The 132,659-nt window shown below is 36.2% G+C and overlaps 6 protein-coding genes, 1 long non-coding RNA gene and 3 pseudogenes across 7 annotated transcripts in view; 5 read left to right on the plus strand and 5 right to left on the minus strand.

Annotated features, from left to right (window-relative positions):
• Nucleotides 1-2,902, plus strand: part of LOC146905864 (uncharacterized) — a 5,268-nt gene extending 2,366 nt beyond the window's left edge. The window contains exons 6-10 of the mRNA XM_085724694.1: nucleotides 79-140; nucleotides 1,596-1,732; nucleotides 1,820-1,908; nucleotides 2,402-2,540; nucleotides 2,638-2,902. Of these exons, the coding sequence (XP_085580820.1) occupies nucleotides 79-140; nucleotides 1,596-1,732; nucleotides 1,820-1,908; nucleotides 2,402-2,534 (421 nt within the window). The 3' untranslated portion in view covers nucleotides 2,535-2,540; nucleotides 2,638-2,902. The remainder of the gene's footprint in view (nucleotides 1-78; nucleotides 141-1,595; nucleotides 1,733-1,819; nucleotides 1,909-2,401; nucleotides 2,541-2,637) is intronic.
• A 14,629-nt stretch (nucleotides 2,903-17,531) lies between these two features.
• On the plus strand, nucleotides 17,532-19,445 carry LOC146905865 (uncharacterized). Its single transcript, XM_085728661.1, has 2 exons — nucleotides 17,532-18,761; nucleotides 18,948-19,445. The coding sequence occupies exons 1-2, from the start codon at nucleotides 17,532-17,534 to the stop codon at nucleotides 19,443-19,445; spliced, it is 1,728 nt and encodes a 575-aa protein (XP_085584787.1).
• Nucleotides 19,446-20,426: 981 nt separating this feature from the next.
• On the plus strand, nucleotides 20,427-21,080 carry LOC146905866 (secreted RxLR effector protein 161 pseudogene; annotated as a pseudogene).
• A 28,848-nt stretch (nucleotides 21,081-49,928) lies between these two features.
• On the plus strand, nucleotides 49,929-51,127 carry LOC146905867 (uncharacterized). The gene is made up of 2 exons (XM_085728663.1): nucleotides 49,929-50,256; nucleotides 50,742-51,127. The coding sequence occupies exons 1-2, from the start codon at nucleotides 49,929-49,931 to the stop codon at nucleotides 51,125-51,127; spliced, it is 714 nt and encodes a 237-aa protein (XP_085584789.1).
• A 424-nt stretch (nucleotides 51,128-51,551) lies between these two features.
• Nucleotides 51,552-52,627, minus strand: LOC146905868 (uncharacterized). The gene is made up of 2 exons (XR_015019962.1): nucleotides 52,478-52,627; nucleotides 51,552-52,003 (listed from the first exon to the last, which is right to left on the minus strand). It is a non-coding gene; the product is annotated as an uncharacterized LOC146905868 (long non-coding RNA).
• Nucleotides 52,628-54,105: 1,478 nt separating this feature from the next.
• On the minus strand, nucleotides 54,106-58,538 carry LOC146905869 (S-adenosyl-L-methionine-dependent uroporphyrinogen III methyltransferase, chloroplastic-like). The gene is made up of 5 exons (XM_085727004.1): nucleotides 58,211-58,538; nucleotides 57,430-57,507; nucleotides 57,267-57,336; nucleotides 55,835-56,112; nucleotides 54,106-54,705 (listed from the first exon to the last, which is right to left on the minus strand). The coding sequence occupies exons 1-5, from the start codon at nucleotides 58,388-58,390 to the stop codon at nucleotides 54,556-54,558; spliced, it is 756 nt and encodes a 251-aa protein (XP_085583130.1). The 5' UTR covers nucleotides 58,391-58,538; the 3' UTR covers nucleotides 54,106-54,555.
• Nucleotides 58,539-59,604: 1,066 nt separating this feature from the next.
• LOC146905870 (F-box/kelch-repeat protein At3g23880-like) lies at nucleotides 59,605-85,861 on the minus strand. Its single transcript, XM_085728664.1, has 3 exons — nucleotides 85,034-85,861; nucleotides 83,522-83,598; nucleotides 59,605-59,779 (listed from the first exon to the last, which is right to left on the minus strand). Exons 1-3 carry the CDS (start codon nucleotides 85,859-85,861, stop codon nucleotides 59,605-59,607), a joined length of 1,080 nt encoding a protein of 359 aa, XP_085584790.1.
• Nucleotides 85,862-96,327: 10,466 nt separating this feature from the next.
• LOC146905871 (uncharacterized) lies at nucleotides 96,328-97,269 on the plus strand. Its single transcript, XM_085728665.1, has one exon. It carries the CDS (start codon nucleotides 96,328-96,330, stop codon nucleotides 97,267-97,269), a length of 942 nt encoding a protein of 313 aa, XP_085584791.1.
• Nucleotides 97,270-107,357: 10,088 nt separating this feature from the next.
• Nucleotides 107,358-108,107, minus strand: LOC146905872 (secreted RxLR effector protein 161-like; annotated as a pseudogene).
• Nucleotides 108,108-120,406: 12,299 nt separating this feature from the next.
• On the minus strand, nucleotides 120,407-122,019 carry LOC146905873 (uncharacterized; annotated as a pseudogene).
• Nucleotides 122,020-132,659: the final 10,640 nt, after the last annotated feature.

Genomic DNA, 132,659 nt, shown 5'->3' on the forward strand with positions numbered 1-132,659 from the left:
TATTTAAAGTGTGCCTTTATAGCATCAGCTTTCACAACCTTACAACAGTTACTGATCCCTCATTTAATATTAATATAGGAAATTTCAAGAGAGCCTCATTTCTGGGGACATTGATGCTGTAGAATATGAAGCTTGTAGAGGTTCTCCATTCTTCCCTCTGTTACAGATGAAAATTTTCTTCTGAAGCTTAATGTTTGTAAAATTATGAGGTCGTAAGAAGTAAGGAACCAAGGGATAAGTTTTTACTTTTTTTCATTCCTGCTGACAAAGTGCATTTACTTTATTTCGACAAGATTGAGCAGTATATATTTTCTGGTTCTGATTACAGTGACCTTAACTTCTAGTTTCTTTTACTAAAATATCTTATCCAAGTTTTATGTTGATCTTTTGATACATGTTTGAATTAGTACAACAATATTATTACAGCGTCCTGATAGAATATGTGTATTTGTACCAAAATATACATTTAAAATGCTATAACATGGTTCCTGGAAGTGGCAACTTTTCTTTTTGTCCTTTGAAGTGTCTACATGCAATAATTAGTCTAAGATATTACCAACTTCACAAATCCTTTATTTCGTGTGACAAATCCATCCTTTTTCCAAGTCGGCATCATGTGGAACTGATATAGGCAACTTCAATGGCACTCAATGTTACACATGTGGTTATTGTGCCTCATACTATTTCATTATACATTATTAAATGTAGTTGATGGAAAGACCAAACTGTGAAGATGATGGATGGATTTGTTAAGGAGAGAACACACTTGGGGGCTAATATGTGCACATGGACAGTTGGACACTTTAAGAAAGCATTCCAAGTTGCCACTTTCAAATGTTATCATAGTAAACATCAGAAAATTTTACCGTAATACTGCTAGAAAAATTTAATACTAGGTTAGACTTGAGGAAAATTTCCTGTAATCTCTGCTATATTTGTAAAGGATTGGTCTTCTGTCTATTATACAGGAAAAGGCCTCAGAACCGTACAATTTTCCCCTAAATTCTTGATTTTTTGTCATGGGATCTCTTGTTTTGACATCTGAACCAATTGATAGGTATTGAACCAGTGTTACAGAAAAAATTAGATCTCCATTATCCCGAATTTGTGATGAGCAATAATAGTTGGGAAGAAAGAACGAATACGAGTTCCTTGATGCATGTCGAGAGCGCAAGATCTCCCTCTAAAAACTGATCTTGAGCTACACATGATACCCTGTATCTTCTGTCCATATCTCTTTATAATATATCGATTTAAAATTCTGTTATTTTTCTAACCAACAGTCACTAACTCTAGTATCTACTTCATATCTCTGATTCAGGTTCTGTATATTTTCTGTTAATAATTCATATTTGATTTGTACTGTTTTCCTAAGGTTGTAGTTTGCTTGATTACTGGTTTCCTGATATTAGATATTGTAACTTGTAAGTCATGATTATTTATTCATTTACGTTGAGGATTTCTTCAAGCAGTTCAGTCCTTTCTCTGCATAATTTTATTTGAGCTCTGCATGAGCTGCTTATACTCATCTTGCTTTAGTCCTCTATATTTGAATTTTGACTAGCTTACTAAGATTGACTTTGACTTTGTTTAAGATCCGGCGCAAGTAACTATGAAAGAAAATGATGCTGATGTTGCTCTAGGTGCTCTTGAAAGTAGGCTTTCAGAGATAATATCTCAAACTACTAAAGAGGATGATGAATTCCAAGCCCAACAGAAAATTTATGAGAACGTAAGTTCAAAATCAAATGCTATAAAGTTATCATTTTATTTTCTTTCTATAATAACTCTTTCTCATGGTAATGTGAACCTGCTGCAGGTCCAGCGTGAGCTGATTGATTGTGAAAGAAAGGTGTCTTTAATGAATAAGATAGTCACAGAAACAAAAGAATTGCAAGATCTCACCATATATCCTTCTAACTATCAAGCTGGTGACGTTGTTTTTACACTCTCTCATCTCACATGTTACACAACCTGAAATCTGGAAATAATTTCACTAACATAAAAGTAGAATCCTGATCACATCAATACGCAAATGTAGTATAGACATGTCAACCATGTTCAACAGCACATAAAATCGATTTATTAGATAAGCTGCGTTTTTGGCATGTTTCATGTTCAATTGTACGACTAGAAATTAATGAGAAATTTGACCAATGCAAGAATGTAACCTGCCAAAATCCAAATGGTCACTATGTAGACTTTTGACATTCTATTTGTTTCATATAAATAATGAAAATAAAAGTAAAAACTAGAATGAATTAAATTTTGAAGTTTAGTTGCTACACGGAAGTATGCTTCTTCTCTATAACCCGGCTTAAAGATCCTAGTATGATTATAGTAGATAAAATGTTTATTTGACTAGCATCAATAGAGCAGCTATTTTCTTAACTGGAAACAAGTTGTCTTCGAAATTAGAAGCAACATACAGTTCACTTGGTGAGGAACTTCAGAACAAATCCATGTGCCCTAGATGTCATGTGGACAATCTGGAGGCTTTAACTGCCGTTCTGCAGGCAAATGAGGGAAACTGATGTCTTGTAAGTACTCTACTTGAACAAACGCTTAAAAATGTTGATATGACTGTGTGATATAGTGATACTTAACTTTGTTCATCTTGTTTGGTTTAAATCGAAGGAACCTTCCATCCAGGCTAAAGACAAATACAGACATGTTTCGTGTTCCAACAGAAAGCAGAAGAAATTGGGAACGCCAAATACTGATTGCTCTTTCTTGTATTTGTTTCTCAGTAGATTGCTTTAACTTTTGACCAATATAATATGTGTAAATTTGCGTTTTCCATACAGTAATATTTTCTGAGTTGGATATATATGACTTTCCTAACTAAACTGCATATTGATTCTCAACAATGATAATACATTTTCGAAATTTGGGAATTGAATTATGCACCATTTTTCTGACCATCCTGCTCTAGTTAACATGCGGTATCATCCTTTTAGTTTAGTGCATAGTAATGATTCCTGGGTTGGATATGCTGTATCAATGGAACAAGTCCGATGCGTGATGAATTATGTCACGACCCAAAAATAATCATCGTGACCGGCGCACGAACTAGATCATTCTAGCCCGGCAAGCCTATTAACCAAACTTGACAACTATAATACATAAAAATTTCAATTCAAAATTTCAATTCAAAATAAATATTCACTGAAATTTCGACAGAGTTTCCTCTAAATTTTAACATTTCCAGGATGTAAATCCTGTTTTGAAAACCTGTTCTATCAGCCAGAATCTCCAAATAACATCTTTATTTTCATACTGCTTATACAACTCAAAATAAAACATTCTAGACATCCAAACACAAGTTTTAAAGACTTCATTTTTCGTGTTATACTTGCAAACTGTACAGCAAAACTAATCAACCACATTCATCATGTTCAGAGCCCATTTGCCATATAAATGTCATACACTAAAAGCTTCCAAAAGCTGAAATATGTGCTCAATAACCGACGAGAATAAAAATAAATCCTAAACAATATTCAATATTTCAATTTGATGCGATTTTTAAACAATCACTTAGCTGCAACATACAGACAGTTAAATATACAATGTTCTCATGATGAGATCCAAACCCATCTGATTTCAAATAAAAAATAAAGTATAAACGCAAAAGAGAAGATGCAATGTCATACTCATAATTTTAATCATAAACATAATACTAATCATAAACATATATCCGATCTATCGTATTCTGATATAACTTATACTTTGACATACTTATCTGAGTATGTCTCTGATCCTTTTCCGATAATAACTAATTTCGGCTAACTAAGCCTAGTTCCATAACTAACATTCCTCATTTCCAACTATTGATAAAATACCCATGAAACATTGCTTCGTAGCTAATTTATTTTAAACATAACTTTTATATTAATATGTGTATGCTATGTTAGTATTCATGTTGGAGGATCCTTAGAATTTTCCTTGGTTCCATAATTTTATTTTTGTTCTCTTTCAAATATTATTCCAATAATTTTAGACTTAAAATTTCATATCATTAATTATACATTTCATTCGTTATTATGAGCCGTACCTCATAGGCTACATTATCTCTTCGTTGTAGCAAACGGAATATATACCACATTATCTCTTCGTTGTGGCGAACGGAATATACCACATTATCTCTTCGTTGTGGCGAACGGAAATATACCACATTATCTCTTCGTTGTGGCGAACGGAATATACCACATTATCTCTTCGTTGTGGCGAACGGAAATATACCACATTATCTCTTCGTTGTGGCAAACGGAATATATACCACATTATCTCTTCGTTGTGGCGAACGGAATATACCACATTATCTCTTCGTTGTGGCGAACGGAAATATACCACATTATCTCTTCGTTGTGGCGAACGGAATATACCACATTATCTCTTCGTTGTGGTGAACGGTATACTATGAACAATTTGGTTCATAGGCTGCATTATCTCTTCGTTGCAGCAAACGGAGATTTCATAAAATATCTATGAGCTTGTTACTCATAGGCTGCATTATCTCTTCGTTGCAGCAAACGGAGATTTCTCAATATTCTCATTTCTTTCTTTCTTTCTTTTTCTATGAGCATGTTACTCATTTCAATTTTTCTCATCATTTCCATTTTTCTGTGACTTTCTATAATTCACTGTGAGCATATTACTCATAGATTACATTTCAAATTTTCTTTCAAATCATTTCTATAATTTTATACATCAATTGTCTTGTTAGAATTTCCCTCCAACATTTATACTAGCATAAACATACTTATTAACATAAAAGAGATTTTAGGATACACTAATAAGGATACCTAATTCAGAAATAGTCATTCCACTATCTCATATTTATTATGTTTCAAATGTACCATTCATATGGCATAATAGTCATGCTATAATTATGCCAACTTATTCTAATAATTCATAGACATTCCATCAATCACCAACTTAATCCAAATCCAAACAAGTTCTTAAATTATTTATACACATATCGTATAACTTTATATGTTCTTTTTATTACTAATCATCCATATACTTCTTTAAATCCACAAACTATCAATGTCAAATACACAAGTAAAAATATCATTACTATTAAACTCTAACAAATCATCTAATCTACACACTAATACTCATATAGAACATTTCACAAACATTAACCATTCATAAAATAACTCAAGCTTTTGTTCTATCATTCCAAACATAATAACATAATAACGTATCAAAAACCATACATATACCACTTGATATTATCCTTTAGTTTATAGCAGCCCAAAAAAAATAACTCTAAATAATCACTTATGTGCCAAAACAGCTTATGGCTTAAATCCACTACTTTGCTTCTGCCCTAAAAAATCAATCTTTTCTTGTTCTTAATAGTCCATCATGCTTATTCAATCAAACACATAAGCTAATGCCTTAGCCTATTCCATAAAACAACTTAAATTTAATAATCCACACATACCTAATTTTAGCTCAAATTCCTATCACCCAAGCCTCTAGTATTTTGTTCTTGCTTTAATTCCTTATATCCAATCAGCCACGTGATCATACAAAGAACATATGCATGATGAATTTGTAAAACTTCTTCCAAGTTATAGAGGGAGTACAACATCGGCCAAAGGGAAAAGGATGGAGAGAAGGGTTTAAAGTTGGTAATACCTTTCAAATTACATAGGGATTATGGTAGAAAGCTTGCATGTTAATTTCTTGGAGAAGAAAAGAAGAAAAAAAAGAGAAGATTATGAGTAAAGAGGGAGGAGGCCGTGAGTGAGCTAGAAGGTGGGAGTAGAAAAAAAATATGATATTTTTAGGGAAAGAAGAATGTAGAAAGTGTGAGAAATTTTTGACCTTCAACCAATTTTAAAAAAATCTTGAGTGACAAAATTACCAAAATACCCTTCAAGTGAAAAAGACATAATTATCCTCCGTTAATTCGTAACCATTTAATTTCTCATGTCCGTTGGAATATTAATACGATAAACTTACCAAATATCGTCGATTTCTCAATAAGTAATTAATCCTTTGAAAATTATTTCCGTTCTGACATGTAACTGATACGACAATTTATTTAAAATTACGCGGGATATTACAATCTACCCCCCTTAAAGAAATTTCGCCCTCGAAATTTAAGGTTTTACTTGCTAATAAGCACAAATAATTTCTTCAACTTTCAACTTTAGATTCCAACATATGTCTGTTACGAACTGATTCTTTCTGACTTACTAATTTATCGATTTCCCTTGTTACATTTTTTTTTTCCACTCAGATACTTGTCACTATACTGGACTTCCCCCTTATGCCTGTGAAAAATCTTACTGCACAAGTACCAGCCACCATTCGCGTTGAATACTTCCTTAAGAAAATTCATTATAAACTTCACATCCTGTCTTTCCTTCTTCGTACGCATCATTCCTCCAAGGTCTTATTCAGCTCTCATACATTTGTTCTAACTGTCAAATACTAGTCTGAGTTGATCAGGCTCAGCCAGACATGACATTTGGAATAAATATCTGGAACCCAATAGTCACACTACATCTTATTGAATTTCATTGACCCAAGGCATGATCTGAATCAACCTGCTCTGATACCATCTTTGTCACGACCCAAAAATAATCATCGTGACCGGCGCACGAACTAGATCATTCTAGCCCGGCAAGCCTATTAACCAAACTTGACAACTATAATACATAAAAATTTCAATTCAAAATTTCAATTCAAAATAAATATTCACTGAAATTTCGACAGAGTTTCCTCTAAATTTTAACATTTCCAGGATGTAAATCCTGTTTTGAAAACCTGTTCTATCAGCCAGAATCTCCAAATAACATCTTTATTTTCATACTGCTTATACAACTCAAAATAAAACATTCTAGACATCCAAACACAAGTTTTAAAGACTTCATTTTTCGTGTTATACTTGCAAACTGTACAGCAAAACTAATCAACCACATTCATCATGTTCAGAGCCCATTTGCCATATAAATGTCATACACTAAAAGCTTCCAAAAGCTGAAATATGTGCTCAATAACCGACGAGAATAAAAATAAATCCTAAACAATATTCAATATTTCAATTTGATGCGATTTTTAAACAATCACTTAGCTGCAACATACAGACAGTTAAATATACAATGTTCTCATGATGAGATCCAAACCCATCTGATTTCAAATAAAAAATAAAGTATAAACGCAAAAGAGAAGATGCAATGTCATACTCATAATTTTAATCATAAACATAATACTAATCATAAACATATATCCGATCTATCGTATTCTGATATAACTTATACTTTGACATACTTATCTGAGTATGTCTCTGATCCTTTTCCGATAATAACTAATTTCGGCTAACTAAGCCTAGTTCCATAACTAACATTCCTCATTTCCAACTATTGATAAAATACCCATGAAACATTGCTTCGTAGCTAATTTATTTTAAACATAACTTTTATATTAATATGTGTATGCTATGTTAGTATTCATGTTGGAGGATCCTTAGAATTTTCCTTGGTTCCATAATTTTATTTTTGTTCTCTTTCAAATATTATTCCAATAATTTTAGACTTAAAATTTCATATCATTAATTATACATTTCATTCGTTATTATGAGCCGTACCTCATAGGCTACATTATCTCTTCGTTGTAGCAAACGGAATATATACCACATTATCTCTTCGTTGTGGCGAACGGAATATACCACATTATCTCTTCGTTGTGGCGAACGGAAATATACCACATTATCTCTTCGTTGTGGCGAACGGAATATACCACATTATCTCTTCGTTGTGGCGAACGGAAATATACCACATTATCTCTTCGTTGTGGCAAACGGAATATATACCACATTATCTCTTCGTTGTGGCGAACGGAATATACCACATTATCTCTTCGTTGTGGCGAACGGAAATATACCACATTATCTCTTCGTTGTGGCGAACGGAATATACCACATTATCTCTTCGTTGTGGTGAACGGTATACTATGAACAATTTGGTTCATAGGCTGCATTATCTCTTCGTTGCAGCAAACGGAGATTTCATAAAATATCTATGAGCTTGTTACTCATAGGCTGCATTATCTCTTCGTTGCAGCAAACGGAGATTTCTCAATATTCTCATTTCTTTCTTTCTTTCTTTTTCTATGAGCATGTTACTCATTTCAATTTTTCTCATCATTTCCATTTTTCTGTGACTTTCTATAATTCACTGTGAGCATATTACTCATAGATTACATTTCAAATTTTCTTTCAAATCATTTCTATAATTTTATACATCAATTGTCTTGTTAGAATTTCCCTCCAACATTTATACTAGCATAAACATACTTATTAACATAAAAGAGATTTTAGGATACACTAATAAGGATACCTAATTCAGAAATAGTCATTCCACTATCTCATATTTATTATGTTTCAAATGTACCATTCATATGGCATAATAGTCATGCTATAATTATGCCAACTTATTCTAATAATTCATAGACATTCCATCAATCACCAACTTAATCCAAATCCAAACAAGTTCTTAAATTATTTATACACATATCGTATAACTTTATATGTTCTTTTTATTACTAATCATCCATATACTTCTTTAAATCCACAAACTATCAATGTCAAATACACAAGTAAAAATATCATTACTATTAAACTCTAACAAATCATCTAATCTACACACTAATACTCATATAGAACATTTCACAAACATTAACCATTCATAAAATAACTCAAGCTTTTGTTCTATCATTCCAAACATAATAACATAATAACGTATCAAAAACCATACATATACCACTTGATATTATCCTTTAGTTTATAGCAGCCCAAAAAAAATAACTCTAAATAATCACTTATGTGCCAAAACAGCTTATGGCTTAAATCCACTACTTTGCTTCTGCCCTAAAAAATCAATCTTTTCTTGTTCTTAATAGTCCATCATGCTTATTCAATCAAACACATAAGCTAATGCCTTAGCCTATTCCATAAAACAACTTAAATTTAATAATCCACACATACCTAATTTTAGCTCAAATTCCTATCACCCAAGCCTCTAGTATTTTGTTCTTGCTTTAATTCCTTATATCCAATCAGCCACGTGATCATACAAAGAACATATGCATGATGAATTTGTAAAACTTCTTCCAAGTTATAGAGGGAGTACAACATCGGCCAAAGGGAAAAGGATGGAGAGAAGGGTTTAAAGTTGGTAATACCTTTCAAATTACATAGGGATTATGGTAGAAAGCTTGCATGTTAATTTCTTGGAGAAGAAAAGAAGAAAAAAAAGAGAAGATTATGAGTAAAGAGGGAGGAGGCCGTGAGTGAGCTAGAAGGTGGGAGTAGAAAAAAAATATGATATTTTTAGGGAAAGAAGAATGTAGAAAGTGTGAGAAATTTTTGACCTTCAACCAATTTTAAAAAAATCTTGAGTGACAAAATTACCAAAATACCCTTCAAGTGAAAAAGACATAATTATCCTCCGTTAATTCGTAACCATTTAATTTCTCATGTCCGTTGGAATATTAATACGATAAACTTACCAAATATCGTCGATTTCTCAATAAGTAATTAATCCTTTGAAAATTATTTCCGTTCTGACATGTAACTGATACGACAATTTATTTAAAATTACGCGGGATATTACAAATTAATTTCAATGTGTGACAATATGATAATGCAGAAACAGGGCAATGGCTAAAAAACTTGTTTTCCTTTCAAAATTGTGAAATTGATCTACTCTCTGAACCATAATTCTATCAAAATATTCCTGACCAACGACAAAGTACGTCAAGTCTCCACATTTATCTATATCTTACACCTTTTGGTTTGGACTTTTTCTTCCATTTTTAGCTTCCATTTAAACGATTTTATAATCTATATTATATATAAAGGAGATATATACGGTGAAAAGGAAAGCAATATGCCATGGCATTTTGCGCATTGTTCATCCTCTACCCTAGGATAGCTACCGTCCCAAATTGAATCACCAAAGCACCATCAATGGCCTTGATTTCACTCACTATACACTAGTTGAATCTCCCCTGGTCATATCCTTCCAAAGATTGTAGTAAAACACCAACAAACAATCAACCCATACCACCCATAATCACTAACTTAGTAAACGCGAAATCGATGGAAGCTGGTGGCGGTTTGGTGAAAATGACAACAGACTACAACAACCCAAAACGTCGAATCGTGAACAGAGAACAGAACCACGGCAATTCAAAACGACGAAGAAATCACGAGCAACATCGTTTGTGGTATCAATTGAAAATGGACTCGGATTTGTTTCATAATGAACAAAAAAAGTTAGAATTTCATCAGACAATTATCAAGATCTACCATCAAACAAGATTGAGGATGGATCACTGAATAAAATCTTACTTTTCATCATCGTTAATGTTCATCAAATCACCAGAGCTTGTTCCTCCACAATAAAAAATATGACAAACTTTGTTACTTAGAACCTATATTCAAAAGGAAATTATATTAGAAATTCAGCTTATACTTAATAAACTAATTTCCTAAAAGATTGATTCCTAATAAAAATAGATTCAACGCTTTTAATTATTCTTTTAAACAACGGAATAAAGTTTATGTTTAAACTTTTGAATTTTTCAGAAATTTAAGAATCTCATTTAGCATGATAATTCATGTATATGATGAATGACTATTCATTTATCTCTAAAATTCCAAATGTGTCTTGACACAATATCAAGAAGTAATAATGACTAACTCATACACGTGGAAACACTCAATTCAATAAAGTATCATAAGGCAGAGTTTATAACTAATTCTCTCTATTGTTGGGATTAGGTGTATTTGCTTATGACTAATGTAATTCCATTCTCTCAGCTAAATATGCAAGACATCGGAAGTTAAAGGACAAGATGGATCTCTTATTATCCGAGAGACGTCAAGATATACAGAGGGTGAAATGTAAAGGTATGATTGAAATATGAGAAGTATATAAACCATTATGGAAGGACATCAGATTATTGTATAATTAATGAAACATACTCCCAATAATATTATCTCTATGTTCTTGTTTTCCTTTTTAAATGCCATAGATAAATTCATGTACAAACAACCTTCTTTCCATATTTGAAACTATAAAATTTGTTGAAATACATCAATACTCAAATACTTATTTTTGATACTTCATATCACACTTGTCATCCTTTTAACAAGTTGACTCGGTCCCATTTTCTTCAAATCTTGTCTCCGGTGTCTTATTTTATCCTTTACTTTGAGTGCTAACTTTATTTTACCTATAAACAAAAGAAAAAAAATGTAGATATCACGAGTCTTATATCTCAAACCCTAATTACCAAATACATACAAGGAATGAGGAAAAACTAATTGTTTTCTAAATCAAGTAAATAATTGTCTATAAAATTATACTAAAAACTAGGTAAATGGTCATCAAATGGTCCAATTTTGAGACTTGCTACTAGTGTGTGTAAGGTAACAATTGGATTCATGTTCTTGACTTGGGATGTTTCTACATTGAAATAATCCATGCACAAGCTTATAGTTTCATCTGGTTTCTGCCTAAGTCCAACCAAGCAGTCAAGCTCTTTAGATTTATCTGACATATTTAAAATGGGAGACAATTGTATTTGCTAATAGTTTTCAAGACTTCACAGATCTCCTTATAAGTTGTGAGAACTGAAAGATTGCAACTCATTTCAAGGTGAAACTTCATATGATCATTGAAGTTTCACTCCAACATTAAATAAGTGACACACCCGCAAATGAAAGAGTATATAATTGTAATAAGAAAAAAGTATCGATCCATGGTGTATGATTTGGCCAAAGTGATTATCAAGTTTACCTTTTTCTCCTAAGTGTTTAGCCAAAGTTATTTTGATTTTGAGAGATTGGTGTATGATTTGGTTTTGAAGTTATGCAAATCATGAAAATGTCTTAGAATAATTGGATTTCATCACCACAATGAACAATTCAAAATCCTAATCATTTCTCATGTTATGAGATATCATTGTCTAAGGATGAGGTAGATTCTTAGGATGACATTCGACATAGATTTTTCCGTTGCACCACCCCTTCTGTCAAGGTGGGCACCACGGGTGTACCTGTTGTTGGGCATCGTTATTGGAACATTTTGGTGTTCTTAATGTTCCTTTTTGGACATCCGACGAGATAATCGAAAATTGTTTTTTATCTATTCAGTTTTGCTCGTTCCCACCTCAAACTTCCTAAAATAACCCCAACGTGAGTTAATTCACGTTCGGCAGCACCAACATGACTTAAGTCACATTGAACCAACTCAACTTAACTCATCTTGGCTTAACTTGAGTTAACTCACGTAGACCCCCAACGTAAGTTAACTCAAGTTGAGCCAACATGAGTTAACTTGACTTGGTTTTAGGTAAGTGTTTACCGGTGTTTTTGGTAAACTACGAGGGCTGGTTTTGGTTATTACAAGCAAGATCAAACCAGAAATCCTAGGACATGTTGTGCATTTGTTTTTCAAGTGTTCATCGAGTTCATAGGTTGCTTTACGAACAGGACGAGACCGTATGACGTCTTTCGACAGAAAAAGGGTTTCTAAAAGCAAAGTAAAGACATTAAGTTTATAATTGCAGAAACTTAAAGGAAAGATAAAGTACAATGCATTAAAAATAAAGGTGGTTCGACAAATCCTTTACATACATTCTTTATGACTCTTTTCTCTCATGCCGGAACTTCGAGTGTTTTAGAATTCTGTATAGGGGATTTGCAACCCGTTTTCCCTATGGAAAACTACTATTTATACATAGAAAAATAATTGAAAAAGTGTAATCCCATGATCAGCACTTCTTCCATGTAGACAACCGCTTTTCTCCCACGTTCTCCATTGAGGAAACCGCTTCTGTTTGAAATTCGAATCCCCCCACTTCAACTGAAGTTGCTTGACTTTGACGGTTTTGCATCCATGACTCGTTTCTTGTTGAACCTTAAGGCTTTTAGACCCTTTCGCTCCAAGTCAATATTTCGTCGAAACTCCTTAAGTTGAAAAAAGACTTCAATTCCTGCAAAGATAAAAGTCAGCTAATGCTAACCACATTAAATGAGGCTGGTGAAATTACCAGCTAACAAATTGTCCCCCAAAAATGTTGTTTTCGACTGAATATATTCGAAGGAGAGAATTGGCATTTTTTAAAAACTCATTATTTCAAAGCATGATGTCATGCTAATCATGACTTTCAAGAATAGTCTTTTTAGATTTATTTCACTACACGATCTCAAGACTTTGTGGGCCAGCACTTCTGCAATTGCAAAGTTAATGGAACCTTTCTATTTTTCCCCAAAACGCCATGTGTCCATCGATGTCTTTCCATCTCCATGTTCGCACATTTTTCTAACTCCTTCATCATTATATCGCTTCCTTCTTGTCGATCGGTTTTCTCAAGACCTTTAACCCCTCCACTAACTCCATAAACAGCTAGCCCACTTGGCAGTTATCTAATACAGAGAGAGAAGTGAAATATTTTCATTCACAATCAACTTTCCATCTAGTTGCATGTTCGTTCTGTGATTCCACTTTTATTCTTGATAAAGACCTTAAATTTTCCTTCGGTGAACGAAGAACAACACATCTTCCACAATAATGGAAAGCCCTCCAGAGGATCTCTTGCTCGTAATTATCAAGGAAATAGCAGCGTTCAGATGAGGACCTTCTCCGGTTCAAGATAACTTTTAAATACCATCAGAGGCTTGCCCAAGAGAGCGAGGTACTTGGAGCTCTACCAAAAAATTGTTTGTGGTATCTTACTGACCATTGGCCTAGCGAGGGAAAACTCAAATTCATGCAACAAATCTCTCGCAGCGGCCATGCCATGTACAGTGTGGCTACGACGGCTCAAATGCTTCTAGGAGATCATCCAGACCTGAAGAAGATAAGGCTTATTCTCAGAGAGGCAGCTGCCCATGGGCCGAAGGGGCCAAATATTTTGAACTTATGCTGAAGATATTGGCAAGCGGTGGTTTCTCGATGAAGGAGATCTTTCCCGTCTTTAAGGATCTTTTCGATCGCAAACAACTGGATGACTATGGAAGGGCCCTTATGAATGTCGACGACATCCCTATTTTCTGGGGGTTCTATTGGACAAGGCCCTTACCTCCAGGTTTGGAATATAGGGTCACGTGTACTTCCAACCGGACTTGTAAGGGTCACGATAGGAGGCCTAACATCTTCTGGCCGCTACCAGGAGCCGATGATGAATATTCGACGATGGACTTTTGCCTTTTCCATCGTCTTGATGTTGAAATCGCCTGGTTCCTTGTCCATTTCCGCTTCATGGAAGACGCAAGGTTTTAGGTTTCTATCTAGGGCCAGAAAACAGTTTTTGTAGCTAGGATGTCGAATTAATATGAAATGGTTGTGCCCATATTTCGACATTTGTATCTTGGCCCATTAGTTGGCTTTTAAGTTAATGAAAAATGCCATTTTGATTTTCATGCTTTCCTGCAATATTTTTTACAACATCTAAGACTTCATATTTGTCTTTTGGCATTAGTTTTAATTTAACTATGATGCCACGTTTCACGTCTCTCGTCAAAACTTCTCTTGTGCTATTTTGATAATGTCTTGATTTAGACAATTTCTTTTATTGGCATCACTTTAGTTTTCGCAATGCCAAATTTCATTTCTCGACAAAAGATTATTCTCTCATCGTTTTACTTGTTTTTCGCAAATATTCGTCGTTTATGTTAAAACATTTAATTGTCAAAAAATGGTTCCTTTGACAAATTGGTAATGGCAAAAATTTGATTTTTTTTCATGATCTAAACAATTGAGATACAAACAATTAAGATATGAAAATGGCACACTCGAACTTGAAAGATTTGGATCTTCTTCCCCCACAAGTTTTGACATTACCTATTCTGTCGATGAGCATCCAATAAAAACCATCTTATCCTTGATCTTGTAATCTCTGTTTAGAAATCATATACCCTGAAACCACTTGTATTGAAATAACTAAAGTGTAATCGAGTTTTTGGTTTTTTAACCATTATTTCTTTTGGTTTTTTTTATCAATTGTCTTGACAACATCTTTTCAATGGTTCATATAACCATCTTTTGTTGTAACTTAGCTACTAAAGCCTTCCTTCGGCCAAGCAAGCTGTAATCCTGTTCCAAGTATCTTACTCAAACATGATCATCATTTAGACCATTCTTCCCAGATGGGGGAATTATATCTTTCGCCATTTTTTATGTGTTAAGGACCTCCTTTTCCAACATGAAGCCATGGGTTGGATCGAGCCTCACAGAACTCGTATCTATTTGGTGATTATCATCATCTTTAACAAAAGAACATGGTGCTATTTTTGCTAAACTTTTCTCAAAGATCTTCCTTGTGATATTATTGACTTCAGCAAGAAAGTAACTTAGATCTGCTTCGACATTTTCAACTGATCCATGATCCTTCCAGATTATAACTTTCTGGTGCATAGATGAAGGAACATCACCTATCCCATGTGTAAATCCCATTTCGATTATTTAATTATTTTAAATGAGTTTTAGAATATATTTATATGATTAGTGTGATTTATAAGATATGTGATTTATATGATTTTAGAGAAATTTATGAGACATTGTGACTTATTTTATTGTTTAATAAAATAAGATTCAAAAATAAAATAAATATTAAGTTGTGGTTATTTTGTGTAGAAATATATTTGTTATTTGATGTAGAGATATATATGTTATTTGGTGTAGAAATATATTTGTTATTTTGTGTAGAAATATATATTTTATTTAGTGTAGAAATATATTTGTTATTTTGTGTGGAAATATATATGTTATCTGGTGTAGAAATATATTTGTTATTCAGTGAAGAGGTATATTTGTTATTTGGTGTATTAATATTATTAAGTGGGAGAGAGATATATTTATTTTAGAAATAAATAAGATTATGAGGAAAAGAGTAATTTTGAGGTGTAAGAGAAATTAGATGAGGGGTTATAAATAAGAGAAGTTAGGTTTAGAAAGACATAGGACGTACGATCAGTTTTTGGAGAAAACAAGGTTTAGAGAGAAGAGAAGAGAAGAGAAGAGAAGACAAAGAGAAGAGAGAAGGGCTGCCAATCGATAATTCTAAGGTAAGGGTGAGACTAACTTTCAGTAATATTAAGTCTATAATTCTGATAATTAGATTTAACATGTTGTAGATTGAGTTTATGAGAATTTGAGAATTAGGGTTTTGAGAGAGATTTGATGATTAGATGATGAAAACTTGTTGAATTGATGTAGAAATTGTGTACAGACCTTAGATAATCCATAAGATGATTATTGGAAGTAGTTTTGATGTTAGAACCATGAGATTAGGTGAAACTTGGAGAAAATCTGCATTCTGCCCGAATTTTGATATTAAAACTGGTATTGATCGGTGCCGAATTGATCTTAGGTGTAAATATGAAAGTTGTAGGTATGGATGTTAGCTTTCTAATGCCATTAGTCTGATGTCAAAATGTGTTGGATATTGGCTTCACTTTTGCCTAAAACAAATATTCACTTCAGATGTGGAACACAATGTTCCAACATCAAGAGCTGTTCTGTACGTTCTGGGCCTGACCTATGTTTACGCACGCGCATGCTTGATTGAAGGAATCCACACCAGCATGTGTTGGTATGAACCGTGTGCAATTATGAAGAGATCAGAACATATGTGATTTCTTAAGGAATTGATGAAATGACTAAGGAAAGTATTTTTATGTGACTTTTAATAAGCCTATTTTATAGAAGTTTCTATATCCGTCCATTGCTTAATGAAGAAGTCACTGATCCGATCTAAAGCATGATTGAAGGAATGACACGCCTTGCTTCAGTATATAAAAGTTTGCAAGACCTGAAGATATTCACTCAAGACATTGGTTTACAAATAGAGTTTTGTTTAGGTTTTGAGTCATACATATTGTGAGCCTTTCGTGTATCATCTTGATACATGTTTAGGACTGTGCTTTGAGTTGTAATACTGTGCACTACTCCGAAGCTTTTAAGCAAGGAGCTAGGTAGATTGTGGACTGCATCTAAGCTTTTAAGCAAGGTTGCAAGTTGTTGTTTTTCGAGGGTAACCTCATTTGAATTGAGTCTTTAATTTGGGAATCACAGGGGATTGTGATCTGTTGTAAGGGAGTGAGATGGGATCTCAAATCTAGGAGTTCCTAGGTTGAAGTCTAGTTGGGGTAGGTCCTAGGTCTTAAGTGCAAACGTGGTTTGCTGAGAGCTTTTGAATACAGACTGCACTAGTGGATTTCCTTCCTGGCTTGGTAGCCCCCAGATGTAGGTGACGTTGCACCGAACTGGGTTAACAATTTCTCTGTGCCTCTTTTCTTTCCTGTTTGTTATTTGCATTATTGTGTTTGTGTCTGTTAGCTTAATGTTCTAAACATCATATACAACATCTGCTTTTCCGTGTCCTGTGTTGGAACATCGTTTGGAACATCGTAAGTCTAACGTGCCAGAATAACAATTGGTATCAGAGCAGGCACCCTGCCTGTTATTGGGTGAGATCCAGAGGAGATCTATTCTGGCAATATGGAGAAAGAAAGAGGATTCGTTAACAGACCACCTCTGTTAGATGGAACCAATTATGACTACTGGAAATCACGTATGTGTGCATACCTTAAGTCCATAGACAGCAAAACCTGGAAAGCAGTGTTAAGAGGTTGGGAACATCCAGTTGCCCTTGATAAAGATGGAAACAAAACAACTATCCTGAAACCAGAAGAGGAGTGGACTGCTCCAGAAGATGAACTGTCACTTGCAAATTCAAAGGCGTTGAATGCTCTCTTCAATGGGGTAGACAAAAATATGTTCAGACTCATCAAAAAGTGTGATGTTGCCAAAGATTCTTGGGACATCCTCAAGACAGCACATGAAGGAACCTCAAAAGTAAAGAGCTCAAGAATTCAGCTCTTAACAACCAAATTTGAGAATCTGAAAATGCAGGAGGATGATACCATCCAAGACTACTACATGAATGTCTTAGACATTGCAAATTCATTTAATTCTCTTGGTGAAAAGTTGTCAGATGAAAAATTGGTGAGAAAGATTCTCAGATCCCTTCCAAAGAAATTCGATATGAAGGTGATAGCTATTGAAGAATCTCAGGATGTCTCCAGTATGCAAATGGAAGAACTCATAGGCTCTTTACAGAACTATGAGCTTGTTGTTGACAACAAAGGTGAGAAGAAAGGTAAAGGTATTGCTCTTACAGCAAATGCAGCTGATGATGATGAGTGGTATGAAGATACAGAAGATGACAAAATCGCAGATGATATGGCTATGCTGGGTAGACAGTTCAACAGAATTTTAAAACAAGTCAATAGCAGAATCAGAGGCAGTGGGCAAAACATCCGATTCAACATTGACAAGCAACAAAGCAATCCAAGGTATGACAGAAATAATGACAAAAATGTTCAATACAAAGGAGTGCAATGCTTTGAATGTGGAGGTTATGGTCACATTAGAACTGAATGTGCAACCTTGCTCAAGAAACAAAAGAAAGGGGTGTTGGTTTCTTGCTCTGATGATGAAGATGGATATGGTGAAGGAGATGTTGCCAAAATTATCACTGCTTTGACTGGAAGGGTGATACCCCTGTGTAATTCTTCTGATAAAGACCTTTCTGGTAAGGAAATTGTGGTACCCGACTATGATGATACAGACATGTCTAAGCTCCTAGCAGGGCATGATGAGATTATCAACCAGCTCCAGTATAAAAGAACTAATCATTCGAGCAAAATTGCTGATCTTAATCATAAGGTAATATCTGTCAAATCTCATCCTAACAATGCCTCATAACAAGTTATAATGATGAGTGATGGAACTGATGTTTTTACTAGGTTGTTAGATGGTTAAACAATAGAAGAACCTAATAACATAGAACATACTCATGAACCCTTGACAAATGAACATAAGATTAGTAACTATGTCCAGTCTCTATATCAGCATGAGATAGATAAAAGTGTGAACCCAGCTGAAAAGTTAAATTTTGTAACTTCTTCCAGCACAGTGGATAACCCTGGCAAAATGTTAGAACATCCGTCAGAACCTCTCCTAACTAAGCCTGAAAAAGAGTTTTCCACCAGGAAATGTCCTCCTAGCAACTTACAAGGACATAAAAATCTGTTGTGTTTCAATCTGTGCAAGACACCTGAACTGTATCAATCCAGATCTGTAGAGAGTGAAACATATAAAGAAAGGAAATCTAAATGTGTGGGTCTGATGATTCATACATCCCCAGCAACATCTGATGAGAAGGGTTGGTTCTTTGATAGTGGCTGTTCTAGACATATGACTGGTGAATACAATTACTTTGAAAACTTGAGACAGGTTGATGTTGGCCCTGTTACCTTTGCTGATAACTTTAAAGCCAGAGTTATAGGAATAGGAAGTCTTAAGATGAGCAAGTTACCTAAGTTGACTAATGTGTTTCTGGTCGAATGACTCCACTCAAACCTAATTAGCATAAGCCAGTTGTGTGATCAGGATCTAAAAGTTACCTTCAGGAAGACTGGATGCAGAGTTGTGAACAAAGAAGGAGAAACCATAATGAAAGGGGTCAGATCTAGAGACAACTATTACAAATGGGACTCAGAGTATGAGGAACAAATTGAGATGTTGTGAGTAATAATTGAACATCATAAGGTATCTGCCACTACTCAAGTTGAAGATACTGAAGGTGGAGGAAGTATGGGCGGAGATTTGGTGTCTATGCCAGATACTAAAAATACTATTGAAACCAAATCTATTTCCAATATCAGTTCTGATAATGTGACAGGGAACAAGGCCAAACTAGCAATACAAGGTCCTGCTCGAGAAGAAAAGTTCAAAATTGTTGAAATCCTTGACTCTATAGTTGAGTTTAAATTCATCTGTTTTCTGGTATGTGAAACTTTTATTCTAAAGGATAATGATGGGTATCGTCAAAAAGATGTCTGTGTAGAAGAACACAGAGTTTATGATGACTCATGTCTTTCTGTCCTTGTGTGCAAGAAAGCTTGTCCGTACCTTGAGCAAGCTTCCAGACCTTGGCTCAAAAGATTCTCAGAGTCCTGTAACATACAAGAGTACAAGAAAAGTGATGCAGACAAAACCTGGTCTAAAACAAAAGAACATGAAAGATTCCTGGTTATCCTTACCTACCTTGATAATATTGTGCTTGGAGGAATGTCGAATCAAATGTTTCCACATTTGATTTATCAAATACAATCTGGGACTAAGAAGAGGCTGACAGGAAAAGTGATCTATTTTCTGGGTTTGCAAATGACGAACACCATCTGTATCCGTCAAAGCAAGTATTCCAGGAATTTTGTGACAAAGGTTGGACTTGACAAAACCATTCATAAAAGAGCACCAGCAGCCACTCATGTAAAGCTATCCAAAGATGAAAATGGTGTAGCTGTTGATCAAAGCCTGTACAGAAGCATGATTGGAAGTCTTCTATATCTTACAGCAAGCAGACCTGACATAACTTTTGCTGTAGGGGTTTGTGCTAGATATCAAGCAGATCCTAAAATAAGTCATCTTGTTCAAGTTAAAAGGATTCTGAAATACATAAATGGCACCACAGACTATGGGATTCTCTATTCTCACGGTGGAAACTGCAGGTTGATTGGCTATTGTGATGCAGATTGGGCAGGTAGTGCAGATGACAGAAAAAGTACTTCAGGGGGCTGTTTCTTTCTTGGAAACAATTTGGTGTCTTGGTTCAGCAAGAAACAAAATTCTGTGTCTCTATAAACAGCAGAAGCAGAATATATTGCTGCAGGTAGTAGCTGCTCTCAGTTGGTCTGGATGAAGCAAATGCTGGAAGAGTATGATGTTCAACAAAATGTTCTAACATTATACTGTGACAATCTAAGTGCTATCAACATTTCCAAGAATCCTATACAACATAGCAGAACAAAACACATTGACATACGGCATCACTTCATTAGAGATCTTGTTGAAGACAAAATTGTAACTTTGGAGCATGTAACAACTGAAGAACAACTGGCTGACATCTTCACAAAAGCCTTAGATATCAAGCAATTTGAGAAACTACGGAGCAAGCTGGGTGTTTGCATCCATGAGGAATAGCAACCACTGTTCAAAGTGTCAGGTACTTTTAGCTGTCATTTATGCTTTTATCACATCTCAATTTGGCATATTTTATGGCTAAAAAGGGGGAGTAGATATGTCCTTGCTGTATGTTACCTGACTATGTGCTTGAGGATGTTGAGACATCCGGTTCTGGCCTTCTAGTTATTTTGATTTTCTGCTTTTATGTTTGTATAAAAAAAAATAAAAAATTTGTGCATATATTCAGGGGGAGTAAAAGATAGCTGTTTGTGCTCCTTGAGGGAGAGTAAACTTCTGTGTCCCTGAATGTTCCTGTGGATGTTGGAACATCCTGATGATTTGAGCTACTGAGTACTATATTCCTATTTCTCTAAGTAGCGTGTTGTGACAGTTGACTGTCTGTTTAGGATGTACATGAATTTATTTTTCCTTATACGTCCTCTGCTGCAAGACTCTGATTTTCTCTCTGATACCTTATAGTTCTCTTGTCTGCTTAATTCCATATGTTAATTGTTGTGTGAAAATAATGGAAGCAGTATCTGAGACCTGTAATATAATTCTTCTAGTCCTGAAGATCATGTGTGAAGACTGAAGAACTATATTTTTGGTATCCTTTGGAAGTCTGAGAATGTGAACCTTTCTTCAAGGAAGATTTTAATTGTGAAGATTGAAGGAAAGGTTGCGTGTGCTATCTCTCTGTTTTTAACAGGTGTGGGCTGAATTTGTTTTAGCCAAAAATTTGCCAAAGGGGGAGATTGTTGGATATTGGCTTCACTTTTGCCTAAAACAAATATTCACTTTAGATGTGGAACACAATGTTCCAACATCAAGAGCTGTTCTGTACGTTCTGGGCCTGACCTATGTTTACGCACGCGCACGCTTGATTAAAGGAATCCACACCAGCATGTGTTGGTATGAACCGTTTGCAATTATGAAGAGATCAAAACATATGTGATTTCTTAAGGAATTGATGAAATGACTTAGGAAAGTATTTTTATGTGACTTTTAATAAGCCTATTTTATAGGAGTTTCTATATCCGTCCATTGCTTAATGAAGAAGTCACTGATCCGATCTGAAGCATGATTGAAGGAATGACACGCCTTGCTTCAGTATATAAAAGGCTGCAAGACCTGAAGATATTCACTCAAGACGTTGGTTTACAAATAGAGTTTTGTTTAGGTTTTGAGTCATACATATTGTGAGCCTTTCGTGTATCATCTTGATACATGTTTAGGACTGTGTTTTGAGTTGTAATACTGTGCACTACTCCGAAGCTTTTAAGCAAGGAGCTAGGTAGATTGTGGACTGCATCTAAGCTTTTAAGCAAGGTTGCAAGTTGTTGTTTCCTCATTTGAATTGAGTCTGTAATTTGGGAATCACAGGGGATTGTGATCTGTTGTAAGGGAGTGAGATGGGATCTCAAATCTAGGAGTTCCTAGGTTGAAGTCTAGTTGGGGTAGGTCCTAGGTCTTAAGTGCAAACGTGGTTTGCTGAGAGCTTTTGAATACAGACTGCACTAGTGGATTTCCTTCCTGGCTTGGTAGCCCCCAGATGTAGGTGACGTTGCACCGAACTGGGTTAACAATTTCTCTGTGCCTCTTTTCTTTCCTGTTTGTTATTTGCATTATTGTGTTTGTGTCTGTTAGCTTAATGTTCTAAACATCATATACAACATCTGCTTTTCCGTGTCCTGTGTTGGAACATCGTAAGTCTAACGTGCCAGAATAACAAAATGATTTATAGAACTTGAGTTATGGTCAAATTACTGCACGTAGGTCACAGTGAATTTTTATGGACTTCTGCACAACTTTTTTGAATTTAAAATGAAAAATGGTATTGATCGGTACAGAATTGGCCTTTGGTGTAAACATGAAAGTTTTAGATAATTTTGTTAGCTTTCCAGTGACTTTGGTTTGACATGAATATGATTTTTAGTTTTTGTGTTATGATGAAAATACTCCAAGGAGGTCTTAGCGAAATTGTTCGGTGACAGCATTCTCTGTTTCATGTTTTTGCGTTTTGTTCATATGTTTCTGTTTTGAATTGATCTTTGTTGTAAACATGAAAGTTGTTGATAATTGTGATATCTTTCCAGTAGCCTTGGTTTGACATGAAAATATGTTGTGCATGATTATTTATGTTCTTACCAAGATGCATGATGAATTGTTGATACTTGAATACGATGATATATGATGAATTAATTGTGTGCTGTCATGTTGCTGTTAATATTATCAATGTGATATTGTTATATGAGTATTAATGTGAATTATATATGATGTTTTAAGATGCTAAGATGTTAAGATGTTAAGACGTTAAGATGATATGAAGTTGTTAAGTCGTCGAGTCGTTATGAAGTCGTCAAGTTGTTAAGATGTTATGTTGTCAAGATGTTAAGATGTTAAGGTGTCATAGATGTTCATGAAGTTTCTAAGACGTAAGATGTTGAGTCCATGCATACTCATTTAAAGATGAGGGCTCATGCCCGGGAGCTTTTGCTCAACCACGACGATGGAGCTTTTGTTCAACCACGACGATGGAGCTTTTGCTCAACCACGACGATGAGGGCTTATGCCCTAGGAGTATATTTATGCTCAACCACGACGATTAGGGCTTATGCCCAAGAATGGTACCACATGCATTTGCATTTGTCAAGATGATTTGAGAAGTTGAAGTTGCATAGTCGAGTCGAAGTTGTTACGATGTTAAGATGTCAAGTTGTCAAGTTATTAAGATGTTAAGATGTCAAGTTGATGAGCTATTAATGAAGTGCTTGATGAATGATTATGATGTTTATGATGATTGATTATGAAGTTGCTTATGAAGATTGATTATGAAGTTGTTTATGATAAGATGTTATGTGATTTATGATATGATGCTATGTGATTTATGATAAGATTCTACATGTTTACTAATGATGATATGTGATGATGTTTGTGATATTTATGATGGTATATATGATGTTATGATTAAGGAGATATATGATGTTATGATTAAGATGATATATGATGTTTATGATTATTTATTATGATAATATAAGATGAAGTTTATGACTAATGTAGGAAGATTAATGATACTAGTTGATGAAGTTTAAGTTGTTAAATGTGATTGATGAATTATATGCTTAATATTGTTGTTTGGTGAAATCTCACCCCTTTGCTTGAAAATGTTGCTCTTCGTATGGGTAACTTGCAGGTAACCAAGATTAGTTGCAGTCGTGAGTGGACTCCTCACAAGTGTGTCTTAGGTGCTCTGATACGTAACGGGATGGGATTATGTCTTTACTTTCTGTTCCTTACGTATTACTTTATGAATCTTTCAAGAATTGATGTTGAACTAAGTTTTATGAGATTTTATACTGAGGCCCTTGTGCCAAAGATTATTTAAGTTGTTGAAATTATTCCGCTGCGAAGTTTTAAATATTATGTTGTTGAACGTTTTGAAGGATAAATTATTATTTATTCCATTTATGATTTTTTAAGAAATGTGACATTCCGTTTTATGATGAAAAACTCTGATTTTATTTATGAAATTTTTACGTTGGGAAAACGGGGTGTTACACCATGTATCCATTCTCTCCTTAAGAGAAAATTGAAGTTGGCTTTTGATGGGACTACCATGAACAAAGTTGGTCTAGTGACAGATCCCACAGTGAGATTCACTTGGAGAGCACCAAGAGAAAACCCAACTTTTCCTTCATAGTTCGACATAACTATGTTGTGGGTTTTCAAATCTGTACCACATTTCCCAATCTTTTTAAGTAAAGATTGAGGCATTAAATTCACATCAGCATCACCATCTACCAACACCTTGTTGACTCCAATGTCATCAACATTGGCTTAAATGAATAATGGTTTAAGATGGCCTTTCATGGAGCCATTAGGTTTCTCATATATGGATTTTTGTTGATCGCCACATCCATAATCTGTTACGTAGCAAAACATGGATTTATATTTCTCCATGTCCTCTAGATTGTAATCTTCTTCTGATTCTTCGAATTCAAATACCACATCATACTTTGCGGGTAAAATGGAAACTACATTGCATACGACGTCAAAATCTGGTTCTAAATCCATGAAGTCTGAATCCATTTCATCATCTCCAACAGTGTTTTCCTCAACGGGTGGGAGAGACAACCTTTCTTTCACTGGTCTCTTGACTGTCTCGACTGATGTAGAATTTCTACATGTCATATAACTATGTACACGTGAGTATATATAGGATCGTTTTCCGCAGGGAGTTGCGTTTATCATAAGCATTTTCACAATAGTTCACATTAAGGTATCCTTTATAAAATGTTTGTTTGTAAAACTATATTCCTAAACGACATAAAAGTAAAAACGAGAGAAGATCGAACTATTTCGCTTGCGGTATAAGATAACAAGCAAGCATAACAGCAGCAATCTCTCGATCGATTAACAGACTCTAGCTTTATAACCAATATTATCACAATCATTTCTACAACATCCTTCGTGTCCAAAGCAACATCATTATTTCTAAATTATCGTTTAAACATTCGTGTCCAAATCCCTTAAACGATAACAAAGTCGATCGGATAACTTAATCGACCGTGTCCAGCCTGATTAAGTATCCGAAAGCATTAAGTTCTTGATTAAAAGCAATTATCAAATGTTTACAAAGTTGTCAAGAGTGATATAACTTAATATAGATTGTTATTCTAGTTCTAGATTCAAGAGTTCGTGTCCAAATCATCTTGAATCTCATTGAAAGCATTAAACATAAGAATAACAACAATATTGAATCATTAAGCTAGAACCTTATACATTAAAAGATCAAAAGATTACATAATAGCTTGTTTGTTTACCTCAATACTACAAGAGTAGATAATAGCTACACATAGACATGTAAACTATGCAAAGGATGAAAGAAAGATGAAGATTCCATGTCAAGATTCTTCGTGTCCAAAGTGATCTTGAGTTGAATCTACTCCTAAACCACTTGCTTTGTGTTTCTCTCTTTGAAATAGCTCTAACCTCTCTCCTAGAATGTATGAAAATATCTAATGGAATAGTGAATGACCTAAAAGAGAGGTAGAAATGCTATTTAAATGGGCTGTGTTTTTGTACCTGCGCTAATAGCGCAATTCATGCTAATAGCGAGGTAAGTCGGCCTAAATTCTGGCCAATTGGAGTGTGCCACGTTGGTCCTTTCCCTGTTTCTTCACCCTGGTTACGCTAATAGCGTAGTCTTCTGGAGCATTTACGCTAATAGCGTATGTCACCCTAATAGCGTATTTCTTCAAAACCAGCTTCTGCTTCGCTCCAGGTACGCTAATGGCGTACCTTTCTGGACCAATTTCGCTATTAGCGTGGAACACGCTAATAGCGAATTCTTCAATTGTGCTCCAGGATCTCGTCCCAGGTACGCTATTGGCGTATCTTTCTGGACTTTGGCAACTCTTGATCACGCTAATAGCGTATGACACGCTAATAGCGTATGGTTTTGAACTTTGACGTTTCTTGCTCCTTGCTTGTATTTTCCTGCACAAAAAGGGTAGAATAAGGCTCAAAAGCATAAATGACATATTTGCATAATATTTGGAGTTTTCCATGGAGAATCTTGCAAAACAAGTCACTAAAATGCCTAAACTACCATATGAAATATATCACTTTTGAACACTTATCAAACTCTCCCCAACTTGGATTTTTGTTTGTCCTCAAACAAATCAATCGAAAAGGAAACTTACAAGGCTTTGGACAAGGTTTTCAACACGGTGTCAAACAATTCAAAACAAAAATTTTCAAATGGTGATTCAAATATGATCGCGCGGGCAAGCATGAAGTCCTCCGCGACTCTAGATGCAAACTAAGAATGTGAACTAGTCCTAAACACAAAATATACATCATAAACTTCAAAACATAAACACAACTAATTATGAACCACACCTAACACACTTCTTTAAAAGTAAATGAAATACTATGATAACAATAAGCGAGGGTAATGAACACACATCCAACAATCATGCTAACATCCTGATTAAGTTAGGTGTCCATCCAAATATCGTCTCAAAAAGCACAAAAGCATGGATCAAAAGGTCTTTCGAGGGTTATAACTTGGCCAGGCTACAAAAGAAATGTCATATGTGGGGCAATTGATCAGAAAGCCTATAAAAGAGGAACATTCTTTGTATCACAACTTGAAATCCAAAATCTTCCCTACCAATAATTACAACCTTTGGTGATAAACAATCAAACCAATAACCTTGACAACTTATTCTATTTTTGATTTTTTTTTCGTTTTCTTCTTTTTCTTTTCTTTTTCAAATGTACAACTTTTTCTTTTCTACATTGTTGTCAGGTTATTTTAACAATTTCACCAGATACTTGACATACAATGCCTCCTTTTCTCCCCAACTTGAATACAACAAAACCCTAATTGAATGTTCCCCTATCCTAAGGCAAGGGACAAAGTACAAAAAGGTTAAGGGTTCAACAAAGTAAAAATATCAAAGTCCTATAAGAGTCAAGCATGAACTGGATTTTTGAAAAATTTCAGGCAAATTCAATGAGCATTGTGCTTATGAATATTGACAGTTCATGTTTGAGGACTTGATTCATTTGGCTCAGATTGGGGTATCAGATACTTGTCATACCCTAATTTTGGACCTAAAAATACTTGTTCAAAATGTTTTTTCCATCTTTGATATATGTCTATTACTCTTGAAAGGTTGCCAATTTGACATTGTTTACCCTGATATTTTACTATGCTTTAGCTGCATGTTTTACTGTCTTTGCTTTGAAATATTTTCAATTGTGACTTTGTCTATGTTCTCTTGCATTTAAAACCATCCAAAGGGTTTTTCTTGCATTCCAAGTTATTTGAAGATTGTCTCTGATCAATTGCATGTTTCTCTGCATTTTATTTCAATGTTATTTGCAAAAGTTCATAAAAAGGGCATTTTAGTCATTTCCTGTGTTCAAACTCATTTTAATCCCTGAAAATTGTCTCTGAGTCTTTTCAATTTGTTTGTATAAATCTTTGTTTCAATTCCATGTTAAAATCCATTTCAAAAAATTGCACCTGAGTCATTTTGAGTCAGTTTAGTCCCTAGGGGCATTTTGGTCATTTCACACAAAATTTTGACAGGGTGAGGTTACTTTAAAGTACCTCATTTGATAATTGGTTCATTTTAGTCCGTTTTGTTATTTTTATTTGTTTCACTTTACGTTTAGTCAAAATTACCAATTTTACCCAATTTTATTATTATTTTAATTTTAGTCCTCAAGTCTTTTTTGCATCTTAGTCCTCAAGTCTCTTTGCATCTTAGTCCTTTTAATTTTGTTATTTGCAGATTAGTCCTTTTAGTTTTCATAATTTGCAGATTGGTCCAAAGTCAAGTCCAGTGTCCAATTCAACGTGGCACATTCTGATTGGTCTTTAAGGCCACATGGCAGCCTATAAAAGGCCACCTAATCAATGCAACAGTGACAACACCATTCATTACACGCCAACTCACACAAACACCTTTCCATTCTCTCTCCAAAATCAAACAGATCAAAATCCAGAAAAACTCAAGAACACGACGAAGGTTTAAAGCAAGCTTCAAACCCTAACCGTTTTCTTCATCCACAATTCCAACAAAAAATCACCAAATCCACATCTAAACTCATCAATTCACACAGAATTCAACACCACAAGATCGTTAGAAGCAACAATTACATCAAGAACAAAAAGGAACAATCACAAACCCTAATTTTCCAGAATCAAATTCGAAGCCAAAATCACACAAATTCTTGACGGCTCTCAGTGATTCTTCACAGAATCTTCATCCTTGAACCGTCTTTTCTGCAATTCGAACTCCAGTTCATCACGTAAGTGAAAAATTCGAGCGATCACAGAAAGAAGAGAGAAGAAGAGAGATCGAGTTGAAACGGTACCAATTCGAACAAATTCACAGAGGCGAAGCAACAAGAGAAGAAGAAAAGGATTTTCACCAATTTATTTTCGGTAAAAAGAGATCCAAAGAAACTCAGTGATTCAAGAGAAGATTTCGAATTTTCCAGCGTGGTTCTTGTTCCTATTCTCCGATTAAAACCGAGGTAACTCTCTTTTCTTCTTCCTCATTACTTTTCAAAAGTTTTTGTCGAATCAAAAAGTTTAGATCTAGGCTTTATCTGAAAGTTCTTGAGAAAAAGAGTTGCATATTCGTAAAGAGGAGGAAACGACGAACACAACGATGTGAAAAGATTTAGAAAAACATTCAGGTACGGCGGCGCCACCGGCGAGCCACCGTACCTGCACCGTTGTACTCGTCGGAGAATACGATCGGAGAAGAAGAGAGAAGTTGCAGAGCTTCTCTCTCTAGAACGCTTTAGTGAGAGAAAGGGGAGAGGGAAATGAACTGGACCGGTGGCTTTGTGTTTATATAAACACATGAACCGGTCCGGTTCAGTTCGGTTTGCTTCCTTTCGCTTCTCAACTGTTGGATCTAGGGTTTGTTAGATCTGGATCAATCCAACGGCCTCTGAGGCATCTGGATGATCCAGATCCAGTATTAGCGTTGGGCTTGGGCCTAATTTTACTGGTAATTTCGTTTTGTGCTTATTTTTTGCTATTTCAACACTGTATGTTGTTAATTACACCCCTGTTTGCCTCAAAATGCATGATAAAACTCCTAAAAATATTTCCTAATGTTTTTCTTGATATTTTTGTTGATTCTTGGTGTTTTTATATGTTAATACTGGTTAGAAAAATATATGTGAAAATGTTGATTCCTTGTTTAGTTTAGTGCCTTTAATTTTGTTAAAATCTTGTTAAAACTTCTAAAATTTTGTGAACTTTCTTGCAGCTATTTTTGACACTTGAAACTTGTTTCTTATGATACTTTGACATGTTAAAAATGGATAAAATATAGGTGAATTTGCTTGTGATTTTTTGGTGCCTTTTGTCAATGTTTGTGAAGTTTTTTGTATGGTTTGATTTCAATATTTTGTCTCATGATGATTGATACTTGATGAATAAATTTTGTGATATGTTTGTCTTTGATTTAGTGTATTTGGTACTGTTTGTGATGTATGGTGTTAGTTTCTTGTTTTACAAGTCATGTAAATAATTGTTTGTGAAAATAAAGTACCAAATGTGTCTAAAAATATATTATAATTCTTGACTTGAATGTGTTCTTATAATTCTCACATTATTGATTGTAATAAAACCTTTGGAAAATTGTCATGATATGAGGGTTATAGGTCATATACTTGTTTTGATATTATGATAAATTTTAGGTATATTTTGCTACTTTTATGTTAAGGGTTTTGTTACTTTTTGTCAAGTTTTTTAGTGTTTCTTTTGCTTATAATTTCTATTCTATCATGCCTTATGCTACTAACCCTCTCATTTCATGTTCCATTCATCCATAAGCATCTCATCCTCCCTCTTATATTCTTGGCTTCTATTTCTTGCACTTTAATTTTCATACCAAGACTTAGCATGTAAGACTTAGGGATTTTGTAATTTTCTTTATGCTTTTAAATTCTTGCAAGACCATAGCATGTAAACTAGGGCCAATGTAAAGGACAATGGACTCTAATGATGTACACCGACACAAGCACCGACACATGCACACACATCACATTGATACTTTAGATGTATGTTTAGGGAATGTATGCTTTAGATGTATGCTTAGGAACAACTTCTCTTTTCCCAAAAAATATGAACGACTTCACTCAAATAATTTTCCAAAGAAACCTTGGGATCAAAATCCCATTGAATTTTCCCTTTATTCTCTTAAACAAAAATCTTAATGAATTTTAAGCATACTTAGACTTTTTTTTTTTTGCAAAGTAACTAATCACACCTCACATTTTCCAAATCTTATGCCCTTGAGGCCTCTCTCTTATTCTTGAAAATTCCATTTTTCAAACTTAAAATCAACCAACAAAAACAAAAACATTTTTTGGAAGAGAACTACATGAAGTTCGATCCCTTAAAAGGGTATGTAGGCAAGAAGTCAAAACTTCTCCAAGTCCAATAAAACAAAAATTCAAACACATTCTTCTCCCTCCAATTCTTAACCTAGCAAACCCCTTAGGTATAAATAACACTTTCAAATAGCATTTAAAAATAAAGCGCGTGCGTAGAAAGTAAAGACGGTTCCTATAGGATACTATAGTCGTTATGGGTGCCTAACACCTTCCCGTAACGAAAACAACTCCCGGACCTCGATTCTCAAGGGTTTTTCTTATTTTTCCCTTTCCAAGAAAAAAATGAGATATCAAAGGTTAAAAAGGTTCAAACTTAATCAATGTTTGACACCTGAAAAACCAAGATAAAACAATACTCGCTCTTCTCACAGGTAGGCTTTATGTGGTCAATTCGGTTAATCTCAATTCAAAAAGTGCCTCGATCCTTTCCATGCTTTCAAACAATTCAAAATAATTATCAGATTTAACATAACAAAAACAAGTTAGACGGTGATTATCGGTCTCCAGCATATATATACAAATTAAAGCTTCCTCACATTTAGGTTAAGTACTAAGTGGTTCAAAAATATTTATGTTTATGACAAGAATTAAATGAGCTACATTTTGTGCAAAGTACAAGTTTCAAATTCTTAGTAAAAACCTAGAATAACGGGAAACCAATACCTTGGCTTTACGCTTTCTCACAATTAATATCATTATCACTCATCTGCTTTTGCTCAAACTTGGCTCCTTGGAGCACTTTAAACTTTATTGTTCATGAGCAATTTTCTTTTGAGAGACACAAGCAAGATTTAAACCAAAAACAAAAATATTCATCCAAAGTGTAAGTTAAAAACAACAAGCTAAGTTATTCAACCAAATTAAAATAAAGTACCAAAGTATCAAGTCGAGCACCAAAAACCACAGTGCTCGAAGAGTACAAAATACAACGAAATTAAAATAAGAAGTACCAACAGTAAATTAAAAACATGAAGTTCGAAAGCAAAAACGAAAACATCACTAAAAACTCATAGAGATGATCACTAATCATCATCCTCTCCAGCATCGTCCATGTCAAGGTCCACATTATCATCACCAGCATCTCCAGCATCATCAGGTGTAGCCTCATCATCAACATCACCCACCCCCACAAAAGGACCTGGCCTGGCCTCAGGCCAGTGAACATAGGCCTGGTACTGCTCAGGTGTCATAACCGGGTAATCAGCATTCCCCGGATACATATGAGCATTATATAAATCCTGATGGATGCCCATGTTGCTCCGATAAACAGCCTCATTTTGGTCCATGATGAAAGAATTTTGGGTCCGCACATATTGGTTGTGCAACTGTTGTTCCTGCATAAAAGTTTGAAAAGCAGCAAAATCAAAAGTGCCCTCAGATGGGCCACCCTCCTCATCAGAGAAGTGATATTGTGCTGCCCTCTGCTCTCTCTTCTCCCAGGTGTGAATGACAGTGTCATTGATGGTGCCCTCGATGTCTTCATCAAACGGTCCAGAAATGGTCACTCCATTGGCTTTAAGCAAGCCCATGATAAGTCCCGGAAAGATCAAAGCAACCTTCTTAGCACCTGTGGCACACTTCAAAGCCACCTGCTTCATGTCATTGGCTATTATCCTAGCAATGTCAACCTGAACTCCCTTCATGATACACCAGATGAGTGGGAGAACAGCCTTCGAGGCATCAGAAGTGTGGGCTCTTGGCACAACATTATGTACAAAAAACTGGAATACTAAGCAAGCCTTAGCATTCATCTCTTTGGTTAGTGCATGTCTGACCTCTCCATTGTCTTTCCTAACAAAATACCTACCCTTAAGCATGATATCTCGCTCAATTTGCTCATACTTCCAGTTACCTTGAGCATTTCTTTTACCATAAGTACACAATGTGGGTACGGTTGGGTCAGGAGAAGGCTCTAGCTGTAAGGCATTGTCAATGACGGTATTGATAGAGTCTCTGTCAAAAGGGATTTCTTTCCTTCTCACAAGGGAAGTCCAGGCAAAAGCATCAGCTAGGGTGGTAGGTGAGCTGTCAGGCGCAGCATTACAATAAAATTCTCTCACGAGGTTAGTGTTTATCTCGGTGGCAGGATAGATGAGTTTGTTCCACTTGCGATCCCAGAACAAATGGAGCAAGTCCACATGTGTGCCATCCGGGTGGATGTCAAAGGTCTTTCCATGTCAGGTTTTGTATTGTCTCATTTTGGTAAACCTGGCATAGTGGGCAGGTGTGGGGAAACGGTTATCAGGTTGGGGTGCAGCTGAGGTAGAGGCAGATTTGCCTCTTGGACGTTTGGTACCGGTGATCTTAGGAGGGTTCTTAGGTGCCATCTGCAAAACAACCAGGAAATACCAACATATTGTATGGAAAAAATTAGCACAAAATGGAATTGGATATTTAAAAATAATCAAAAATTTTGAAAATTTGGGCAAGTTATGAAGAAACACGCTAATAGCGCCTCCCACGCTAATAGCGAAATTTTCTGGAAAAATTTCGCTATTAGCGTATTTCTTCGTTCCTGCATTTTTCAAATTTTCAAAATCTTTGTTCCTGCAATTTCACAGCACAAACCAGCATATTTCAACCCTAGTTTTCACCCTATGTATCAACAACACAATAGAATCATGAAAAGGAATCAAAATCACAATATTTGCATACAAATCATTCAAACCCTTGTTTTATTCAAAAAAAAATTACAAATGGGTCTAGATTCAAAAAGAATGTTTGTTGCATGTGGGTTATGATTCTTGTTCCTTTTCAAACTATAATCAATGAAGAACAATCTCTAATCACAAAGCAAAAACTCTAACCCTAACCTAACCATTGCTAATCATGTCAAAAAATGTATTTTTCAATTCAAGAACAAAGAAAGGATGAAGAATCAAACCTGTTAGTGCAGTGATAAGATGCAAGTGCAAGAAGGAATGATGCAAGAATGAATGCTTGGTTTGACTTGAAAATTGGGTTTGATTTTTTTAGGGTTAGTGTGTGAGAGAAGAAGTTTTTGTGTGTGTTTGTGAGAAAAGAAAGTGTATCCGTGAAAAGGGGGGAAGAAGAGTGGGTTTGAGAAGTTAAGGGGAGTTATTCCCCTTGGGCCCACAAAATTTTTTTCAACACGCACCAATTTCGCTATTAGCGCAGCTCTCTGGAGCTTCCACGCTAATAGCAAAAATTACGCTAATGGCGTGAGGCTTCAGGATCAGTTTTTCAAAGTTGTTTCATTTTAGCTTTCAATGCTTATGGACTACTACTACATGCAATAAACATAAAAATACTTACAAAACTGGGTGTGCCTCCCAGCAAGAGCTTGTTTTACGTCATGAGCTCGACGCATTTATCTTTGAAAAAATCATGGTTCGATTAGTGAAATCGTCGACAAACTCCGATCAATTTCACCACCGAAATAGGGCTTAAGTCTCTGCCCATTCACTGTCCAGCTGGTTTTTGTAACAGGATCCTCAAGTTCAACATCTCCATATGGTTTCACCTCTTTAACCATGAAAGGTCCGGACCACTTAGACTTCAATTTGCCCGGAAAAAGTCTTAGTCTTGAATTGAAAAGCAACACCATTTGCCCCGGCATGAATTGTCTCTGGATGATCTTCTTATCATGATATTTCTTGGTCCGTTCTTTGTAAAGCTTTGAAGACTCATAAGCTTGATTTCTCATTTCTTCAAGCTCATGCATTTGAACTTTTCGTCTTTCACCGGCCTTCTCTTGATCAAAATTTAGGAACTTCAGTGCCCAAAATGCTTTGTGTTCAAGCTCAACCGGTAAGTGACAAGATTTGCCATAGACCATTTGAAAGGGAGTGAGACCTATAGGAGACTTGTAAGCAGTCCTATATGCCCACAAAGCTTCATCAAGTTTAGCCGACCAATCCTTCCGAGATGTAGAGACCGTCTTCTCAAGTATTCGTTTGACCTCCCGGTTGGAAACTTCAGCTTGTCCATTTGTTTGCGGATGATAAGGTGATGCTACCTTGTGCTTGACTCCATAGTGATCTAAGGCTTTGGCAAGTTGTGCGTTGCAAAAGTGTGACCCTCCATCACTAATGAGAACTCTTGGTGTACCAAACCGGGTGAAAATATTTTTCTTTAGGAACTTCACTACCGCTTGCTATCGGCTTTAGGCGATGCTACGACTTCCACCCACTTTGAAACATAATCAACAGCTACCAAGATGTATTCATTGGAATATGATGAAGGAAAAGGGCCAACAAAGTCTATACCCCAACAATCGAACACTTCCACTTCAAGGATGATTTGTAGAGGCATCTCATTTCTTTTTGACATTGATCCGGTTCTTTGACATTCATCACAATGCTTGCAATGTGTATTAGCATCTTTGAATAGAGTTGGCCAATAGAAACCGGATTGAAGTACCTTTGTGGCGGTTCTTTCCCCGTTGAAGTGACCTCCATAGGGTGAATTGTGACATCGCCATAAGATCTTCTTTGCCTCTTCATCATCAACACACCTATGCAAGAGATTGTCCGCTCCAATTTTGAACAAGTATGACTCATCCCACACATAATGATTAGCATCATGGAGGAACTTCTTGCGTTGTTGCCATTCATAATCTTCAGGAATAAACCCGGTTGCTTTGTAGTTCACCATGTCGGCAAACCAAGGTCTCACGTTGATTGCAAGCAACCTTTCATCGGGAAATTCTTCACGAACTTCCGGTTCATTCTTTGTCACTTCATTGTTTGTCAACCTTGAAAGGTGATCAGCTACAAGATTCTCCGTGCCTTTCTTATCTTTGATCTCTAAGTCAAACTCTTGAAGCAACAACATCCATCGGATGAGCCTTGGCTTTGAGTCGGACTTAGTGAGGAGATACTTTATAGCTGCATGGTCAGTATAGACAACAATTTTGGAACCTACAAGGTAAGAACGAAATTTATCCATTGCATAAACTATTGCAAGTAATTCTTTCTCAGTGGTTGCATAATTAATTTGTGCCTCATTTAAAACTTTACTTGCATAGTGAATAGCATGAAATTTTTTGTCCTTACGTTGACCCAAGACCGCACCATCAGCATAATCACTTGCATCGCACATTAATTCAAAATTTAAGTCCCAATTAGGAGCAATGATTATTGGTGCAGTGGTCAACCTTTCTTTCAAAGTTTCAAATGTAAAAAGACATTCATTATCAAAAATAAAAGACTTATCTTTGTTGAGCAAGTTGCTCATAGGCTTTGCTATCTTTGAGAAGTCTTTGATGAATCTCCGGTAAAACCCGGCATGGCCAAGAAAACTCCAAACACCTTTGACATTCACCGGTGGTGGAAGCTTTCCTATAACATCGACCTTTGCTTGGTCTACCTCGATACCCTTTGAAGAAATCTTATGACCAAGGACAATACCCTCGGTAACCATGAAATGACATTTCTCCCAATTGAGCATCAAGCTAGTTTCAATACACCGCTTCAGCACGATATCCAAGCTCTTCAAACACATATCAAATGATGGTCCAAAAGCTGAGAAATCATCCATGAACACCTCCATGCATTTACCAATTAAATCGGAGAAGATTGCTTGAACACACCGTTGGAAAGTTGCGGGTGCATTACACAAGCCAAATGGCATTCTTCGATAAGCAAAAATACCAAAGGGGTAAGTGAAAGCCGTCTTCTCGTGATCATCTGGGTTCATGGCGATTTGATTGTAACCGGAGTAACCATCTAGGAAGCAATAAAAGGATTGACCGGAGAGTCTTTCAAGCATTTGATCCATGAAGGGCAATGGGAAGTGATCATTCCTTGTTGCTTGATTAAGTCTTCTATAATCGATACACATCCTCCATCCGGTGACGGTTCTAGTTGGGATCAACTCATTTTTATCATTAGTGATCACCGTCATTCCTCCTTTCTTGGGAACTACTTGAACCGGGCTTACCCAAGCACTATCCGAGATTGGATAGATCATGCCGGCTTCAAGCAACTTGACTACTTCCTTTCGCACCACCTCTTTCATGTTTGGATTCAAGCGGCGTTGTGGTTGTGCTACTGGTTTGTAGTTTTCTTCCATCATAATCTTGTGCATGCAATAAGATGGACTTATCCCTTTCAAGTCGGATAATTTCCACCCTATTGCTTCCTTGTTGGCTTTGAGGACCTCTACCAACTTTGTTTCATCATTGATGGACAAGGAGCTACTAATGACCACCGGCTTGGTACCATCTTTCTCTAAGAATACATATTTCAAATTAGATGGTAAAACATTTAACTCTACCTTGGTGTCATCATCTTTTGCTTCTTCCTTGGATTCTTCTTTCAAATCTTCAAGTATGGCTTGATTAGGAAGAATCTCCTTCAAGGAATCTAGCTCCTTCAAACACTCTTCAATGTCTCTTGCTTCATCTTCATCTATAGAATTGAGTGCGTCCACCAAAGCACTCTCAAGGGGTGTTCTTTTGTGCAATTGCTTCTGAGTTGTCAAGATGACCTCTTCGGTTGCATCCATTTTTAAGCATGCACCCTTGTCTTTTGAGTGCTTCAAGGCTTCCCGGATGTTGAAAGTAACCTCTTCATCATTTACCTTAACCTTCATGATATTATCATCAAGATCAATCATCATCCGAGCCGTCTGCATGAAATTCCTTCCCATTAAAAGAGGCACATCCTCATCTTCTTCGACATCCATAACCACCAAGTCAGCTGGAAAAACAAATTTTTCCACTTTTACAAGAACATCTTCGGCCATACCTAGTGGTTTTGCAAAGGATTTGTCGGCCAATTGCAACATCATCCTAGTCCGCTTTATACAAAGGTCACCAACTCTTTTGGCAACGGACAAAGGCATGAGATTTATGCTTGATCCAAGATCAAGTAGTGCTTTACCTACATGGGTTGTGCCAATAGCTACTGGTAGAGTGACTCTTCCCGGATCTTGTTTTTTCTTAGGCAACCTTCTTTGAATAATATCACTACAATTGGCATCAATTTGGATAGTCTCTTCATCATTGACTCTTCTCTTCTTGGAAAGGATGTCTTTCATGAATTTAGCATAAACCGACATTTGCTCTAAGGCTTCTGAGAATGGTATATCAATTTGCAACTTCTTGAAGAGTTCAAGAAACCTTGAGTATTGCCGCTCTTTATCTTTCTTCGATGGAGCATGTGGGTACGGTAATCGTTGAGCCGCCACTTGCTTCTCAACTTCTTTTTTCTTGCCTTTCTCTTGCCCCACATCTTTCTTCTTTCTCTCCATCTCCTCTTGTTCAACTAGTTCTCTTTTTTCATTTTTTTCTTTTTCAACTAACTCTCCTTTATTTTCTATGTACACATCCTTCTCTATCTCCACTACATCCTCCTCGAACATCACTTGATCCTCCTCATTGACAACATCTTCAACCTTCTTTTCAACTATTATCTCTTCACCTACCCCTTCACCGATCACTCTACCACTCCGTGTTGCGACAACTTTTGATTGTTATGCTTTGCTATGCTCCTTAGGATTTGGTTGTGTGTTGGCGGTGAACGTTCCCACTTGCGGATTACCTTGAGCCATTTGTTGTGCTAATTGACCAACTTGCTTTTCAAGGCCTTTGATTGGCGCGTCGGTATTCTTTGGATTAGCCATCGACATTTGCATAAATTGATTCAAAGTCTAGTCGGTGCTTTGGGAACAGTTAGGTTGTTGGGGGTTATTTTGTGGTGGGAATTGATATTGGTTATTGAATGGTTGTTGGAATTGAGGGTATGGTTGTTGGTAGAAGTTGGATTGTGGATATTGGTAGTTATAAGGGGTTCTCCATGGTCTTTGAAAGTTTGAATTACCCGGATATCTCCCTTGAAAGTTGGAAGTACCCGGATTTTGGGCTTGTTGTGAGCTTCCGGCTTGTTGTGGTTGGTTGGGTCTTTGTTGTTGGTTTCCCACATAATTGACCTCTTCTTCTTCAAAAGAACCAGGTGCGGGATAATAGCCGGTAGGATGATCTCCCGTACAAAGCTCACATGTGTTGACTTGAGATGTTCCACCTTCTTTCATGAGAGATTCGAGAATTTGCTTTGGCATGGCTCTCATCTCTTTTTGCATAGCCTCCATTTGTTGAGTGAGGAGCTTATTTTGAGCCAAAACCGCATCATTTGCTTCTAGTTCAAGAATACCGGCTTTCTGTTGTTGAGGATTCCGATTGTGAGATGATTTTCTAGTGTTGAGAGCCATTTGGTTTATGATCTTCACAGCTTCAGCTGGACTTTTCAAAGCTATAGATCCGCCTGCACTTGCATCTAACATTGTCTTGGACTCACCTTGAAGTCCTTGACGAAAAAGGTAGATTTGCATTTGGCTATCATAACCATGCTTCGGACAATTCCTAAGCAAAGATTTGTAACGCTCCCAAGCTTCACATAGTGTCTCACTTTGGCCTTGAGAAAAAGTTGTGATTGATGTCTTAGCTTCAAGATGCCTATCCTCCGGAAAGAACCTCTCTTGAAAAGCTTTCTCTAAATCATTCCAGTTTTTCATCAAAGAAGTATGTTGATCTAAGTACCACTCCTTAGCCTTACCAATCAAAGAATGAGGAAATAAATTGGTAAACATGTTCTCTTCCTCATCTTCCTTCATACCAAGAGTACCGGCGGTTACATAGAAGTTTGTGAGATGCTTATAAGGGTCTTCATGATCCATTCCGGTGAACGGGTTTTGAGTAATCAAATGTATCAACCCCGACTTCAACTCGACTTGCTTGGTGTTTTGATTTCCAAGGCTAACAAGCCTTCTTGGACTAACCCAACATGGTAATGCATTCTCATCTTCTTCTTGAGTAGCCATTGCTACACTAGTTTCCCTTTCCGGTGATGATGGTGGAGACAAGCGTAAAGAACCACTTGGAGATAATGTATGAACCGAACCTGAAGGAGAAGGAATAGAACTAGAAGAGTCCGGCTGAGCCAGCCTGGCTAGTCTCCTAGCTTCCTTTGCTTGTGCCTTAAGTAATCGAGCAGTTTTCTCAATCTCAGGATCAAACTGAAGTTGGTCTTTTGCAATAGTACCTCGCATAAACAAAGTTCACAAAGACTATACCAGGTGGTTAGCATAAAAAATAATGAATGATATATGTGTATATGTATATGCATGAAAGAATTTTGTGCAAAATTGACTTAACATGACAAAATTGTTTCAATACTTATAATTTAAAATCCGCTACTCCCCGGCAACGGCGCCATTTTGATGTAGAATTTCTACATGTCATATAACTATGTACACGTGAGTATATATAGGATCGTTTTCCGCAGGGAGTTGCGTTAATCATAAGCATTTTCACAATAGTTCACATTAAGGTATCCTTTATAAAATGTTTGTTTGTAAAACTATATTCCTAAACGACATAAAAGTAAAAACGAGAGAAGATCGAACTATTTCGCTTGCGGTATAAGATAACAAGCAAGCATAACAGCAGCAATCTCTCGATCGATTAACAGACTCTAGCTTTATAACCAATATTATCACAATCATTTCTACAACATCATTCGTGTCCAAAGCGACATCATTATTTCTAAATTATCGTTTAAACATTCGTGTCCAAATCCCTTAAACGATAACAAAGTCGATCGGATAACTTAATCGATCGTGTCCAGCCTGATTAAGTATTCGAAAGCATTAAGTTCTTGATTAAAAGCAATTATCAAATGTTTACAAACTTGTCAAGAGTGATATAACTTAAGATAGATTGTTATTCTAGTTCTAGATTCAAGAGTTCGTGTCCAAATCATCTTGAATCTCATTGAAAGCATTAAACATAAGAATAACAACAATATTGAATCATTAAGGTAGAACCTTATACATTAAAAGATCAAAAGATTACATAATAGCTTGTTTGTTTACCTCAATACTACAAGAGTAGATAATAGCTACACATAAACATGTAAACTATGCAAAGGATGAAAGAAAGATGAAGATTCCATGTCAAGATTCTTCGTGTCCAAAGTGATCTTGAGTTGAATCTACTCCTAAACCACTTGCTTTGTGTTTCTCTCTTTGAAATAGCTCTAACCTCTCTCTTAGAATGTATGAAAATATCTAATGGAATAGTGAATGACCTAAAAGAGAGGTACAAATGCTATTTAAATGGGCTGTCTTTTTGTACCTGCGCTAATAGCGCAATTCACGCTAATAGCGAGGTAAGTCGGCCTAAATTCTGGCCAATTGGAGTGTGCCACGTTGGTCCTTGCCCTGTTTCTTCACCTTGGTTACGCTAATAGCGTAGTCTTCTGGAGCATTTACGCTAATAGCGTATGTCACCCTAATAGCGTATTTCTTCAAAACCAGCTTTTGCTTCGCTCCAGGTATGCTAATGGCGTACCTTTCTGGACCAATTTCGCTATTAGCGTGGAACACGCTAATAGCGAATTCTTCAATTGTGCTCCAGGATCTCGCCCCAGGTACGCTATTGGCGTATCTTTCTGGACTTTGGCAACTCTTGATCACGCTAATAGCGTATGACACGCTAATAGCGTATGGTTTTAAACTTTGACGTTTCTTGCTCCTTGCTTGTATTTTCCTGCACAAAAAGGGTAGAATAAGGCTCAAAAGCATAAATGACATATTTGCATAATATTTGGAGTTTTCCATGGAGAATCTTGCAAAACAAGTCACTAAAATGCCTAAACTACCATATGAAATATATCACTTTTGAACACTTATCATCGACCAGTTTTTCTTTAGGGTCAACCACTTTGTCATCAACACTTGCAGCAATACCCTTTTTGGTCCTTTCATACCTTCTCCATTGAGTCTGAGTCATAGGATTTTTACCTTTGTAATTATTACGATAGGCGTATGTAATATCCCGCTTGACAGTATCGGTATATTACCCGTCGACCGTGTCAGATGAATTTAATTCATGGAAAGTAAGTTAATGGAAAATATTTTATGACGTGTCAGCTTTTTACGGGAAAAGTATTATAGACGAATTACACATGCTTGAGGCAGGGGCATATTTGTAATTTCGCACAAAAGGGATATTTAATTGATTTTGGCCAAGAAAACATCTCATAACCTTTATTCTCTCTCTCTCCAAGTGGTTGAGAAGAATTTTTCTCTCCTTCCTCTCTTCTCCCTCACGCATCTTTCTCCCTTCCTTTCTCCAATCTTTCTCAAGTTTCTTCCACCAAAGAATCATGTCATGTGAGGCTCCTTCAAGATCTTTTGTCACTAGAAGCTTGGGTTTGTTGTTGTCTCTACTTTCTACTCAACTCCTCTTTGGCTTTGTGATCAAGAAGCTAGTATTCCTTTGTGAGGTGATGATTATGTTTGATGCTTTGTGGATCATTATGGATGTTAACCACTTAACAAGCAAGGTTTAACCATGGATTTGAATGGAAGCTTGAGATCAAGCTTGGAATCAAGACAAAGAATTAGGGTTTTGGTGAAAGTGATGATTGAAGCATGAATTTGGGTATGGTATGGTTTCTTGAAGGTTAAGAATCAAAGAAGAAAAGATTCAAAGTTGGAAACAAGAATTAGGGTTTGTTGGCTTGAGCTTGGAGCTTGATGACTTTGCAAGATTATGTTAAGGTGAGTTCCATAGTTAGTTCTTCCACCCTTTTGGGATTATGTTAAGCCTTGTTAAATAATATGAAACATATGACAATTCTAGGGTTTTAAGTAAATGTCTAGTAACCCCTTTTTATGTCATGCTCCCAATATATGTGAATACTTGTTCCAAGACTACTTTGCAAGTTTATTTTGATCCATGGAGTCATGATATGCCTTGGGAAACCTTGTTTTGTGGATTTTGGGTCAAAAACATGTTTTGTGCAGGTGCGGGACTGTCACAACTCTCCACGGCGAGCTATTACTCGCCATGGCAAGCAAAATGGTCATCCTTGAGTGTTGCTCGCAATGGCGAGTGAAGTGTTGCTCGCAGTGGCGAGCTGTCCAACTCGCAACGGCGAGTAAAGCATGGCTGCTGCCCTGTTTTGCTCGTCTTGCCTAGATGCCCTGTTCCGGTTCGGCTTTCATTCATGTATGCTTTTATATGTATAAACCTTACAAAACAAGACTCCAAGGCATAGGTTTTTAAACGTTGTATCGAACGAAGAACAAGTATTTATTTATATTGGAAAGCACGACATATGAGAGAAGTGTTTGATTCATGAATGGGGTAGCAAATTATTCATAAGCAAGGGAAAGAACTAGAGCCTCGACATAGTAGTCGAGAACTAGCATGTTAGTAAGAACTCTAGATGGTTAAATGCGAAGCTTGTTAACTTCGCACAAGATTAAGAATGTTTTAGCAAGTATGTTAAGCTGTGGATAGGATCTTTAATCCCTCCACCAAGAATAAGTAAGTACAAGTATGAACAAGTATGAATTTACCGCTAATCGGATCGATTAAGGTTCCGAGGTAAACATGTATGTATGATTAAGTTTAACTTATATGCACGACAAGACCATGATAAATAAGTGTAGGTGGCATGTCTCTTGTTATCCACATTAGGGGGATACAAGGGGTTCTCATGATGAGAACGATTCAAGCCGTAAGGGACCCGCATGTCACCGAGTAAGCAAGACGTAGGTGTTCGTGTCTCTTGTTATCCACGCCAGGGGGATACGGGAGGTTCTCGACCTAAGGGGAACGGTTCAAGCCGCAAGGGACCCGCACGACACCGAGGGAGTCCGATGTACGTACATCGGTCATGTATGGGATTGATCTCGGGGTTACTCCACTCGGGACTATCCGTAAAATGAATCAAGATAATAATTGTTTGTTCAACGCTAACCAATGAATGAACTTAGATACGTTTATGTATGTTATGATTATGATTATGTTATGTTCATGTTTATGCAAGAAGTGAATCCATGCAAGTTTATGTTTAAGAGTAAGAGCATTAGATGTTACATGACAAGTACAAGGCATGGATTAGAGCAAGTAAATAATATGATACCGATGACGATATTAGGTTTCCCCTAATCGTCCGGTTTAGAATCGTGCCATGATATGATATGTTTAGGCCTTGATACGTAGATCGTATTCTTGGCAATGCGGTTCTAGGTTCCCTTTTGACCGCCATGACACGTATAGGAAGTGAAGCCTATAACAAGTGAGATAAGACTATGACGGCTTTAGTATGCACTACCGTCTAAGTATGTAAGTCCCCACACACGTATAATCAACCGTCAGGTTGTAATGTAGACACGTGGTGACCGTAGGTTTCCCCTTGAGGTTGCCTATAGCCTAGGATTTTAGGGGAGCTCACTGAGACATTATGTCTCATCCCAATCCTTATTTGTTTCAGATAAGCAGGATGTTTATGCATGATCGGAGCCGGATGGATATTACTTCAAGGGTTCGTTCGTATAGCTGCAGGACGATATGGACATCAAGGATGTTTTTTAAGTATGTATGAGTTGTAATGTATTATGATTTATACGAACGTGACTTGATGTAATTATTATTCATTCGTAGAAATTTTATGTTGTATATTTTAATGTATCCAGTACTAATATTAACGCACGTGCCAGACTTTCTAGATACGTCTGGTATGGGTGTTACACTTGGTATCAGAGCAGACCTCTCCCAGTACGGTGTGGTTCGGGGACGAACCAGGCGGAAGCTGGTGGGCATGTAACACCCACGTCGTGGCTTTCGATATCCCGCTAGGTGGATACGAAAGGTTCCCGACCTAAGGGGAACGGTTTAAGCCGCAAGGGACCCCCACGACAATAGTAGGAACCGAAACACATCGGAATGAGAGGGATCCGGAGACCGTGTAGGTATGGGACTACATGGTTGAAGGAAGGCTTATAAGAATTGTTAGGTACTACCCATATCAACAAGATGCATCTTCTTTTCGGGAGCTCAATCCATAGGAACTCCACAGTTAAGCGTGCTTGGCTTGGAGTAGTACTAGGATGGGTGACCTACCGGGAAGTTTCCCGGTAAGCATGTGAGTGAGGATAAAGCATGCTGAGAAGACTCGTGTTGGTTTGTGGGGTTAGTCGGCAATCCTGTAAGCAGTCTGGGATGTTACAGTAACCTTGTGCAACAAGTGTTGCTTTGTTTCTGACTACTTCACCTTGTTCATTCAGCTTGTTTCTGAATACCCATTTTGTTCCAATAATATTCTTATGCTGAGGTTTGGGTACCAGATCCCACACATCATTTCTTTGAAATTGATTAAGCTTTTCCTGCATAGCTAGTATCCATCCATCATCTGAAAATGCTTCATCAACTGTAGCAGGTTCAATCACTAATAACAATCCTATCATATACTCTTCTTGTCTGAAGTATGATCTTGTTCTTCTAGGACTCTCTTTGTTTCCAATGATTTGATCCTCAAGATGTGAAGACTTGTACTTGAATGATTTCTTGGATTGAGTAGCTTGCTGAAAGTCATCTTGAGCTTCATCAGAAGCAACTTCATCTTGTGCTTCTGAGATAGGTTCAACTTTTGGACTTTCTTCAGATTCAGCTATCTGATCAGGTTCTGGAGTATCTTCAGGAACCTGTATCTCTGCAAAACTTTCATCTTGCTCTGGAGTTTTACTTCCAGGCTCTTTGTCATCAAATTTAACGTGCATTGATTCTTCAACACAAAATGTTTCTGAATTATACACTCTGTATGCCTTTGACCTTTCAGAGTAACCTAAAAAGATTCCTCTTTGGGCCTTGGCATCAAATTTCTTTAGGTAGAGCTTGTTATTTAGAATGTAACATGTACATCCAAATTGATGAAAGTAAGAGATATTGGGTCTTCTTCTGTTAAAGAGTTCATATGCTGTTTTCTCCAAGATAGGTCTGATATAGATTCTATTTTGGACATAACATGTTATATTCACTGCTTCTGCCCAGAAATGTTTAGCCAAATTGTTTTCATTAATCATGGTTCTAGCCATTTCTTGTAAAGTTCTATTCTTTCTCTCTACAACCCCATTTTGTTGTGGAGTTCTAGGAGAAGAGAATTCATGGACAATTCCAAGTTTTTCACAAAAGTTTTCAAATGGCTCATTTTCAAATTCTCCACCATGATCACTTCTAACTTTTAAAATCTTCATTTCTTTTTCAGACGGTATTTGAGTGCAGAAGTTACTGAATACATCGAAAGCATTATCCTTACTTTTCAGGAATTTTACCCAACTCCATCTGTTGTAATCATCAACAATAACTAATCCATATTTACTTCCATATAAGGATGCAGTGCTAACTGGTCCAAATAAGTCAATATGGAGTAATTCTAAGGGTCGGGAAGTTGAGACAATGTCTTTTGTTTTAAAAGATGATTTCACAATCTTCCCCTTCTGGCATGCACCACAAAGTGCATATGAATGATAGTCAATGTCTGATAGGCCTTTGTCAAGTTGTAACTTACTAAGCTTAAAGATTAATCTCCAGTTAGCATGTCCCAACCTTCTGTGCCATATCCATTTCTTATCATTCACTGACAGAAGACAAATTACCTTCTGGTCAACCAGTTCAGAGAAGTTAATTTTATAGACATTCTTCATCCTCTTTCCCTTGAAGATTATGGACTTGTTATCTTTGTTGATTACTGTGCAGTTGGTCTTTTCAAACATCACATCATAACCATTGTCACAAAACTGACTAATACTCAAAAGGTTATGTTCAAGACCATCTACCAACCATACATTATTAATTGAGATAGAGGAGTTACCAATAGTTCTTGTACCAATGATCTTGCCAGACTGGTTGCCTCCAAACTTCACAATTCCTCCTTCTTTCATTGTGAGAGTGAGGAACATAAACTTCTCTCCTGTCATATGCCTTGAGCAACCGCTGTCTAGGTACCATGATTTTTGCTTTTCCTTTGCTCTTAGACATATCTCTTTTTTTATCTTCAGAGTCTGAGTCAGGATATGCTTCTGAAGTCTTAGTAGTCACTAACCCCATAGCTACCTTAGAGTCTTCTTCAGCTTCTTCCTTTTCTGACCCAGATTCACTATCCAAATCTTCCCAGGTTGCCATTAAACTCTTCTTAATCTGCTTCTTGAATTTCCTTGTGTTGAAGCTTGATTTCTTTGACTTATCCTTTGATTTCTCCTTCTGAAGATCAGGGCAATCAGCAATGAAATATCCAGACTTCGTACAATTGAAGCATCCCTTCTGATCTTCTTTCTTAGAGCTCTTGTAGCCACCTCTCTTACTCAGAAACTTCTTGTTCTTCCTTGCCAGATACTCAAGCTTGTTTGAAAGCATAGCCATCTTATCAGTAGGATCTTCATCAGAGTCTCCATCAGGTGTTTCATCTTCAGACTCAATAACTTTAAGAGCTTTTGATGACTTCCCTTTAGATGGTTGAGCAATAAATTTACTCTACTTAGAAGGCTCATGTTCATTAAGACTAATCTCATGAACTTTGAGAGAGCTGACAAGATCTTCAACACTTAGAGTGTTTAAATCTTTAGCTTCCTCAATAGCAGTAACCTTATATCTCCATCTAGCAGGCAAGCTTCTTAGTATCTTGCTAACACAATCAGAAGCAACATAGCTCTTCTTAAGTATTTGTAGTCCAGAGACTAGGGTTTGAAACCTTGAGTACATTTCCTCAATAGTTTCATCATCCTTCATCTAGAACAACTCATACTGATGAACAAGCATAAGAGCTTTTGCTTCTTTGACCTTCTTGCTGCCTTCATAGTTAGAACAAAGAGAAGCAAACATTGATTTAGCAATGGATTTGTCACTCATCTTCATATACTCTGCTTTAGGTATAGCAGTGACAAGTGTTCCTTTGATAATATGATGCTTCTTGTAAAGTTTCTTCAGAGCAGGAGTATGTTTCTTTCTGTCAACAGCAGCTCCTTCTTCATCAAGGACCAAGTCACCAACACCATCTTCAAGTATGTCCCATAGTTCTTCATCTAAACCCATGATATAGCTGTAAAAATTGGTTTTCCACCAAGAAAATTCCTCAGGATCTCCATTGAACTTAGGAATCTTTCCAAAGTTGGATTTCTTGTCACCATAATCATATGGAACAGCATGATTGTGCGCAGGTCCAACAACAGAGGTATCATCAGCAGACATGTTTTTTCTCAGAACTTTTTCTGTTACACTGTTAAGTGTTAAGACAACAGACCAATGCTCTATATACCAATTGAAGGTGAGAAAAACACAAGAAGGGGAGTTGAATTGTGTTAGCTTTTTCTTCGTTTTCTCCTAAGCTGAAAACACTGACCAGAAGCAAATAGAGTTCTACTTCTGAAGTGATGTTCTGAACAAACTTGCATGGGATAAAAACAGAGAGAGAAGGAAGAAAGACACAAATCAATTATACAGGTTCCTTCCACAAACCGGAAGTAGTCTTGTCCCCCTTGCACTTCCAAGGAGAGTTCACTATAATGTAATATTTGATGCTCACTACTAAAACTTGAAAGAGACTTCAAACTGCTCAAGCACAACTGCAAGAGACTTCCTATGCTCCTGAACACAATCAAGAGACTTCTATTGCTCAAGCACAACTGCAAGAGACTTCTAATCAAACAGAATTACAAAGAAAAATGTTTGAGGTTGAACACTTGATATGCAATCAATGGTGTTCACAATACAAATCAAATACAGACTCTTAAGACTCTAGAATTTCTTAGATATGAACTTTGAAACAGAAATTCTAAATGAACTTTGAATGCAGAACAATTTCAGCAGAGTTTTGGGACTATGTAAATTGTTGTTGAGTCCTTATTCCCATTACCAATCTCTGAGTCTTCACTTCTTTATATAGAGGTATGAAAGAGACGTTGTGAATTGCCATCACATCAAAAAGAGTCGTTTGAAGCTTTGATCAACACCAATGATCTATTGCCTGATATGATAACTGTCCTATGAAGGATCAATTTCAAATCCATTCCCATTGTGAAGGAACATCGTTGCAGGCATAACTGTTTTTCTTGTCATGTAGCAGAGACAAAACAGAGTAGTGGAGGTAGTGGTTGTACACTTCGTACAATTGTACTTTGTCAACGCTTTTTAAAGATAAGCATCCATTGCCTTCAAATCCATTCAAAACGATCGTTGATTCACATTTCCAGTCTTCTGCAATGCTTAGACGAGTTTAAATCCATTGAACAGCCCTTGAAGCTTTAAGTCTTGCATCTCCTGATGAACTTTAGCTTCTGGTGATCTTCAGCTTCTGATGAGATGCTTTTGATGAACTTGCTTCTGATGACTTCATCACTTCAGGAGCACTTTTGACTTCAGGGGCACTTCTCTTCAGACGCTTTAAGCTTCCTTTTTGTTGATTTCTTAGCTCTCTTTTTTCATCCAGAACCTATTTAAGGTGTAAATTTTTGTCTATGGTCCTGTACACTTGAACAAATATTAGCTTATCCAATTGACAATTTTTAATACCTTGTTATCATCAAAACTTTCAAAGGTTCATTGTTAAACACATTTTGTTCCAACACTTTTTGATGCAGATTATGTTTCTTTCAATGGTTTTATAGATGATAATTTGCTGGTTGATTTACTTTGCATGGCCGAAAATATACTTGGTTTAAGGGTGATGGGAGTTCAATGAGTAGGTTAGATCGTTTTCTTCTATCTGAGGAGTGGTGTTTGGAGTGGCCTAATTGTATTTAGGTTTCTCTTTTGTGTGGGTTGTCAGATCATTGCCTGTTGGTGTTGATAGTTGATGAAGAAAATTGGGGCCGAGGCCATCTCGGTTGTTGAAATGTTGGCAAGACACACCTGGGTATAAACTTTTTGTTAGTGAAAAATGGAAGTCTTTTTAGATATCGGGTTTGGGTGGCTATGTTTTGAAAGAAAAATTTAACCTTATAAAGAAGGCCTTGAAGGAGTGGCATGTGCTGCAAATTCATTCTTTATCCAGACTTAATACTAGTATATGTTGGCAGCAGTCGAGGCTCTCTTGGCTTCGAGAGGGAGATGCAAATTGAAAATATTTCCATTTCATTCTGTCTTGTCGTAGGCGCAGGAATTCTTTGGGTTCAATTATGGTGAATGGGTCTGTGGTGGAGGGTGTTTTACATGTCTGTCAGGCTGTTTTCTCCCATTTCCCCACTCATTTCCAAGCTCTTCATATGGTGCAGCCTACGGTTGAGGATTTGCATTTTCGGACTCTGTCTTTTGCTGAAGGGGGTGGTCTCATTAAGCCCTTTTCGGTAGAAGAAATTAAGGTGGCTATTTGGGATTGTGATAGTTTCAAGAGTTCGGGCCCAGACGATATCAATTTCGGTTTCATCAAGGACTTTTGGTTAGATTTGAAAGAGGACATCATGCGGTTTGTCGCTGATTTTCATCAGAACGGGAAGCTGACAAAAGGTATAAACACCACTTTTATTGCTCTTATTCCCAAAGTGGACAGTTCCCAGTCTTTAAATGATTTTCGACCAATTTCTTTGGTTGGAAGTTTGTATAAAATACTAGTAAAATTGTTGGCAAATAGATTGAGACAGGTGATTGGGAGTTTATTTCAGAAACTCAGTCTGCTTTTGTTAAAAATAGACAAATCCTTGATGGAATTCTAATTGCAAATGAGGTGGTTGACGAGGCTCGTAAATCAAAGAAAAAGTTGATGATGTTTAAAGTTGATTTTGAAAAGGCATACGACTCAGTGGATTGGGGGTATCTTGATTCGGTGATGGGCAAAATGTGTTTTCCTAATTTATAGCGGAAATGGATCAAGGAATGTGTAACCACGGCTACTGATTCTGTTCTTATGAATGGTAGTCCCACTGATGAATTCGTTCTTGGCCGGGGTCTATGACAAGGCGACCCACTTTCACCTTTTTTGTTCTTATTGGCAGCTGAGGGCCTGAATGTTATGATGAAGGCTATGGTTGAGTCAGAGTTGTTTCGTGGTTACAAGGTTGGAGGGGGTGATTTGATGACTTTATCCCATCTTCAGTTTGCTGACGACACCTTACTATTAGATGAAAAGAGTTGGGCTAATGTCCGTGCGTTGAGGGTTGTGTTAGTTCTTTTTGAGGCGGTGTCTGGTCTAAAAGTTAACTTTCACAAAAGTAGTTTGGTTGGGGTAAGCATTGCTGAATCTTGGTTGAATGAGGCCGCGGCGATTTTGCATTGTAAAATGGGTAAAATTCCTTTAGTTTATTTGGGGTTGCCTATTGGTGGAAACCCGCAGAGGTTGTCGTTTTGGGAACATGTGGTTATAGGCAAATTTCTTGGGTAGGATGGAGGTCTGTGTGTTTGTGAAAAATTTTTGCTTGTTAAAAAAAAAAAAATTACTCAAATGATAGATAGACTTGCACTAAAAAGTAAAGCCGTAAATACATAATTATCTTCACTTTTTGGGATTCTAATGGTGCATCTTTCATCTCTCAAAAAAATAAAAATGGTGCATCTTTCATGAACCAATTGATTGAAGTAAAATGACCAATTTACGAGTTTTATCATTTCGATTCACTAGCAGAGACTAGCTCACATTTCAAGTCACTTATTTTCTTCACATGTATGTCAATTTCACTAACACTTAAAATTATTTTGGGTGTTAAGAGAGATTTTATACTATGTCTAACATCATGTTCTGAAAAATGTCGAAATTCCTACATAACCAAGAGCTTATATAAAGGACAGATATAAACTTAAGATAAATATATAAAAATCATACATTAGAATATATAAGAGAAATATTTCACAAAACAAAAAGAAAAAAAAATACAATCAAATGCTATTGGCTAGCAAAAGAATAAAAATTAACTGACAAATTCAACTTCATAAGATCTATTTTCTTCTTTCAAAAAAAAAAAAGATCTATTTTCTTTATTGCAAAAAATATATGCCAACGGTCCACTTCATGTTTGTGGCATGTGCTTATTCACATAGCAGTGTATGTGGAATCATTTGATGGCATTGTAGTAGCATTTGCATTTGGATTTGCATTTGGATTTGGATTTGCATTTGGATTGGTTGATGAATGCTTCTCTATTTCTTTCTCAGCTCTCTCTCCTGCTTTTGTCACATGTAGGTCCATTTCTGCTTCAGCCTCTTTTGCCAACCTAACCTCATGAGCTATGTCCACTCTTGCTTGTGCAATTTCCTTCTCAGCCTGGATAAACATTTTAAGTTCAACTTTTTCTATCTTTTGCATTCATAAATGTGTAATTGTTTTTTTTATATATTACTATTACTATTATTATTATTATAAACCAAAATATCTTTAACTTTTGGTCTTTCTTGCTATGAAAATATTAGGTTAGGGAAGACACACATACACATTCATTTAAAGTAAAAAAAAAATAAATAAATAAAACTATGAACAACCTAGATTTAGAGAGATACACACATCTTAACTAACTATATAGGATCTCATTGACTAAATTACGGTGATTAAGAAAAATTGTATTATTATGAAATATTTTTTAAAGAGAAGATTAATTTTTCTTCTTATAATATCAAATGTAATTAAAAATTTGAAAAATTCCTATAAAATAAATAGACAAAAAAAAAATCTCAAAAGTTTCATATCTTTAAAGGAGGGGTAGTACTAACAAGCATTGCCAGTATAATTTTTAAAGTATACCTTCTCCTGGGCCTTTGCTTCTGCCCTAGCCTTACGCATGGCATTCATGTCTTGAAGCTTTTCTTTAACACCTGCATTTTTCCTGATATTTATTATTCACGAAGCAATTTCACAATGTAAGTTATAATAACATATACTAGAATTTGAAGACTATATATTATAAACTATTAACTATATAATTATGGGTTCTCATTGTCTCCACTTCTTGCTCTTTTTTTATGGCTCTTTTACGTAGCAAGTGTCATTTAAAAAAACGTTAGGACTATTTTGTGGATCACAATGAATGGAAGTTATGGGTTCTCGGATTTCTTTTTTCGACTAAAAATGAAACTTCAAGAATTAATTGATTTCCATATTTAGACTGTTTTTGATTAAAAAAAAATGTTTCCATTCATTCAATTATCTTTTTTTTTGGTTCAATAGCCTAGTGGCTAGATCACACACTTTAAAGTGTGGAGAAGTGGGGAATCCAGGGTTCGAACCCCGGCCCCTGCAAACATTATCCCTGGTAGCTTCCAACTGAGCTACACTTACGGGATTTCAATTATCTAGTGAAGGGGTTTGTGTAACAAAAAAAAAAAAATATCTAGTAAAGGTTAGCACCAAAAGGAAAAAACAGTGAAGCTATTGTTTGTTCATATATTAATTTAACAACTGATTACTAACATTGATGGTTCAAAAACAAATATATACAATGTGATCAACGGCCAATTGATGAGAAACTACCTTTGGATCGATGTGAGACATATCAGCTAAACTTCATGCAAATAAGTCCAAACTGTTTCTTAATCTTTGGACTAAGATGAATTATTCCTCAATTGTTAACTATGTGTCGATTTTTGTTGCCTTTTGGGACCAGCTATCTCTACCTTCAATTTCTACAAGAGATATGGCTATGGCATGAGCTCGTTCTCTTCTCTAGGGTCAAGTTCTATGAACTTACATTCTTTGTAATCTTTCGACCGAATAGGCTTCTCATCTCGTTCTGGATCTCTTCGGTTCTTCTTGAGTTTGTTGGTGTAAAATTGTCTAACTACTTGATAATGTTGAAATATAATTGCAAACTCTTGTATATGTGTTTGTTTGTACTATGTTCTAATTAGTAAGTAACTACTTGTAACTACTTATCCTAGTTTCTAGCTAGATAGTTAAGACTCAAGGCTTTACTTGTTTTGCAAGCAATAGAAAACAAGTTGTATTATTTTCATCTCTTTCTCTCATATTCTAAATGTCACCATTCTCCTTTCAATCTCACATAACCAAGATCAATTTGTTCACCAACAAATCGGTATCTAGAACTTGGTCATAAGGATCCAAAAGAAGAGATAATTAACCATGAATGCTAATGGTAATATCTATGCATCTACAAGTTCTTGATGGGAAAAACTGAGAAAGATGGGTGAAACAAATGAAGGTGATCTTTGGGTTTTAAGAAGCGCTTGAAATTATTAACATTGGAGTTGAAGCTCTCTCTGCAAATCCCACAGAAGTTCAGAGAACTGCGCATACAGAAGCCAAGAAGAAAGATTGGAAGGCTCTCTTCTACATTCATCAGCGCGTGGACAACAAGGTATTTGAAAAGATTGGTGATGCAGAAAGCTCTAAGGAAGCATGGGACCATCAATGCATACCATCAAATCACAATTTGAAACCATTAAATTATGCTTACTAGCAATTGAGTAGAACAAATGAATGGTCACAATATGAGCATCTCCAAATAATAATAAAAAACATGGATGAATTGAACTATGAAATCACATCTTCAAACTAAAATACATTTTTCTCTATTAAAGAATGATCCTAAATAGCTTATGGCTAAAATTTTCTCTTAATCAGTATGGAAAGTAAACCAATCCAAGTAAATGTTGCCTCTGAAACACTTTGTTTTATTTCCAATCTTCTGATCCTATGGAATGTATTATTTTATTTCCAATCTAGAATATGTTGAATCAAAATTTGTTCCGAAATACTTCTGTGCAAACCCGACAACTTCAATGGAAACCGCAATCCAAGATCAGAAATAAAGGTAATCCTTCATCTTCACAGTAATAGTATTTCTCATAAATATCCATCATTTATCATGATGTCTGCATTAAATGCGATTCTTGTTTTGTAGGAATTGGCCAAAATGGTGATAACTTAACAACTTCTCCTATTATTAGCAGTGTTGGTGACTCCAATCCCGTAGACACAATTTTCTCAGGAAGGTCCTTAAGTTCTGCAAACACCTACATGATTACAAATAAGATGCATATATCAGTCATAGGACCTAGCATCTATGAACTACTAACACAAACACAGATACGTAGACACATGTGTCAATGTCGCGCTGGTATCCAACACCTACATGTGTCGGACGCCGGTCACACCTTCTATCTTAAGTGTTGTTGCTACATTGCTTAGCATCCTAAGATATTGAATTCAAGAAAAATGGATTCTTATTATTACAATCACAGATGTTTATAATCATTTAACTGTCAAAAACTCAACCACCATTTTGAGGTATAAAATAAAATCTTGGCCGCAAAGAACTTCGTCAGAAGCCTTAAGTGCAGTGACAGAGGCTCTTTCACACTTATCACATTCAATCTTTTATCAAACTATTCAAATTTTATTTGACTGACCTCACACGATAATTAACTTGGGCGACCTCAACAAATTAGATGTTCGGAAGGCCTACCTGGACGACAACAAAAATAAAGGTTTGGTAATCTTGTTTACCTTAGGATTATGTCATGTAGTAGGAAATTGTTGGTCCTGTGAAGAGTTGTTTTATGTCTCTCTCTTCAAAAATTAAGTTTTCATTATTCTAAGGGGGGAAAATATAAGAACCAACGATAATAAGTGTGAAGGAGATGTCCTGAACATTGTGTAAGCAAAGATTTAAACAAATGAATTTTTATATAGAGAGAATTAAAGATACGGCTAACCAATAATAAGTGTGTTTCAGATACTAGACCTTTGATCTAGAGAAAGTTAAATGTTTGTCATTTTCATATTATTTAAGCGAATGAATTTCTACTAGTTAAAAAAAACCTTGAAGCAATTGATAAGTGATATCTGATTTTCATATTTCTCAGCACACAGGTTCACAAGTGTAGGTTCGTTTTCACTCAACAGAGAACTCATCTTCGTAGATGATCTTAGGCATTGCATAAAAGAATTGAAGTGAAATTGAATCTCAATAGTTCAAGCTACTTAAATCTTTAGGATCATATTAATTATTCATAAATATTTCGTATGCTAAAATAATTATGGCCATTTTTATCATAAACCAACTGGATATGTTAGTAACTCAAAATATTTAATAGAAAGAAAACAATTATGTTGTGAAAAGGGAGATGTGATCGATCTTACTGTACGCTGCTGAAGTGTGGTCCCACGCTCAATGGCTACAGCCGGTGTCTGAGGTGACAAACCATGGTGCATTAGTTTCTGTGAGAGCGAAGGGAAGGTTGACAAGCCCATATAAACCACCAAAGTAGAATCAGGATCAGCGGCATTTTCTGATACAAATAGAGGATCGCTTCCCCCTTTCCTCGAATGCCCTGTGAGGAACCTCACGCTATTTGCAATACTGCAGTGAGTCAATGGAATCCCTAGCTCTGCTGCTATTCCAGATGCTGCAGTTATACCTGCAGGCAATGAGAATTAATTAAATTATAATCAACCACCACCATTTCAACTTCACTGTTTCGTTTAGATAACATTGCGTCCATAGATGTCACTCACATAACTAAAACAAAACAAAACAAAACAATAGCAGGAACAACATTTCAAGCTTTCATTTTGCATTCCTTTTCAATAACTTTAGTACTGTTTTGATTTGCTCATTTGAGCTTATCTACTGGCATAAGCACTTGTGAGACTGTTTGGTAGAGATTATGGAAACAGCTTATGACATGTCCATAAACTGTTTTCAGCTTACTGTTAATCAACTTATAGCTAATATGAAAACAATTTGACTTTATTTTATCATTTGTTGCAGAAATAGCATTTGCATAAGCACTTATATGGTAAGCGTTTGTGTTTAAGCGCTTAATCAAGTTGTTTATCCAAACAGACTCACTTTTGACAAGTCCAAGTTCATTATAATATATGCCTTATGCACATGTATATATATTTTTACAAATCACTTTCTTTTTGTGCACTCTTTAAAAGAAATAGATGAAGCAGTTTGTATTTTTCCAACAGAAAATGCCAATATAAGATGGTAGTTGTAATAACAACAGACCTGATCCCAGTTATATAGAGTTTAAGATATGTCTGTTATAGATTGATTGACAGATAACCATTTAAACTTTCAATACCTAACCGTTTTCCATAATGAATCGTCCCGGTGAAAATGAAAACCCCTTTTTATTATTCGGTATGATCAAATTACTATGAATTCAGTACAAAGAGGAAGAATGTATAACAATAATTTTGAAAGTAACTTCCCTCCTCGCATACATGTGTTTAATCAGTCATATTCATTCCTACAATGTTAACAAAAGAACAATGAGTGTTTCACACTCATCACCTCATGTAAACCGATATTAATGTTAGAATGATGAATTGGGAAGAATAAATGTGATGGAAAGGGAACCAAGTTATAAAGTGAGAGACGAAGTTAATGCGAAAAAATCAGGAATCTTAAGAAATTTTATTTGAATAAAATAGCACTTTTCAGACACATACTCACACAAGCACACACAAACAAAACAATGGAGAAATAGTGCCAATTTACATTTATGATGATTCAAACTAATTAACAGTTTCATCATGATAAAGCTGCTTAGAAGCATACCTGGAATAACTTTCACATGGATACCTTGCTGTTGCAAAAAATCCATTTCCTCGCCACCCCTCCCAAACACCTACAAATACCAAACAATAAAACATTCGCATAAACAAGCCATGAAAATCTAATGCATCAACTCCTTACTAGACAGTCCCATATGAAAACTCACCAACGGATCACCCCCTTTAAGTCTCACAACAGTAGCCCCAGCTTCTGCAAAACTTAAAAGAAGCTCAGGTATTTCCTCCTACAAGAAGTTCACCAATCAAACAAAAACAAAAATTCATCTCATCAGTATCATGTAACAAAACAACTCAACCCCACCAAAATAAAAATCACATCCAAATCCTAAAATAAAAAATTGAATAAACAACAAAACCATAAGGGATACGATAATTGACATAGCACTGATGGAAGGCGTGTCTTGTATGACGCATGTCTATAGCTGACAACCAACTAGTAAGGTGAGGTCTGCCCCCACTTACAAACATATTGTCGAGCCATATCTCATCCAATGTAGGACTCTTTAACGCACACCCCTCAAGCCCAGAACTGGATATCTGGAGTGTAACACGATAGAGGAAACGTAATAGCAGATGGTCCAACGAATTTTGGATGAGCTTTGATACCATATTGAAAATGGGTTGGCCTTAACCCATCTTTACAAAACCGGCTAGTAAGGTGAGGACTGCCCCCACTTATAAACACATTGTCAGTCCATATCTCGTCCAATGTGGGACACTTTAACACATACACATGTAATTACATGCAATTAGTTCTATTTTCTTACTACTAGTGTCTATATGTCTGTCTAGTATCGTGTCTGGTGTCTTTGCTTCATAAATTCACATCACAATCATAAAAGTTTATGCTTAAACAAATAACCAACACAAAAATGAAAACAACCCCACCTATCAAAACACAAAAAAAAAAAAATAACATTTTTATACCTGAGTTCTACTATGGTATCCAGCAGTTTTTCCCACATATAGAGGTTTAGCATCAGGACCAACCAAATCCAAAACATCATTAGAAACCAACCTATCATACAACAACAAATCAGCACTCTTAATAACTCTAACAGCCTTAAGAGTCAACAACTCAGGATCACCAGGTCTTGTTCCAACCATAAAAACATCCCCTAAAACACACTTTCCATCACTACACTTCCCTTCACTTTCCCTCTTCTTTTTCAATACCTGAACAAGCTTTCTCAGCTCTGGAAGCTGTAAAGCAATGTCATGTTCCCTTATTGAATCACCAAAAGGGGTTTTATTATTACAGCGTGACCCAAGTCTTGGATAATCTTCAGCTCGGGATCATCCAAGAAAAGGGTCGACTGAGGGCCACACAGATCCGGCTCAGACCACACTTTTGGAAGTTGAAGGAAATCTCCACTTTCAGAACGAACATGGACTGCCCTGATCAGCGTGATCGGCTCCTTGGAGGGTGTTCCCATCTTTTGCCTCTTCGAGGGCTCCTGCACCAGCTCTTTAGGAGGATCCTCACCTTCCAAGTCCACCACAGGACTAGAGGTAGAGCCAGGACCAGAAACGGCTATGAGGTGCTCCAAGTATTGGACGTTCTTGCGTCGCTTATTGGCAGAGATTTTCTTGCTCGCGACATTCACAAGGGCCCCCAAGTCTTTCATTTTTCCTGCAAAACATAGAAAGGGAGAATTCGTCAAATAAGGGGAACAAAACAAGAAAACAAGCAGATAAAAGACGAAAAGAGGGTACACACTACCGAGGCAATCTTTGAAATCCTGTGATGTCAACAACTCATGGGTATTGATGAGGCGGGGCTCTGTTACTTGTGTTCCGTCCTTATTCATCAATGGGTTCCCCCGTTTGTCGGTTTTGACCCTCCATGGGAGAGATTGAACAAACGCCCAAAGTTGTTGGCGCACGTCTATCTCCTCCTCCGTGAGACCAGAGGGGGTTCGGCCAAAATGCTTCGGCTCATAACCAAAGTGGTCCTGAAACCAACAGAGATGGAAGAAAGGGCGGCGCTCCTGAACACCATCATCTACCGCCCTCAGAAGGGTAGCCACAACCGCTTCGCTTTTCGTCCTTAATAAAAAGAAGCGTTCTTTGAAACTCCACACTTTTCCAGCAAAGATCTCAAACATTTTTTTGGTCTGACGAAAAGAAACTCAGTCCACACCCCCGTTTTGCGGTGAAGAAGGAGAAGAAAACGTTCTTAGAGGTGGAAAGTTGGAGATAGTCACACAACAACTCGAAGAGAAAGGGACTACCTCCCGTTGGAAGTCAGAGAAAGGGAGCCAAAAACCCATGTCTTTGAAGACCACTTCATACATGGGAAAGGTGTAGTTCTCGTACTCTTAACACACTCTATCAGAAGTGCTCGGAAGCACCAGCTCCCAATCATCTGCATTTCTAATCAAGCCAAAAGGAATCTCTCCCACACCACTTAAGGCAAATGACGACTCTGTTTCCATGGCTCTTCCCCCAACCAAGAGAAGGCAGGCGCGGCAGCTTCTTCGTTCACCATGGAACCTGAAAAATCAAAGGGAAAAGTGAATCCAACATTCAGATCGACCCTTCCTTCACCCATCAGGTCATCCATGGCGACGAAGGGAACAAACACCATCAGGGAATCCACATCGAGGCGAACAGGGCTATATCTTATGAACTGAACTAAAGCATGTCGCCAATGTTTTTCTAATACATACAGAAAACAGACAACAAATCCTAAAGACTCCTCATGCACGGTGGAAACCACTGTAACAAACGGCGGAAATCACCGAGTTGGAGTAACTTCTACCCTAAAAGCATGCATTTCTATGGTTTCTAAAAATAGAAACTAAATAAATCAAAGAACAGAAACGAAAGAAAAAAGGAGTCATCTGAGCATTACTTGTTACGATGGATGAACTGGACTTGAAGTGAGAAGTTGAAAGTTCGGAAATGTTTCACCTTTGAAGGAACTCTTGGAAAAACTTCTAAGTTTCTGAGAAAATGAAAATGCGGTAATGTTCCAAACAACGTTTGAACTATTTATACTCGTTTCATAAAACTTCTCAAAGGTGGCGAGGCCTCAATCCGGTGCAGCCCTCCACATATAACTCCTCACTCGAGTAGCATGCCTACGGTCGTGATCAAATCAAATCATCCATCCAAGGGCTCTGATCACTCTGCAAACTATAGGTACTCAAGTACCACAATAGCCTTTACACGTGTCACTCAGAAACCAAAGGTCATGTCTCCTCAGTTTTTCCCTCGAGACGTGGGTATTAAATACAGAATTACATTCAACCAAACTTCATGACGACGGAATCTTTCTGCCTGATTCTGCTAGGCCAGGCACTTAAAGACCGAACATAACTCATCGCATTGGTGAACTTACTTAGTCGGAGGACAAATGGGGTTCTAGAATAGCGAGCGTGTAACGCCCTAATTCTATTAAAGCAATAAAACATGCGAATATAGTAAATATTCAAGAATTAGATGCTATGTCTCCAACTAAACAACAGCTTGCATGCATAGATATAATTCTCAACAATCGTAGCGGATATAAATCATACATCTCCATATCAAATCCATACATATACCATGGTCAAATACATCATAAGAAAATTCTCCAACCTCAACAAACAGTACACCTCAAATAAATAAAATAAGTCCAACACAACTAACAGACACTGACTCGACCTAATCAGAGCCCCAACTACAACTCCAAAGTGATAGCGGAGGCTAACTCCAGCTATCCAAGCACTCACCGCAAGCGGACTACTCCTGCACAGCGTCTACCTATCCATACAGACAGGTAGGAAGTCAAAACCACTGGAGGTTAGTATTACATCAATCATAATCAATATAAATAACTTGATTTAGATAAAACAGTTCAATTCTCAATAAATCATCATAAACATTTAACCTCCACATCCACATTCATATAACCACCTTAATCATTGCAAATATATGATCATTTAGCACACTCATCATCAACATTCATCATTCAATACAACAATCAAGACTCATGCAATGTGATATGCCTAAACTCGACACATACATGCATGTGGTACCAAATCACCTCAAGGTCGTCACCTTCGATGCAACAAAAACATCGTAATCACCTCAATTGGATATAAAATCCGCCACCATCAGTCATGAATGCATGAACATATGACTCAATTACAATGCATATGTTCACACGAACAATAATCGCCTCAACATCACCAACATTTAGTATATATGCAATCGACAACAATTCACCACCACTTGACATATATACAATCACCAACACTTATTATATATGCAATCAACAACAATTCACCATCATATATACAATCACCAACAACAGTCATAATTCAATCAACATATAGTTGTCACATATATACATTATCAATCATCTTCACATAAGTTATATCAACTGTCCATAAAGGATTCATAAGGCAATCGGCTCCAAAAATCATTTTCAACAAGGTTCGTCTCTCAAAATCACAACATTAGAAATAATTGAGTATTTAAGCCAAAACCAAGTAAACAAGTTCCAATGCCTCAACTAAGTATACCTCTAGGCCACATGTGGGTGCAGTAGAGGATACTTTGGCGTTTCACCGGCCAAATATGACGAATTCATGAAAATCGCAAAGTTCGTCTCACCTTACCACTTTTCATAAAAATTTCCATTTTTAAATCAAAACAAGTTCGATCCATTACATCACAGTTAGGAACCATTAAACACCTTTAATGATCCCATAAAACATAAGTTTAAAGTTAGGAAATAATCCATAAGGTTTGGGTCGACTTAGGAATAGTTATGCGGAAGTTTCATAAAATTTACTAAGAGTATTTTCCTCATAACTTAAAATCCAAGAATCATTTTTTAGTCAAACCAAAGCCATTGGAAAGATAACAGGATTATCTAAAACTTTCATATTTACACCAAAAACCAAATCAAAACAGAAACGAGGGAAAAAGATGCAAGAACACGAAACAGGGGGTACTGCCCTGTGCAACTCGCCGTTGCGAGTAACTGTACTCGCGAGGCGAGAAGGCTCCAGGGAGCCCCTGCAGCTCACGTCCAACTCGCCTCCAGCTCGCTGTGGTGAGTTGTGACTGTATGCTCTCGGGAAAAAACTCATTTTCTCCCCAAAACCCCAATTTTGACTTCCCAATGCCCAAATTTGATCCCAAGGTTTGTTTAAACATTTCTAAACATGAAAAGACACTCAAAATCATGTAAAACTTGTTCCAAAACATCCTCTTAACAAAAATCATCAATTGACCCATTTTCATAAAACTTCAAAAACAAACAACACAAATCATCACAAGCTCAAAGATTATGAGTACCCAAGGTTCCATTCATCAACAACAACAACCCATCATGAATTCATCATCAATTTAACAACTACAACATTATTCATCATCAATTTCACTCAAGAACATGTTATATGCATATAAACCCATTTTTTCATACAAATTCAACAACAACAACACAATTATCATTCAATTCATGCATAGAATCATACCCTCAAAATTAAGCACGAATTTCTACATCTAAAAATCAAATTAAGCACTTAATCAAAGAATTAGGGAAGAACAATAACTATTAATTATGCTTTAATTCTAACCCCCTTACCTTAATTCTTCTCAACACCAACTAAGGCTTCACTTTAGCTCCCAAAGCTTGGTTCTCTAGCTCCCTCTAGCCTCTTCTAGATCTCCTCTTTAATCCCATATCTTCTCTCTATCTCTATCTCTTCTCAATTGTAAAATGTTGGTGAGAAACCCTATTTCTCTACTAACAAGAGTTTATATAGGTTCACCTAATTGGGCTTAACTCACCACACCTTAATGGGTCTAACCCATTTCTATTTTAACCCACAAATGTTACTACTCACTTAACGGTAAAACGTAACACTAACGGTCAACTACCGGTAGATAAATAATTACTACACTCTCTCTAGTGACTTAGTAAAATAACCACTCTCACTAAGCACTAAAAATAATCCTTATCAAAATTACAAAATTACCCCCACTCATAAAATGACCAAAATGCCCCTAAGTCCAAAATGACTAAAATACCCTTCTAACAACGAATTCTACAAATCCCAACCAAAACACACACAGAGGCAAATAATCACATAAGAGAACATACCCCACATACTAAAACAATTAAATAAATAATAAAATAAAACTAACGAAAAATCGGGCTGTTACAGAGCGTGTTCATACACTCGTTCGCCCAATTCTCATGACACTCTCAATCACCCCTGCTAACAGTTCCCGAACTCAGTAATGTCATCACATTTGATAAGCAAGACTCATTTCACTCTCGAACAAGAGAGCACATAAAAGCTAACCTCCTTGCCAGGACCGACCATGAACAATCAAAACGCCCGGACTTAAGTCATCACTCTTCATCAAGAGCAACGACTTGGGGGGCTACTGTTCTGGACCGGCCAAAATGATCTTTGTCCCATTTACTTAGGCCCAATACAATCCAAAGCCCAAACACCACGTTTGGCAATATTATTTGCGACACACCTCTTTCCCACCAGGGGGTGCACGGAGCGAGCGGGACCGGTTCAAATAGAGCCACAACGTCTCTCTGCACGTTCCCGCAATAAACTCTCTGGCGGTTACACTTCCCACGATTTCGTAACCGCCAGAGCCAGGTGTGCCATTACAACGGCTATGCAGCCCTCCACCTTTATAAATAGGGGACTCACTGCAGTCTCCAAGGTAGAATCGATCTCTTCCTCTAAACCCTCACTCTCTTATCTCCACTGACTTGAGCGTCGGAGTGCCTGCAGGTACACACCCCCCATTCGCTCCAAGAAGCATTCTGACGTATTCCACCACCGTCTAAACCACCGCATTCAAAGCACCGACAATCACCTTCTGATCAGGTACGATCACTTTGTTTATATTTTTCAATGACACCAACAATATATCAAAAAAGAAGTCTAAATTCTTATCTTTTTAATGATACCAACAACAATCATTATTATACAAGTCAATCCAAAATCTTATATCTTCTTTATATAAGTATAGATCTAGTTTATAACGCTTTTTAAAACACAAAATAAAAAAATTGAATTCACTCTCATCAATTATCTTTTTTAAAGGATAAATAATAAGGGAAAAATGAATATATCGTAGACAATAATGATTGATTTTGTTACACGGATGCTATTTTCTTTATATATAGAAGATTATTATGATAAAAATTTGTGTTTTTTTTTGTGATAACCGGAGTTCGAACCGCAGACTTTGCATAAATTATGCATTGTCCATAGCAACTGAGCTAAACTCACGAGGACGTAAAATTGTGTTTTATTATAACCATAATATGGACAAATTTGAGTTTTAGTTTTTTCCTTTGTAATTTCATGTTCTTTTTGTTTTTTCCTCAAAAAAAATGTTCTTTTTGTTTTATTTGATTATTTACTAATTTAATTATGTTAGACAAAAACACTAACATGGTTAGAATTTGTTAACTGCACCACTACCATATGTGCTTTTGACGCTGATTGGATCATTATTTTTTTTCTTTTGAATGATGAATAAAAAATTGAAAAACAAAAACAAATTTTTTTAAGAACCGAAATCAAAATAATTTCAACATCATCTTTCATCCTTGATCAACACTATCTTCATCTTCTTCATCATTCTTTAAACTTACAAACCTTTAAAATTTCAAACTAAAAAACACATATAAATTGAAACTTTACCATGATGACCACAAAGATCATAAAATACAAAAAGACAACAAATTCAAAAAAGAAAGAAAAACAAACATAAAACAGAGCCTACATATTTGAGAATTTGACTCGTTGTTTTTCTAAAAATGGAGTCTACATCAATCAACTTCCCACTTTTTTCTCCGTCATTTTTTCTTTTTCAATTTATTCTCCCTCAAAATTTTCAACTTCACTTTCATTTGTCAACTCCACCATTTTCATTATTTTCATCTACCACTTCTTCCTCCTCAACATATTCAATTACCTTATCGTTCATCACCTTGGGGGTAACTGGTGTCAACACTGTAACATCCCGCTCATCAGCTAATGGAAATTTTATCTGTTAAATGTATCAGAGGACTAAGATTCATGGAAAGAAAGTATGACGAAAATGTTAAGTACGAGGGAAGCTAATATTATGTGATATCACTCAAGTATGGACTTATGTATCAGTGTCAGGTAAACACGACTGAGACGAAGGGCATTTAAGTAAACTCACACAAGGGAGTATATAAGCAAGTTTGGTTCCAAAATATTCATTTTCCCATTTCACTTCTCTCTCTAGGTTTTGAGAGAAATAATTTCTCTCCTCCTTCTCTCTAACCCACGCCCTCCTTCTCCTCTCCAAACCATCCAAACTTCTTCCAAATCATGATCAAGCATGGATTAAGGTAGCTTAGCAAGCAAGAAACACATAAAGGAAAGGATTAAAGCATGGTTTGGTGAAAAAGAGTAAAGATCAAGAATGGATCAAAGCTATGGTTGATGCTTGGAAATTGCAAGGAACATGTTAGGTGAGTTCCATAGATAGATTACCACCCTTTGGGTTGTGTAAATTCATGTTATATGTATAGATTTATGTTTATGAGGGATTTAGAACCCTAATGGACTTTTGATAAATTCTTGTTGATTACTTGTTAGTTTGCCATGAAAGATGTTTATAAATGTATATATATGTTGCTGGATGATTATGGTGCATTGCAGGATTGATTTGAATGAGTTTTGGGGTCAAAATTGCAAAATTTGTACCACAGACCCGAAGAAATTCGCTATTAGCGAAAATTTCGCTAACAGCGAAATTCTTCAGAGCCTGCCCAGCAAGGCTTCGCTAATAGCGAAAGTTTCTGACTTTCCACCCTTTTCAAGGGCCTGTTGGCCCATTTTAGGGCCGGTGGTGCATTCCGAAGCCTTTATATCAACATATTACAACTTTATAACCCCAAAACAACATCTAGGCAATGCACATAACATCAAACGATTCTTGAAATGAAAATCATGGCAAACTTAATAAGAATGGCAAGAGTGAATCAAGAGAGTTTAAGCCGTTTTTACTCGGGTAGCATGATTTAAGAAAGGCCATGAATATAGAGCCTCAACATAGTTGTTGAGAACTAGCAAGATAGTATGAATCACTAAGTATGTCAAGTATAGGATTATGAATAAATATGTAAGTAAGACGCGAATGATAATCCCTTCGCACATGAGCTAGAATGACTTAGCTATTATGTAAGTTGTGGATTGATAAGTTATTTCTCTCCACCATGTTATGAACAAGTAAGAGTTTACCACTAATCGGATCGATCAAGGTTCCGAGGTAAATATGTATGCATGATTAGGTTCAACCTAAATGAATGACAAGACCATGATTAATGTAATGTAGGTGCCATGTCTCTTGCAATCCATGAAGGTATGGATTCAAGGGGTTCTCATGATGGGAACGGGGAAGGCTCCGTAAGGGGATCACATGGTACTGAGTAATTAAGAATGTAGGTGTTCGTGTCTCTTGCAATCCATGAAGGTATGGATTCAAGGGGTTCTCATGATGGGAACGGGGAAGGCTCCGTAAGGGGATCGCACGACACTGAGGGAGTCTGATGTACGTACATCGGTCATGTATGGGATTGTACTCGGGATTACTCCACCCGGGACTATCCGTAAAATGAATCCAGATAATAACTGTTTGTTCAACGCTAACCCATGAATGAACTTAGATATGTTATGCACGATATAACTATGAATATGTTTCCATGATTATGCAAGAATGAACCATGCACGTATATGTTTAAGAACAAGAGCACTAGAAGCTATATGATAAGTATAAGGCATGGAATAGAGCAAGTAAAGAACATGATACCGATGACGATCTTAGGATTCCCCTAATCGTCCGGTTTAGAATCGTGCCATGATTATGTTATGTTTAGGCCTCGATACATAGAGTGTATTCTTGGCAATGCGGTTTTAGGTTCCCCCTCGACCGCCATGACACGTATAGGAAGTGAAGCCTATAACAAGTTAAGATATGATTATGACGGCTCTAGTATGCACTACCGTCTAAGCATGCAAGTCCCCACACACGTATAATCAACCGTCAGGTTGTAATGTAGACACGTGGTGACCGTAGGTTTTCCCTTGAGGTTACCTATAGCCTAGGATTTAGGGGAACTCACTGAGACATTATGTCTCATCCCAATCCTTATTTGTTTCAGATAAGCAGGATGTTTATGCATGTTCGGAGCCGGATGGATATTACTTCAAGGGTTCGTTCGTAAAGCTGCAGGACGTTATGGACATCAAGGATGTATTTTTATGTATGGATGAGTTGTGTTATAATATTATTTATACGAACGTAACTTGATGTAAATATTATTCATTCGAAGATTTTAATTGTTGTATATTTTAATGTATCCAGTACTAATATTAACGCACGTGCCAGACTTTCTAGATACGTCTGGTATGGGTGTTACATTTGGTATCAGAGTAGGTCGATTCAGACCGTGCCTTGGGTCATTAAATTACAACTAAGGTAGTGGGGCCATTGGGTTCCGGGTAAATGTTCTAGTTGTTGTTGTTAGTTGAGCCTGATCAACTCAATTTAGCATTTAACGATTAGAATGGATGCCTGAGAGCTGAATAGGACCCAGGAGGAATGAAGTATGTGATGAAGAAGTTTGATTGTGCCAAAAGGTGGCCGGTGAACTAATTAGGTGCAAGTGTGAATCCTCCGGGAATGTAAGGCATGTTAAGAAGGGACGTTCCGACAATGTCGGGCAAGATGTTAGTAATACTTCGTGTACCCGTAAGTGAAGAAGTTGGATATATATATCTAAGGATGACCGGAAGTTTCGGTAAGAGTTGTTGTTGGAACGAGTTCATGATATTCTGGAGTGTCAGAACAAGGCTACAAGATAATGAGAAGTCGACATATGTTGACGGAGTCAGCGAGCTCTCAGAAATGGTAATATATGAATGAAGTTAAGGACATGTATGTTCGGAAAGTTGCGTAAGTGGCAACGTAATGAGGTAAGTTATTCGTAGTGGATGAAGTTAAGGATTCAAGAGAAAGTTTTATGTTATCAGGATTAAGGCATTGATTTCCGACGTACGAAGAATTGTATCGAAAAAGGTTGATGTTGCCATGCATATGCTATAAAATATTTCACGATGATAGGAATGAATGATGTGCATTGGTTACTTGAGAATAAAAGTTTCATACAAGGAATGTTTTTCGAAAAATATTAGAATTGGAGAAGCTCACCAATAGCAAGCATGGGACGAAACTATTTTCCATTTCGTTCTTATGGTTTGCAATGACTATTGGGGAGACGTTTTCAATATAATCTTTTATATGACGAAAATAATTTATGACATCAAGTAACGAATGCATATCATATCCTAAGATTTTTTTTCAAGGAAAAGACATGGGCAACCATCAACGAAATCGATACGATTTAAGGTAGCTTTGGAGGTTAATGTGTCATGAGTCAAGAACAACCAAGATCAAAAGTATAGAAGTTCCGGAATTTAAAAGGAAAGTCACCGATGTTTATGCATGAGATATGAAGTAAGAAGCTAAAGTGATACAAAGTTATGAGAAATTACAAGGTTCATGGATTATGTGAAAATTATGGCGTATCTCTCGAACCTATGTTTTGCTTAATAGACTTGCTAAGGCTCGATATGATGTTGAATTATAAAGTTTAAATAATTTTAGAAAGATTTACGCGTATGGGTGATTGAAGTTGACTTTTTGAAAATTCACTAGATTTTCTAGGAACCGGTTTGCTACTACATTCGTAGAGCGGGCTAGACTTATTAGAGTCCAGGTTTGATGGCACGTATGTGTTATCAACCCGTTCTATGAATTTAGAGTAATGGCCGGGCCTAAATTTAATATATTTATAAAGTAGGAAATCATCAACGTCAATGACCCGTGTGCTAGTTTATGAAGTTTTCTTTAAAAGAAAAATCAACGAGCAAGCATTGGTATGATTAAGCAAAATATAGTATGCGAGAATGCAAAGTTTAAATGTCAAGCAAGATATGTTCAAATGTTAGATGGGTTTGTTAAAGGAATTCGAGTTTTCTCGGAAATAAGTTCAAGTATGATATGTATGGTGAATGCAACTAGCAAGAACGTAAGGTTCACCCCCAAGTCGAGTATTATGAGTATAAGATAAGTTATCATGAGTTTGAAATTTACAAGACAAGTGTAAAGTTGTGATGTTGGTGGCAATATGGAAGATTTTGATAACAGTTCAAGAAGTAAGTATTCAAGTGATAAGCATGAATTGAAGTCTCAATCGCTCTAACGGATTAGAATAATGGTTTAAACCAACCGGTGGGAATCAGAGTAGCGCCATGGAAGCAAATCGTTAATCATGAAACATGGAATTTTTAGTATGAAAGAATTTTCGGTTGGTAAAAGTTTTAAGTAAGTGCCATCATTTAAGTAAGATGAAAATGACAAGAATTGCCTTATATGAATTGGTCAGGATGCACGAAAGATGATAATGTGGAAAATCAAGTTTAGTGTTCCGAAGAAAAGGAATAAGTTTATGTTAAGAGGTCTAAGGATTTCCTATGGATATGTAAGCGGTATTGCAAGTATGTATATCGGTTGAACAAGGGAAGAATTTATCTTCGAAGTTAAGTATGTTATCATGAAAGGAGATGCAACTCTCGAGTTTATGAAATGAGATTCATACTCTTGTATGCAATACTTGTTAAGTGGAAACGATACTTGTTAAGACATGCCAACCCATGATTTTATAACTTTTAAAGCTAAGATGGGTATTATGGAACTTGGGAACGATGTTTTTATTTAAACTCATGGAATTATACACTTTCGAAACTGATGAAATACGTCATAAGTAAACTCACTTAAGACGTACAAACTTCAGGACCAACTTGTCGTAGACAAGTTTTGGGCGAGTTGTAAAATCTTTTTCTAAATATAGAAACTCGTCAGGTGGTTCTGTAGTGCCATTACACAAATTCAGTTTTGAAAATGATAAAATCTTTTTAGTCATGTATCTATTCTTTCCAAGAACCCGAATACCAAAGCTTAAGAAAATTTCTTCAAGAAAGATGTTAGAATACGTATCGTTATCATTTAACAAGAGGTGGCATTTAGAAGTATGCACATGTTATGGAAACAACAATGTTGTATGAAGCCAATATCCTATGGGATACCCGGAAATGTGTTAAGAATGTATGAAGTATGTGCAAGTAAATTTGCTAGAAAGTTTCGAGAACATGTTAACCACAACGTTGGTTATTAGACGGTCAGATGAAATAACAATTTGATTTCACTCTTTTATGTCAAGCTATATGAGATACTCATTAGTTCGGGTGCAATAAGATGCAATGAAATCGAAAGATTTCCTAAGGCTCTGGAAAGGATCAGTGATTCGTGGAATCGTCTTTATGAATAAGGAAAGTAAGAGACATGTGTCTCAAGGTATATAAGTAAACTGATGTATGAATTGTATGTTTACCCGATTAGATTAAGTATGCATGAAAAGATGTTTTAAAGTTACAAGTAAGCACTGCAGGGCAAACCTGGTTTCCGTAGGATCCCAGTTAAAAGGCAAATCCTGAGTGTTCATGTTTATGATAAGATATTTTTACAAGAATGTTTATGTTAAGCGGGTAAGATATAATCTGAAACAATGAGTTTATGTTAGCATGGAATGTCCCAGGTCATGGTGTACTAAGATAACATTTAAAGTTTAAATGATATTAAGATCAAGAAAGCTATGTGCTTACGTATATGAATCAAGAAACAAGACGGAACACAAGCAATGATGAACTTCTTGGAAATGTTTGAATAGAATATGTATGGCTCAGACTAAAGATGCTAAGTTTTTATCATGATGATTGGTAGGCGATCTCTAAATTTCGAGGACGAATTTTTTTTAAGGGGGGTAGAATGTAACATCCCGCTCATCAGCTAATGGAAATTTTATCTGTTAAATGTATCAGAGGACTAAGATTCATGGAAAGAAAGTATGACGAAAATGTTAAGTACGAGGGAAGCTAATATTATGTGATATCACTCAAGTATGGACTTATGTATCAGTGTCAGGTAAACACGACTGAGACGAAGGGCATTTAAGTAAACTCACACAAGGGAGTATATAAGCAAGTTTGGTTCCAAAATATTCATTTTCCCATTTCACTTCTCTCTCTAGGTTTTGAGAGAAATAATTTCTCTCCTCCTTCTCTCTAACCCACGCCCTCCTTCTCCTCTCCAAACCATCCAAACTTCTTCCAAATCATGATCAAGCATGGATTAAGGTAGCTTAGCAAGCAAGAAACACATAAAGGAAAGGATTAAAGCATGGTTTGGTGAAAAAGAGTAAAGATCAAGAATGGATCAAAGCTATGGTTGATGCTTGGAAATTGCAAGGAACATGTTAGGTGAGTTCCATAGATAGATTACCACCCTTTGGGTTGTGTAAATTCATGTTATATGTATAGATTTATGTTTATGAGGGATTTAGAACCCTAATGGACTTTTGATAAATTCTTGTTGATTACTTGTTAGTTTGCCATGAAAGATGTTTATAAATGTATATATATGTTGCTGGATGATTATGGTGCGTTACAGGATTGATTTGAATGAGTTTTGGGGTCAAAATTGCAAAATTTGTACCACAGACCCGAAGAAATTCACTATTAGCGAAAATTTCGCTAACAGCGAAATTCTTCAGAGCCTGCCCAGCAAGGCTTCGCTAATAGCGAAAGTTTCTGACTTTCCACCCTTTTCAAGGGCCTGTTGGCCCATTTTAGGGCCGGTGGTGCATTACGAAGCCTTTATATCAACATATTACAACTTTATAACCCCAAAACAACATCTAGCCAATGCACATAACATCAAACGATTCTTGAAATGAAAATCATGGCAAACTTAATAAGAATGGCAAGAGTGAATCAAGAGAGTTTAAGCCGTTTTTACTCGGGTAGCATGATTTAAGAAAGGCCATGAATATAGAGCCTCAACATAGTTGTTGAGAACTAGCAAGATAGTATGAATCACTAAGTATGTCAAGTATAGGATTATGAATAAATATGTAAGTAAGACGCGAATGATAATCCCTTTGCACATGAGCTAGAATGACTTAGCTATTATGTAAGTTGTGGATTGATAAGTTATTTCTCTCCACCATGTTATGAACAAGTAAGAGTTTACCACTAATCGGATCGATCAAGGTTCCGAGGTAAATATGTATGCATGATTAGGTTCAACCTAAATGAATGACAAGACCATGATTAATGTAATGTAGGTGCCATGTCTCTTGCAATCCATGAAGGTATGGATTCAAGGGGTTCTCATGATGGGAACGGGGAAGGCTCCGTAAGGGGATCACATGGTACTGAGTAATTAAGAATGTAGGTGTTCGTGTCTCTTGCAATCCATGAAGGTATGGATTCAAGGGGTTCTCATGATGGGAACGGGGAAGGCTCCGTAAGGGGATCGCACGACATTGAGGAAGTCTGATGTACGTACATCGGTCATGTATGGGATTGTACTCGGGGTTACTCCACCCGGGACTATCCGTAAAATGAATCCAGATAATAACTGTTTGTTCAACGCTAACCCATGAATGAACTTAGATATGTTATGCACGATATAACTATGAATATGTTTCCATGATTATGCAAGAATGAACCATGCACGTATATGTTTAAGAACAAGAGCACTAGAAGCTATATGATAAGTATAAGGCATGGAATAGAGCAAGTAAAGAACATGATACCGATGACGATCTTAGGATTCCCCTAATCGTCCGGTTTAGAATCGTGCCATGATTATGTTATGTTTAGGCCTCGATACATAGAGTGTATTCTTGGCAATGCGGTTTTAGGTTCCCCCTCGACCGCCATGACACGTATAGGAAGTGAAGCCTATAACAAGTTAAGATATGATTATGACGGCTCTAGTATGCACTACCGTCTAAGCATGCAAGTCCCCACACACGTATAATCAACCGTCAGGTTGTAATGTAGACACGTGGTGACCGTAGGTTTTCCCTTGAGGTTACCTATAGCCTAGGATTTAGGGGAACTCACTGAGACATTATGTCTCATCCCAATCCTTATTTGTTTCAGATAAGCAGGATGTTTATGCATGTTCGGAGCCGGATGGATATTACTTCAAGGGTTCGTTCGTAAAGCTGCAGGACGTTATGGACATCAAGGATGTATTTTTATGTATGGATGAGTTGTGTTATAATATTATTTATACGAACGTAACTTGATGTAAATATTATTCATTCGAAGATTTTAATTGTTGTATATTTTAATGTATCCAGTACTAATATTAACGCACGTGCCAGACTTTCTAGATACGTCTGGTATGGGTGTTACAAACACCTTCTTGCTCCTAAATTATATCGCCTTACAACTTTCATTCTTGGGATTATCAGTAATACTCCCAAGAAATCCTCCACTTGATCAATTAGTGATTTGCTTAGCCAGCTGCTCTATTTGATTCTCAAGATTTTTCATTGAAGCTTCATGAGTTACCTTCATTTCTTGGAAGGTATTCTGAGTTGTTTTAACAAAAGTGGTTACTGCTTCTTCAAATGCAGAAGGTTTCCTTTGTGGTTGAGGTTGCGGAGGCGGAATAAGTAGGTTTAAGGTGTTGTTATTTAAGTATTTGAGGTTAGGATGTTGTGCCCATGCCGAATTATAGGTATTGGAGCAAGGGTCCCCTTTTTGGTAATTCCCTATGTAGTTGGCATCCTCACTCACTACTTTAGGCATACACTCACCATTTGCATGTCTCTCACCACACAAATCACATCTAAGCACTGGTGCTCATCAGTGTTGGAATTGAGCTTGACCCATACTTATGGCTTGCACTTGTTTGGTTAGTTCCTCCATCTGTTTGCTCATCAATGTTTGGTTTGGTTAGTTCCTCCATCTGTTTGCTCATCAGTGTTTGGTTGGCAAGGATAACACTATTTTTATCGACTCCAAACACTACCCTCTTACCACGCTCGGTCTCCAAACGATACTCATTTTGAGCCATGTTCTCAATTAGAGTTTGAACCCCAAGGTCGTTTTTTACTCTCATAATACCCCCAATTGATGCATCTAAAGCATTCTTTGGTTAGACCTTAGACCTTTGGTGGAAATTTGCATCTAAGTTTTCTAACTTAAGTCATGGGATGGACATATTTTTAGTAACAATTTAAACCTCTTTCAAGCATCATAGAGAGAGAGAGAGAGAGAGAGAGAGAGAGAGAGAGAGAGGGAGGGAGGGAGAGATTAAAACCTCACCCAAAATTTCGGATGGACATCTTCTTCCATTATTTGGACATCAGGAAAAACCTCTCGAGGAACTTCATCTCTAAATCTTCCCAAGTTTGTATGGTTCCACTAGGTAAGGAAAAGAATCAATCCTTGGCTTTTCCTCTCAATGTAAAAGCAAACAACCTATGTTTTTTTTTTTTTTTGTCTTTAGAGACATTGGCAGGTGGTACACAATATTGGCAAGTTTCGTAAAACTTACTAAGATGTTCATGAGGGCATTGGGAATTTCTCCCCTCATACTGGTTTTCTTTCAACCCTTGTTAGACAAATGTTTTAATGTCAAAAGCTACAGGGTTAGCAGGTTGAAAAAGTCAGTGAGTCGACAATGGTTAGTAGCCAAACCGTAGTCACCATCATTGGTCTAACAGGTGGTGGTTGTGGTGGTGGTGGTGGGTTAGCCATGATAACTGGTTCAGTTTCAATGTGGTTAGGTACTGTATAATGTGTTATGGGTTGGCTTCAGCTGATCTAGCTAACTGGGCTGCTTTCTGATTAGCTTTTGCAGTTTTCTCGATCTTAGGGTCATGCAACAAGTCTTCCGGTCAGACTCTACCTCGCATAAACTGCCAAAAGAAACTAAACTATACTTTTTCGATTTTTTTAACAAAGATTAAAATGAGAGAAATCCAAAATTATTACAAAATTGCCTTGTTGAAATGATTCAATAGTCCCCGTAACGACGCCAAAAACTTGATAAATATTTGGCAAGTGCACAAAAAACTATCGAAGTAATAATATTAAATGTGTATCAACGAGGAACGTTTCTAACTTCTACTCAGCAAAATCATTAATATCTAGAATGTATAAAAATTGGAGGGTTGCACATGGCAAATGATTTGGTTTGATAACATTATGTTGTTTTTGGATTTCCAAACTGTTGTATTTGGATTTCCAAATTCTAAAATGAATATATACCGAAGTTGTTACTAGGTTGAGTCACGACCAGGTCGCTCTCTTTAAGACGTTTCGTGGCACTGCCCAAAATTGTGCAAGGCAGACTATCAACCATGCCTCCTCCAGGATAAAACAAGCCCAACTACAACTGTGCGGTTAACTACTGCACTGTAGAAAACCGTTCGAGAATTACACCATCAAATATGGTACTAAGACCACTCTTTAATACTGAAACCACTTTAATATGGTACTGTTACCACTCTATTATGGTGCTGAGACCACTCAAATATGGTGTTACCACCATTCTAATTATTAACATCTCCAACTATGATACTATGATCACTCAAATATGGTTTTACACCATTCTAACGTCTAACTTCTTCAAGAATCGAAGAAGAATATATTTTAAGATCATTCATAATTTGAAGGGACATTATACCGAAAAGGGACTATGATCTTAAATTATTATTTATTCCGAAGGACATAAAATTATCAAAGGGACTATGAACTTAAGACCATTCTTAATTCCGAAGGGACATTAAACCGAAAAGGGGACTATGGTCTTAAGAACACTCTTAATTCCAAAGGGACAGAAAAAAGGAGATGAAGAGAAGAAAGACTCGTCAACATAAGTCAAGAAAGGGAGAAGAGAGTAAGAATTCCCGACAACTCAATGAAACTCTTTGGCGTGATTTTTGAACTAGGTGAGCTCTGCTTTTATAGGGAGAGTTTGTAACTAATTTGGAGAAACTTAAGAATTAAGTAAACTTAAAAATTAAGCAACGCACAGATCAGCTCAAGTAACAAACTAATCGGATAAGTTCCAAAAGAAACAAACCTACAAGATTAGCTGAAACAAACTAATGAAGGAAAGATAGGAAATTCAGTTGGATTCTAAATCTTATCACAACAAACATGACCTAAAATTATGGGAATTGATATCCATGAATAAAAAATTATTATTATTATTTTCATTCTTATCAAGTATTTAAAATTAAATACCACTATTTAAACACTACTAATGTGTGTGTTCTATTTTATGTGGGACCCCCACGCTCTATTTTTTCAATTCACACAACACTAGATCAAAGTTTAATTACTTGGTGTTTAATCTTTCAACCTTCCAATTTCTTTCCATCTTCACACGAATGTTCCAACTTGAATTTAAAAAAATGGTTTCAATAATAAGGTCAAAACGTTTTTATAAGGTTTCTAATAAACAAAGGTGTCGCCTACAACTTGAACCTTTGCATTGCGGATAATATTCTGATTAACAAGAGTTGCTTACAGCATTGAACTCTATCTCAGACATAGAATCCGCACACAAACCTTTTCCTAAGGTGTATTCTAAAAGCATGTGCGTTTATGGCCCTGCACGTCTATCGCAGTTTTAACGAACGCACTAGGTATTCTTCCCCGAATCCCATAGGAACCGGCCTCAAGTTCCACATTCGTATTGGTGAGTCTATCAGGAGTACTCCTGTAGCTATGTACTTCACTCCACATAGAGTATAGATCTCATTAAGAGTTTTTATTATCTCATCCTTCTGTCGCTGCAGGATTCATGCTTTCTTAATTTTCTCATAGCATGTTTTATCACTCATGATTTGTTATTACCCATTAAACCTATTTTTTGGGATCTCCAGTCATGTAGGTCGGGTTACCATCGCTTGTGACCTTTGGGCATTAGTCCCATCCTATTGGACGTGTTTAGGACTTTCTTTTTAGTAATTCCTTTCGTCAAAGGATTAACTAATACTTTATCAGTACATACATGATCTACTTTAATCGTTCCTTTTGAGAGCAGCTAGCTCTGTAACCCTTTATGTGTTCGTGCCTTAATTATCTTCTCTTTCCATTGTACTAACGATTCTCAATTTTTGTAATAGCTACAATACTATCCCAATGAATTAACACTTCTGGAAACGGTTTTATCCTCTAAGGATTTTCAACTAACAAGCAACTTATCAACTTTCTTATTCACTAGTTTTCTCTAGTATTCTCATCTCAGATCCAATCTATAGTGAACTGAGTCAATACCATTTGTTTTAACAAACAACTCCTCCAATGATGCTCAATGTGCAGTCACTGGTCGCTAAATACTCATCTGAAGGATGTTCTATTGTATATCTTGTACCATTTAAGTACAATAGGTTACTCCTCATGAAGTAATTATAGAGTCATAGTCTTCTTAAGGCACCTCATGACTCTTTCTATAGCATGGCGATGTTTCTTATCCGTCTACTAGTAAATTTGCACAAGAGTTTCACGACATCGGCAATGTCAGGTCTAATATATTTAGTAGCATACCTGAGTACTGTCAATGATGCTCGCATATTCTGTTTTTCTAACTCCATCTCGAGTGTTCTTACACTTGGATCATAATATATAATTGCAAGTTTACGGTCAACTAATTATATTTCCATAAGATCTTCTCAACTTTGTGAGATTTGTCAAAAAAGTTCTCTTTTTTCTAATCTAGTAATCTTGAAATCAAGAATTACTTCAACTTTGTCTAGGTCTTTCTTATCAATGTTGTTGATAAACAATGATTTCACAAAATTCATAACATGAATCTTTAAATCAAATATGAGCAAGTCGTCTTCATAGAGACATATGATCGTGCAAATATTATTTGTCACTTTCCTTCACTTTATACTCATTCGATAGCATTAGAATGTCAAATTATTCATGTCATTCCTTAGGAGTTTATTTTTGATCTCACAAAGAATTATCTAACTTACATACCTTGTGTTTCTTGTCCATGAATCACAAAAAATTTCAGGTTGTTCCATATAGATTTCTTCTTCTGGTTCACCATAAAAAATGCAACTTTCACATCCATTTGGAGTATTATCGAATTATGAACGGCTGCTAAAGGGACTAGTACTCTTATGGATATGATTCTAGTGACTGGTGAATGAGTATCGAAGAAGTCTATATTTTTCTCTTTGTCTAAAAACTTTGATTACAAGGAGAGCCTTGTATTCATCAACCGTACCATCAGGTTTTAATTCCTTTTTTTTTTCAAAATCCAAATACAACCAATTGGTTTGCAACCGTGAATCAAGTCAACTAAGTCATGTTTCGTTAGACTCTAGAAAATTCATTACATCACCAGAAGATTCATACTCTTTAGCAATTCTAGCTTTCTTACCTCTTTGAGGTTCTATAACATTTCGTTTGATGTTTTCATAACTATTTTCGATTACTGGAATGTGATCAGATATAGCGCCCCCACTAATTCTTAATTTTTAAAAGGGAATTTATTTTGCCCCCACTGATGTCATGCTCCCACTAGTGCCGCCACTATTCTTTAGTTAAAGGGGTAAATATTTACATAGAAATCAACATCTTTTAAATCTATGATCACTTTAACATTTAGGTCATAAAACCTATATGTTTCGTTATATATAGCATACCCAATGAATACACATTCATAGGCTATACTAGTGTGTTCAACTCTCTTGGGATTCATAGTCAAAATATATTCCACACAATCCCAAGTTCAAAAATAAGACAAGTTGGGTTGTGTTTTCTTCAAAAATTTCTTAATTAGAATTTTTGTTCTTAAACTTGAATACTCTATACAACATAAATTTCAATCTTCGTTATAAAAATTGAACATATCACACAAATCAATTTTATTCTTTTCAAAATTCACAGTCATCAATAAATATGATAAAATATCATTTTATCATTTCTAGTTTATGTGTCATCAAGTTCGCACATATCATAATTTATTAAGTTTAGAGATTCATATTCTCTAAACATGGATTTAAATGAACCTTTTGGTTCATTTATCTTGACTGCAAAAAATAAAATTGTCTAATCATGTAACTTTGGAATTAAGTCCAAGTTACTCAAGTTTAAAATTAAACGCATGTTCACATGATAATTTTGATATGTCAAATATTAAGATCACACAACTAATAAAATAGAAGGAGAATTTAATTTTGAACTTACCATCAAATGCGCAGTCTTTTCCACAAGAATGCATGGTACACAAGTCTCTCTTTAAGTCTGAGTTAACTCAGTCTTATTCAATAGAAATCTGATATGCAGATTCTTTCTTTGACATAAATTAGAATTTCACAATTCCATTTATTTTCCTTTATTGCAAAATTATAGATTTGGAGTTTTTGTGGCTCGATGGGTCTATGGTTCATCGCTGGTACCCAATATTCTAACAATGTTGCTGCACTTATCTTGGAGCCTTGAACTCTCAATATTGTTAGAGGCATAATTTTCTTGTTACTGTTTTTCAAGTGAAATGGCTGCAATTTTTCCATAGTTTTAATTTACACTTCAAGTGCGATGATAAACATTACATATGAACCAAAATTAAAAACATATGCTTATTTATAATAATACTGCCCAATTATCATTGCCAGCAACATCATAAGAGACTTAGGAATTTTTTAGGAATTTACCACGTTGGTGTCCAGGGACAAATATAAATACCCACAATTTACTCCACATTTTTACCAAAAAAAAAGATATGTGAATTTCATAGTGTTGTTGTTTTAAATAACAAGCACATCATCGTTTCAGTCGAATGATGTATTTCTATAGCTTGATTTATCCTTAATCTATTTAGGGTCAACTTAACCTCAATAAGTAACTTCTTCGGTAGACATAACATAAAAAAACATCTTAAAATTGTTGTTTTTAGATTTCCAAACTGTTGTATTTGGATTTCCAAATTCTAAAATGAATATCTACCAAAGTTGTTACTAGGTTGAGTCACGACCAGGTCGCTCTTTTTAACACGTTTCGTGGCACTGCCTAAAATTTTTCAAGACAGACTCTCAATCACGCCGCCTCCAGAATAAAACAAGCCCAGCTACAACTGTGCGGTTAACTACTACACTGTAGAAAACGTTCGAGAATTACACCCTCAAATATGGTACTAAGACCACTCTTTAATACTAAAACCACTTTAATATGGTACTGTTACCACTCTATTATAGTGTTGAGACCACTCAAATATGGTGTTACCACCATTCTAATTATTAACTTCTCCAACTATGATACTATGATCACTCAAATATGGTTTTACAACATTCTAACGTCTAACTTCTTCAAGAATCGAAGAAGAATATATTTTAAGATCATTCATAATTTTGAAGGGATATTATACCCAAAAAGGGACTATGATCTTAAATTATTATTTATTCCGAAGGACATAAAAATATCGAAGGGACTATGAACTTACGACCAATCTAAATTTCGAAGGGACATTAAACCAAAAAGGGACTATGATCTTAAGAACACTCTTAATTCCAAAGGGACAGAAAAAAGGAGATGAAGAGAAGAAAAACTCGTCAACACAAGTCAAGAAAGGGAGAAGAGAGAAAGAATTCCCGACAACTCAATGAAACTCTTTGGCGTGATTTTTGAACTAGGTGAGCTCTCATTTTATAGGGAGAGTTTGTAACTAATTTGGAGAAACTTAAGAATTAAGTAAACTTAAAAATTAAGCAACCCACAGATCAGCTCAAGTAACAAACTAATCGGATAAGTTCCAAAAGAAACAAACCTACAAGATTAGCTGAAACAAACTAATGAAGGAAAGATAGGAAATTCAGTTGGATTCTCAATCTTATCACAACAAACATAACTTAAAATTATGGGAAGTGATATCAATGAATAAAAAATAATAATAATGATAATAATAATTATTTTCATTCTTATCAGGTATTTAAAATTTAATACCACTATTTAAACACTACTAATGTGTGTGTTCTATTTTATGTGTGAATCCAACACTCTATTTTTTCAATTCACACAACACTAGATCAAAGTTTAATTACTTGGTGTTTAATCTTCCAACCTTCCAATTTCTTTCCATCTTCACACCAATGTTCCAACACATTAACTATAGAAAAATACAATAAACGTTGGTTGAAAATTTCAGGTTAAAAATGATCAAAAACAAAGGAAACCTTCTGCATTTGGTTGAAAGGGTGAGTAAGAAGAAGAAGAATTTGTGATTGGAATTCTAGAAGAAAATTACGGATGCTAACTAGAAGATTATGAATAACTAGGAGAAGATTTTTCAACGTATGGTTTGTGATTGAATTCTCGAAGAAGATTTTTCCTTTGAATGGTTATGATGATTTATTTCTTGGCTTTGATTCATTTATTTTTTAGAAGATGAACAAGTATAGGTTTTGAGCTTTATGGGTTTTAAAATTATAATTTTCGTCTTCAATTTATTATAAAGATAAATGTTAATTAATTAAGAAAATGAATTATGGATTTTCATTTTAGATTTTATGGGTTTGAACATTTATAATGATCATGAATGTCTACAAAGATAGTGATGAAGATGAAGGAGAGGAGTTAGAAGAAGAAAAAGAAGAAATTGGGTGTTGATAGTTCACCATAAGATAAAATGGACTTGTAATCAAATGGTTATAATCATATCAGGATAATAGACATCAAACCAACGGAGATGATCAAATTGACTAACAAATAGTTAAAGGACCAAAACGTAAGAAATAATAGTTATAGGGCCAAAATAAAACTAACAAATTAATTAAGGGATTAAATATATAATTTAGCCAAATATTTACTCAACAAAGTGGCATTGTTTTTTGAGAAGAATTATATTGACATTGCAAATATGGAGGATACATTTGTGCTATAAGGAAAATCAAGGCGTAAACTTGAAAAAGTTTAAAACTTGCACCACTTTCAAGCTAAGGTATTTTATTAGGGGATTGATAGGCAACTTCAAGAGCTTAATAATAGATTTAAAGAAGTGAGTAGTGAATTGCTTATTTGTGTTGCAAGCTTAAATTCAATAGATTCATTTTTTGCATTTTACAAAGAGAAGTTAATTAATTTGGCTCGTTTTTATCCCTCTGAATTTCCTTCAATGGAGCTTATGGGACTTGACAATCAACATGAAAATTATATAATAGATGTTCGTTCTAATGAATAATTTTCTAATTTAGATGAGATTAGTGATCTTCAAGAATGATGGTGGAAACAAGAAAACATATTGTTTTCCAATGGTGTATTTACTTCTAAAGTTATCATTACTTTTGTTGGTGGCTACTGCAACTGTTGAAAGAAGTTTATCTACTATGATATATGTGAAGAATGAATTGCGCAACCGGATAGAAGATGAATTTTTGAACGGTTGTCTAGTAACAAGTGAAGTATTTGATAGTGTTGAGAATGAGAAAATCATACAACGCTTTGAAAATGTGAAGCCACAAAGAGAACAACTATAATTTTTAGATTGTAAGATATCTTTAACTTTTTGATATACAATGGTGAAATTTTTGTAATCACTAATATTTTTTCTTAATGACAATGATGTTAACATTTTATCTCTTATGCATTTATATATTTTTATATATGATATAACACTGACCCTACTTCCTGAAACTTCTGGATCCGTCGTCATTGTATATAATTAGAATTCCTATCTAAGAAATCATAGGTATAGAAATAAGTAGTTCCTAGTTCAGTTGTATTTGGATGTTTTGTAGCTTGCTCATCTGTCTTCGTGATCTTAATTAGCATGGTTTCCAAGTGTTTGTAAAAAAGACAATGTAGTAAAGCTTCCACCATGATAGTGTGTAGAGAATCATCACATATAGTAAGTATAGTATACTTTGAGCCTTCAAAGAGCATAGTATTTTCATGTATAAAATAAACAAATCTTGCTTAAAAAAATTAAAATTCAAGGGAAACAATTCAAAAGTCACTAAGAAGTTTTTAAAATACCGTTTTAACATGTAATTTTTGTTGTTTATCTGACAATTCTTTCGTTCATTCCCACCAAAAGAATTGATAAAGATGCACTGTATACTGTATCAACCATATGCCAAAAAAATTCTATCCGAAATGTAGCTTGAACCCAACATGATAGTGAATATTTATGACATGGCGCAAATGACACTGAATGGCAAAAAAAATTATGATATGTCAACAAAATAAATTTAGGAGTTGTATTTAATAAATTATAATTATAGAAATAGATACTACAAAGTGTGAGACTGTTATTTTATGTAAATTATCACCATAGTACCATGCACTACAAAGATGCAACTGCTGAATCTTGAAAGAGAGAACTCTGACTCCGAAAAATGCACCTGTGTTGTGTTTCTGCAAAAAACGTAGAACGATAGTCCAAACTTCAGAGAAGCAATTGCCTGCATACAAAATTAAATCAGGAACTCTAAAATTTTACTGTAAAATAGTCTTAGATGCAATAATGACAGTATCGGAATCGGATACTTCTCAAATTTTCTTACAGAGCCCAACAAAGAGGCTTGGACAACCTCCTGGATCATTACACAATATGTAGGCTTCTTAGTTCAAAGCAGCCAGAGAAGAAATGATTTTAGAGAAAGGGCAGCCATATTATACATATAAGTGTTTGGTTTTCATTTCGAAATTTGACGAACTCAAAAAGCTTTGTGACAATATGTAGGTAGCTGAGTTCAAGGCAGCCATAGAAGAAGTGATTTTAGAGAAAATTGAGTCAAGTTGAAAATGACCAAGAAATGCAGAAAGAAGCACGAAAACCATGGAAGCCCCTAGCAGAAAGATGTTCCTAGATTCTTGCAAAATATGCGTAAAAGTATAACAATAAAACACATCAACATGTTAAAAATATATAAGACACCCAATGAAATCGAGAGTGGAAAAAATTCAAAGAGATATTTTCTTTTAGTATATAGATATGGACCATATTTTCTGCACTATTTTCTTGAAAACTAAAGTTGGTGAAAACAACAGTAAGTAAACTAATAAGTAAACTAATATCCCTAGAACAAAAGAAGCTCATCTAATTAGCTCAAAAAACTCAACAGGTCATGCAAAGATATCAGAAAAGCTGATAGAGAAAGCAAAATAAGGAACAATGTCAAAGGACCACGACATTCTTCGTATGAATCATTTATCATTATCAATTGAGGTATGTATCATAGAGTACTATGCAGTATTCTTCATCTGAATCAGGTGCAATGATGAGTAATCTAATTTCCATTAATGTATGAATTTAGTCTCAAGCTGTTTGATTAAAGCCATAAGTTTGTGCCTCTTGCGGCAGTAACCATCAATTCAAGTAAATCATTGACAATCACAATCGCAAATCTAACCGAAAAATGCAGGTAATTAAGCAGCATTTAGTGAATGAAAAATGGTTTATATCACAAGAAATATAAGTCAACATACATGAATTCAAATAAATTCGAACAAGTAAATCAACACGTAGAAACTCACTTTCAACAAATTGAAGCCAAACTTTCAACATAATCCTTGGCATAACACCATGCATTTGCACTAGCTTTCTCTATTCTATTTTCTCTCAAATTATAGAGAATTACTTCATTTTTTTTCTAGAGCCTAGTAATATCAGTGTATGTCCATTCTCAGACAGACATAATAGGAACAATTCATGATAACTTTGAAGATTCTGACAACTGATTTTAAGGAATTGAGTCCAAGTTTGTTCAACTCCAAATTCCGTCATCTGCCATACAACAAAACGAGTTCTCTTGAGCATGTGAGAAAAACAAAGGCGGTCCCTTAATACAGCAAGACTTTGTTGAACAACTGGCACTTCATCAACCTCACGAGGGGGCAGCAAACGCCTATATGTCTCGATACTAAGATCAAGCGAGATAATCATAAAACTCAACTTATTTTGAATGGCTAACCAGTAAACAGTGCCACTCAAATACACACGTCCATTAAAAATATTGCCAAGATAAACAGCAAGATGAGCAAAATCATGAAAACTTGGAATATTTCTCCAAACATTATCACTTAAACTACAAACCTTCACCTCTTTGGAAGAAAAGGCCACCACCTTGTAAGTGTCATTTGAATTATCATAACCAAATGTGAACCTAAGCTTGACACTTACGGGCTTTTGGGGTCGGTGAAAAGATCCTAATCTTTGAGATATTTTCCTAGTGGCTGGGTTATAGACATGGAACAAGTAGTATTGATGCTTAGTTGTGTTAGAACGACCAAGCAAACATATCAATCCATTGCATGAACCAACTATTCGGGTGAAATTATGAAACTCTAGTCGTTTGTAACCGTTGTTATAGACGGTGATCAACGAGGGGTTCTCCATTAGATGATTCAGAGGAATAGTTATGAATCTGGAAACTGAATATCTGTAGTAGTAGGATGAGGAGGAGGAGGAGGTCAGTGCTATGTGTTTGTGTCTTGCTGAACGCTCAAAGTGCAATTTGATGAAAGTGGGATCGGAAGAGATGAGTGTGTTCCATGACTTGCAGACACACCTTAGTCGCATAAGAGATTTAACCGGAGAATATGATACGACTTCCACGATAAGATCATCCGGGAGGATTACGCTCGAGATTCGAGTGATTTTGGAATACTGCGACATAGCTGGTGTGGTGAGTTAAAAACTAGGGTTTTTGGTGGCACAAGGGTTTTCGGTCTCTCAGTGCGTACCTTTTATATCCAAAGCAGAATAGTTTTTTTTTAGGGAATATCCTAACAAAAAAATAAAGTTTTCTTTGTTAAAAAGAATTTTTTTTTAGGGATTATTCCTGCTTAGTATCAATTTTTTCTAGGTTTGAGTTTGGTGATGAAGATGATAAAGAGGGAGAGAGAAATCAAATCAATTTTTTTTTTAGTTTATTTCATTTAATTATTTAATTTTGTTTTCTATTTTTTAAATAATTAATGACATTTTTTAAAATAATATAATTAATAAAAAAATAAAGTTAATTACACAGTCAGCGTGACACATCGACTATTTTATCCAATCATATGACATCAGGGTCCAAAATCAATGAATTTTCATATTACAGGGTTGGAATCTTCTTTTTTGTAGGGGGTAAACCAAAAATCGCTCGGGGTAAACATATATTAACCCTTTTAATAAATTTTGGCGGTGACTTCTTTGTTTTTAAGTATCGCTGCTTCTGCCATTTGTTCTCGCTGTGGTGACGAAGAAGAGACCCTGCTGCACTACTTTCGTGACTGCATTCATTCTAAAAGCATTTGGATCAAGTCTGGTTTCACGGATCAGGTATTCCTTTTTGAAAGTGACGCTCCTACCTGGATTCAAAGCCACGCAACCAGTGACCGTGCTACCACTTTCCTGGCATGCCTTTGGTGGTCATGGAGAAACAGAAATCAGATGTGTCTTAGTGTCGAATCTTGGTCCCTCACTCGGATAAATTTTCAAATTCAAAACACGGTAGAAACAATTAGAACAACCATGCATTCTGTCGCAACAGCCCGACCAGACTGCATGGTTCGCTTGAACAACAACAACTATAACTGTTTTGTGCTCAATGTGGATGATAGCTGCTTGGGATCTCCTATTCGAGCTGGTTTCGGTGGAATCATCCGGAATTCTTCAGGTTTATTTCTCACGGGTTTCTCCGGCTACCTTGCAACAACTACAGACATCCTGTTTGCAGAACTTACTGCAATTCATTGTGGTATTCTGCTGGCCATAGATGCAGGTATGGAAGACATGGTTTGTTACTCGGATTCCATGCTCACCATTCAGCTCCTCACTGGGCGTGCCTCCATTTGTCACGCCTATGATGTTCTAATTCAAGAAATTAAGGACCTATTGTCAACAAGGAACTTCTCCATTCACCATTGTCTCAGAGAAGGAAACCAATGTGCAGATTTTTTAGCTAAGCTCGGTGCCACATCGAATGAAGAATTTTCTACTTATGATACTGCACCAAACGACCTGATACTACTGATCAAGAACGACACAATGGGAGTTCTGTTTCCTAGAGCTTAGGCTTTTCTTTCTATTTTTTCCTGTTGTCTTTTTCTTTCTTTCTTTTATTAGCTTTGTCATCAAAAAAAGTAACCCTCAAATTTTAGATCGTTAAACTAACAACGAAAAATAATTACTAGGGAACAATCCCAAATCAAAATATATGGGCCCTCACACACAAATAAGAAATAAATAAAATGTAAAAAGATTAAATGATGTGACTAAATTATTGCTCTTTTATTTTTTTCAATTGTGTGTTCGAGCAAAAACATCAGTGGGTATGAGACCAGGCTCGCATTATTCTGAAGACTTTGTATAGTCTTGTTTTCCACAATACAATGAGGCCAAACACGCGGTTTCGGTGGGTAGAAGTGGAACCAAACACTTGCTTACTCCCTTGAAGACGTCGAATTTAACGCCACATTAATAAATGATGTCTCTTTAGCGTCAATTTTATGAAAAATTGTAAATTGAACATCCAAATCAGAAAGGGAGAACATAAGGTGCCAAAATCATTCCAAAAAAAAGTGGGGGGCCAAAAGCAAATAATCATAATACTTTAGTGACTAAAAGTTTAATTAAGCCAAAAAGGTTGTTTGATGATAAGGCTTTGTCAAGTTTGGAAGGGGATCAAGGTATATCGTCACATAGTATCATTTTCACATTTTCCATATTCTTAATTTCCTTTTATTTAATCAATTTACACTAAAATGTAGTTTCCTTTCACTATTTCCCCTTCTCCAGGTGAGGCCACGTGTCACCCAAAATATGATAATATCTAAGATGAGAAGAAACAAAAGAAGAAAAAAACATAAAAGTTGTCCCTATAGGGCTGGTCAAACTTTTTCTCAAAAAACATACTGGATTTCTAGAAGAAATAATATTCACCGTGTGATCTTGATTATACGAATCCAGTGAAAGATTTTTTTTTTAAAATACGATTTTATGATTGTAAACTACAAACCGTCAGATCTTAGTTAAACTGTTTTGCTTAACATATATCTAATGGTTGGACTTTGATACTCTAGATGGTTCTATATTGAACAGATCTAAATATATATTTTTAATCAAACAATCATAATTTGTGTACCTACAATAACTTACGTGTACAGAGTATTTGGTCCCCAGTACCAAAATTCTTATATGGAAGCCTCTAGAGTCTTGGTCACTATATAAGTTCTTGGTTTGTAAAATTCTTAATCACACCTCTTAGTAAAATTCCCATCCCTTTCCCTCTCTATCTATCTGTCTCACAATCCTCCCTCACTCTTCAGGTCTTCTCTGAAATCAACTTTCAACAGTGGTAATTCTAATGGTAATGTATACTCATTTCAATTACAATAATTCGATGTTTTATTCTTTTCAATTTATCTTATTACAATTGTTATGTTTGTCTCTTAAGATGTGATGTGTGTTGGGGATGGAAAATTTCTAGGAATCAACACATTATTCACAGCATGCATGGTCCACCCAAATATGTTGTAAAATAAGTGTATCAATTTCTACCTTCATTGCAATAACAATAAATTATGTAAATCCTGCAAAAATTCTGATCACATAGTGTTCGCACTACAAGAAAACTTGATTTTAGCCTCAGATTTTAGAGTCGGCCCCCGACACCGAGGCTAATAGTGTTCATGTAGAATCGGCCAAGCTCACTCTATACGAATTTATGATTTTTCTTTGTTTTTAAATAATTTTAGAGTCGGCCTAGCCGAGGCAACAAGCTTGGGTCCCACATATTAATTTTTATAACAAAATTAGACTTGGCCTATCCGACTCTATTCTTTTTGCTAATTTATATAAAAATTCCTATAAAACTATTTTTATTCAAGTCAATAAAAATTTTACTCTAAATTTTTTCCCACACTTTTTTCCCTCTCTTTACTCAATGAAAAAACACCAAAATATTTTCCCTCTTTTTTTTTTTCCAAGTTACTCACTAAAAAATTAAATTAAATCATTTATCAAAATAATCTCCACCACTCATCTACAAACCCTATCACTTTTCATCAGACTCATCTCTCTTCCTAGAATCATTTTTCAGCACTCAGCTTCTCACCGTACCCTTCACCCACTGATTCAGTTGTTGCTAGAATCACTTTTCACCACTCAAAATAACTTATTAAACCCAAATCCTTCATTAATCACACTCATGTATGGATATGGGATGAAAAAACTGAGATGGGTCACTCATTAACCCTTCTTCTTCGTCAATCACACTTCTTCTTTATAACCCTTCTTCTTCGTTAACCCTTCAATCCTTCACGTTCACTCATTCAACTTCAGAAAATGCAAATGGGTCACTGATTCTAGTTTAACCCTTAACCCTTCTTTGGTGAGTCACTAATTCAACTTTAGAAAGACCCAAATGGGTCACTGATTCAACCTCTCATAACTCTCTTATTTCAATGTTTTTATTATTTGATTAATAGAAGGTTTTGAACTTGTTTGTTTATCAGTTTCCTTGTGTTTAATTTATTTTTTTCCTGGTGTTTTTATTATTCGATCCAAATACATATTTTTTATTATTATTTGGCTCTTAGAAGGATTAATGTTTATTTTCCTGTGTGTTTTGAAGTTGTCTCTGCTTGAAATTCCCGTTGCATGTTTTGTCCAATAATAACAAATATAATTTTATTGAAAGGTATCGGCGGTGGTCATGTGATACGAGGTGGGGTTGTTTCACTTTCACTGTATTTTTAGTTTTAGAAATTAAAATAGAATCTTCTTGGCTCTTCAACGTGTAGAGAGTGTGAAGTTTGAGAAGTGTGTGATGATGAGTGAGTTTATAATTTGTTTGTTTTTTTTTTTTGGTGAATTTTGGTAGTCATGCATAGTGGATTAATGTGTTGTGTAAGATGCAAAACATTGTAGGGATTGTTGGATTAAAAGAAAAATATTATAGATAACTCAAAGTTTTCAATCTTTTTTCTTCTATTATTTTCTGCTCAATATGCAAATTATATTTTTATATAATTTACTTTTTTTTAGCAGTTTAAGAGACTTTCTTTAGTATGTTCATATTTGGAAAAGTTTTATTGTATTTTCATATTTGGGTAAGTTTGATTGAATTCTTAAACATTTAAAATTATATTTTCATTCTAGCATCCAATGTGTGATTTTTTTTTCATAAGATTATATTATACATTAGTTTGTGTATGACTGCCTGATTAAATGTTAGTTTTATTATGAAAAACTATAAGCAATGGACATTTAATAATATTGGTTCCTGTGTTATCCCCAATTTAGCTTCAATACTCTGACATTGTTGAACTTAGGTCCCTTTCCTTAGCTGCTGTAGGTTCTTTTCTGTGTTTACGCACTTCATCAGTTTAGAAAAGGTGTAAGGAAGTCGGTGATAGTTTAAATTTTTTGGTGCATTTTTAGTAAAAACAGTATCAACCATTCATAAATTTGACTGATTAATCTTTTCGAATTTGTTCCTCTCAACACTCATTCACTTCATTATGGCTGGGTATTAGAAATCATTATGCTGGGTATTAGAAATCATTGACTGCGAATTGAGTTTGCTATGGTTTCCAACAACTTCAGATTAAGACAAGGCATTTTGTGATTATTAATACTTTCCTGCTTGCTCTGATAGTCATATCTTGTCTAGATGTTCATGTAAATTATAAATCTGATAGTCATATCTTGAATAATCTCTTTTTACCTCTTATTTCAGCTCTCGCTCGCAACTCTCGCTTTACAGCTCTCGGTCTTCAACCGTTGTCCTGTCCTTCATCTATCCCTTCATCACAGGCTCTTCAGCTTACTTGATGTGCCAACTAGTTTAGTGGCATTATGGGCAAACATGATATAAATTGAAATATTTAGATCTGTGGTATTATTATGCAAAAGAGATTATGAAACCAAATGATTTCCTAAACAGGGTAAATAGTAACCTTGACTTTTTATGATTTGACTTTAGCATCCGGTAGACTGACTCTACTAAATAACCTTGACTTTTAGAATTTGACTTTAGAGTCGTTCCAACTGACTCTAAGATTTAGTTGACTTTTGGTTGACTATAGAGTCGGATGGCCAACTCTATACGATTTAGTTGACCCGAGTAAAGTTGACTTTAGCGTTAGCCAAGCCGACTCTAACCTCTTAAGTTAGCGTCGGATTGGCAAACTCTAAATGGTTTTGTTGACTTTTTTATTTTGAATTAAATAGCCTCGGCTGCCCATAGAGTCGGTTTTAAACTCGGCTTGGCCGACGCTAGGTTAGCCTCGGATGGAAAACAGCCGACTCTATCCAGTAGCTTCTAATTTTTTAGCCTTTACCCGACACCGACGCTAATCCGACGCTAACTGATTGATAGCGTCGGTTTTTGCCCAGTTAGAGTGGGTTTATGGCCGACTCTAAAACGCTGTTTTCTTGTAGTGTCGATATTTGTATGTTGGCTTCACTTTTGCCTAAAACAAATATTCACTTCAGATGTGGAACAAAATGTTCCAAAATCCAGACCTGGTCGGTACGTTCTGGGCTTTGCCTATGTTTACGCACGCGCTTGCTTAATTGAAGGAATCCACACCAGCATGTGTTGGTATGAACCGTGTGCAATTATGAGGAGATCAGAACATATGTGATTTCTTAAGGAATTATTGAAATGACTTAGGAAAGTATTGTTAAGGTGACTTTTAATGAGCCTACTTTCTAGGAGTTTCTTTATCTGTCCATGTTGCTTAATCAATATGTCACTGATTCGATCTGAAGCATGATTGAAGGAATGACACGCCTTGCTTCAGTATATAAAGGAGGATGCAAGACCTGAAGATTCATTATAGACATTGGTTTACAAAATAGAGTTTTGTTTAGGTTTTGAGTCTTATATCTTGTGAGCCTTTCGTGTATCATCTTGATGCATGTTTAGGACCGTACTTTGAGTTGAAATACTGTGCACTACTCCGAAGCTTTTAAGCAAGGAGCTAGGTAGATTGTGAACTGCATCTAAGCTTTTAAGCAAAATTGCATGTTGTTATTTTTTAGGGTAACCTCGTTTGATTTGAGTCTGTAATTTGGGAATCACATGGGATTGTGATCTGTTGTAAGGGAGTGAGATGGGATCTCAGATCTAGGAGTTCCTAGGTTGAAGTCTAGTTGGGGTAGGTCCTAGGTCAAAAGTGCAAACGTGGTTTGCTGAGAGCTTTTGAATACGGACTGCACTAGTGGATTTCCTTCCTGGCATGGTAGCCCCCAGAGTAGGTGACGTTGCACCGAACTGGGTTAACAATTTCTCTGTGCCTCTTTTCTTTCTTGTCTGTTATTTTGTTTTATTATGTTTATGACTGTTAGCTTAATGTTCTAAACATTGTATACAACATCTGTTTACTGTGTTCTGTGTTGGAACATTGTTTAGAACATCGTAAGTTTAACGTGCCAGAATTTCAATTGGCATCCGAGCGGGCACCCTGCCTGTTATTGGGTGAGATCCACAGGAGATCTATTCTGGCAATATGGGGAAAGAAGGAGGTTTTGTCAACAGACCACCATTGTTGGATGGCTCTAATTATGATTGCTGGAAATCACGTATGAGTGCTTTTCTTAAATCCATTGATAGCAAAACTTGGAAGTCTGTTCTGAAAGGCTGGGAGCATCCTGTTAATCTTGATAAAGATGGGAACAAAACTGCTGTTCTGAAACCTGAAGAAGAATGGACCACAACAGAAGATGAGTTGTCTCTTGCAAATTCCAAATCCTTGAATGCACTTTTCAATGGGGTGGATAAGAACATTTTTAGACTAATCAAGAAATGTACAGTGGCCAAGGAAGCATGGGAAATTCTTAAAAATGCACATGAAGGCACATCCAAAGTGAAAAGCTTAAGAATACAACTTCTGACTACTAAGTTTGAAAACCTGAAGATGAAGGAAGAAGAGACCATACAAGACTACTATATGAATGTGCTTGACATTGCTAATACATTTGACTCTCTTGGAGAAAAATTATCAGATGAAAAACTGGTAAGAAAGATTCTCAGGTCTCTACCTAAAAGATTTGACATGAAAGTCATAGCTATAGAAGAAGCTCAAGATATTTCTGATATGAAGATAGAGGAACTCATTGGATCTCTACAGAGTTTTGAAATTATCATCAATAATATGGTTGAAAAGGAAGATAATAATGTTTTCTCTACTTATATTAAAGAAACCCAACGGAATCTTGAGAATGATGAGAACTTGGCTGGATCTGTAGTGCTCCTTGGAAAACTGTTCAATAAAATTGTAAGCCTGGTTTACTGGAAGTCCCGAACAGATTGTCAGAACATTAGATCCAACATCAAAGAATGTGAATTCAAGGAAGACCAATGTCATAAATGTGGAGGTTTCGGTCATGTAACAACAGAATGTGCTAACCTTTACAAGAAAAGTGTCAATGGTGCTTGGTCTGAGAAAGATGTTTCTGAAAGAATAAGTAAAGGTATGTTCTCTAGACAAGTAACTGCTCTAACAGGAAAAATCTATTCTGATGATGAATCTTGTGATGAAGAATTGGAGTATGATGATCTAGCTACTGCATATAAGGATCTGCATGCTAGAAGTACAGAAATCTGTAAGATGCTAGGAGAACAAAAGAAGATAAATAATCAACTCCTCTCAGAAAAAAATGTTCTTCTAACAAAGGTATCTGAATTCAATATGGAGGTAACATGTTTAACTTCACAAATTGCAGAGTTCAAAAATCAAGTTGAAAATGAATCTACAATTATGAATAATGTTGTAGAAGGTGAAGGCAAGAGACAAGCAAAAGGTATAGACTTTAATTATCAGTCTCTGAATCAAAAAGCAGTGCAACAAAAAAATTGCATATGCTATGGAAGATCATGGAATGATAAGAAAAGAAGAACCCAACAAGCATAATAAGGCTACAGACACTTCAGGAAATGGTGGAACTTCTGATAACAAGACAATGTTGGAACCTTCTCCACAACATTTGAATAAGAAAAGGAGAACTCGCACTTGGATTTGTCATCATTGTAAGAGAAAAGGACACATTAGACCCTTCTGCTACAAACTATATGGTTATCCAAGTAAATTAAATCACAATTGGATGTCTAAGAGTGGCATTGTTGGCTTGGTAGGTCACACATCTAAAAGGTCAACATCTAAAGAAGTTTGGTACTTTGACAGTGGTTGTTCCAAACATATGACTGGGAATGACAGCTATTTTGAATACATAAGACCTTGTGATAAAGGGTATGTTACCTTTGGTGATGATGGTAGGGGAGAAATACGAGGTAAAGGTAAGTTGATCAGTAATGAGCTACCCAAACTTGATAATGTATTATTTGTTGAAGGTCTCTTCTCAAATCTAATCAGTGTGAGTCAGCTGTGTGACCAAGGTCTGGAAGTGAGATTTAAAAAATTTGGATGCAGGGTAACGAATGAGGAGGGACTAGTTCTTATGAAAGGAAGAAGGACTAAGCATGACTGCTACAAATGGATCTCTGAAGAACATGATGATATGTTGGACAGGATGTTGAAGCATCAGAAAGGTCAAAGAAAATCACACTCTCAAGAAGTGACAAGAGGTTCTCAGAGAGGCTCACCTTTAGAAACTAATAAAATTCAGAAGAATCTCAGTGGAAATCCTGGGGAAAATATCAGCTGCATTCCTACAGAAGAAATGGTAAGTGATAAATATGCAGAATTGTTGGACTTCACAGAGTTTAAAAAAATAAAGGACAGACTGGACATTTCTCTAAGGAAGAGATTATAGCAGTTAACTAGGGACAAGCGTGCAAAAGAAGGTTGTGATTCAGGTTACTTATTAGTGCACGCATATTTAGGTAGTTTTTTTCCAATTAACTTCCCTCTCTCTCTACCAACCGCAATCTTATCACACAAATCACTCCTAACCCTTGTCATTCTCTTCTTTCTCTCAAAACCTCTCGAAACCGCTTTCTCTCCTTTCTCTTCAACCGATCTTTTCTTTCTCCCCTTTCGATATCATAATCTATACTTCACGATGAAGTTCAAAAACAACACCTCTGTTTCTTCTGAAAAGAAAATTATTGCTCATCGTGAAACCGGTTCGTCTGCTCCAAAGATGGTCAAACCACTCAGCATTGTTCCTCCTCCAAAACCTATGAAGAAAACTGCTGAGAAGTCTTCATCAAAGAAGAAGACTACAAAGAAGGGTGAATCAAAAGTTGCTCTAACCATGACGGATCTCTACAATAAGGAGAATCCTTTTGATGCCAGCAAGGAAGGTACCTCTACGAAGATTGATGCTGTTGGTAAAGAAGGCACTAAGTTGTCCTCTGATGTTGCAACACCTACTGAAGAAAAAGGTAACCCTGATTCTGCTCTTAACTCTGTTGAAAACATAAGTGTTAGTAATCATGAAAACTGGTGGTGATGATTCTGTTGAGAATGTTCTGAAAGAAACCCTAGGTCACGAGAATGTTGAACCGGATGTTAGCACATCCATGGGTCAACTTGCTAAGCCATCTGGTGAAGAAGAAGATGTGAGTGTTGAAAAAGTACCTAGTGTTGAGTCAGACTCTGAGAAGGAGATTGATCCCGAAAGGATTGTGGAGAAATCTCAAACAGAAGAGGGTAGTGACTCTAGTGATGATTCTAAAAGAAATGTCGAAGAAGTGGAAGAAAGTGATAAAAATGTGGTGGATGTTGATAAACTCAATCTGGAGGATGTTTCTCAGACACAAACTCTTGGTGATAGCATGGCCAAGAGATTAAGAAGTAACAAAGGTAAGGTCGTTCCAGCTGTTAGTCAAACCCCTAAGAAGACTGATACCACTATGACTGAAACACCCAAAAGAAGGACAAAGTCTGCCGGTGTTGGCCCAAAGAAAAGTTGGAGTAAAGTTATGGTGAAAGCTACTGCTGGAAGTTCGAAAAAGAGAAAAGTTGTCTCCTCAAGTGAATCTGAGTATGATGTTGAGAAGGATGTTCCAAACATCATTCCTTCTGATTCCAAGAGAGTTGATAAGAAAGACCTACAGGTTGTAGAAGACGTGCCCATCGACAAAGTGTCATTCCATCTTCCAAGCTTTGCTCGGAATTTTCCATAGGAGACTTGCTTTAGAAAGAGAGTTGAGTGAAGAGGCCTTGAAGATTGAAGAGGTAATGAGTTTGATCAAAGAGGCTGGTCTGGACAAAACAGTGTTTAAACTAGGAGAGTGCTATGAAAAACTGGTTCGAGAATTTCTGGTAAATATTCCCAAGGACTGTGACAATCCTCTCAGGAGAGATTATCAAAAGGTATACGTTAGAGGAGAATGTGTCAACTTCTCCCCCAACATCATCAATAGCTTTCTAGGTGTCGAAGGAGGTGCTGCTGAGATGGAAGCCACTGATAATCAGATTTGCAAAGAGATCACAACCAATAAGGTGATAGTTTGGCCTAAGAAAGGGAAGATTTCCTCAGGAAAATTGAGCATGAAGTATGCTGTTCTGAATCGAATTGGAGCTGCAAATTGGGTTCCCACTACTCACTCCTCAGACATTGCAACAGGTTTGGGTAAATTTATTTATGCTATAGGAACTAGACCAAAGATGGATATTGGTCGTTATGTGTTTGAACAAACTGTAAAGCATGCCAAGACTGATGCTGTCAGATTTCCTATTGCCTTTCCTACCCTGCTGTGTAATATCATGCTTAGTCAACATCCTGGTCTCATTTCTGCTGATGATATGCCAATGAAGAGGGAATCTCCTCTTACTTTCCGTCAGAAACTTTTTGGAGACAATCATGCTCCAGATCTTGTTGGAACATCTATCCATGTTTCTAATACAGGTTCTATGACAAAGGAAGAGATCATTGCAACCTTGAAGGACACATGTGTGATGCTGGATGAAAGAAAGGCTAAGTTTGAACTCATGATCCATGCTTTGGAAGGAAAGGACGCTGATGCAGAAGGCAAGGAAGCTGACAGAGAGAAGGAAGTTGAAGATGAGGATGACTCTGAGGAAGAGGATGAAGCAGCAGGAAAGGAAGATGAAGATGAGGAGATGGGTAAAGAAGATGAAGAAGTGCAATCTGGTAGCAGCTCTGAAGCAGAGGGATAATTTTGTTCCCAGTGTTTTTTTTTCTTGGTTTTTTTTTGGGCTATGCCCTGGATAATTTGAGCACTTTTGTGCTATGGTCTGTAACAACATATTTTTCATGCACTTTATGTTTCTTGGTACTCTTATGTTAAACATCTTTGCAGTTTGAAGACTGTTTACATCTAACTATTTGGTAGTCTTAATTTGGCATATTTTATGGCTAAAAAGGGGGAGTAGATATCTATGCCATGTCTGTTATTCAGTTTGTTATCAGTACTTAGTTATAAGACATTATGGTCCTATGAAGAACTTCTGAATTGTGTAATGTGCCTGTTGATGTTGAGACATTATGATGGATGTGTTGGTCTTCCTGGTTAAGACGGGTCTGTTTTTGCGCGCATGTCTTTATTTTGATCGAGAGTTTATTTAGTTCGCATGAATTGAGGGGAGTAAGAGATATACGGTTTGTGCTCCTTGAGCGGGAGTAATCTTCTGTGTCCCTAAATGTTCTTGTGGATGTTGGAACATCCTTCTGGTTTGAGCTACTGAGTATTGTTTTACCTATATTTCTCTAAGTAGCGTGTTGTGACAGTTGACTGTCTTTTTAGGATGTACATGAATTTATTTTTCCTTATACGTCCTCTGCTGCAAGACTCTGATTTTCCCTATGATACCTTCTAGTTTCTCTTGTCTGCTTTTTCCATGTGTTAATTGTTGTGTGAAAATATTGGAAGCAGAATCTGAGACTTGTAATATAATTCTTCCATGTCCTGAAGATTTTGTGTGATGACTGAAGAATTGTATTTTGGTATCTTTTGGAAGTCTGAGAATGTGAACATTACTACAAGATAGATTTTATTTGTGAAGATTGAAGGAAAGGTTGTGTGTGCTATCTCGATGTTTTAACAGGTGTGGGCTTAATTTGTTTTAGCCAAAAATTTGCCAAAGAGGGAGATTGTTGGATATTTGTATGTTGGCTTCACTTTTGCCTAAAACAAATATTCACTTCAGATGTGGGACACAATATTCCAACATCCAGACCTGGTCTATACATTCTGGGCTTTGCCTATGTTTACGCACGCGCTTGCTTAATTGAAGGAATCCACACCAGCATGTGTTGGTATGAACCGTGTGCAATTATGAGGAGTTCAGAACATATGTGATTTCTTAAGGAATTGTTGAAATGACTTAGGAAAGTATTTTTAAGGTGACTTTTAATGAGCCTACTTTCTAGGAGTTTCTTTATCCGTCCATGTTGCTTAATCAATAAGTCACTGATCCGATCTGAAGCATGATTGAAGGAATGACACGCCTTGCTTCAGTATATAAAGGAGCCTGCAAGACCTGAAGATTCATTAAAGACATTGGTTTACAAAATAGAGTTTTGTTTAGGTTTTGAGTCTTATATCTTCTGAGCCTTTCGTGTATCATCTTGATGCATGTTTAGGACCGTACTTTGAGTTGTAATACTGTGCACTACTCAGAAGCTTTTAAGCAAGGAGCTAGGTAGATTATGAACTGCATCTAAGCTTTTAAGCAAAATTGCATGTTGTTATTTTTGAGGGTAACCTCATTTGATTTGAGTCTGTAAGGGAGTGAGATGGGATCTCAGATCTAGGAGTTCCTAGGTTGAAGTCTAGTTGGGGTAGGTCCTAGGTCATAAGTGCAAACGTGGTTTGCTGAGAGCTTTTGAATACGGACTGCACTAGTGGATTTCCTTCCTGTCTTGGTAGCCCCCAAAGTAGGCGACGTTGCACCGGACTGCGTTAACAATTTCTCTGTGCCTCTTTTCTTTCTTGTCTGTTATTTTGTTTTATTATGTTTATGACTGTTAGCTTAATGTTCTAAACATCGTATACAACATTTGTTTATTGTGTTCTGTGTTGGAACATTGTTTAGAACATCGTAAGTCTAACGTGCCAGAATTTCACATAGATCATCGAGTAATTCGAATCGCTGTTGTTTGAATTGACAGGTAGATCTATGTGATATCTCAATGATCTATATGTCAAGTTAAAGTTTTCATAATTTTATTTTTGTAAAATCAATCACGTTTAAGTCTTTTTTTTTTTGCTTGTAATTGCAAATCATATATGAATAATATTGTCTTATAATTTAAGTTTTTCATACCACTTTCAATTGCAAGCATGTAGACATCCTTGAAATTTAAACATAAGTGATTAATATCTCTATAATTGCATTCTTAAATAAGAGGGGCTCGTACCAACCAAAGAGGAATATGATTGGTAAAGTTGGTTAGAATACAGACTCTAATTGAAGTATATGAGAAAGAAATCTTGGGGATTCGGGATTCTTCTTTCTTTTGTGCTTTGGCATACAAGGTAAAAATATTCCTTGTATGCCAAAGAGCAAAAGTAAGAAGGGTCTACGAGATTTATTCCATATATTCAACAAAGAGAGTCTATATTCTAACCAACTTTACCAATAAAATTCTTATTTGGTTGGTATGTGCCTTTTATTAAGAATACAGTTCTAGAGCTATGAATAACTTATGTTTGAATTCCAAGGATGTCTACATGCTTGTAAATAACAGTGGTCTAAACAACTACATAATAAGACGATATCCGTATATGATTTGCAATTGCAAGTATCATGGCTCAAATTTACGTAGAAAACTGAGAAAAAATGAATTAAATGTGCTTGAATGTAACCAAAAAAAATGAAGAAAATGTAACGCAAAGACATATAGATCATTGAGAAATCATATAGATCTAGCTATCAAACTAAACAACACCCACTTGGATTACTCGATGATCTTTCTGACATGATTTTATGCAACATCTACATAAGACATTATCATTGCAATCAAGGCAGAACTTGTTACATTCATTTCCAAGACATTTTGGTGGACTTCGCATGCTGTGAAGAATGTGATGATGGCTAGAAATTTTTTCAGCCAGGTCACACATATCATATCTTAAAAAACAAACACAACAAATTTAATAATAAAAATTTAAAAAAGAATTAAACATGAAATTGCAATTGGAATAAGTATACATTACCGTTCCAGATGCCATTGTTGAAAGTTGATTTTTGAGAAGTCTTAAAGAGAGGGAACTTCTTTGAAGAGTTCATAGGAGAACATTTTTACTCGAAGGTCAGAGTTAAGTTCATGGTTTAACCATTTTTCATTCATAGTTATGATTTTATGTATATGTATCACACTTTAGATTTTTAATTCAATTGTCATTTTAAGGTTTAGTTTGTGCATGCAAAAAAAAGAAACTCATTCTTTTGGTCATCTTAGAGGTAATTTTTTGTGATTATCGTATGTTCATTTATGTATATGAATTTCCATTTTGGAGTTATGATTTTATCTATTAACTTGTTGTTCAATTGTGCAGACGGATTGGCTAATATTGGTTGTGGTATGGGATCTACTTTGATGATTTATGAGTCTTGTCTGACTCAATTAAGACATTTGTTAGTAGCTGATCAAATGGGGGTTCCACAACCTCGTATGGTCAATTTGTAATTTGTTTCTTTTGGGCTGTTGGCCGTCTTTACAATCAAAAAAATAATAATTGTGTTGACAACCTGCGTTAGCACATTTTTGTGTGGATCCTCTACAACCAAGAAGAGATCACATTTAATATAGGGAGAAGAAATATGGTTATGTTAATAACATGTTTATTTACCTATTTTCTTGTTATGTTTTATTAAATAAATTAGTAGTTTTATTTATGTTTTTCAGAGCTTTTTTTGTATAGAAGAGGCTAATTTAGTGACTCAAATGTTGTGTAGGAATACCACATAGCATCACATAGTACAATAGATAGGTTGCAAATAGTCAAGAACACGACCAACAAGAGTAATAGAAAAAGGCATTTGAGCACAACGATTTGCCTCTCTAGAAGCAAAGCATATCAAACCCATCTAATATCTACTCTGAAGTAATGTGTGGATCTCTTGGAGAAGAATGATCAAATGAGTATAAGTGGTATGACCTTTCTTGGCCATATGAAAAAGAGCAAGAGAATCGGTTTCAAAGATGACCTCTATAACACCCAAATCACGAGCAAGATAGAGACCGCTTCGAAGGGCCCAAGCTTCAGCAAATAGAGGTACTAAAACCGACTTTACAATATAATCCCTTTAATAAATTCCAATGATGAACTTGAAGAGTACCTCCACACTCTGATGAACCACTGCTATGTATATGGGAACCATCAACATTCATTTTAAGCACTCCAAGGGGCGGTTTCAACCAAAAGGCATGAAAAATTGGAATATTACTTGTTCTCAAATACGCATTCGTCGAACTATGATTCTCATCTACCTGATTAATAACTTTGGACCAAATAGTGTGATCCAATAAATAGGAGCATTTTACTACTTTATGTTTTATTTTCAATAAATAGGAAATATAAAATGGTGGAACTATGATGAAAATATTGCATTTGTTGAAGTCTTAATGACTATGATTGAGTTTATGATAATGGAGGCCTTCTTCAATGAAATATTTTACACTTAAGCCAAGGATGAACTTTCCATAATCTCTTTTAAAGTCCAATCTAATCTTATTGGAGGTGAGTAATCTCTTTCAATTAGAGATAATATAGGAATGTGTAACTATTGAATTAAGAACTTTTGATTATGTTTTGGTCTTTGTTCCCCCGATCCTTGTAACTCCCCTTTCTTTTTTCTTTTAATAAAATTTGTTTATTTGATAATAAAAAAAAACTACTTGAGCACAATCTCAACTCAAATATATTTGGGTGGAAACACACAAATAACAAAAAAATATTAAATGATGTGAATGAATTATTTCTATTTTAATCTATTTTCATATGTGTGTTCGCCCAAACATTTTTTATTTGGGTTGTGCCCAAGTAAGATTTATAACGTGTTTGGAACCAGAGTCTGCATGAGACCAGACACGTGTTAGTTTGAAGTTACACTTAGTAATTCTTGTTTTCCACATAACGATGAGCCAGACGCGCGGCTGCGGTCGGAAGTGAAGGTGACAAAAACACAAGAAGGGGGGGTTGAATTGTGTTAGCTTTTTCTTCGTTTTCTCCTAAGCTGAAAACACTGATCAGAAGCAAAGTGAGAACTGCTTCTGAAGTGAAGTTCAGAACTAATATGCAGCGGATAAAAACAGAGAGAGAGAAGGAAGAAAGACACAAAGCAATTATATTGGTTCCTTCCACAAACCGGAAGTAGTCCAGTCCCCCTTGCACTTCCAAGGAGAGTTCACTAAAATGTAATATCTGATTACAACTGCTCACTGCTGAACTTAGCAAGAGACTTCAAATTGCTCAAGCACACAAGCAAGAGACTTCCTATGATCCTGAACACAATCAAGAGACTTCTATTGCTCAAGCACAACTGCAAGAGACTTCTAATCAAACAGAATTACAAAGAAAAATGTTTGAGGTTGAAAACTTGATATAAAATCAGAGGTGCTCACAATACAAATCAGATACAGACTCTTAAAACTCTAGAATTTCTAAGATATGAACTTGAAAACAGAAATTCTAATTGAACTTTGGATGCAAAACAATTTCAGCAGAGTTTTGTCACTTGTAAAAATGTTGTTGAGTCTAACATTCAGCATTACCAATCTCTGAGTCTTCACTCCTTTGTATAGAGGTGTGAGAGAAACGTTGTGAAATTGCCAGCACATCAAAGAGAGTCGTTTGAAGCTTTGATCAATCACCAATGATCTTTTGCCTGATATGGTTGTTTTCCTGTGAAGGATCAATTTGAAATCCATTCCTATTGTGAAGGAACATCGTTGCAGGAACAGCTGTATTCCAGAGCTATTTTCTTGTCTTGTAGTAAGGACACTGCATAGTAGTGGAGGTAGTGGTTGTACACATCATACAATTGTACTTTGTCAACGCTTTTTGAAGATAAGCATCCAATGCCTTCAAATCTCCTCAAAATGACCGTTGCTTTGTATTCCCAGTCTTTTGCATTGCTTTTGAATCCATTAAACAACTTTTGAAGCTTTAATTCTTCCATCTGATGAATTTCAGCTTCTGGTGATTTTCAGCTTCTGATGAGGTTGCTTCTGATGAACTTCAGCTTCTGATGACGTCACCACTTCAGGAGTACTTTGTCTTCAGGAGCACTTTGTCTACAGGAGCATTTTTTGGACTTCAGGAGCATTTCTTTTCAGACGCTTTAAGCTTCCTTTTTGTTGTTTTCTTAGCTCTCATTTGTTCATCCAGAACCTATTTAAGATGCAAATTTTTGTATATGGTCCTGTAGACTTGAAAAAATATTAGCTAGTCCAATTGACAATTTTTAATACCTTGTTATCATCAAAACTCTCAAGGTTCATTGTTAAACACATTTTGTTCCAACAATCTCCCCCTTTTTGATGATGACAAACAATAGTATTTAAAATGTGCAATTGTTGTTAATCCAATTAACTAGTTGACTTTAAGGGTATGAGGTTTGCAAGCACCCCCTGAGTCTAATAATTCTTAAGGTGAGTTTTGTAAGCTCCTCCTGAGTTCTGTCCAAGTTAATTAAATTCATCATTAAAAACGTAATAACTCTCCGAAATTTCTCACATTAAATAGACTAAGAGATAAGAAGTTGGTCCTATTAATTTAACTTGATTAAAAATTAAATTAATGGGGCTCAGAGCCTATAAATACTATACATACTACTCCCCCTTTTGTCATCAACAAAAAGTTTTAAAAAAAACTAAGGACAAAAAGAAAGAAGTAAAAAGATTGAGAAAACATTTAAATAGAGAGCATAAATTATAAACATATCAGATCACAACACAATATATAAATCAGAGCATGAACATAAGACATATCAGAGCATGATAAAGAAGTTCAGAAGCATATAGAATTGATCAGGAGCGCAATAAGTTCAGAAGCAAAAAGTGTTTGAAGTCAGAAGCCAAAATAATATCAGAGCAAAAAGAAAGAAACTAGAAAACTAAACAAGCTAAATGTGTGCAACTAAGGGTTGGCTTGTTTATTCATCATTTCCATCATCTGTCGGATCATCAGCTGAGTTTCATCTTGCTTCTTTTGCATAGCTTCCTGCTGATTCTTCATCTCAAGCTTGAATGCTTCATTGCTCTTTATCAGTTTCTCTTATCTGATTTTAGCTTCCCTCAATGCTTCTTTAGCTTCTTCTAGCTTTGCTTCAGTAGAAGACTTGTATTCCAGCATGAGTAGCTTCTGTTCTATCAAATCCTTCTGAAGCTTCTTAACTTCCTTCTCCAAGATTGTATTCCTTTGAATCAGGGCTAGATTAGGAGATGTTGTCTTAAGATTGATCTTAGTGAGGAAGGTCAAGTCCAGATCTCTTGGACGCACTCCTGAAGGGATGAAGTCTGTAACTTCTCTTCCTTTGATACTTAGAGGATTCTGCACCCATGTCCTGAGAATCTTGACTTCCTGCAGACTCTCATTGTGATTCCTTTCAGCCAGTTTTGAAGCTTTTGCCGAGCTTGATCTTGAATAACTAAGCAAGTAGTTTGGAGTGCAGACAAGATGTAATCAACTCTGTCCTTTAGTCTGATTCATTGCTTCTTATAGCTGTCTCTGTGAACCAAGTCATTCCTAGCTTGAATGAGATTGACTAACTTCTGTCCTAAATCCTCACATACATCCTGAAGTAGAGTAGAATCAAGAAAGATGGTTGGAGGTGAGGGTATCTTTGTAGGTTTTGGTGAAGCTATAGGTACAATGGCTAAGGATAATGATGGTTGGCCATTTGTGGAGTTTGGTGTTTAAGTGTTGCTCGTTGAGAGTTGGTCAGACACAGTCTCTATAACCACAGTTGAGAAGGATTGATCAATCTCCATATCAGTAGTCTCTGATGTGATTATGTTGTCAGGTACAATGATGGTTTCAGGAATGCAGGGTTTAAGGATTTGTCCAGGAACATAGTGTTCAGGAATAATGTATTCAGGTATGGTGCGATTAGAGCTGATTGAAGAAGCCATTTGTAGGTTAGGTGCTTGTTGTTGGGGGCTTTCTGAAGCAATCTCCATAGAAACTACTTCAGAGGCTTTTTGTGAGCTTTGTCTAACCTCTGGTAGTTCACCAGAATAGTGACTTACCAGATTGTCTAGGACAGTTGTGTCTTGGGTTGGCTCAGGTGAGGATGGTTAAGATGATGACTCAATAGAGATAGTAGAGTCAACTATTGTTAGTGGTTTGATAGTTTGTGGGTGATGATGTTGTGGCAACAGTTACTTCAGGAGCAACCATGTTGAGGGGTGGAATAATCTGTGGTTGAAAAGGATGGTTGGGGGGTAGTCTTTCACAGACATTGTTTCTCATTTCAGACATTTCGCCTATCCTTTCATTGATGCTTGGAACCATAGGCTCAAAAGGAATTGTCTGAGAGGGCTTTTTGTAGGTTATGGTTGTTGATGAATGGCCATTTTGGGTGGATGGGTAAAGTTTCCCTAAGGGTAAATCATCATAATCAGTAGCTGATGATAATGAGGTGGAATGGGATGATGAGGATTGGGTAGAGTCTGATTGTACTTCTACAACAGAATGAGTAGGAGAAGATTCAGGGATACCTGTAGCAGCTTCTGAAGCAGCAGTTTGATCCTCCTGAGCTCCTCCACCAGCAGTCACAATCATCAACATGTTTTCATAATGGTCTTTGATGAAGTGTATCTGAACTTCAACAGGGTCCTTGTTGCAAATAGGTGGAAAGTCCTCCATTAAGTTGGACTTAGCACTAGATTCACTCAAGTCAGTACTGAGCTTGGTGACTGTACTGATCAGCTTCATGTGCTTGTAGTGTCAAGCTGCTAGTCTGAATAGATTTGGACACCACTGAGTAAATCCATAATCCCTCCTTGATGAAGGATTTCTGATATCAACCTTCCATAAGGAACCCATCATCTTTTCTTCTGTTGACTCTCCCTCAGCTCCTCATATACTTGAAAACATACTTGGGAACATTTACCTTTTCCTTCTGAATAAAGTGATGAAGGAAAACTTTCTTCCCCAATGAGGGTTGATCACCACCACCTTTTGGAAGCAGATTCTCATTCTAAATCTTCGGAAGCATCTTCTTCGCAATGCTTAGATCAGCATATTTTCCTGGAGTGCTGGAGTTGAACATGGACAAGTTGACAGTTTCATTCCAGGGGCTGTTCTTGGCATTTGGAATTTATACTCCTGAGTATTTAGCAGAAGCATCTATTCTGAGTACATATGTTATTTGCCATTCAGCAATGAACACTGGAATTCCTAAGACGCTTGACCTAATCTCCACACAAGTAAATGGTTCAAGTCCCATTTCTTCTCTTGTTTTCCCTTTCAGAGTAGGGTCAAGTAGAATCTTCTGCCTTTCTTCAGCTTCAGAAGCTGGTTTGTCGTAAACTGATGCTCTTACCTAGAAGTGTTTTACCAGTTCTTCGTATGTTGGTCCATTCAACTTGTTGAAGTATGGCATAAGCACTTGTACTTCGTAGTAGCTTCTGATGTCACACCCATGGAAAGCTAGAGACTCAAAATCCACAGGATTCTCTGTTTGAATCTTTAACTCCCATTCTTCCACGGACATGGTCCTTTCCGTAATCTCGTAGGCAGGGGCTTCTTGTGAGGACGATTCTGGAGCACCTTGTTGTTGCATGTTAGAAGTTGATTCTAGAATATCTTGATTCGAACTTGATGATGCCATAGATGATGATGAAGATTTTAGAGTTCTAAGGTTTTGAGATGCAGAGAGATGCGCTTACTTCGTAACGAAGGTTGAGAGAGGAAAGTGTTTGTAGTGAAGTGAGTAGTGTGTGAATTGACTAAGTGTTTTGAGTAAAACGTTCGCAATTCAGAAAAGAGACAAACAAACACAACATTAATGACAAAGGGGGCGCGTGATAGTACATTCAAAGCTATAATCATCATTGCCCTCTTACGTTATACAACCGTACACATAAGCCATGTTAGAAGTTCTCAGAGTAACTGCCAAGTTAGTGGGCCAGGTGTCACTAAAAAGTAACTTCTAGCGTTTCCACTAACTTTGATATTAAGGAGCACAAAATCCAGCTTCTGGACTTCAGATGCTGACGTCATCATCAGAAGCACATTTTCCTCAGAACCTCAATGAAGAGCTTCTGATGAACCATAGCTTCTGAACAGACTTCAAAACCTAAATTCCTATTCAGGAGCAAGCAAACTTTAATCAGACACAAAGTGCATGTTCAAATTTTTTTTTTTATAAAATCAAATCATTCAACAGTTAAAGGCTTAGTAATGAATTGTATATCTAAAATTCCTTTTTGAACATAGTCTCTGATAAAATGGTGTTTGATTTCAATATGTTTGGCTCTTGAATGCAAAATTGGATTTTTAGACAAACAAATAACATCAGTATTATCATAATAAATGGGAATACTGTTAGCAGTAATCTGATAATCTTCCAACTGATGTTTCATCCAAATTAGTTGTGTGCAACAACTTGGAGCTGAAATGTATTCTGCTTCTGCTGTAGATATAGCAATAGTTGCTTGTCTCTTGGTAGCCCAGGATATCAGATTATCACCCAGAAATTGACAATTGCGACTGGTTGACTTTCTTTCAATCCTATCACCAGCATAATCAGCATCACAGAATCCAACTAACTAATAATCTAAGGATTTTCTATAAAGGAGTCCAAGATTAGTTGTTCCTTTCAGATACCTGAAGATTATCTTTACAACAGTTAAATGAGATTCTCTAGGATCTGATTGGAATCTTGCACACAAGCATACACTGAATAAAATATCTGGCCTAGATGCAGTGAGGTATAACAGAGAACCAATCATTCTTCTGTACAGCTTCTGGTCTACTTTTGTTCCAGTATCTTCTTTGCTTAAGGTGCAGGTTGGATGCATTGGAGTGTTCATCACTTTACAATCTTCAGCTTGAACTTCTTCAGAAGCTCCTTAGTGTATTTTGTTTGATGAACCTCAACGAAGAACTTCAGCTCTCCCATCATACTCATTTCAAATTCATCCTGCATTAACTTAGAAAATTCCTTGCAAAGAGATGCATTAGTAGAACCAAATATTATATCATCAACATATATCTACACAACAAGAATGTCTTTCTCAATAGTTTTTCTGAAGAGTGTTGTGTCAACTTGGCCTATTTTAAAATCATTTTTGATCAAGAAATTACTTAGTCTATCATACCAAGCTCTGGGAGCTTATTTCAAGCCATATAGTGATTTCTTAAGTTTGTAAACATGGTCAGGATGCTTAAGATCCTCAAAACCAGGAGGTTGCTTGACAAACACTTCTTCTTCAATGACTCCATTTAGAAATGCACTCTTGACGTCCATTCGATATAATATTATGCCATGATTAACTGCGTAGGAAAGAGGTAACCTGATTGCTTCCAATCTTGCAACTGGAGCAAATGTTTCAGTATAATCAATGCCTTCTTGTTGACTATAACCTTATGCAACAAGTCTTGCTTTGTTTCTGGTTACTTCACCTTGTTCATTTAACTTGTTTTTGAATACCCATTTTGTTCCAATAATGTTCTTATGCTGAGGTTTAGGTATCAGATCCCACACATCATTCCTTTCAAACCGATTAAGCTCTTCCGGCATAGCTAGTATCCATCCATCATCTGAAAGTGCTTCATCAACTGTAGCAGGTTCAATCACTGATAACAGTCCTATCATAGACTCTTCTTGTCTGAAATATGATCTTGTTCTTCTAGGACTATCTTTGTTTCCAATGATTAGATCCTCAAGATGTGAAGACTTGTGCTTGAATGTGTTCTTGGATTGAATAGCTTGCTGAGAGCCATCTTGAGCTTCATCAGAAGCAACTTCATCTTGTGCTTCTGAGGTGGGTTCAGCTTCTGGACTGTCTTCAGATTTAGCTATCTGATCAGGTTCTGAAGTATCTTCAGGAACCTGTATCTCTGCAAAACTTTCATCTTGCTCTGGAGTTTTACTTCCAGGCTCTTTGTCATCAAATTTTAACGTGCATTGATTCTTCAACACATAGTGTTTCTGAATTATACACTCTGTATGCCTTTGACCTTTCAGAGTAACATAAAAAGATTCCTCTTCGGGCCTTGGCATCAAATTTCTTTAGGTAGAGATTGTTATTTAGAATGTAACATGTACATCCAAATTGATGAAAGTAAGAGATATTGGGTCTTCTTCCCTTAAAGAGTTCATATGTTGTTTTCTCCAAGATAGGTCTGATATAGATTCTATTTTGGACATAAAATGATGTATTCACTGCTTCTGCCCAGAAATGTTTAGCCAAATTGTTTTCATGAATCATGGTTCTAGCCATTTCTTGTAAAGTTCTATTCTTTCTCTCTACAACCCCATTTTGTTGTGGAGTTCTAGGAGAAGAGAAGTCATGGACAATTCCAAGTTTTTCACAAAAATTTTCAAATGGCTCATTTTCAAATTCTCCACCATGATCACTTCTAACTTTCAAAATTTTCATTTCCTTTTCAGATTGTATTTGAGTGCAGACGTTGTTGAATACATCATAAGCATTATCCTTACTTTTCAGGAATTTTACCCAAGTCCATCTGCTGTAATCATCAACAATAACTAATCCATATTTACTTCCATATAAGGATGCAGTGCTAACTGGTCCAAAGAAATTAATATGAAGTAATTCCAAGGGTCTGAAGGTTGAAACAATGACTTTTGTTTTAAAAGATGATTTCACAATCTTTCCCTTCTGGCATGCACCACAAAGTGCATCTGAATGATAGTCCATGTCTAGTAGGCCTTTGACAAGTTGTAACTTACTAAGCTTAGAGATTGTTCTCTAGTTAGCATGTTCCAACCTTCTATGCCACATCCATTACTTATCATTCACTGACAGAAGACAAATTACCTTCTGGTCAACCAGTTCAGAGAAGTTAATTTTATAAACATTTTCCATCCTCTTTCCCTTGAATACTATGGATTTGTTTTCTTTGTTGATTACAGTGCAGTTGGTCTTTTCAAACATCACATCATAACCATTGTCACAAAATTGACTAATGCTCAATAGGTTATGTTCAAGACCTTCTACCAACCACACATTATTGATTGAGATAGAGGAGTTACCAATAGTTCCCGTACCAAGGATCTTGCCAGACTGGTTGCCTCCAAACTTCACACTCCCTCCTTCTTTCATTGTGAGGGTGAGGAACATAAACTTCTCTCCTGTCATATGCCTTGAGCAACCGCTGTCTAGGTACCATGATTTTTGCTTTTCCTTTGCTCTTAGACATATCTGCTGTATTGACATTTTCAGATTTAGGTACCCATTGTTTGATGGGTCCTTTCAGGTTAGTACTAGAAGTTTTACTCTTCACTTCTTGTACCTTGTGATGTAAGTTTGGTAGCTTCGGGTTAACCATTACCTTAGGTTTAACAACCTTTGGTTTTGGTACTTCAGAAGCAGTAACTGTCTTCTTCTAAAACTTAGACTTCAGGACCTCAGAAATCTTCAAGAGCTATCTCATGTTTGCTTAAAGACTTTCCATTACACTTTTCTTGTAGCTTCTGACAAAGATACTTGAGCTTCTCTTCATAAGTTTTACAAATGAAGTCAAAGACTCTAAGTCCTTCTTCAGAAGCTTTCAGACCAAATAGAGTTGATTCTTGTTGTTTCATTAAATCAACATATTTTTCTTTTAAATCTTTCAACTCATTGGTTCTTAGTTCAAAATGTGTAAGGAGTTCTTTAAATGACTCAACAAGTTCTTCTCTGGGAATTTTAGAATATACCTCATTTTCATCTTCAGAGTCTGAGTCAGGATCTGCTTTTGAAGTTTCAGTAGCCACTACCCAACAGCTACTTTAGCATCTTCATCAGCTTCTTCCTTTTCAAACCTAGATTCACTATCCAAGTCTTCCCAGGTTGCCATTAAACTCTTCTTAATCTGCTTTCTGAATTTCCTTGTGTTGAAGCTTGATTTCTTTGACATGTGCTTTGATTTCTCCTTCTGAAGATCAGGGCAATCTGCAATGAAGTGTCCAGGCTTCTTACAGTTGAAGCATCCTGTAATGCCCTAATTCTATCAAAGCAATAAAACATGCGAATATAGCAAATATTCAAGAATTAGACGCTACGTCTCCAACTAAACAACAGCTTGCATGCATAGATATAATTCTCAACAATAACAGCGGACATAAATCATACATCTCTATATCAAATCCATACATATACCATGGTCAAATACATCATCATAAGAAAATTCTACAACCTCAACAAACAGTACACCTCAAATAATATAAAATAAGTCCAACACAACTAACAGACACTGAATCGACCTAATCAGAGCCCTAACTACAACTCCAAAGTGATAGCGGAGGCTAACTCTAGATATCCAAGCACTCACCGCAAGCGGACTACTCCTGCACATCGTCTACCCATCCATACAGACAGGTAGGCGGTCAAAACCACTGGACGTTAGTATTACATCAATCATAATCAATATAAATAACTTGATTTAGATAAAACAATTCAATTCTCAATAAATCACAATAAACATTTAACCTCCACATCCACATTCATATAACCACCTCAATCATTGCAAATATATGATCATTTAGCACACTCATCATCAACATTCATCATTCAACACAACAATTAAGACTCATGCAATGTGATATGCCTAAACTCGACACATACATGCATATGGTACCAAATCACCTCAAGGTCGTCACCTTCGATGCAACAAAAACATCATAATCACCTCAATTGGATATAAAATCCGCCACCATCAGTCATGAATGCATGAACATATGACTCAATTACAATGCATATGTTCACACAAACAATAATCGCCTCAACATCACCAACATTTAGTATATATGCAATCGACAACAATTCACCACCACTTGACATATATACAATCACCAACACTTAGTATATATGCAATCAACAACAATTCACCATCATATATACAATCACCAACAACATGCATAATTCAATCAACATATATTTGTCACATATACACATCATCAGTCATCTTCACATAAGTTATATCAACTGTCCATAAAGAATTCATAAGGCAATCGGCTCCAAAAATCATTTTCAACAAGGTTCGTCTCTCAAAATCATAACATTAGAAATAATTGAGTATTTAAGCCAAAACCAAGTAAACAAGTTCCAATGCCTCAACTAAGTATACCTCTAGGCCACATGTGGGTGCAATAGAGGGTACTTTGGCGTTTCACCGGCCAAACACGACGAATTCATGAAAATCACAAAGTTCGTCTCACCTTAACAACTGACTCCTCCCTTTCTGTTAGCCCAATCTGCTTTAGAACCACTTTTCATAAAAATTTCCATTTTCAAATCAAAACAAGTTTGATCCATTACATCACAGTTAGGAACCATTAAACACCTTTAATGATCCCATAAAACATAAGTTTGAAGTTAGGAAATAATCCATAAGGTTTGGGTCGACTTAGGAATAGTTATGCGGAAGTTTCGTAAAATTTACAAAGAGTATTTTACTCATAACTTAAAATCCAAGAATCATTTTTAAGTCAAACCAAAGCTGTTTGGAAGATAACAGGATTATCTAAAACTTTCATATTTACACCAAAAACCAAATCAAAACAGAAACGAGGGAAAAAGATGCAAGAACGCGAAACAGGGGGTACTGCCCTGTGCAACTCGCCGTTGCAAGTAACTTTACTCGCGTGGCGAGTAGGCTCCAGGGAGCCCCTGCTGCTCGTGTCCAACTCGCCTCCAGCTCGCTGTGGCGAGTTGTGACAGTATGCTCTCGGGAAAAAACTCATTTTCACCCCAAAACCCCAATTTTGACTTCTCAATGCCCAAATTTGATTCCAAGGTTTGTTTAAACATTTCTAAACATGAAAAGACACTCAAAATCATGTAAAACTTGTTCCAAAACAACCTCTTAACAAAAATCATCAATTGACCCATTTTCATAAAACTTCAAAAACAAACAACACAAATCATCACAAGCTCAAAGATTATGAGTACCCAAGGTTCCATTCATCAGCAACAACACCTCACAACATCAACAACAACAACCAATCATGAATTCACCATCAATTTAACAAGCACAACGTTATTCATCATCAATTTCACTCACGAACATGTTATGTGCATATAAACCCATTTTGTCATACAAATTCAACAACAACAACACAATTATCATTCAATTCATGCATAGAATCATACCCTCAAAATTAAGCATGAATTTCTACATCTAAAAATCAAATTAACCACTTAATCAAAGAATTAGGGAAGAACAATAACTATTAATTATGCTTGAATTCTAACCCCCTTACCTTAATTCTTCTCAACATCAACTAAGGCTTCACTTTAGCTTCCAAAGCTTGGTTCTCTAGCTCCCTCTAGCCTCTTCTAGATCTCCTATCAAACCCTTATCTTCTCTCTATCTCTATCTCTTCTCAATTGCAAAATGTTGGTGAAAAACCCTATTTATCTACTAACAACAGTTTATATAGGTTCACCTAATTGGGCTTAACTCACCATATCTTAATGGGCCTAACCCATTTCTATTCTAACCCACAAATGTTACTACTCACTTAACGGTAAAACGTAACACTCACGGTCAACTACCGGTAAATAAATAATTACTACACTCTCTCTAGTGACTTAGTAAAATAACCGCTCTCACTAAGCACTAAAAATAATCCTTATTAAAATTATAAAATTACCCTCACTCAAAAAATGACCAAAATGCCCCTAAGTCCAAAATGACTAAAATACCCTTCTAACACCGAATTCTACAAATCCCAACCAAAACACACAAAGAGGCAAATAATCACATAAGAGCACATACCACACATACTAAAACAATTAAATAAATAATAAAATAAAACTAACGAAAAATCGGGCTGTTACACATCCCTTCTGATCTTCTTTCTTGGAGTTGTTGCTACACTTCTCTTACTCAGGAACTTCCTGTTCTTCCTTGCCAGATACTCAAGCTTTTTGGAAAGTATAGCCATCTTCTCAGTAGGATCTTCATCAGAATCTCCATCACGTGACTCATCTTCAGATTCAATAACTTTAAGAGCTTTTGATGACTTCCCTTTAGATTGTAGAGTAATAGATTTACTCTTCTTAGCAGGCTCATGTTCATTAAGACTAATCTCATGACCTTTGAGAGAGCTAACAAGATCTTCAACAATTAAAGTGTTTAAATCTTTAGCTTCCTCAATAGCAGTAACCTTAGGTCTCCATCTAGCAGGCAAACTTCTTAGTATCTTTCTAACATGGTCAGAAGCAACATAACTCTTTTTCAGTATTTGTAGTCCAGAGACTAGGGTTTGAAACCTTGAGTACATCTCCTCAATAGTTTCATCTTCCTTCATCTTGAACAACTCATATTGATGAACAAGCATAAGAGCTTTTGCTTCTTTGACTTTCTTGATCCCTTCATAGTTAGAACAGAGAGAAGCAAACATAGCCTTAGCAGTGGATTTGTCACTCATATTCATGTACTCTGCTTTAGGTATAGCAGTGACAAGCGCTCCTCTAATAATATGATGCTTCTTGTAGAGCTTCTTCACCGTAGGAGTGTGTTTCTTTCTGTCAACAGCAGCTCCTTCTTCATCAAGAACCAAGCCACCAACACCATCTTCAAGTATATCCCATAGTTCTTCATCTAAACCCATGATATAGCTGTAGAAGTTGGTTTTCCGCCAAGAAAATTATTCCGGATCTCCATTGAGGTTAGGAATCTTTCCAAAGTTAGACTTCTTGTTGTCACCATAGTCAAATGCAACAACATTGTTGTGCGCAGGTCCAGCATTGGGGGATTCACCAGACATGTTTTTCTCAGATCTTTTTCTGTTACACTATTAAGTGTTAAGACAACAGACCAATGCTCTAGATACCAATTGAAGGTGAGAAAAACACAAGAAGGGGGGTTGAATTGTGTTAGCTTTTTCTTTGTTTTCTCCTAAGCTGAAAACACTAATCAGAAGCAAAGTGAGAACTGCTTCTGAAGTGAAGTTCAGAACTAATATGCAGGGGATAAAAATGCAGAGAGAGAAGGAAGAAAGACACAAAGCAATTATACTGCTTCCTTCCACAAACCGGAAGTAGTCCAGTCTCCCTTGCACTTCCAAGGAGAGTTCACTAAAATGTAATATCTGATTACAATTGCCCATTGTTGAACTTAGCAAGAGACTTCAAATTGCTCAAGCACACAAGCAAGAGACTTCCTATGCTCCTGAACACAATCAAGAGACTTATATTGCTCAAGCACAACTGCAAGAGACTTCTAATCAAACAGAATTACAAAGAAAAATGTTTGAGGTTGAACACTTGATATAAAATCAGAGGTGCTCACAATACAAATTAGATACAGACTCTTAAGACTCTAGCATTTCTAAGATATGAACTTGAATACAGAAATTCTAAGTGAACTTTGAATGCAGAACAATTTCAGAAGAGTTTTGGCACTTGTAAAAATGTTGTTGAGTCTAACGTTCAGCATTACCAATCTCTGAGTCTTCACTCCTTTATATAGAGGTGTGAAAGAGACATTGTGAAATTGCCAGCATATCAAAGAGAGTCGTTTGAAGCTTTGATCAATCACCAATGATCTTTTTCCTGATATGGTTGTTGTCCTATGAAGGATCAATTTGAAATCCATTCCTATTGTGAAGGAACATTGTTGCAGGAAGAGTTGTATTCCAGAGCTGTTTTCTTGTCTTGTAGCAAGGACACTGCAGAGTAGTGGAGGTAGTGGTTGTACACTTCATACAATTGTACTTTGTCAACGCTTTTTGAAGATAAGCATCCAATGCCTTCAAATCTCCTCAAAATGACCGTTGCTTTGTATTCCCAGTCTTCTACATTGCTTTCGAATCCATTAAACAGCTTTTGAAGCTTTAATTCTTCCATCTGATGAATTTCAGCTTCTGGTGATTTTCAGCTTCTGATGAGGTTGCTTCTGATAATCTTGCTTCTGATGAACTTCAGCTTCTGATGACGTCACCAATTCAGGAGTACTTTGTCTTTAGGAGCACTTTGTCTTCAGGAGCATTTTTTGGACTTCTGGAGCATTTCTCTTCAGACGCTTTAAGCTTCCTTTTTGTTGATTTCTTAGCTCGCTTTTGTTCATCCAGAACCTATTTAAGATCAAAATTTTTGTATATGGTCCTGTACACTTGAACAAATATTAGCTAGTCCAATTGAAAATTTTTAATACCTTGTTATCATCAAAACGCTCAAGGTTCCTTGTTAAACACATTTTGTTCCAACAGGAAGAAGTGTAACCAAACACTCGCATACTCCACCAACAAATGCCCTATGTTTTACTTTAACAATTACTCAAATTTGGAGCTTCATCTCACTCCTTTTCTTTTTACCCATCGGTTGGGGCCTCTGGGAGTCTTTCAACTATGTTGGATAGCTCTGAGGTTGAGGTATGGGATTTTACTGGTGGTAATAATTATCTGATGATTCATGGCAAATTTATTAAGTCCAATGAAGAGTTTTATTTATTTAATGTGTATGCACCGTGTGATATGTTAGCAAATCAAGCCTTAAGGGATTGTTTATCTACTCGTCTGGCTGTGTTGGGTGATAAAAAGGTGTGTATTTGTGGGGTTTTCAATGTGGTCCGGAATGGGGAGGAACGACGATCTGTTCGGAACGATCTTTTTGAAGGTGAGAAAAACAAAAGAAGGGGGGTTGAATTGTGTTAGTTTTTTCTTCGTTTTCTCCTAAGCTGGAAATACTGACCAGAAGCAAATAGAGTTGTGCTTCTGAAGTGATTTTCAGAACAAACTTGCAGCAGATAAAAACAGAGAGAGAGAAGGAAGAAAGACACAAAGCAATTGTAAAGCTTCCTTCCACAAACCGAAAGCAGTCTTGTCCCCCTTGCACTTCCAAGGAGAGTTCACTATATTGTAATATCTGATTACAAATGCTCATTGCTAAAACTAGCAAGAGACTTCAAACTGCTCAAGCACAACTACAAGAGACTTTCTATGCTTCTGAACACAATCAAGATACTTCTAATCAAACAGAATTACAAAGAAAAATGTTTGATGTTGAACACTTGACATACAATCAGTGGTGTTCACAATACAAATTAGATACAGACTCTTAAGACTCTAGAATTTCTTAGATAAGAAATTTGAAACAGAAATTCTAAATGAACTTTGAATGCAGAAGAATTTCAGCAGAGTTTTAACAATATGTAAATTGTTGTTGAGTCCTTATTCGCATTACCAATCTCTGAGTCTTCACTTCTTTATATATAGGTGTGAAAGAGACGTTGTGAATTGCCATCACATCAAAAAGAGTCGTTTGAAGCTATGATCAATCACCAATGATCTATTTCTTGATATGGTAGTTTTCCTATGAAGGATCAATTTCAAATCCATTCCCATTGTGAAGGAACATCGTTGCAGGCAGAGCTGTTTTTCTTGTCTTGTAGCAGAGACAAAACAGAGTAGTGGAGGTAGTGGTTGTACACTTCGTACAATTGTACTTTGTCAACGCTTTTTGAATATAAGCATCCAATGCCTTCAAATCCATTCAAAACAACCGTTGCTTCACAGTTTAAATCCATTGAACAACCCTTGAAGCTATAAGTCTTGCATCTTCTGATGAACTTCAGCTTCTAGTGATCTTCAGCTTCTGATGAGATTCTTCTGATGAACTTGCTTCTGATGACGTCATCACTTCAGGAGCACTTTTGACTTCAGGAGCACTTCTCTTCAGACACTTTAAGCTTCCTTTTTGTTGATTTCTTAGCTCTCTTTTGTTCATCCAGAACCTATTTAAGATGTAAATTTTTATCTATGGTCCTGTACACTTGAACAAATATTAGCTTATCCAATTGACAATTTTTAATACCTTGTTATCATCAAAACTCGCAAAGGTTCATTGTTAAACACATTTTGTTCCAACAATCTCCCCCTTTTTGATGATGACAAACAATAGTATTTTAAATGTGCAATTGTTGTTAATCCAATTAACAAGTTGACTATAAGGGTTTGAGGTTTGCAAGGTCCCCCTGAGTCTAATAGTACTTAAGGTGAGGTTTGTAAGCTCCCCCTGAGTTCTATCCATGTTAATTAAATTCATCATTTAAAAGCGCAATAACACTCATAATATTCTCACATTAATAGACTAAGAGATAATAAGTTTGTCCTATTAATTTAAGATGATTAAAAATTAAATTAATGGGGCTCAGAGCCTATAAATACTATACATATACTCCCCCTTTTGTCATCAACTAAAAGTTTAAAAACTAAAGACAAAAAGAAAGAAGTAAGAAAAAAGATAGTGAGAACAAAAATATTCTACAATCAGAGCATGAAACATATATATATATATATATATATATATATATATATATATATATATATATATATATATATATATATGCTTCTGAAATCAATTGCTTTGCTCTTTTATACTTATCATATTTTTGCTCTGATATATATATATATATATATATATATATATATATATATATATATTGATCAGAAGCGCAAGTATGTTCAGAAGCAAAATTTGAAGTCTGGAGCACAAAAAAAAAACAACTTAAGATATGAACTAAACAAGCTGATTGTGTGTGCAACTCTTGGTTAGCTTATTTATGTAGCATGTCCATCATCTGTTTGATCATCAAGTTGGTCTCTTCTTGTTTCTTCTGCATAGCTTCTTGCTATAACTTCATCTCAGTCTTGAAATCTTCATTGCTCTTATTCAAGCTTTCCTCTCTGAGTCTTGCTTCTTCTAGCTTAGCTTCAGTAGAAGTTTTGCACTCAAGCAAGAGTAGCTTCTGCTCTAAGAGTTCCTTCTGTAGTCTCTTATTCTCCTTTTCTAAAACAACATTTCTTTGTATTAGAGCCAGATCAGGAGAAGCTGTCCTGAGATTGACTGTGTTCAAGAATGTTAAGTCTAGCTCCCTTGGATGCACACTAGAAGGGATGAAGTCAGTGACTTCTCTTCCTCTTAAGCTTGGAGGATTCTGCACCCAGGTTTTCAAGATCTTGACTTCCTGCAGACTACTATTTACTCCCTTTAGTCAGTCTTGAAGCTTCTGTTGAGCTATATCTTGAGCATCAGAGCAGGTTGTTTGGACTGCAGACATGATATAATCAACTCTTTCCTTAAATTTGCACCATTGCTTCTCATACTTATCCTGGTGAATCAAGTCATTCCTAGCTTGAATGAGCTTGTTCAACTCCTGAAAAATTTTCTCACACACATCTGTTAACAAAGTAGAATCTAGGAAGATGGTTGGGGGTGAGGGTATTTTTGTAGGTTTGGTAGGAGCAGCAAGTACAATGGCTAGATGAGATGATGAAGGTTGGTTGTTTGTGGAGTTTGGAGTTTGAGTGTTGCTAGTTGAGGGTTTATCAGGAACAGACTGTATAACCATAGTAGAGAAAGATTTTTCCATCTTAACATCAAAAGCATCTGATGTGATCATGAAATCAGGTTCACTGACGGTTTCAGGGATGAAGAGTGAAATGGTATGCTCAGAGGCAAGTTGTTCAGGAATAGCATGTTCAGGAACAACATGTTCAGGTGAAGAAACAAGTTCATAGCTAGTTGTTGTGGTCATTTGTTGGTTAGGTGCTTGGTGTAGGGGGCTTTCTAAAGTAACTTCCATAGTAATTGGCCTAACTTCTGGTAGTTCACCTGAGTAGTGACTGACCAAATTGTCTAGCATAGATGTTTCTTGGGTTGGTTTGGTTGAGGATGGTTGAGATGATGATGATGATATTTCAACATTCACCTCAGGAGGAACCATGTTAAGAGGTTGAATTATCTGTGGTGGGAAGGGATGGTTGAGGGGTAATCTTTCACAGACTTGGTTTCTCATCTCAGACATATTGCCTATCCTTTCATTTACACTAGGAATCATTGGCTCAAATGGTATGTTCTGAGAGGGCTTTTTGTAGGTCTTGGTTTTTGATGAAAGACTCTTTTTAGTTAATGGGTAAACTAGACCTATGGGTATATCATCTATATTAGTAGATGATGATGAAGAGGTGGATTGGGAGGATGATAATTGGGTTGAGTCTGATTCTACTTCTATAACAGTATGAGAGTGTGGAGACTCAGGAATACCTGTATCAACTTCTGGAGCAGCAGCTTCTGACCCATCAGCTTTGTCCTCATGGACACCTTCACCAGCATTCACAACCATAAGCATGTTCCAGCATCTTCACCAGCATCTTCAGTTGCTTAAACCACTTGCTGTGCTACAACACCAGCATCTTCTCTTGCTAAGCTTGAAGCAGGGACTTCTATACCCTTAGAAAGTTCCCTTATCTTGGCTAGAGTTGCAGCATCTTCAGCCTTCTTCCTCTTGATTTCCCTAGTGACCAAACCAGTAGTAGCTTCAATACCTTCTTCCTCTTCAGCCACATACATAGACTCTTTCAGTTTTCTTACTGCAGTCTTCCTTTTCTTCTTAGAGACTAGAGGTTGATCAGGAGCAACTTGAGTTGAAACAGCAGCTTTCCCACTCCTAGTTCTCTTGTTTAAAACCACATCAGTGTTCAAGTCCTAAGCCTCTTCTTCAATTGTTGGCAAGCCAGAGCCACCAATTTTTAGCTTATCAGAGGTTTTTTCCTTCTTAGCCTTCTTGGAGGGTTGTTCAGCTTCCATGTATTCATCCTTGAAGGTTTCCTTCCTCTTGAACTTTTTGCTTCTGGCCACAGGCAGAGCACCACCATACATCTCTTTAGGGACATCTTCAAGTCTGATGGCTCTACCATATGTTTCGAAGTGATCTGTGATAAAGTGCTTCTGAACTTCAAGAGGGTCCTTCTTGCATATGGGAGGAAAATCTTCCATCAGATTTGGCTTAGCTCTAGATTCACTAATGCCAGTGTTGAGCTTTTTGAAGGCATCTTTAGGAATCAGAGACATGTTCCTGAGAGTCTTGCCATTGATTACCTTCCCTGTTTCAGTTTCAAGCTGCGTATCAGTGAAAAAGTTAACAGCACTGAGAGCACTCAGAATCCCTCCTTGATGAAGGATCTCTGATATGAGCCTTCCATAGGGAACCCATCACCTTCTGTTCTGCTGACTTTCCCTGAGTTCCTTGATCATGTGCTTGAAGATATACTTGGGCACATTGAATTTGTCCTTCTTAATGAAGTAGTGGAGGAACACCTTGTGCCCCAATGAAGGTTGATCACTGCCACCACCTTTTGGTAGCAGATTTTCGTTTTGGATCTTCAGGAGCATTTTCTTCTCCATGCTCAAATCAACATAATTTCCTATTTCTTGGAGTTGAAGATGGATTGGTTTACAATCTCATTCCAAGGACTATTCTTGGGATTAGATATCTCTATTCCTGCATATTTTCCATATGCATCTCTTCTTAGAACAAATGCAATGTTCTCTTCTGAAATAAACACAGGAATCTCCATGATGCTTGATCTTATCTCCACGCATTTGAATGGTTCCTACCCCATTTCCTCTCTTGTCTTTCCTTCCAAAGTTGGGTCAATAAGTACTTTCTCTGTTTCCTCCTCCTTAGCAGCAGCTCTATCATACACAGAGGCTCTTACCCAGAAATGCCTTACTAAAATTTTATATGTTGGTCCATTCAACATATCAAAGTACCTCATCAGCCCTTGTTCTTCATACAAGCTTCTGATATCACACCCATGATATGCTAGGGACTCAAAATCCACTGGATTCTCTGTTTGAATCCTCAGTTCCCATTCTTCTTAGGACATAGTCCTTCCCTTGATTTCGTAGGCCGGTTCATCATGAGCAGTTGATTCTGGAATATCTTGTTGCATGCTAGATGATGATTCTGGAATGGAACTTGATGATGCCATTGATAATAAAGAAGTTTTTAGGGTTCTACGTTTTAAGTTGCAGAGAGAAAGCTTGCTTTCACAGAGAATGGTTGCGAATAGAAAGTGTTTGTTGTGAAGTGGGTAATGTGTGAATTGTCTAAGTGTTTTTAGTAAAACGATTGCAATTCAGAAAAGGGGACAAACAAACACAACATTAATGACATAGGGGGCGCGTGATAGTATATTCAAAGCTAAAGTTATAATTGCCCTCTTACGTTATACAACCGTACACAAAAGCCACGTCAGAAGTTCTCAAAGTAACTGCCAAGTTAGTGGGCCAGGTGTCACAAAAAGTAACTTCCAGCGTTTCCACTAACTCTGCTATTCAGAAGCACAAAATCCAGCTTTTGCACTTCAGATGCTGACGTCATCTTTAGAAGCACATTTTCCTCAGAACCTCAATAAAGAGCTTCTGATGGACCATTGCTTCTGGACTGATTTCAGGACCTAAATTCCTATTCAAGAGCAAGCAAATTTTAATCAGACAAAAAGTTCATGTTCATATTTTTCTTTATAAAATCAAATCTTTACACAGTTAAAGGCTTAGTAAATATATCAGCCCATTGATGCTCAGTATCAATGAATTGTATATCTAAAATTACTTTTTGAACATAGTCTCTGATAAAGTGGTGTTTGATTTCAATGTGCTTAGCTCTTGAATGTAGAATTGGATTCTTTGACAAACAAATAGCAGCAGTATTATCACAATAAATGGGAATACTATTAGCATTAATCTGATAATCTTCCAACTGATGCTTCATCCAAAGTAGTTGTGTACAACAACTTGCAGCTGAGATGTATTCTGCTTCTGTTGTAGACATAGCAATAGTTGCTTGTCTTTTGCTAGCCCAGGATATAAGATTATCACCCAGAAATTGAGAATTTCCACTGGTTGACTTTCTTTCAATCCTATCACCAGCATAGTCAGCATCACAAAATCCAACCAACTGATAATCTAAGGATTTCCTATAAAGGAGTCCAAGATTAGTTGTTCCTTTCAAATACCTGAAGATTCTCTTAACAACAGTTAAATGAGATTCTCTAGGATCTGATTGGAATCTTACACACAAGCATACACCGAACAGAATATATAGCCTAGATGCAGTGAGGTATAACAAAGAACCAATCATACCTCTATACAGGTTCTGGTCTACTGATGATCCAGTATCTTCTTTGCTTAAGGTGCAGGTTGGATGCATTGGAGTGTTCATCACTTTACAATCTTCTAGCTTGAACTTATTCAGAAGCTCCTTAGTATATTTTGTTTGATGAACATATACTCCATCTTTGCTTTGAGTGATTTGAATTCCAAGGAAGAACTTCAGCTCTCCCATCATGCTCATTTCAAATTCATCCTGCGTTAACTTAGAAAATTCCTTCCAAAGAGATGCATTAGTAGAACCAAATATTATATCATCAACATATATCTGCACAACAAGAATGTCTTTCTCAAGAGTCCTTCTGAAGAGTGTTGTGTCAACTTGGCCTCTTTTAAAATCATTTTTGATCAACAAATTACTTAGTCTATCATACCAAGCTCTAGGAGCTTGTTTCAAGCCATATAGTGATTTCTTAAGTTTGTAAACATGGTCAGGATGCTTAAGATCCCCAAAACCAGGTGGTTGCTTGACAAACACTTCTTCTTCAATGACTCCATTAAGAAATGAACTCTTGACATCCATTTGATATAATATTATGCCATGATTTACTGCATAGGATAGAAGTAACCCGATTGCTTCCAATCTTGCAACTGGAGCAAATGTTTCAGTATAATCAATGCCTTCTTATTGACTGTAACCTTGTGCAACAAGTCTTGCTTTGTTTCTGACTACTTCACCTTGTTCATTCAGCTTGTTTCTGAATACCCATTTTGTTCCATTAATATTCTTATGCTGAGGTTTGGGTACCAGATCCCACACATCATTTCTTTGAAGCTGATTAAGCTTTTCCTGCATAGCTAGTATCCATCCATCATCTGAAAGTGCTTCATCAACTGTAGCAGGTTCAATCACTAATAACAGTCCTATCATAGACTCTTCTTGTCTGAAGTATGATCTTGTTCTTCTAGGACTCTCTTTGTTTCAAATTATTTGATCCTCAAGATGTGAAGACTTGTACTTGAATGATTTCTTGGATTGAGTAGCTTGCTGAAAGCCATCTTGAGCTTCATCAGAAGCAACTTCATCTTGTGCTTCTGAGATAGGTTCAACTTCTGGACTTTCTTCAGATTCAGCTATCTGATCGGGTTCTGGAGTATCTTCAGGAACCTGCATCTCTGCAAAACTTTCATCTTGCTCTGGAGTTTTACTTCCAGGCTCTTTGTCATCAAATTTAACGTGCATTGATTCTTCAACACAAAGTGTTTCTGAATTATACACTCTGTATGCCTTTGACCTTTCAGAGTAACATAAAAAGATTCCTCTTCGGGCCTTGGCATCAAATTTCTTTAGGTAGAGATTGTTATTTAGAATGTAACATGTACATCCAAATTGATGAAAGTAAGAGATATTGGGTCTTCTTCCCTTAAAGAGTTCATATGCTGTTTTCTCCAAGATAGGTCTGATATAGATTCTATTTTGGACATAAAATGATGTATTCACTGCTTCTGCCCAGAAATGTTTAGCCAAATTGTTTTCATGAATCATGGTTCTAGCCATTTCTTGTAAAGTTCTATTCTTTCTCTCTACAACCCCATTTTGTTGTGGAGTTCTAGGAGAAGAGAAGTCATGGACAATTCCAAGTTTTTCACAAAAATTTTCAAATGGCTCATTTTCAAATTCTCCACCATGATCACTTCTAACTTTCAAAATTTTCATTTCCTTTTCAGATTGTATTTGAGTGCAGACGTTGTTGAATACATCATAAGCATTATCCTTACTTTTCAGGAATTTTACCCAAGTCCATCTGCTGTAATCATCAACAATAACTAATCCATATTTACTTCCATATAAGGATGCAGTGCTAACTGGTCCAAAGAAATTAATATGAAGTAATTCCAAGGGTCTGAAGGTTGAAACAATGTCTTTTGTTTTAAAAGATGATTTCACAATCTTTCCCTTCTGGCATGCACCACAAAGTGCATCTGAATGATAGTCAATGTCTAGTAGGCCTTTGACAAGTTGTAACTTACTAAGCTTAGAGATTGTTCTCTAGTTAGCATGTTCCAACCTTCTATGCCACATCCATTACTTATCATTCACTGACAGAAGACAAATTACCTTCTGGTCAACCAGTTCAGAGAAGTTAATTTTATAAACATTTTCCATCCTCTTTCCCTTGAATACTATGGATTTGTTTTCTTTGTTGATTACAGTGCAGTTGGTCTTTTCAAACATCACATCATAACCATAGTCACAAAATTGACTAATGCTCAATAGGTTATGTTCAAGACCTTCTACCAACCACACATTATTGATTGAGATAGAGGAGTTACCAATAGTTCCCGTACCAAGGATCTTGCCAGACTGGTTGCCTCCAAACTTCACACTCCCTCCTTCTTTCATTGTAAGGGTGAGGAACATAAACTTCTCTCCTGTCATATGCCTTGAGCAACCGCTGTCTAGGTACCATGATTTTTGCTTTTCCTTTGCTCTTAGACATATCTGCTGTATTGACATTTTCAGATTTAGGTACCCATTGTTTGATGGGTCCTTTCAGGTTAGTACTAGAAGTTTTACTCTTCACTTCTTGTACCTTGTGATGTAAGTTTGGTAGCTTCGGGTTAACCATTACCTTAGGTTTAACAACCTTTGGTTTTGGTACTTCAGAAGCAGTAACTGTCTTCTTCTAAAACTTAGACTTCAGGACCTCAGAAATCTTCAAGAGCTATCTCATGTTTGCTTAAAGACTTTCCATTACACTTTTCTTGTAGCTTCTGACAAAGATACTTGAGCTTCTCTTCATAAGTTTTACAAATGAAGTCAAAGCCTCTAAGTCCTTCTTCAGAAGCTTTCAGACCCAATAGAGTTGATTCTTGTTGTTTCATTAAATCAACATATTTTTCTTTTAAATCTTTCAACTCATTGGTTCTTAGTTCAAAATGTGTAAGGAGTTATTTAAATGACTCAACAAGTTCTTCTCTGGGAATTTTAGAATATACCTCATTTTCATCTTCAGAGTCTGAGTCAGGATCTGCTTTTGAAGTTTCAGTAGCCACTACCCAACAGCTACTTTAGCATCTTCATCAGCTTCTTCCTTTTCAAACCCAGATTCACTATCCAAGTCTTCCCAGGTTGCCATTAAACTCTTCTTAATCTGCTTTCTGAATTTCCTTGTGTTGAAGCTTGATTTCTTTGACATGTGCTTTGATTTCTCCTTCTGAAGATCAGGGCAATCTGCAATGAAGTGTCCAGGCTTCTTACAGTTGAAGCATCCTGTAATGCCCTAATTCTATCAAAGCAATAAAACATGCGAATATAGCAAATATTCAAGAATTAGACGTTACGTCTCCAACTAAACAACAGCTTGCATGCATAGATATAATTCTCAACAATAACAGCGGACATAAATCATACATCTCTATATCAAATCCATACATATACCATGGTCAAATACATCATCATAAGAAAATTCTACAACCTCAACAAACAGTACACCTCAAATAATATAAAATAAGTCCAACACAACTAACAGACACTGAATCGACCTAATCAGAGCCCTAACTACAACTCCAAAGTGATAGCGGAGGCTAACTCTAGATATCCAAGCACTCACCGCAAGCGGACTACTCCTGCACAGCGTCTACCCATCCATACAGACAGGTAGGCGGTCAAAACCACTGGACGTTAGTATTACATCAATCATAATCAATATAAATAACTTGATTTAGATAAAACAATTCAATTCTCAATAAATCACAATAAACATTTAACCTCCACATCCACATTCATATAACCACCTCAATCATTGCAAATATATGATCATTTAGCACACTCATCATCAACATTCATCATTCAACACAACAATTAAGACTCATGCAATGTGATATGCCTAAACTCGACACATACATGCATATGGTACCAAATCACCTCAAGGTCGTCACCTTCGATGCAACAAAAACATCATAATCACCTCAATTGGATATAAAATCCGCCACCATCAGTCATGAATGCATGAACATATGACTCAACTACAATGCATATGTTCACACAAACAATAATCGCCTCAACATCACCAACATTTAGTATATATGCAATCGACAACAATTCACCACCACTTGACATATATACAATCACCAACACTTAGTATATATGCAATCAACAACAATTCACCATCATATATACAATCACCAACAACATGCATAATTCAATCAACATATATTTGTCACATATACACATCATCAGTCATCTTCACATAAGTTATATCAACTGTCCATAAAGAATTCATAAGGCAATCGGCTCCAAAAATCATTTTCAACAAGGTTCGTCTCTCAAAATCATAACATTAGAAATAATTGAGTATTTAAGCCAAAACCAAGTAAACAAGTTCCAATGCCTCAACTAAGTATACCTCTAGGCCACATGTGGGTGCAATAGAGGGTACTTTGGCGTTTCACCGGCCAAACACGACGAATTCATGAAAATCACAAAGTTTGTCTCACCTTAACAACTGACTCCTCCCTTTCTGTTAGCCCAATCTGCTTTAGAACCACTTTTCATAAAAATTTCCATTTTCAAATCAAAACAAGTTTGATCCATTACATCACAGTTAGGAACCATTAAACACCTTTAATGATCCCATAAAACATAAGTTTGAAGTTAGGAAATAATCCATAAGGTTTGGGTCGACTTAGGAATAGTTATGCGGAAGTTTCGTAAAATTTACTAAGAGTATTTTACTCATAACTTAAAATCCAAGAATCATTTTTAAGTCAAACCAAAGCTGTTTGGAAGATAACAGGATTATCTAAAACTTTCATATTTACACCAAAAACCAAATCAAAACAGAAACGAGGGAAAAAGATGCAAGAACACGAAACAGGGGGTACTGCCCTGTGCAACTCGCCGTTGCAAGTAACTTTACTCACGTGGCGAGTAGGCTCCAGGGAGCCCCTGCTGCTCGTGTCCAACTCGCCTCCAGCTCGCTGTGGCGAGTTGTGACAGTATGCTCTCGGGAAAAAACTCATTTTCACCACAAAACCCCAATTTTGACTTCTCAATGCCCAAATTTGATCCCAAGGTTTGTTTAAACATTTCTAAACATGAAAAGACACTCAAAATCATGTAAAACTTGTTCCAAAACAACCTCTTAACAAAAATCATCAATTGACCCATTTTCATAAAACTTCAAAAACAAACAACACAAATCATCACAAGCTCAAAGATTATGAGTACCCAAGGTTCCATTCATCAGCAACAACACCTCACAACATCAACAACAACAACCAATCATGAATTCACCATCAATTTAACAAGCACAACGTTATTCATCATCAATTTCACTCACGAACATGTTATGTGCATATAAACCCATTTTGTCATACAAATTCAACAACAACAACACAATTATCATTCAATTCATGCATAGAATCATACCCTCAAAATTAAGCATGAATTTCTACATCTAAAAATCAAATTAACCACTTAATCAAAGAATTAGGGAAGAACAATAACTATTAATTATGCTTGAATTCTAAACCCCTTACCTTAATTCTTCTCAACATCAACTAAGGCTTCACTTTAGCTTCCAAAGCTTGGTTCTCTAGCTCCCTCTAGCCTCTTCTAGATCTCCTACCAAACCCTTATCTTCTCTCTATCTCTATCTCTTCTCAATTGCAAAATGTTGGTGAAAAACCCTATTTATCTACTAACAACAGTTTATATAGGTTCACCTAATTGGGCTTAACTCACCATATCTTAATGGGCCTAACCCATTTCTATTCTAACCCACAAATGTTACTACTCACTTAACGGTAAAACGTAACACTCACGGTCAACTACCGGTAAATAAATAATTACTACACTCTCTCTAGTGACTTAGTAAAATAACCGCTCTCACTAAGCACTAAAAATAATCCTTATCAAAATTATAAAATTACCCTCACTCAAAAAATGACCAAAATGCCCCTAAGTCCAAAATGACTAAAATACCCTTCTAACACCGAATTCTACAAATCCCAACCAAAACACACAAAGAGGCAAATAATCACATAAGAGCACATACCACACATACTAAAACAATTAAATAAATAATAAAATAAAACTAACGAAAAATCGGGCTGTTACACATCCCTTCTGATCTTCTTTCTTGGAGTCGTTACTACACTTCTCTTACTCAGTAACTTCCTGTTCTTCCTTGCCAGATACTCAAGCTTTTTGGAAAGTATAGCCATCTTCTCAGTAGGATCTTCATCAGAATCTCCATCACGTGACTCATCTTCAGATTCAATAACTTTAAGAGCTTTTGATGACTTCCCTTTAGATTGTAGAGCAATAGATTTACTCTTCTTAGCAGGCTCATGTTCATTAAGACTAATCTCATGAACTTTGAGAGAGCTAACAAGATCTTCAACACTTAAAGTGTTTAAATCTTTAGCTTCCTCAATAGCAGTAACCTTAGGTCTCCATCTAGCAGGCAAACTTCTTAGTATCTTTCTAACATGGTCAGAAGCAACATAACTCTTTTTCAGTATTTGTAGTCCAGAGAATAGGGTTTGAAACCTTGAGTACATCTCCTCAATATTTTCATCTTCCTTCATCTTGAACAACTCATATTGATGAACAAGCATAAGAGCTTTTGCTTCTTTGACTTTCTTGATCCCTTCATAGTTAGAACAGAGAGAAGCAAACATAGCCTTAGCAGTGGATTTGTCACTCATCTTCATGTACTCTGCTTTAGGTATAGCAGTGACAAGCGCTCCTCTAATAATATGATGCTTCTTGTAGAGCTTCTTCACCGTAGGAGTGTGTTTCTTTCTGTCAACAGCAGCTCCTTCTTCATCAAGAACCAAGCCACCAACACCATCTTCAAGTATATCCCATAGTTCTTCATCTAAACCCATGATATAGCTGTAGAAGTTGGTTTTCCGCCAAGAAAATTATTCCGGATCTCCATTGAGGTTAGGAATCTTTCCAAAGTTAGACTTCTTGTTGTCACCATAGTCAAATGGAACAACATTGTTGTGCGCAGGTCCAGGATTGGGGGATTCACCAGACATGTTTTTCTCAGATCTTTTTCTGTTACACTGTTAAGTGTTAAGACAACAGACCAATGCTCTAGATACCAATTGAAGGTGAGAAAAACACAAGAAGGGGGGTTGAATTGTGTTAGCTTTTTCTTTGTTTTCTCCTAAGCTGAAAACACTAATCAGAAGCAAAGTGAGAACTGCTTCTGAAGTGAAGTTCAGAACTAATATGCAGGGGATAAAAATGCAGAGAGAGAAGGAAGAAAGACACAAAGCAATTATACTGCTTCCTTCCACAAACCGGAAGTAGTCCAGTCTCCCTTGCACTTCCAAGGAGAGTTCACTAAAATGTAATATCTGATTACAATTGCTCATTGTTGAACTTAGCAAGAGACTTCAAATTGCTCAAGCACACAAGCAAGAGACTTCCTATGCTCCTGAACACAATCAAGAGACTTCTATTGCTCAAGCACAACTGCAAGAGACTTCTAATCAAACAGAATTACAAAGAAAAATGTTTGAGGTTGAACACTTGATATAAAATCAGAGGTGCTCACAATACAAATTAGATACAGACTCTTAAGACTCTAGCATTTCTAAGATATGAACTTGAATACAGAAATTCTAAGTGAACTTTGAATGCAGAACAATTTCAGAAGAGTTTTGGCACTTGTAAAAATGTTGTTGAGTCTAACGTTCAGCATTACCAATCTCTGAGTCTTCACTCCTTTATATAGAGGTGTGAAAGAGACATTGTGAAATTGCCAGCACATCAAAGAGAGTCGTTTGAAGCTTTGATCAATCACCAATGATCTTTTTCCTGATATGGTTGTTGTCCTATGAAGGATCAATTTGAAATCCATTCCTATTATGAAGGAACATTGTTGCAGGAAGAGTTGTATTCCAGAGCTGTTTTCTTGTCTTGTAGCAAGGACACTGCAGAGTAGTGGATGTAGTGGTTGTACACTTCATACAATTGTACTTTGTCAACGCTTTTTGAAGATAAGCATCCAATGCCTTCAAATCTCCTCAAAATGACCGTTGCTTTGTATTCCCAGTCTTCTACATTGCTTTCGAATCCATTAAACAGCTTTTGAAGCTTTAATTCTTCCATCTGATGAATTTCAGCTTCTGGTGATTTTCAGCTTCTGATGAGGTTGCTTCTGATAATCTTGCTTCTGATGAACTTCAGCTTCTGATGACGTCACCAATTCAGGAGTACTTTGTCTTTAGGAGCACTTTGTCTTCAGGAGCATTTTTTGGACTTCTGGAGCATTTCTCTTCAGACGCTTTAAGCTTCCTTTTTGTTGATTTCTTAGCTCGCTTTTGTTCATCCAGAACCTATTTAAGATCAAAATTTTTGTATATGGTCCTGTACACTTGAACAAATATTAGCTAGTCCAATTGAAAATTTTTAATACCTTGTTATCATCAAAACGCTCAAGGTTCATTGTTAAAAACATTTTGTTCCAACAGGAAGAAGTGTAACCAAACACTCGCATACTCCACCAACAAATGCCCCATGTTTTACTTTAACAATTACTCAAATTTGGAGCTTCATCTCACTCCTTTTCTTTTTACCCATCGGTTGGGGCCTCTGGGAGTCTTTCAACTATGTTGGATAGCTCTGAGGTTGAGGTATGGGATTTTACTGGTGGTAATAATTATCTGATGATTCATGGCAAATTTATTAAGTCCAATGAAGAGTTTTATTTATTTAATGTGTATGCACCGTGTGATATGTTAGCAAATCAAGCCTTAAGGGATTGTTTATCTACTCGTCTGGCTGTGTTGGGTGATAAAAAGGTGTATATTTGTGGGGTTTTCAATGTGGTCCGGAATGGGGAGGAACGACGATCTGTTCGGAACGATCTTTTTGAAGGTGAGAAAAACAAAAGAAGGGGGGTTGAATTGTGTTAGTTTTTTCTTCGTTTTCTCCTAAGCTGGAAATACTGACCAGAAGCAAATAGAGTTGTGCTTCTGAAGTGATTTTCAGAACAAACTTGCAGCAGATAAAAACAGAGAGAGAGAAGGAAGAAAGACACAAAGCAATTGTAAAGCTTCCTTCCACAAACCGAAAGCAGTCTTGTCCCCCTTGCACTTCCAAGGAGAGTTCACTATATTGTAATATCTGATTACAAATGCTCACTGCTAAAACTAGCAAGAGACTTCAAACTGCTCAAGCGCAACTGCAAGAGACTTTCTATGCTTCTGAACACAATCAAGATACTTCTAATCAAACAGAATTACAAAGAAAAATGTTTGATGTTGAACACTTGACATACAATCAGTGGTGTTCACAATACAAATTAGATACAGACTCTTAAGACTCTAGAATTTCTTAGATAAGAAATTTGAAACAGAAATTCTAAATGAACTTTGAATGCAGAAGAATTTCAGCAGAGTTTTAACAATATGTAAATTGTTGTTGAGTCCTTATTCGCATTACCAATCTCTGAGTCTTCACTTCTTTATATATAGGTGTGAAAGAGACGTT

This window comes from Medicago sativa, chromosome 7 (assembly GCF_051527215.1).
Source record: "Medicago sativa cultivar Bolivia chromosome 7, Bolivia_mono, whole genome shotgun sequence".
In the NCBI taxonomy this organism is placed as follows: domain Eukaryota; kingdom Viridiplantae; phylum Streptophyta; class Magnoliopsida; order Fabales; family Fabaceae; genus Medicago; species Medicago sativa.

Bases quoted from the DNA above. Each gene is read 5' to 3' on its own strand.
- LOC146905865 (XM_085728661.1), top strand. From the start codon at position 17,532: ATGGAGAAAGAAAGAGGATTCGTTAACAGACCACCTCTGTTAGATGGA. The intron at 18,762-18,947 runs GTAATATCTGTC...TCTCTATATCAG, and splicing joins TTGCTGATCTTAATCATAAG to CATGAGATAGATAAAAGTGT.
- LOC146905867 (XM_085728663.1), top strand. From the start codon at position 49,929: ATGGTGAATGGGTCTGTGGTGGAGGGTGTTTTACATGTCTGTCAGGCT. The intron at 50,257-50,741 runs GTATAAACACCA...TCTTATTGGCAG, and splicing joins GAACGGGAAGCTGACAAAAG to CTGAGGGCCTGAATGTTATG.
- LOC146905869 (XM_085727004.1), bottom strand. From the start codon at position 58,390: ATGGTTGGAACAAGACCTGGTGATCCTGAGTTGTTGACTCTTAAGGCT. The intron at 56,113-57,266 runs GTATGCTTCTAA...CATTGCCTGCAG, and splicing joins CCATGTGAAAGTTATTCCAG to GTATAACTGCAGCATCTGGA. The intron at 54,706-55,834 runs GTAAGATCGATC...GTAATCATGTAG, and splicing joins CCACACTTCAGCAGCGTACA to GTGTTTGCAGAACTTAAGGA.
- LOC146905870 (XM_085728664.1), bottom strand. From the start codon at position 85,861: ATGTCGCAGTATTCCAAAATCACTCGAATCTCGAGCGTAATCCTCCCG. The intron at 83,599-85,033 runs GTATTAAGGGAC...CGTTTTTTGCAG, and splicing joins TTGTTCAACAAAGTCTTGCT to AAACACAACACAGGTGCATT. The intron at 59,780-83,521 runs GTACTATGGTGA...TTGATTTTTCAG, and splicing joins TTGCATCTTTGTAGTGCATG to GTTCCATGGTGAACGAAGAA.
- LOC146905871 (XM_085728665.1), top strand. From the start codon at position 96,328: ATGAGTTTGATCAAAGAGGCTGGTCTGGACAAAACAGTGTTTAAACTA.